Consider the following 120781-nt stretch of genomic DNA (forward strand, 5'->3'; position numbering starts at 1 on the left):
CCTGGGCCCTGACTGCAGGACTGCACTTCCTCATTTTCATTTGAACTGGCTGAGCGTTATGGCTGAAAAATCAGGAAATGCATATTTTTTGACCACTTCATTATCATTATGGTAATCACTACATTGTGCGTGTTCCTTTATGGCTTTTGATCACCAACCTGTGGGTCAGTATAAGTTAAATCTGAATGGTCACAAGATGAACAACAAAGGACAAAGACAGGAGAAAGATTTATGTTGTACTTTTCTTTTTTTGTGAATTTCTGAATAAATCCTTCTTTGGTTGGTCTGGTCGTAATCCAGATATAGAGTGCCCTAGGCTGATTTTTGTGGCCCTCAAGAGTTATGTTACTTGAAAATGAAAATATTTATGGCCTGGAAACTAAATATTTATATACTTCCGCATCTAGTTCAAAATAAAGTTTGGAGCTTTTCTAAAAGAATTTCGTAGTCTGTACTTGAGGTTTAATTGTGGCTTTTATCTTAAATAGACAGTGACAGCCTTTGCCTGTTGTCCCCATGTGACCTTTGAATACTGGCAAACAGGCTATGAATAAAATTTATCCATATTTTCATCTAAAGCTGTCATTATATGGGCAGGATACTGTGTGGGAAAAAAATGAATTACAGTAAAATTAAAAATGAAAAGATTTCACCCAATATTTTCAAAATAATCTCAGCGTTCTTGCAGATATGAATTTGGTATGTGTCGACTTTATGTGCTGTCAACAGTAAATCAAATACTAGGTGCACTGAGTTCATATGCAAAGAAGGGTTTTCACACATTGTAGACTTCAAACCCAGTTGGGATATCACTATGTACCCTTGAGTGAGCTACTTTACCAGTGTAAATATTTAGCCAGCTGTATAAATGGGTGTTGTGTAAAACCTGCAAACTGAACTGGCACTGCTGAGAAACAGTCGATGCCAAACAGACAAGGCTCCACTAAAGTATAGAAGTGTAAAAAAAAATAAATAAAAAATAAAACACACAGCTGATTGATTCACCTGTTGAAGGAAAAGGAATAATGGACTGACAGGATATCAGTGTCAAAGAAATTCTACTCCTCTACGTATAGGACTCAAGACTCATGAGACAGCCAATCAAAGACAGATAAAGGGCCACAAGCTATACAGTTTAGCCGACCTGTTGGCTCCCTCTCATGGTGTGTGATATAGCCCTGTTGTTTCAATACACACATGCACACACAAACACACAAACAAGTGAGAAACAACACTCAGCTCTGCTCCCTCTGGCCTCACCTTCATTAACCAATTACACTAATACACTCTCCCTGCTTGTAATGAGTGTGTGGTTGGAATAATATCCAGCCTTGTTGTGTCTTCTCCTACCTCAATCTGACACACACACACACACACACACACACAAGAGCGTCTGTCTGTTTGTGTCTGGGTGGATTTCCTCCCTGTGAATTACAAGTGGAGACTGTGTCTCAGTGTTCAGCAGTGAGGCAGCAGAGAATGTCTGGAGCTGCAACATGACACTTTAATGATCTGGAGAGCATCCAAAAACTTTACGCCCCCACACCTTTTTTTTTTTTTCTTCTCTTGCAAAGCTTTGGCTGCAATCATCCCCGCAGAACAGACTTGTTTGTGTGTGTGTGTGTTACAGAACAGTAGGGAATTGGCTGAAAAACATCGTCAAGCTGACTGTGAGAGGGTGTCTTCAGGGGGAGGCGGAGCCCATAGTCGGTGAACACCCACATGACACATTCCTAGGAGAAAGAGAGAGCTGTAAACAAACAGGCCTTTGGCCCCAGGGGTTCCCAAACTTTTCCGTATCTCTGTGTTGGTTACCTTCCAATAGCTTCACTATGCAGCAAGAAAAAGAGCAATAAGAGAGAGCTGATTGGCATTGCCTCTCTCCCCTGCAGACAGCTCCTGGTGTGGACAGGAATTAAGAGTTGAGCTGTTACTAGGGTAAAGTCAGTGGAAATGAGTGGCACACTGATGATACAAGCATCTTCTATGTTGCATAACTAATGTTTTCAAATTTGAAGACATGCAAGAAGTAAGTTGATTGCAAAAGCAGCAATTTCTTATGACAAGACAAATGCATGTTTTTTTTTTTTCTGTCAAGTCAACTTGACAATCAATACCCCATAATAAACAGTGAAAACAGAATTTTACTTTTTTTATTCGCTAAAGGAAAAACTGAAATTTTTTGACACTAGTAACCAAGCCCTTTGACACTTGGACTTTGTGTCCCATTTGTCTTGATCATCTCTGAAATCCTTATTGAAAACCATCCATGCATCCATCCATCTTCTATCGTTTTCTCCCCCCTCTGGGTTGCAGGGGTTGCTGGAGCCAATCCCAGCTCACTCTGGGTGAGGGTACACCCTGGACAGGTCACCAATCCATCAGAGGGCCAACACACACAGACGGAGACCAACAACCACTCACACTCCCACCTACAGACAATTTACAGTAACCAGTGAACCCAAATGTGATGTTTGGATGGTGGGAGGAAACCCATGCAGGCACAGGGAGAACATGCAAACTCCACACAGCAAAGGCCCCAGGTTGGGACCGAACCTGCGACCTTGTTGTGACCGTATTGCAGCCGTCTTGCTCCGTTATTGAAAACCATCTGTGGTAAAGTCAATTGAATAGACATGATTTGAAAAGACACACCTGTCTTTAAAACCTTTTGAAATTGTTTTAGCTGCAACATAAATGTAAAAAAGGGTCTCAACACTCTCTAAATGCACTGCATAATTACATTGAAGGATTGAACAACAAGTCAGAGTGCCAATTAGAAGTTTATTTCAATTCAGTCAATATTAAGAAAAAAAAAAGGGTGGGGGGGGCATAACATAGCTTAGGTATAGTATTCTACAACTTCGCATGTTGAAATGAAGCAATCTCTGAAAAACCTTCTTGCAAACATCCACAGAGACAAAACAAGTAAGGCAAAGAGGAGGTGGGTTAGTCAAGAATTACGATTCAAGCAGCCAAGAATTGGCCCCGTTTACCTCAATATTCAGATGGCATGTATAAAAATTACACGTTGTATTCTGAGCAATCAAAACAAATTATTTACAATTCCTTTATCAATCAAATTTGTTTCAAAACAAACTGGAGAAAACAAAACAGGTTTTGCTTAATCCAAACTAAAGCACTTTTGGAGCTACTGTATCATGACATACATTCACTACCACAGAGATCAATCTACACAATGACGAGAATGTGAAATTCAAGCAGGTATACAGTATATTTCATTGCTACTCTCCTCAGTTCATTTTGTCATAAATACCTTTACTGTTGCCTTTTCTTTGTGCCTGACTGCCCATTAGTGTCCTCCATCCTGTAGGCTACAGAGAAACAGGCTGTGAGTATGTGTGGTCTCCTCATTGTTTTTTTTTTTAACTTCACTAGTGTTATCCTATCCACAGTGAGAACAGAATAATGTGTTTTGGTCTGCAATGCGCAATCTGACCTCCCACTACAGTCAGCATGAACACAAAGTAAAGACTTTCCTCCTTGTTGTTTAAGATAAGAAAGAGTTGCTAGTGTCTGTGTGGACATTTTTCATGGCAATATGACGCTTTAGAAAAGGCCAGTTGAATGTGTCTGCAAGCTACATATGGTTGAATACTTTCTTTTTTTTTTTTCTTTTTTTTTTTTTTTAGCCCTCAGGTCATTTTCTTCCTGAGTTGTTACTTCAGCCGATAAAGAAAATTTCCTACAATTCTACTGAGCTGAGCTACGAGACTTTTGCCTGATTGAGGCAACGAGGAAAATCAGAGCATGGATAGCAGGTAGCATTACCTGTAGTTAGTTTTGATTTATTGTGAACATCTTAACGGTAAAATAAAGTATCTCTCACTTGATATGTCAACCCCACAGATTTTGGATTAGCTTCAGCTTCAACTTAAACCAGCCAAATACTTGAGCTGAAACACTGAAGCTTCAACACTGTTTACAATGTCTCTTAATAGGCCAAAAGACAGGAAATTATATATATATTAAAAAAAAAAAAAAAAAAAAAAAAAAGCTTCTCAGTGTTTCATTTTGATAGCATACCCAAAGAGAGCAACCTCAATATTAAAACAGACAACAGAAAATTAACAGCACATGGCCTTTCACCTTTGCACGGAGAGGTCACTTTGAAGGTCACTTTATCAGGGAGGGTGTTTGATGAGGCTCCCAACATTGATGGGCACTGATACACTGTCTGGCTGATTCTACGTCACCTCATCACCTCACAGTGCTTCACAACATTCATCAGGAAATGACAGGAGCAATTCAAGATGGAACAACTGTGGCTTTTGCTGTACCAACTAAATTTTCATAAAAAAAGAAAAAAGGTTCATGCATTGGAGATTTTGCTCTAAATGAGGAGAGAAGGAAAAAGAAGTCCAGAGTTTTTTTCTTTCTCGTGAATGAGCACATCAGTCCTGGTGCTAAGGAGAGAGGAGTGTACAGGAGTAGTCTAGAGGAGGGGGTTAGGCTGTGACGGATGAAGGGAGGTGGTCAGGACAGAGGAGTTTATTTGACCAGCCTCTTGGCTACATCTGCGTAGGCAATTTCGATCTCCTTGTCACTGGGGCAGGTGTTGGTGAATTCTTCGCGTGTGTAGGCAATATTCAGGTACTTCCAGATGGCTGTCATTTCTTTGGGGATGTCGAAACCTCTGTACTTTTTGGCTACCACCTGCGTGGAGAGGTAACACAATCCATAAATGAAAGAAATAATAAACAAATTCATGATAAAGCTAACAAATGGAACTACTAAATCTTCTCTTTAGATTCACCGTGTGTAGTATTTTTGTTTGCTTCTTTGCATTTGCTTGGTAGCCATCAAATCTGTCTAATAATTGAAGAATGTGATAATTGATGACATACGTGTGAAAGATTAATCTGCAGGTAAATGGATTAACTGATTCTTTGGGCTAAATTAACCACTCAGTTACACATTTTGGGCTCAAGTACAGTCTGAAAAACATTTTTCACTGCTTTTAAAAAAGTGACATAATTTAAATTTACAATTAAAATTGAGACAAGAATTTGTTGAAGCCTTGAAATTATTAATGTTAAAAACACTCTAGTTGTCTAACAAATTATCTCATGATGCCAATCCTCTGAGGTTTAATGCTTGTAATAGTTGTATAGTTCTCCATGAACTTAGTATAATTATTTAAAAAAGGGGAAGAAGAAAAAAAAAACAAAGAAAAAAGACCGTCTGCCTACCGTCTGCCTACACCAGCTGTCAGTATTAATATATACTGACAGCTGGGTCATTAATTCACATTTACCCACTTTTAAAATGTGATGTGAAGGTTTTCTCCTTTCCTTGTATAATCATGGTAAACTGAATACCTTTGGATTTTGAGTTGTTTGTCAAACAAAACAAGACATTATGGCCTAAGAGAAATTGTGATTTAATTTTCATCTAATTTGAGATTATATGCATTAATCTTCGAAATTATTTTTGATAATGGAAATCATTTTTTTAGACTCCTAGAGCTTTGTATTACTGTCATGAAACTGATTTTGAGAAATATTAACATCAACAGTGATAGATTGTGAACACAGCGCTCATTGTCTCAAAGGCATAGAAACATCTTCTCTCACTCTGGTGGTTCTCACCAGTTAGGCTGAAGTTGGGTGGAGCTATACTTCAGTTTTCCTAACTCACCTTAACTATATGCAGCTTGGGCAGCAGGTTGCAGTCAGCAAGAGTCATTTCATCACCATCCAGGAACTTGCGGTTGGAGACCTTGACGTCCTCAATGCTATTGTGGTCTATTTCATCAGGCAGCGGTGAGTGCAGATACTCATCCAGCTTCTGGAGAGTCTTCAGCAGCCCACGCTCCAGAGCTAGGTAGAGACAGAAGAGATATTGTAAAACGCACTTCAGGCTAAGCAGTGGATTCATTGCTCACACTGAACATCATATAGTCAGTATGAGCAATGCTGGCAGTTTTCAACTTTCCATACTCTGCTGTCTGCAAGCCAACCACAAGAGGGCAGTAATTCATCACAAAGTATACAAAGAATGAAACCTGACAGGAGGAGCTGTTACTTCAACACATGTATAACATCACAACTGTGTAATACAACAGCCCAGTTACAAATACCCCGTTTAAAATGCTCTGAATACCCACTTAACCAAACACTCCATATTTAAAAAAAACTACAGAATGTGATTGGTTGGATATAATCCATCTGTAGATTACTCATCAGCACTTTACTCTGTTCTTGAAAAATATATGAACATAGCTGTAGACTTGACTCAGCAGTCCTGCGGAAAGCCTTGGAAAGCCCTTATCATTGAACAATGATAATCAGGCCGAAACTCTTGTTGACATAGCCTTGGCTTTCATATCCACCTCAGCACACTTCAATATTTTCCCATCGTGGAAAACAGCCAAGGAAAATGTGGTACAATCTCTTTATTTTGGATGTTATAAACATCAGTCCAGGAAGTTGCTCCATGAAGTGTTTCACCCAGGAAATAACAGAAACTCCAAGACAAAAGATTACATAATTATGGCAGTATTCAAATTATCTTATCTGGTAGGTTCATGATATTGTCTTTCTCTTGAGGACGCCGTGGTTCATAAACTAAGAGCAGGATGGATGACATTTAAAGAGCAGTTCACTGTCAGGAAGTGTTTTTCCACAGAGCTCTACCAGGTGAGACAGAGCATGAGGAGGAGGCTGGAGGAGAGGGCAGAACAAAAGCTCTGTGTTCCTGAATGAAGCCAACAATCCACCAATCAGCACAGGGCTTACAATGCTGCCTAGCAACCAGATAATTCTCCCTACACAAAAGGGAGGTTTCTGGTCTCTGTTCTTAACCAGTGTACGTGTCAAGCAAACACAGGTCACTTACCCTCGTTTGCATCTGGTTTGGAGTTCTTGATGAATGCTGAAAACTTGGCAAAGATGTCCATACCAGCTGTGTTTGACTCTGGGTGTCTTGCACCAAGCTTAATGTACCTGAACAGAGGGGCAAACAGGTCAACATTAATGTTGCAATTATGAGGACTTTAAAATGGTAAGTCTGGTGATATTCTGAAATTTTTCTGTCTACATCCTGGCCATTTGCAATACAAAAATTAAGATGAATAAGCGATGCAGTGTATTTTGACTCAGTTTAACATATACCATCCTACTGTTGTTGAATCTCACGAAAGTATCTAATCTGAAATTATGTGCTTCTGAAAATAGTTGGTTGATAATTTAGAATAAATAAACAATTTCTCAGGTTAAATATATGCAAGGTCTCTGCTCTTTGTTTGTTGTCAAGGATCATGGACAAGCTACCAGACAGTGGCAGCACTGCAGTGTGTTAGCAAGCTGTTAGCCCATGAACAGGGAGGCACTCACTTGGGTGGGCAGAGGACATCCTCAAGGAACTCCTCGATCTTGTTGACGTCAGTTTTGACCTCACCGTTGAAGGTGATGAAAGGTGGGTGTGTACCAGGGGCCAGATTCTGGAGGTCTGCCGGCTTCCTGGTGGACAGAGATGGGGGGGAATTTCAGTGGATTGAAAACAAGCAGCATCGAACCATACAACCAATTAAAGCCATTTTACGATGCATGTACACATTTTTCATGTAAACATTGTTAGTTTGCAATAGCACACCGAGTACTTACACTGTTTTAGTGATAAAGGTCTTAAGATAAGACTCATAACCGCTCTGATTTATTCTGGTGAAATACTTAAATATTTATTTTATTCACTTCTTATAATTCAAGAAACAGTGTGCTCTTGCTCTGTGATAACCAGCTGCACTTAGATAGTCAAAAAACAACAACAAAACACAAATAAAAAATTCCCAAGAGCCACCTTGTCGTCATCTTTATTAATTGCTTCAATATCTCAGGCAGGCAGATGACACAAACATACAAACAAAATTGAGCATGTGTTGGATGAGTAGTGTGGCTATAACTGACTCAACAGCTTAGAGCCAAACAGATGGGTATAAGATAGCAGATAATGTGACTTTTCTGTTTATTTAATATAAAACATCCATCCCTGGAAATTCTTTAATGCTTCATGTTTGTGGTGTGGCAATATTAGTAATAGTGACTGAGTTTTGGGAGAAGCCACCCAAGCACACACACAAAAAAAAAAGAAAAAGAAAAAAACAATGGGAAATTACTTCAAATCTTTGGCATGCAGAGCAGAAGTGGCACCCTAAGCCCATATTATCACAGAGGAGTGGGTAACAATCTTTAATCGTAGAACCAAATATTAACCAGAAAGCCTTGACCCACGACAAACTCAGGAAACATAAAACATAGCCACACAGGGGAATAACATGAGACTTTCACTTCCATCAACAAAATGAAATGTCTTCAGTTTAAATACTACAATAAACAAACCATGGGTATGGCGAGCATGCCCCTTTTTGCAAAACAGCTGTTTCATGTTGACTCTAGATTGCAGACACTGTATGGCACGGAAAAGGCAACGGGTGAATCTGTTGTCCTAGTAAAACAAAGGGTTGTTTGAGGAGCGAGGGCTAAAGGAACATTGCTAAGTAGGCGGACATCCTCCATTGCCTTATACAGGATATCAGCAGACTGGGTTTTATGTTACAGGCCAGGGAAAACACATGCAAATGTACCCAAACCTATGCACTCTTTTTGAATGACAGGCATGAATTACAACCCAATATCTGACACTGCTTTCCTCCTTCAAGCTGGATGAAAGAAAACAGTATTTATCAATTACATCTCCGTTGTGTGTTGTCAGCACACAGTTATTGCCATGTCCCAGAGGAGTAGGAGGCATCTGGTGTTCAACCAGCTGCCACAAGGATGAACTACACTTTGGAACATTACATCACATTCGAACCTCTGAGTCAAACACACCAGACGTCCATCTGACCATCAGCCATAGCTGAAAATAATCTGGAACTTGCGCGTCCTGGTTTAGTAAGTGGAAAAACATTGAGGGAGCATTTAGATGAATCACACAGACAGAAACATAGTGGGTTTGGTAAAGAGCTTCTAGTACTGGATTCCACATGTGAACGAATGTTCTCTTGGAACTGTAAAAAAATAAAATGGGAGGGGGGTCCAGTTAAAATTGCAGAGGCTCACCAGTTTTCTGGTCCCAGGCATGAAAAATAACATGTTGCTCACCAAAATCTAGGCAGGAAGTGAGCCAAGTGAAGAACCTTAAATAGAACCTCCAGTTTCTCTGTGTTTATTTTTCTCTGATTTTCTTCAGCCTGGGAAAGGGTCATGGGAAAACCAAATAAGCAGTGGGGAAGCAGCAAGTGTGTTAGAGGTGGGGCAGGATCAAAGCATTATGGAGGCGCTGAGGCCTTGATAGAAATACCCAGAAGATGGGTAAGAGGAAAATGAGCATAACTTTTTTTTAATCCTCATTTCACAGCCAATGAGATGAAGATGAGATGGAAATGAATCGATGAAGAGAATAGGAGCTGGACTTACCTCTTGAGGTCAACTGTGGTGACATTGAAGACTACTCCTTTAAGCCACAGGATCATGAAGAGCCTTTGAGAGAAGGGGCAGTTCCCGATGCTCTCGCCATCACTACCCGCCTTAAATAAACAGAGAGATAGTGAGTTAGGAAAGGGGCTGATTAACTATCATCAACATATCAAAAGGTATCATTTCTGAAGACTGAAAAGGTGGAAGCACTCCATATTTAATCACTGCAAGCTCTAAAAATATCTGGAGCAAGTTTCTACACTGACAGCACTTAATTTATAGATACATTGAAACAGGTCCCAATAATTTTAGTACAGATCCCATCTCTGTTTCACAATCTCTATGGCCCCAGGCATTTTATTACACTTGCTCAGAGAGGGCCCATTCCAGACAACAACTCTTTCATACACAGCACAGACTGCCTTCTGAAGTACTTGAGAAGGAACAGAAAAGAAGAGCGGTGAGCCCCTTGTCTTAAATGCTTCAGCACACTTCCACCTCCATTACTCTGTATTACTGCCACCAATGAGTGAGAGGAAACTTCTGGAGTGATTAAGGTTCTGATGGCCCTCTGAGTGTCTCCTCCTTTAAACTGCAAAACACAGGACAGTAGCATGTGCCTTCTGAATTATGGGGAATGGTAATTGCTCAGTGACAGAACAAGGCATAATTTGATTTTGAGATTATTCTTTTTCACATCGAAGTGTAAGAAACTTCTTATTTGAAAGCTGAACTTATGAACAACCAGCAGTAAAGCCCAAACCCCCCTACACAGTATGAGAGCTTTCTATACCCCCTCTCAAATGCAGTCAGAAAAACCATGGGAAGGTTCTGCAAACTGTCAGTGATATCTTCTGCCCTCCCCACAACCATCCATCTCTTTTCTACTGCGCTCCAATATTTCTTGTCCTCCCATTAGATTACCGCTTGCTTTGCAACACTCACAGCCATGCAGTGAGTGAGGAGAGTTTAGAAAAGTACAAATATGGTTTGGACTCTGCCTCAGAAGGGAGAATAAGCATTTCATTTGATTAACTGAGCTAAGAGCAGTATTTAAATGAAATCTGCTCTGCTTGCTGCTGCACAGTCCTGTCTGAGAAAACCTACAGGCTATTCAGTTAAGCCACATCCTACTAAAACTGATAGCCAACATTGTGAAACTGAAGTCAGATACTTTTCTCATCTGCTCCTTGTCATTCATGGTACATTGACAAAAAACATTTCATTGACATAATTTTACTTCATAAAAACAACCTCACCTATTCATGTATTCACAAGGACAAGCATGGAGGTCATTCAAGTATCTGCGCTCTGGAATGCACCTCTTCATTCAGAACAATACTGTAGCAAAGCCTCTGAAGCAGCTGAATATCATTTCTATTATGTCAGCCTATTGTGTTTCGGGTCACTCCTCGTTCATTGCCTCTGCACTTTTCAAACTGCAGAGGTGATATGCAAAGTGTTTCATGTATGTCAAATGCAAAAAGACCGTTGTTGCTGACAGATTTAGCGATAAGAATACAGGTTAAATCAGTTTTTAGCTCACCAGCGCCCTCATACAAAATAGGTGTTTAATATTCAAGATGCCAAACTGTCCTCAATAGTAGCATTGAGCCAGTCCAGCTTCTTGCTGGTGTGGACAGGCTGGCTGCTGTTGTCCTCTGTGTGATGCCCAGTGGGATGGCTCTGTTTGATCTGCCTGCTGGCTCCCATTGTACTGTGGCTGTCTCCTCCCTCTCCCCCTTTCTGAATTCAATATCTGAAAAGCGTGGATTAGTTCACTGCCTTTGTTCAGCCAATGAAAGTACTCTTTTCACCTACATGATTCTGTTGCAAAATAGTGCTTTGGCTGTGAAGTGTCTGGGGTATTGTGGCTCCTGGCAATCACTAGAGCAGACAGATAGTAGCTGATCCTACTGGGATCAGGGAAATATCAATGGGATGATTGCTACATTTTCCCCAAAGCACCACAGTTATTCATTCTGGATCAAGAGCAGCAACTGTTCCCATGGCAATGATCATACACATACAACATGGAAAGCAGAGCACATACTGTGACAAAATTACCAACAACTAGGGTGAACTGTAAGAAGTGAGTTCTCGGTTAATAATGCCAATAATGCAAACCACACGTTGCAATGTTGTTCGTAAATAAAAAAAAATAAATAAATAAATAAAAAAAAAACTAAAGATGTTTATATAGTCAAACAGAGTGAGCTGCTTTCAAGCTGAGTTCATCTGAGTCCTGCGTCTCAAGTGGCCAAGAAGGAGGCCACAGCAGCTGAGAAAGACATTGCACCCTTTTCTTTCCCTTTTTGTGTTTCTGCTGCCGTGGCAAGGCTCCTACCCTCTGGAGCCTGCAGCAAAGCAGACTGCAGCTCCATCCCAAACACACTGATAGCAGGGATCTGTGGCAGGGAGATATATAATCACTAATAGGGGAGAAATTAGAATAAACAGACAGACATAAGACAATAAACAGACATTTTACATGAGCAAAAGAAGAAAGATGGCAAGCTACAAAGGCTGTTTGGCACATAGCTTATTTCTTTTTCTTCCTCCTCCTCCTCCCTCGTCTTCCCTCTTTATTCCTCTCCCCTTATCCTGGGCCTCTCTGAAGAGTCAAGAGGGGGGCTGGGCATTTAGGGAGGAGGGAGAAACTATTCAAGAAATGTCCTGTTACTCCTGCAGAAGAGCGTGCTGGTCTAGTTTAAGTGATGATGCTGGTGTGGCTCCATTTCTGCTGTCTGTGACATACACTGCTGCACTGTTAAGGAGGAGCTACCCTACATTTTCTGTTGACTGAAGTAAAGTGATCCTCACCATTGATTACCATTTCACATAAGTGCTAGGAGAATGACTTCAGCGGATCATTAAAAATTAGAAACTAAAATTAGATTTTTCTATAAAGCCTATGACCTTAAAACCAGGTTAAAGAGATTCAGAACATCTCTTCGGCTACTGTCTTCCTCTAACACTTTACATAGAGTTGCTCTTATTATAGTGTGACATTAAGAAATAGAGTTGCTCTTATTATAGTGTGACATTAAGAAATGGCTTCTGGAGAAAACTTCTATACACCAACAACACAAAGCACTTTTTGTTTGTAGAAGAACGTCATCAGTTAGCAAGGGTTGAAAAAAAAAAACAAAACTAAAAAACACCCTAATAAAAACACACAAGCCAGGCAAAAAATAGTTTCAAGCCAGCCCTTATAAGGTAAGGCACATCCAATGAAAGAGATGCACATTTTCCAAGAAGTAAACCTGCAATTCACTTGCAAATACAAGCAGCGGTCACAGGAACACTGAGCAGTCTGCTATTTTGTCTCCTGTGTCAAAAATGACTCACATCCTAGAAACGGTTACACCCTCTTTCCCAAGGATTCATACTGAGATTTCTCCTCAATGTGAAACACTTTTAATAACATGTGAGCCAAAGAAGCAACAGCTGACCACTGGTAACAGACTCAGGCTTTATTTAGGCTCAATAGATGAGCTGTGTGTCAACACATGCTTGCTTAATACCAAACACACACAGCTGCCCAGCGGAGGGTGTAAGTCAGGCTCAAGCTGGATGTTATCTAGGAATAGGTGTACAGGACAGCCTGAGCCTGCCCCACAGTCTGACAATGAATCTCAGTCCATCAGGGACCAGAAGAGTCACTGAGGCACAGAAAAATGTCTCAGATATAGTGAGGTCACTTCTCTTAATGCTTCCTCTTTGACTTATTACGTACCCACTGATGTAACAACCAGTTTGACGCATCTCAAGCGTAATGAGTTCCTGAACGAATGTACTTGAAAATAATACGGCCATGCATGTGCACTTTACAGAGGTATGCTCTTCACAAGTCCAGTCATCTAACCTTCAACAAGCAGCCCTTTTATTCTATCAAGTCGTGTTTCTTTTACAAGCACTCATCATCAAGTCTTTCTTTTCTGACTGGTGATATGAGACCAGAGTTACAGTAGCCAGCACTAGGGGACAATGGATCCTGTTCAGGCTGAGCATGGTCCTCCCAGTCTCTGCTCACAGACTAATTTTAGTAACATGGCAGCCCGTGTCTTTCTTTCCCTCCCCAACACACTTCATATTCTAAATTGGGTGGGCTGCTCAGCAAGTTCCAGCCACACTTTGACCGAATAAGGAACTGACAATGCAGCCTTCCTCCTCCTGCTCTGACACACAGCAGGAATGTCTGTTTGAGAGTGGGCAGCCATGGAAACGTCATGGCAATGCCTTTCCCCATTTGCTGGACAAGTATGCAGGCTATGTTGAGGTGAGGACTGTGACCAGACTGACAAACTGGATGAACACTCAGGGTTACTCAGCCCACAATGGTCTTAGCCGGCTTCACTAACGGTGCATGACATGCCAAGGCTTTGCCAAAAGTCCAGTTCCAGGAAATTGGAACTCAAGGCCAGCAGCAGAACAGCAGCCCCACACCTGTGATGATATGTGCGGAGCAGTTTATGAACAGAGACTAAGGAGTATAAACTGCACACAGTCCCAGAAAAACATGAGGAGTTGAAGGCCACTAACAATCTTTATTTTCAAGATGCTTACATTTTCAATATTGGTATCCTCAGTGAAGAAACAACCAAGCAGAGGATGTGAGCAGAGCTATAGTAACTTAAATTGACTGAAATAACATTATTCAGCAAAAAAAATAAAAATAAAAATAAAAAATAAAAGTAATTCTCTACTGCATTCTCTATTGTGAGGATTTGCTGCTTTTCAAATGACTTAAAAAAAAATGTATGTCTATATAAATAATAGTAATCATGATGATGATGATGATGATGATGATAAAGTCTAGGGGGCATCAGTTTGTTGCTCTGTGCTCTGAGTGGATTTAGAGCTTTGGTCTTCTATCTGAATGACTGGGGCCAGACTGGCTGGGTGATGAGAGCAGGGTCCGCAAGTCAGATTGCTCAAAGAAATTAGTGTACTGAGGAGTCAGACCCTGCTGCATTATGGAAACAGCATCACATCCTTGGTGTGGCTCTGACTCAAGCTGACATCATTGAATGGAAACCTCAAGACCACTCAGACACAGACCCTCTGTGCCTGAGTGCTAAGAAACACTGGCTTCTGTGGAAAGTTTGAAGCTCAAATCCAAAAGAAGTTTAACCATTCTAAAGCAATGATGTAAGCTATGTCAATAATAGAACCACTGTATTGAAACTCACAGCAGAAGGAGATAAGGCTATTGCAAGTTGGACACATGGTGAGTGATGAGACCCCCTCCTTAAAAAAACAAACAAAAAAAAAAAAACACAACAACAACAAAACAGCAATTTTGGAGACCCCAGTGAACCAGCAGGACACAAACAACTGCGCACTGAAGTCGAAGCTTCAACTCCTCCCACTTGCACAATGATAGACCCAGGCTGAAGACTATGACAGCCATACATACCTATATGTGTAAAACCCATCCAAATTAACTCTAACTAACGATTCCGTTAGGTCAAATGTCTCATATAGACAGCTGTGAACCTGCCTCGGGAAGAAACACACTGACAATGTGCCATTACCACACAAGCCAGATATGTTGAGTTTGGGACCATTGATTTAAAATTTTTGATTTCCTGTAGTGAACACAATAGTTATCCCCAATCAGATGGGATGACACAGTGTCAGATTTTAATCACAATATCCTCATAGGACAAAAAACCAGATATAGCTCCAACTATGAATCAGCAATGAGTTACAACTGTTTACTTACATGTCAATGCTTTTTTTCCATGTACACGACCAGGTATCTCTTGGCAACCACTGTAAAGAAGTTTTGAACATTATAACTGTAAGAAATGTGGGTAATTTCCTCGGGTCTACAGATATGTGGAGGTATGGAAAGTATGGCTAGAGAGCCCAAAATTTGTGCTGGGGATGGCTTGTTCACTTGACAATTTTCCGTTGGGATAGCCCAAAACTATCATGGCCTGAACAGGAACTTGCTTCTAAGTCTGTCAGTCCATGAGGATGGGTATTAGGACAGTCTTCATCGTTATTTTACACATCTAGGGCCGACTTTAGAATGAACCAGGTAAAAAGAAGCTGCCCTGTCACTCTATCCTCCATGTTCATGTTCGCTTTGGATGACATCAGTAGGTCAGTAGTCTGTGCTATGAAGAACATTGCATCTGTAACACAAGCAGATTGGATCATGCTGACACTGATTAGGTTACAAGTATAGTGACAGGGCAGACCTTGCTCATTTTAGGAGCCACGTGCCACCTATGACAGTGAAGATTATTTAACAAAGAAGCAGAAGTGAAGTCAGAGGCAGATTTTCTTCTGAAACCCGAACTGGTAGGTTACAGCTGCAGTGGCCTGGACATCTTTATGGGCCCATAAGTAAAACCCCATCAACAAGCAAGAGTTCTGAATGTGTTTGTCTTTGAAGTCTCAGATCTACGTTGTTCTAGGCTGGCCTCACTTCCTGTCATTGAGCTTGTAGGAGAAATGCCTCATTAGGCACTGGTTCCTGCACAAATGAGACACCCTCTTCCTTTGCCTATTAGACTAAACTAAGCGTTTCCGCTGGCTATACTGGCACAACATGATATTATATCTGAGACTTTTATTCAGGCACAACAAGGGTCATGTGTACCTAAGTGTAGCAATGATCTAGCCTATAATGTTTTGACATAACCATAAATAAGCTTGAAATAAGCCTTTCCCCATTTATACAAACAGTGATTGCCTTACTTCAGTTTGGTGTAATAACACACTGCCAGAGGGATTAGGCCAGTTTCCAAAGAGTCAGTCAACCAGATAGTTACAGAGAAGACACAGTGACAGGTCAGGTGCTGCAAAAGCAAATTCAAAGTAACAACACAGCACTCTCCAACAGTAAAAAGCTATTAATCTTTGTACCATAACTCATAATGCTGACTGCAGTATTGCTATATACTTGGAACATAAAGTGTTCTACTGGCTTTCCTACTGAAAAGTAAGGCTCACATTCCTGGAATACCACCCAGGCCACCCAAATGGGATATAAAGGATTTATTTTAAGTGAAAAGCAACATGCAGAAAGTAAGCAAACTTCATGTGCAGTTTAAGCAAGCCCCTGGCTCAACATTATGATTAACATCGTCCTATAGGTTGATTGCACACTAGTTTAAAAAAAAAAAAAAAAGTGTCCATGTCGCACTTTTCCTTGTATGTACTTTCATGCACCTGCAATGAGCAAAGTAACTGCTTCAAAGGGTTGTTGTGTTTCCATTAAACCGGTACATCACATGTCTTCAGTCTGATTGTCACATGTTGTGGCTCATAGCACAGTAGGATATGAGCAGCTCTTCCCAAAGCCATTTAAATAAAATCTGAGCAGGGTCCTCATGCTAACTATGAGTTTAAATGAGCATTGGACGTATTTAGTGGCCCAAGCAGAGAGAGTTGAGAGGTCTGAATTGGAACTGCAACTTGTTAATTCCTTTTACTGACTTTACCCTGACTGTCTCTACAGAAGTACTGCTTTATTGGGGCTCATCTGCCATCTTGTTGGCTTTGAACTACACTGCTCCCAAGGGACTGTTCCAAAGGAGAAATACTAACACAGACGGTCTCTTGTGTAATCCAAACTTAAAAGCACTTCTTCCAACATGTTTACTGGCTATGCTGTCACTGCTGGCAAGAGTATGGTAGTCTAGAGGCAACAAGAGGCTTTCCAATTAGTAATGAGACCTTGGCACAGTTGCAGCCAACATACACGAGTTGAGATAAAGCCTGCCTGCTTCTCGTCACTCAGCTATATTCGGTTCACAACCATAGAGTCAGGCCATACGGTGGTGGCTAATGACTCAATAGTCTGCATTAATACAGAGCAGCTGAGGAAAACTGTGAAAAACTGAATGAAAACATAACCTGACCTGTGCTGATATTGTGACAACAATCATTCCCTTCAGCAGTGAATCTCCTTCACCATCAAGTTGAAGTAACACAATACAACTAACTAAGCCATGTCCAAATGGCTTTCAAGAAAATCACTCATACTCTCACTCCATCAGGTAGTGTTATGATCAGTATAGACATAGTTTCATGTTACCACTTCAACTATGTGATGAGTGGAAGCACCAAGTGAAATCAATATGTGAAGATGTTGGAAAGAGAGATTCGCCAGTTTACTCAACGAGCCTAGTATTCATGTGCAAAATTATATCTAATCTGCTGTATTCTGATGAGGTCAAAGGTCGAACCACCCTCTAAGTCATTAGATCATGCTCATTTGCAAGTAAAAGTAAGAAACGCTGACAATGCCGAGCTAAGCCTCCCCACCCTTAAGGATGAGTACAGAGTAAAGTTTTCCCATAGCAATGCCATAACTAGTGTGATAAAAACTGCAGGTAGTGCAAAATCATCAAAGTGTGAGGGTCAACTGCTGTTAATGGCTAAACAGTGCCGAAGCTGCTCAGTCTATTTAGACAGACAATGTAGCAACTCATGTACTAGAAGTATAATTACTCAGCGTTGATATGTGGCAGTCCCCTGACAGATCTGACACTGCTGTGCATGGACAGCACACACAGCTCTTTATCAGCTGTTCCCAGAGGCCCATCTTCGACCACTGTGCCTATGGCAACCTATTTACCTGCCTTTGTCTCCTATGACTGTGTTTAACACAGCACTGCAAGAACACTGGCATCAATAATAGATATGGACATGTAGGATATTCAGAGACGTGCTAGAGCAGTGGAGCCAAAAGGCTATCATGTCCCAATGACAGACACATCTAGGAAAAAAAAAAAAAAAAAAAAAAAAAAACACCCAGTGGAAGAAACTTCTGTACACAATGAGCCATGCAGCCCCAGAGGGAGGGGCTGAGAGGGAAGAGTTGGCCACATATGTAAACCTTCCAAGCCTGAGGATGATGTAACCCCTCCCGAAGGCTGTGAGAGGCAGTTGAGGCTGTAGTTCAGTCTGCTCTGCCTCATCAACACCTAACAATAAAAAGGAGTCCCAGAGTAAACAGTAACAAGACAAATAGATCTGGGTATATTTACTGGATGCAGGCAGATGTTGGATAGCTGAATATCACATTTTTCACAGTTAATGCCACTTTACAATCACACTTTTACAGGGCTGGGCTGACAGTGTGGCACAGGCCAGGTCATAAATGTAAAATCTGATTAAATCTAAAGAAGGTAGATTGGCTAATAAGCATGTTTTATCATGATTAATATAAGTATACACAAGTAGGGAAAGCAACCATTAATAGTGAGTGTTTGGGTCAGTGACATCCAACTGCACTAGCTCCTCCATGCTCTCCCAGGAGATTCAGCACCCCACCCCCCCCCCCCCCCCCCTTAAACAGTCCGTTCTGCCCCCCCACCCCTCCCTTTTCCCCCCTCTGTCATTTTCCCGCCCTCCAAAGCAACAGGCTGAAGAAAAGAAAACAGCCATTGACTACCCTCCTCCACCACGATCACCACCGTCAACATCATCATACTCATATGCATGAGCACAGTTTAAGGGAAGGAAATAGGAGTGTGATTGTAGTATAACTAAATCTCTTAAGAGTATCCGTCACACTCTTTCATGGGCCACCATGGTACAAATGTGATTGATTGTGTTTACCATAAAAAACAACACACATCACCAGTGTCAGGACGAATGACAATTGGCTGTAGCATACAGTGGAAATAGTTCTCCATCATGTTCCTGTCTTATTAGTGATCATCTCTAACAATGCCCTGTCCCGACAGGACACCCCAAAAGATATCATACAGAGAAGATTAATGCACTTTCTGAATAATCCATCACTTTAGGAGGCTGGACATTTTCAGCAGTCACCTCAGAAATACATCTACAGTAACCGAAGAAATAGAAATGTGCAGGACTGGAGCTCTGCTATCGAGCTTTTGTTGGAGAATTAGCGCCTGGGAGGCTCGTCCTTCCCCGCGATGTATCCGCCCTGCTGCTGACACCGCAGGCTCCACATGGCCACAACGGCAGAGGCCGTTATGGCTGGAAACGTTACAAATTTTTATTAACGAGCACAATAACTGTTGTCCGGACCGGATATCAAACACACAACATCCGCGAAGGAGATACTCACGCGCCGCTAGCTTAAGACGCTTTATCTCTACAATAAACTAATCTGGAGGAAGAATAGCCATGGCGCTTTGTCTTTTTCCAAGAGACAAATTACACAGTCAGCACCGCAATGAAGTGATGCACGTTGGGTTTCACCAAATATGAAAAACTTCTCTTGGGCCACTTGGTCTTGGTCCGAGTCTTACCTTCACAAACAGCTCGATAACGGGCTCGTTGTCCGCCTTCACTCCGTTCTGCGGCACCGACAGCGACATTATGGATTATACTTTATCAAGTTTTGCCGACACAGATGAGCTTTTCCTTCTCTGGATACCACGCCCGACTCAGCTCTGTCCACTGCTTCACCACCTCCCCTTTCTTCCCCGCACTGGTTCCCGGTAGGCGCTGAAAGCAGAAAGTGCTGCTGCTGCTGTGGGGCTCTGGCTGGACTTGTGGCGGGCTGAGCTACAAACACATCGCCGGCTGGGCGGTGAGGATGAGGACGATGGAAGAGACGGGAATATTTAAAGCTGTGATGTCACTGCGGAGCAGACACACTAAATGTGGGAGGGGTCGAGCAGGGGGGAGTCTGATTGGGAGGAGGGTGAGGACAATGACGCTGTAAGTGCCTCTCCCCAGTCCAGGGACAGATAGTATGTTTTACACAATCTGAACAAGTTTTAGAAATGACCTACCTATCAGTCAGTCAAAAACACATCCTGCTTCTTTCCGAGAATAAAGCCTTTGTAGTAAATCCCCTGCACTTTATACCTTTATTTTCTAGTTTAAGTGGAAAACTACACGAAGTGTCTGAATGATACCGCTTTTACAAATTGTCAATTTTAGAATTTGCAGTACCTTTAATTTTTTTTGTCAGCTCCCATCCAAAGAGTGCATTGAATTTCACTGACTATTCATCACTGAATTCAGTAAATCAGGTTACTGTGGATTAAAGTTTTGGTAAATAGAAGCTTATTTATTTATTTATTATAAATAAATAAATATTATTTAATATTTATTTATTTCATTATTAAGCTACACAGAACAAATTTTGTGACCAGCAAATTCATGTCTCATTTGATTATGAGGAAGTGTGAGTAGAAACACCCCCCAACTCCAGAAGACCAACAGTAACAGCTGTAAAACTCAGTAACCACCAATTGTGGCTTTCAAACTGCTTTTGGAAGTTTCCATTTGGAGTGACAGTTAACTGACAGATACCACCCAAAATCCTTCTTGCCCATTTCTATTAAGAAAAATAGACATATCCTATAAAACAGCTTTAATTCTGAAAGGATGACCAGATGACAAAAGCCAGGGTTACTAAATACAAAGTATGTGGCAGTCTGACAGAGATTATCTTGGTGCAAGAGTGTCAACATAAAATTGCATATCAATTTGTTTGGAAAATTAAAGCATACTCTGTATCATATCAGACTGTTTTGTCTTAAAACAAGATGATTTCAAAGTCAGAAAAACAGCAGGTTAAACATTGCCAAACACCTCTACTGAGTTACAATGTGGGACAAGACATTCTGTTAGGGCCTCTAATAGCGCACACTGCTGTGCCACTGGTTCCACTAATAAAAAGGCTGTAGTAACAGTATGTTACCATATGTTGGTTTTTCTCTACACTCCGTAAGGTCAGTGGTTCATGCACATCAGACAATCACTGCACATGCTATCATTTCTCAATGGAATCTAGTGTAGGCTGTGGAAAATATCTGAAACCTGCCCAATTCTTAGCTCAGAGCTTAAACCATATCCCTGCTCAACGATTTAAAATGAATGACAACACAAGCTTCTTTACAGTTTAGATAATACACTAATAGACAAATCAAGCTCTTAATGCAACACACTTCAGAATGTACCAAACCTTTAAAAAGAAAAAACAAAAGACTCGAGAATCAACAATTTGTACATTCTAAAGCTGAACCAGGTTGATGACAAACATCAAGAGTGAGTGGAAAATTCAAAAATGAGAAAGCCCCTTGTTTTCAGGACATCTGTGATGGAGACATCTGTGCCTTCCTCATGGAGCGCAGGGCCTTCTCCCTTAGATGCTTCTCTAGGTCATCCAAAGTGTCGTCAACTTCACTGTCTGATTCCTGAAGAACAGTGAGAAATATCCCTCAAATTAGTCAGGTCAACTCAGACGATGGTGTCTCTATGGTACATAATATAATATTTATTTATTCTGTGCTTTCAGGGATATTGAGCTGGGATCATAGAGAAAAAAAAAAAAAAAATAATAGAAAATTTACCTTCCTCGAATCTCCATCCTCCTCCACACCCTGGTTTTCCTGGCCATCTCCACCAGCAGGAGCACCACTCTTCTCCTTCTTATGCTTCTTGTGCTTCTTATGTTTCTTGTCTTTCTTGTGTTTCTTTTCCTTCTTCTTCTTCTTTTTCTTCCCACTACCATCAATATCAGAGTTCTGCAATACAGACTGTTATGAGGATCACATTAAGTGCTATTAAATGACACTATAATCATCATATTAATTGCAATACGTTATTCATTGCATTATTGTGGTATTCCTGATTGATAAAAAAAATAAATAAATAAAATAAAACAATAAAAACAATAAAACTTGGTTTTATGACTAAAGAACACTTTGAAACAACATAAGAGATGGGATAACTTTGTGCAACAAGTTATGAAATGTTGGTGTCCCTCAAACAAATCCTTGAATAAAAACTAAAATTTTTTTAAGATGCCAGACAAAATTAGGGGCATTCAGCAACCTAAACATAATTTTGTTGCACATTTAAACATTTATACTTTTAAGGATGCATCAGGACTTTTTTTTTTTTTTTTTTGCACCAAGGCTTTCCAGTGTGTGGTGAATTATACATGTGAAGACTAAGACACTCTTCATATTCACAATTTGAGTTAGAAAACCTCTATGTGCTCATACCCTCAAACTTAAGGTTAATGAGATAAAATATCAAACCTTGCTTGGGGAGCGACTGCCAGAACCGCTGCTGGCCTTTTTGGGTGGAGGTGGGGACACACTGGCAGAGCGAGATGGTGATGGGGAGGCCGATGCAGGGACCGAACATTTCTGAGCTGCTGGTTGAGGGGAAACGGATCTTGAGGACACTCTCCTCATAGGCTGTGGGCTAGGAGAGGGTCTGTGAAGAAGATACAAATTAGATCAGGGGTCAGTTTCTGATGTGTAAAGACAAACTACATGCAGTCACTTCCCACGAGCGTTCAGAAATTGTGTTTGGAACGCCCCACTTGCCTACAGGGAGCTAAAATTTTGGTCTGCACACCTCTTCTGCCTAGTACAAATTTCACTGCTACCCATGAACAGATAGATAACGAACAATTCAGGATACAAACGGCCATTCAGAACATATCTCATTTGTAAAGTGGGGAAGTGTCCGTATATTCTGTCAGGTAATGTTTGCATCTTTTACCTCTGATTGCTGCGGGGCTCTGGGGTGCGGGACACTCTGCGTATGGGCTTTCCACTGCGTGGAGACTGTTGTCTTCGCTGGCTAGATGGAGATGTGCTGGAGGTTTCAAAACGTCCACGGGGACTAGCGGAACCTCTAAAATTGCGACTGCGGTTCACAGGGGATGGAGACAGGCGACTGGTTGCTGGACCAGGGGATCGTGCATCTCTGCTTTGCCAGTTAGAAGACATCATGGGGCTCCTCCTGTGCCTGGGTGGTGTTGAGCAGGATGGAGGAGTGCGTCTCCTTTGCACAGGAGAACTTCTGCGCTTTGGGGACCTGGAGGGGCGACGCTTAGCCCCTGGGGAAGACCGTTTTGCAGGAGAGCTAGACATCTTCCTTTTCTGTGGAGGCAACGGTGAGGGGCTGTAGCGACGCTGAATAGGTGGAGAATATCGTCTAGGGGATGGAGAGCGTCGACGGGGAGGTGGGGAGGGAGACCTGTGAAGTACCAGTTACAGTAATCAAAAAGCTGTCAAAATTGTAAATTACTGGGATAAAAAGCCCTATAAATACTATGAGCACGCTTATACCTGCGTCTAGGAGGAGGAGAAGGAGATCTGCGCCGTCGTGGGGGGGAAGGGGAGCGGCGCCTGCGTCCAGGAGATGGTGAACGTCTTTTCCTGGGGAACATTTTTTTTTTTAATAACTTAAATGAAATGTACTACAATTTTATAGTTCTTATTTTTACTCAAGTAATATGTAAATATTCTGTCTAATGCCTGACCTTGGAGAGATATCCCTGTGTCGCCTCCGTGGAGAAGGTGTACGGCTTCGTCTCCTCCTGACTTCACCATTTCTGGCACCTGGCCCTGCTGTTGGCCTCTTAGGTCCTTCTTCTTCTGAGGAGGAAGACCCTGTATCTGAAACAACAGAGAAAGGCGGCATTAGCAACTGTCTTATTCTAACCTCAACTGTATGCGCTGAAGAAAAGACACCTAGGTTTGGGTTAGGGCACATCTTCAAAAGTCCATGAGACGATGAGAGCAAGATGACATGGACAGAGACTTGGTTAGAGAAAAGGGGTTGGGTATGGGAGAGTAAAGAACGGGGATAAAAACGCTTTTAACCTGAGGACGACTGTCGATTCTGCCTGCGATACTGACGTCGCTGCTGCACCGAATCTGCGGTTGCCCCTTTCTCATTTTTATCCTCCTCTGAAATGTAGAGCATTGAGTTTCCCATCAGTGTTAACAAGACCAGTGAAACAGACTGCCATGGAGAAGCTACAAATAATAGAGAAGGTTTATGTATTTGGATTGAGTTTTCACTACTGCTACTACATTACAACTACAATGACTACTTCTGTCTCATGTCAGAATAGAGTTTTTGGCTCCATCTGTAGCAGCAGAATTTACTACATGACCAAAGAGATTTCTCAGAGCAGGTTATCAAATGGGAGCACTGTAGTGAGGCTATTAGCCAGATTTTCTACTTTCCTATTTATCTACTGTTTTACCCATTTTAGTCTAAAGTCCAGTCCAGTCCAAAATTATTCTTGGCCCCACCCCCGCAAAAAAGGCAGCTAAAGCCAAAGGTATATTAAAGTGAAGTGGGATTGAGTCGCTGGAAATGTCATCATAAAATCTCCTGCATAGAGAGCAAGATTTGTAATTTCAATCTTGCAGTTCATTTTTCTGAATAATCATTCCCATCACATTGGCACAATGATTAAAATTGACCATTTTTTCAATGACATAGATAATTAGGAAAACTAAAAGTAAATAATTAGAAAAATGACCAACTGCATTCACTAAGCATATGAATGTCCACATCATCCCCTCCATGTTGACAACCTGGACAAACAAGAATGGGCAAAAAGCATGAATTTCTGACATGTAACTTCTATATGTCCACATGAGCTGCGAACTCAATATGACAGGTCATCTCTGAACTGAAAGTGAAAGGTCATTATGGTTCTCAAAATAAACTGAAAATTATGTCTTACCCGAGTCAGATGCTTCAGAATGTCTGGGCTTGGCATTATTAGATGGTGAATCACTCCTTCCTCCTGGTTTTCGCTTTAAACCTGAAAAACAAGGCAACGGTGATAAAAATGTTTGTACTTTCAATGCCCGCAACTGCTTTAAGATAGCATTTGCAATAATTGTTTTTTTCAATGTACATTTTAACTGCACTGCAACAAAGGGTACTCATTGACAAACAAATTGATAAATGAGGTTTTAAAACAATGAAATTTGATTTAGAAGAAACAATTGAGCCATGGAGCTGAAATTGTTATATACCTGATGATCTGGGTGGGGAAGCTGAACTCCGGCCTCTACGAGCCCGTGGAGATGGTGAGCATCTGTCCTTTCCTCCAGGGCTAATGGAAGTGTCCAGATGATGGGCCTGTTTTCTTGGAGGTGTGCTAGATATTCTTTTCATAGCTTTTTTAGGTGAGCGAGAACCTGAGGAGCTGCTGCCAGAGGATGAAGCAGAGCGAGAGCGCCTCCTGCAGAACAGAAATACATTAATCCCTTGAAAAAGTTTCCCAGTCAACTGCATGGCCAGATATAGAGTATACGACAGAACCCTGCAGTCATATGCTTCATAAGTATGACATTAATATACCAATACAGAGGTAACATTAAAGTAAAACTGTAACTTATGAACTGTTCTTCAATAAAAAAAATTAACCACTCTGCATACGTTGTCTAGATTCACACTAACCTGCGTACTGGGGAGCGTCTGTGTCTGTGTCTGGAGCTTGTGGGACCACGCCGGGGAGGACTCCTTCGACGAGGAGACATTCTTCTTCTGGGACTCTGTCTTCTACGCGGGGAGTAAGATCTGATAGCGTTAAGAGAGAAAATTTAAAAGTTGAATACTTAAAATATTTGAGATTGGGGACTGGACAAAATTGCAAGTAAATATCAATATCAGAAATACCTGGAACGTGAGCGGCGCCTACGCGACCGAGAATGGGAACGGTGGTGAGGTCGTTCCCTCCTGCTGTCCTTCTCCCTTTCCCTGGACCTAGGTCTTTCCTCTTTCTTATGGATTTTCTCTATGGAGGGTTCTTTGACTTCCGTGACCGAATCAGCTTTCACCACCTCCACAACTGCATCACTATAAAACAGAGGAATAAGTTCTAAATGTTCAAAAAAAATGTTTTCCATATATACTAATTATGTGTGTGCGAACTTTGCCTACACACACACACACACACACAATCAACAGAAGAATTACAGATTTGACATATAAGACACTCAACTATCTAAAGGTATAGTTAAATGCAAAAATAGGATTGGAAAACTATTAACTCATGATACAACATAAAATTTTTTTATATTTCACAAACCAGGTGGAAGAAGCCTCTTGGACCACTGGTTCAGGCATGGCTCTTCCTGATGTATCTGGTTCAATAAGCTGCTCCAAAGGCTTTGTTGGCAGCTGCATCAAGGGTGGAGGCGGTGAGTTACCACCAGCCGGGCTGGGTTTGCGCTTTGGGGAGCGCGATGGACTGCATTTCCTTTCACGCTTCACTGGCGACCTCCGGCGTGGTGATGGCGACCTTGTCTTTCGCCTGCATGATCAAAACAATGTCCATTACTGCTGTAAATATACAAATCCCACTTCCTTTCACTTGTCTTAATACGTTTCTTACCTCCTTGGGCTCTTTGACTGAGCTCTCTCTCTGGTTTCCTTGTCCTTCTCTTTCTTATCATCATCCACCTTCTTAAGAGAAGCGAGCTTCTCTTGTTCAATCTACCAGAAATTAAACAATGAGAGCTTAAACATGTCACTTACATCACAAATATCTTCTCCCCAGCAGTGTTAACACATTGTCCTTGATTATTCTTTATTTTTCACCATGGGATCATAGTATTTTACCATAATGAGTCACATAAGTTAGACATTTTTCTTCCTGAGTTACTTAACCCACAGATCCCAGACAACTAACTTACACAGACAATTTTAGAAGCTCACCTGTCTCTGTTTAATTTCCTCTTTCTTCTGTTCCAGGAAGGCAGAGGGGATGCCAGCAATGTTCTCCTGGGCACTCAAAAGCAGGGGCCACAGGTCCTTCATGAACTCACGGGCATTTTTCCCATTCAGGAAGCCTGTCAGGTTGATCTGCATCATCTTACTGTCTGGATGCTGCAACACACACACGAAGGGGGGAGAGAAAAACCATATGGCAATTGAAATTATGAAATGTTAAAAACATTGGGAGGCAGGATCCCACAAATGGGGCTTCCTACCCTCTACTCCTCTCTAATCTACACCTGTGACTATGTACTTAACCATACTCAAAAATTGTTAGATACTGACTATGATATTTAACGTCCATGGGTCCAATACTGGACTGAATTACCTACCAAAATTAAAGTGTGACTGATATAAAATCGTACTCACAAACTCATCAAACTGAGAATGCGAGCTAGCTGAAGGGAGACACATCTAGCGGTATAAATACTGCATGCAATTATGCTATTAACTAATTATTTTTTTTCGAGATACATAATCTATCATTAAACATTTCCTTAGTTATATCCCTACTACTACTTTACATTTCTGTGTCCCTACCCACCCACTGTTTTCAGGTCTCCCCACAGTCTACACTTCAGGAGTTAAACAAATAGCCACAATACAGAGTGCATTAAAACCCAACACTGCAAGTACAGTTCCGGTGTCTTCAGTGAGTCCCGTGGGATCAGTGGGCACGGAGCTCCCTTGGCTTGCTTCCGCCTCCCTACTGCTTGAGACTCAACCACCTTGAGCTTAATGTTATATCATTTATCTAAATTGCAAGAGACGAACAAGCAATAATGAGTACACAGTTACACAAAAAAGGGAGTTTTATTTCAACAACTGAAAGAATAATTGTGAGATGCCGTAATCTCAATTCAATTAGCCATTCTTACCATAATGCAACAGTACTATTTAAACTTAACTTCAACAGCCCTCCCCCGCACCCAAATGCCATAGCAAACAAAAGATTTATCTTTTTGTTAAAATCGTATTTCTATGTGCAAACTGGTGTTACACATACCATTACTTAACAGATACATCTCGCTCTCAGCATCTAAGTAGAATGGAAGTCATTAAGAAGGGTTATATGCATAAATGGCACAACTTGTTTTGGGTATACAATAGGGTGGAATCCTGGTAAGCACTCTAATGGAGGATACAGTGTGTAAGTAACTTTACTGCCCTTCCATTTACCTCCTATTCTATATACCTAAATAGGTCTGTGCAATAGAAATGAGCTATTACTCAGTTATCCCAAATAGTTTAGCATGTCAGTGGGACACTCCAACTTAAGAGGAAAAACACTACTTCAAAAATTGATTCTGGGGTGAAAAAGATGTAGTCTTCAAAATTAGACGCATATTAACAGTCAGGTTTTAGTTTACAGCTACTCTAGCAAAAGGGACTTTGTTACATGTTAAAAAAAGGCAATTATTGAACTATTGAACTTTTCAAAAGTAACTTGACACCAAGCTGAAAACCATTGTTCCTTAGTAGATTCAAACTAGTTTTATTTAAAATCACAAGTGCATTACACATCTGACCATAAGCAACAGAGATGCTGGGTGTAGTCAGAGGATTTAAGAGACTTGTTACTTAAATTGGTTGACAATCTCATATTTGCTGACCTCCAGTGGCCACAGTGATGCAGCGATAAATGTGAGAGGTATTCATTACAACCTCACATCACTGGATTGTTACAAGTGAAACAGAAGACACTTCTGACCATACCCAATAGAGGTACCACAGACTTGTAAAATAACGAACAACAAATTTGAGCTTGGTGTTAAAATGCTCTTCACTTTTAAGACTGAAGGAGATTTATAACTTTTAGTGATAGGCTAAGGGGCATTGTAAAATCCTCTGTATTTTTTGCCTATAATGCAGTTACCTTTAAAGGGATCTGAGCAGTTTAATAATGCACTGCAAATACCTACGGAGAATATGATTATGGCATTGTTCAGGTGTGTCTGTCACTGACATGATATAGGTGACCCCTGCATATAACTCACCTCAAACCACACACTGCATCATGAAGGGAGAGTTGGGCTCAGTGACTTTGGGCTCAGGAGAGAGCTAATTAGGTGTTGGTGCTATACTTCTGATGCAAGGTATAACATCCATATTGGTTCAGGCCTTTTAAATCATAAATCACATCATCATTAGAAGACTGCTAAATAAAGGCACGTTGTCACACAACAGCAAAACATGGTTATGTTATCATAGATCAGTTTTATACCAATTGTTATGTTACCCATTAAATTTGACTAGGATGCGAAATTATTTGATTATACTCCTTTTTACTGACTAAGCAATGCCCTCAAATCTATGACAGTTTTGAAAAAACAAAAACTAAACGCAACTGTAGATCTTACCTTTTCTTCAAGCTGGTTAAATATGAACTCTATGACGACGTCATCCTCGAACCCCAGGATCTCTGTCACCCGTTGAGTAATCCATGGTTTGATGACTTCCAGGTTCACCTTGGTCATATCCACCTAGGGGTGACACAGGCAACCAAAGGCACCCAGTTAGTACAGACAATCACTGACTAAGCAGCCTGAAGCTACAGGGTGGGCTAGGAACTGTGGGTTTCATAGTATTATTCCAGGCCAACAAAAAGTTGCTACATTTTACATAGCAACAATTAGTTAGGCAAATATGACGCGTGAAACAATTGAAGGAATACTGATCATGTGGATGATCTTGTACCTTCTTGTCCAGACATTCTGCAAATTTCAGCTGTTTCAGTAGTTTCTTGTGCTTGTTGCTGAATCGGTTGTCTTGCTCCGCACTCGTACCCTGAGAAACAAACAAATGTTAGTGAAGTTGCTAAATGTACGAAACCAATCATAGCTACACACACAGATCAACGTGTTTCACTTTGACATGTGGCGTAATATTACTGCTCTCCAAGAAACTGGCAATGTTGTCATTGAAATCAAAACATAGAATTAAGGTTTCTGAACCGTTAAACACCAGCAAACGAGGGCGTGAACTACAGGGGTAGATTTTTGTTTCACATTGAGTCTGAAGCCCAAAGCGCCCTGCTCACATTCAACCGTCAAATTAAGATAGATGTTACAGTAAGAGCAATAAGCTAACCGTAGTTAGGCTAACTGTTAGCATGCTTAATCCTCGTGCTTTACCTGAAGGGCTAATATTAGCTAGTGCCTAGCGGCAACCTTAACCTAAACAGTTTCGATGTGGACATGCTATAATAAGTCAAATTACTGTAGTTATTCGCTACACCTTAAAATGTCAACGTATACTCGGTAACGCAGCGTATCAGCAGTCGTGACTTGCCCATGGAGACAGAAACGATGCGCCGCTCGGGCGCCATCTTTAGCCCTTGCTAACAAATTAGCAATAGCTAGCTAGCTTGATCGGCCCGTCTATTTCCTGCAATAATGTCTATTTTTACAATCTCACAGAATAGTTACAAGATCCAGACAACACAATGTTACATTAATATGTAACAAACACTCGTTCTGCTGAGACGCCTGGCTTCTCGCAGGGAGTTAGTCGGTTAAAACATGACTAATGGCGAAGCCAAGCTCGATATCGGTTGATAGACGAAGCCCTGGCCGTAACGTTTCTGATTGTGTGGCCGTTCACCTAAATACATGCGGCGCATTGATAATCGAAACAAACCGCATATTGCGATGCAACTTAATAACAAGATACAAAAGGTAAGAAATAAGCGTAAAGATCTTACGCGGAAGAATCCCGCGTCCATTTTCGGTGAAAAGGATAACAGCAAGCGCCGCTGAAAAAGACGTGTGCCGAGCCGGATGAGCAGTGCGCCTCCACAGGAAGGAGCCGGTATTACAGCTGCTGTAATGACAGAGGAGGCGGGGACACGCTCAGAGGGTTTACAGTAAAATGTGAGACTAGTTCAGGTACAGCAAAGTGAACAGCAAATAAACTTACTAACAATACATCCAGTCCACACGTAGAATGTCCCCTGAGCTTTGTGGAACGCAGCAGATTTAGAATTTGTAATTAAATAATGTGAGGAACGGGTTAATGTCGTCAAGGTTGGGTCAATTTCAATTATTTCATACACTGCGCGCTTTTAATCTGTGAGTGCATCATATCATAGTTGTTGATCATGCATTTTATTTATTTTTTTTATTTTTTTTGGCTACGAGCTGGATTTGTCGTTTAGAGTTGCAAAATCAAAAAAACGAAAACAATTCTTCATGAAATGCAGAGGAGAAGAAGTGTAGAGCAGCTTCAAATGAAAATATTCAGGTACATTGCCTCAATACTGCGCCTTGTCACCAACATAATCAATATTGTTGCAGATGTAGAATAAAAATGGTTGAGCAAAATACAGTAATGAATGACATGGATGAATAACATTTTTATTATTCAACATCTGATTCAAAGTACACTGCATTTTTATGCATAGTTTTTCAAAGTAATCTACAGTAAATAAGGCCTCATTAGTATTTGGTAATCATTCATCACCAAAATCACACTTTTGGCGCAAAAGTAAAAGAAAAGCTTCTTGTTTGATGCTGCAGCAAGGATAGTAGGGTTGCATACAGCGTGTGATTTTCACTTGATAGACTAAATTATAAAATACTTCCTCATAAAACAGCCAGAATACATGAAGTGTCATTGCAGTCCAGAGTTGACTGAGCCATTCCAGATTATCCTGAAATCAAAGTATACGACAGGTTTGTTACATTAAATGTGCAACTGGTCCATTTTCTGTCAGACGTGGTGATGAACAGTGACAGACTGCTGTGTCACAATTACATTTGAAAATCTCTAATGCTTCAAAAATAAGTAATTTTCTGCTCATTTGATTCAACATACTCATGTGTAAAGTGATGCTCAGACCATGTTAACAATTAAAAACAACACAGATGGAGAGAAAGTTTGACAGTATATTATTCCCTGAAAAGGCTGTCTGCACATATATGCTGTCTCACTGTCCACTGCATATTGAGAGGTCCTGACTGGGAATTTCCACTTCAGTCCCTTGCTCATTACTGTAACAGTCCAGAGTCACGAAGGATAGTGGTTGACAACGTCTGATAGTGAAGTGGATGATAGTGTACTGTGCAGGCTGAATAAAAGTAGGGATTAGGTTGGTCAGTCTTTGTGTAGCAGGTTTTGCTAGCTGACTGGGAAACCCTCATTGGTCCTCTTGTCTCGAATGGAGCAGAGCATGTCTGACACAAGCTCTTCAAGCCCGAAGGCTGGTGCCCAGCCCCAGTCTCTCCTGGCATTGGTGTCATCAAACCTCACCGGCCAGCTGTCTGCTGCAGAGTGACAAAGATGACCAGATTACCCCATCACCGCTTTGATGAAGATAGAAATTTTTACTAAGAATTTTTCATCCCACCCAAGTTTTGTGTGAAGTAATGTGTTGAGTCATACCGATGGTCTGGCGGACAGAGTCAGGATTGTAGGTGACCTTGAGGTGAGGGAGATGCTTACGGATTTCTTGGGCCACCTCCTCTGGAGTAAAACTCATGGCAGCAATGTTATAAGTGCGCAAGGAGAGCTGGCACTCTGGAGTCTGCATGAACTCAACTGTGGCACGGTGGCAATCAGAGATATGCATCATGGGAAGACGGGTGTCAGGTCGCAAGTAGCACTCGTGGTGACCTGTGCTGAGAGCATCGTGGAAGATTTGAACGGCATAGTCTGTGAAGACAAAAGTCCAGAGTTGTTAATCTATCTCAATGTGCTGCATTTACAACGTGTGGTAGAGGAAGATGTTAAATTATCCAATACCTGTTGTTCCTCCACCGGGAGGTGTGTTGACTGATATCACACCTGGGTAACGTAGGCAGCGGAAGTCCAGGCCATATTTATGATGGAGGTACTGAATAAAGAGAAGAGAAGAAGAGAAAAGAAAGTTGACTTGAAAATCAATCTATACAAGTTTGTCTTCAATGCCACATCCGTCTCTGTGCCTAGATTTTAAAGACAACTTTACCTCCCCCATTAGTTCTCCATGCACTTTGGACACACCATAGATGGTTCGAGGTCTTTGCACACAGAGGTCAGGTGCTGGGTCACGTGGAGAAGAGGGACCAAATGCTCCAATAGTGCTAGGGACAAAGAGACGCAGGCAGTTCTCCAGAGCTAAGTCCAGCACATTGTGAAGACCTAGATGGACAGCATAGCATCCACAGTGAGTTTAAACACTAAAATATCTTAAAATTTGCTACATGTAAATGTTATGTGCAGTTAGAAAGACCTGTAATGTTGATCTTGCGAGCCAGGGCCACATTAGCCTCTCCCACAGCACTGAGCAGAGCGCTATAGTGAACCAGCCAAGTGATACGATAATTTACAATCAGTTCTCTGAGGTGTTTGTAGTCTAACACATCAGCGTACACAAATGGACCTGATAAAAAGAGAATAAGGTGGGGAGAGCGACAATATTTTTTGTTTCAGTTGAGAGGGAAATGAGAAAAATATGAATTTTCTGAGGAAAGCAAAACATCGTAAAACTTGAATTAGGTTTTGCATACCACTCCTGAAAACATGAGGTGGAGGCTTCTTGATGTCTGAGAGGATTACATTGTCTGCCCCATACTGTTTTCTAGACACAGTAATATAGATATGATGATGGCATCCAAATAAAAAATTTCACAAATGTTCACATCCAAAGAATTTTTGAAAATCTCACCTCAACATTTGTGCGAGACCAACACCTAACTGACCAAGGCCACCTGTGTACAGAGAGAAATCTTGCATTTTATCTGTGCAGAAAACTTTGTATGAAAATTAAGTAAATGTTTTGGTGTATCATGGTTAGGCTGCAAAAAAAAAAAAAATGTGTTTCATTTGTTCCAAAGCTTTATCGTGGGACAAAAAGTGACAACAGGCTTTTATTCTCCTCACCACCACTCACTGGCTCTTTTATGTCACCAGCACTGTCTGCATGCACACTATTGTGATGAGTGAAAATGGGGTCTTGCTGCTAGTCCACAGTGAAAACAACTCGAAAAGTAAAAAGTAACAGCACGTGTCTGTAGTATTCTGCTCATGCCACTGATGCTACAATGAAAATTTGAATTGAACACCCTAGTCTTATTGTTAGACACTTGGGATCTGAGTGTGTTGTGCCACTCTCAGCTCCCTTAAAAGCTGACTGTTTGTGATTCATTCTGCCCCCTTTGTAATTGCTTCATAGCTAATACTACAACCCACAGCCAATAGCGGCTGCACAGTGAAAGTGGTAGAAAACAATAATAGCTTCACGGGCCTAGTGTTTGGATAGCTGTGGAAAAAGCACATCTTTTCCTGAATAAATATATGTCAGACTTAAGTGGCTGTTGTGTTATTAATGGATGGATATTTGTGTCACCTGTGATGAGGACACGGGGGTTTTCCTGAGGAGGCAAGGAGCTGCAGGTCTCTTGGCTGTTCCACCGACTCATCTGCCTGGGAAAAGACCTGAAGCTGCGACTGGGCAAAATCCGTGCCCTGCTGAGGCAACCTCGACAAAAAATGCCCAGTACAGCCATATTGGGCGCACAGATCCGCACACCCAGTTTCATGTCCAGTAGGATGGTTAAACTGAACTGAATCAGACCACACCGATCACACAGAACTTTGACAAATGCAGGTTTAACTCATGTACATGTACAAAATAAATAGATGTGTACATTACCTTTGTGCTGATGAAATTAGAAATCCAAGACAGATGATGATCCAACACCAGCAGATGCAACTAAGTACATCTGAAATTATTCCTCTAAACGAAATTAAAAAATGACATCCAAGAAGACAATGTTTTAAGCATTTAAATGTTGGAGTGAAAAAATTACCATCCGACTGGTCACCATGTCAGCTCAGCCAGTAAGCAATGGATAAATAGGCAGGTGTAGAAAGTCATGCTGGGCTATGTGGTTCTTGTCCACTTTGTGTATTCATCAGGGCTTGTGGCTCTTGACTAAACAGGACTACAGTCTCCAGCTTGCAAAGCTCCATATATGCAAACATGCTGACTTGCTGTGCACAGGGATTTGTATTGTGCAGGGTGTTTAGCTGAGCTTAACAGGACTGGGAGGTGTGTTGGTTACACAACTTTCTTCTTTTGATAATATTTATGGCTGATATTTACTAGAAAATATTAATTGAAATTATTCAAGACAGAGCAGTGTTCAAAGTAGTAAATATGATGTCATACTAAAGAAGAACAAAAGGCCTCAAAACTACACCAACAATTAAAAATTTCAAATATAATTTTTATGAAAGCATAAAAAAATTAAAACACACATATTCAAACTGATCAGCTACACATTATCAGGTGAGCGCCATTTTCTCCCACAGAATGACCATGTTTCTTATTTCCTCCTGAGCCTCTTCCAGGTGGCGAGCCTGTTGTGTCCACCGCAGAAAATAGCCTGAGGAATGGACAAGTGCTTGCGTGAATACTCCTCATGGTTAGAAACACATCTAACTACAACAATAGTCAAGGCACATCTATTATATAAGAGGCCACTATACAAAATGGAGATCCTTATTGATACTGTCATTGTCAGGCTTGAATATATCCATCACTCAAAGCTCACCTCTCCAGAGTTGCAGGGACTGAGGGTGGACTGAGGGCCAGATCGCCAGCTCAGTGCGCTCATACAGGGGGTTGGCGTAACAGCGTCTCTCTTTGGGCCTCAGCAGGGCCTGAAACAAACATAAAGTCTTCTCCTTCACCCGTGAGACACATCTGAGAGAAAGAGAATGATGTTTAAATGACACAGTTTTGAGTCATCTATCATTTTAAATCCCTGGCCATGCTGAGAATTGCCACAGACCTCTCCTTATCACTGTTACAAAGGAAGGTGCCGTAGCTGGAGGCATAGGCTTCAGTTGCTAGCCTCAGCAGCAGTGCCTCAGAGAAGCCCAGAGCCAGAGGGAACTGATGCAACAGCTGCCACACACAGTCCAGCAGCAGCAGGAAGACTGGGGACTCCTGTTGGAGACGCGCGTGGGAGTAGGCCGAGTGTGCACATCGCTTCTGGAATGGGTGTCCTGCCTAGGAGAAGAAATACACACAGTGCACCCACAAACACGCTGTGAAGTCTGTGATTTCCAAAGCATACTAAGATTTTCTGTTATGATCATTTTTTCAACTATTCCCACCAATAACAGCTGCTTGTCAAGCTAGTTTCTATCAGCATCTTTGAATTGATTACTATATCAACATTTTAATTCAGCTCTTCTTTCCTGTGGAATATATGGGTTGGACTGTCAGAGGACAGAGAGTTTAGCGAGAAAATCTAGTTGAATGAAATGGCAGGGACAGCTGAAGGATTTGGAAAAGTGAGGGTCACGCTTGTTATCCATCTTCCTCCTGTCTCTGCAACTATCAATTTTGTAATTAATTTTTTTTTTTTTTTGCATTTTCACAGACAAACATACCTGTACCCATTCTCGCTCCAACAGAGCCAGGAAGCCCTCCAACGTGCGGCAGCATGGATCCATGATGAGCTGAGCCACAGTGCTGATGAGCAAAGTGGAATCTGTCCCTTCAGAACAATGAACCAAAACTGAATGACCATCCCTAGAAAAAACCAACAGGCATAACGCAGTCTCATAAATACATTCATGAGAAAATGCATGTCATTGTTTCAGAAAAACAAAAATAACAACAGAAAGTGATGTGATGATATAAATGATGTGGTAGTGTCTTTGTCGGAGCAGCCATTATTTTGGTAAGTCCTGACGTCCCTACATGAATGTCCACTTTTGCCTTTGTTGTTTTCTTGTTCAGTGCTACATTTTGTTTAGCTCATCCTAAGACGAAAAACGTATGGCACTGGAGTGCCATGATTTTTCATTAATGTGTAAGGTTTGAAACGGCTGTACTGTACTGTACTGTGTTGTGTACAGCCTACCTTTCCACACACTCTGCCAGCAGGCCGGCAGTTGACAAAGCGGTTTGGACATGAGACAGCCACTTTGAATTCTCAAGCTTACTGAGCCAGCGGTCCATATTATGGGAGTCGTTGCCACAGGCCTCCACCAGTTTAATTAGACTCTCCTGGAGTGCTTTGCCCCTGTTTAAACACATGTTGAAGAGATCAATATCAGAAAATGGTGACAAGCACGTACTTCCATTTCACATGTTTCTCCTGCATACACACCTTTCCACCTGCCTATGCAGTCTCTTCCAGCAGCTGTAGCACGATTTGGACTCAAACCCTCCACCTGTCATGCGGGCCTGCTGAGCCTGCTGACTGGAGCGGGTGTCAATAATGTAACCTTTGTCCGAGCCGTCAATCACAGCCTGGAGCAGAAGCTCATCTTCCCTGCAGCGTTTCCTATTGGCCCCTGTCAGTGGCTGACTGCTGCGCATGATTACCTGAAAGAGTTTAGTTTGGTCAGGATTTTTTAGTTGCTCTTGTAAATCATGGACCAGAGGAGGAACATATAGACCATCTCACCATGCCATTTTTCCTATGGTAGTAGCAGAGCACAGGGAAGCGTCCCCCATGTCTGAATTTGGCTGCTTTAACCAGCATTTCATCATTTATGTCCTTTGGAACAATAACAGCTTGGGGGTAAGTGGGACACACGGAGTAATCTCTGTTCACACTGCTTACTCTCCATCTATCATGCTGCAAGCGGAGCAGAGAGAGGGTGATCATCAACAGTTCCCTGTTTGGGCAGGAAACAGCTCTCATTTGAGTGGGTTCATCTTTCTCTGCATATGTTAACTTGTTCACTCTGAAAGAAAGAGGTAAAAAAATTCTATTTCATGGGCTATTTATATATCCCTTCAAATATTTGTAAAAAAAAATTATATATGTTTTTCCAAGTAAAAACATCAAAAGAAATACGTCAGGTTTTGGGAGCAACACACTTCATCTCTGAAGAGTATTGAGGCCACAGTCAGTAAGTGAGATTTCGCAAAGCCTGCAAGCAAGTGGAAATAATCAGCCTAACTCTAAATAATTGTTTAATCAGTGCAACAAACTGAACTGTTAAACTCCAGACAGCCACCTGGCACGTCTTGATGGAGCAAATCTCGTGTATTAAAGTTAAAGAAGAATCTATTGCAGGTTAGCTTAGCTAAGCATGGAAACAGGGGTAAACTATCTTGGCTCTAGCAACATCAAACAAAACATACATATCAGCATCCCTAAAGCCCATGAATGATAATTTTATAGCTCTGTTTAATTTTATGCAAACACAAAAGCTTTTACTTGGGGTGAAGTATTTATTTCTTGGTAGGGCACAGTGTCATCAACTAGACTCTGAAAACCTCCCAGTAATGACAGTAACTCTCCAACCATAATGTGTCAATTTTACTGAGTTTTACTGTTTGCTTGTTTTTTAATACAGAACAATCAGGAAAATACCTCATTTGTGAGCTTTTGGGGTGCTGGTACATGTTGGTGAATATTTTTTCCTTTGGACACAGCCAGGAATGTATTTTCTCTTGTTTTTATGCTAAGCTGCACCAAACATATCCTTGTTGTACAAATAGACACGAGAGCAGTATTGACTTTGGTTTCGTTGGCAGAAGAATGACTCAGTAAACAACTTAGGCTAACATTGTGCCTATAAAACACAATGCAATAATCCTATACTCTGGAACAACCCTTCACCGTAGTGACATCCTATTCCCAAAGGAAGATGTCTGTCTGTGAAGCATGAATTCATATTATGTGCAGCACATTCTGCAGTTAAGGGAAAACAAACAAAGACTAAGCAACAGGGATATCCTGAATCCTGACCCCTACATTCAATAGGCCCTGGAATTTTCCTGTCATACGGGTGTTGGATTATTGTTGGGAATGGTTGCCCACGAGACTTGTTAGACTATGTTTTTTTTTGCATGAGACATTTCATTTCTATCCAGCAGGAACAAATGTATAAGTTAAGCAAGATTTATCTGCTGCTTACGAGATCTGTCATTTGACTGTAGTGCTTTTCAGTGGATGAGAGACCCCACTGGTCCTTCAGGCTTTGATCAGAAGGTCTGTAAAAAAAAGGATACATCTCTGACACGTTTTCCAGGCAGGACAGCGTCTACAGAAAGTGAAAGGAAGATTACTGTAAGGGAGAGATTGTTAGCTGATTAAAAGCAGTGAAGAAATAGTGAGAGATAACGTGGTAGAGGAAAGTGTGAGATCCCATCACGATCCATTTAAGTAAAAAATGTCTTCTTTTAGTTTCTTACTATATTTCACAGCTGTGCAAGACTGAAACAAACAAACAAACAAACAAACAAAAACGTATTATACCTCAATAGAGCGTGCAATGTTGAGACACTGTTCCATGCCTGGGATGTCCAGCTGTAGCACGCAAAGATCTTTACACTTGATGGTAATTGTCCCTGAGGATCCAGACATCCTACAGAAGCAAGCAAAAAACACATACCACTATGAAGCTTGCACATGAATGCAAAAAATAAAAAATAAAAATAAAAATGCATGCCCTCTCACCCTCGCCCCTCCATGGCCCATAGTGACCCAAGCAGTGCCCAAGCAAACCTTGTCATTTGGAAAGTGAATGTGTGAGAGAGAGGCAAACCAATGTGCAACCATAACTCTTTGTTAATGACCAAAAATACATCCAGTGCTTTCAGTAAGGCTTAAGCTTTTGGCAGAACACAAACATGTGGCTGGTGACAACACAGCTTCTGTAATCTCATTAGCAAATTTCCTTCTGCATGTTGTGGGCAAAAAGAGCAGCAGGGAGCAGACACACTGCAACACAAATGTCTAACCTTTCACTGTGGTCTGCATTAGAGAACAGGGTGGAATAGCCCAAAAGATTTTCCACACTGTAAAAAAAAATTAAATAAAAAAAAGATTTGAAGAATTCATTAGACATAAGTGAGACATATCGATGGCACAGTGGATGCAACTTGGCGTTAGCTAGTTAGTTACTCATTATTTGTCCGACCATGCACAAGTCTGAAATGATCCCTCATCCGGAGATGGACACGCAACATGAATCAAACTAAACTTCTTGTTACGTTGTGCACGGCTGCAGGGATGAGGACCGCTCACCTTTTCTCTATGGCATCGATGTTCCTGAGGAGCAGTAAAAAATGCTGGGGGCTGCTCTCCTCCCTGTCCGAGAAGAGCAGGTGGTGGCCGGTGACACACAGGGTGCCCCTGGCCGCCGGGTGCAGCGGCTGTCGCAGCACAGCATCCTCCACATTGGCGGTCTTGATGTGCTCAGAAAGCTCCATCAGCTGCCGGTCAAAGATCTGAATTGTCCTGTGGTCAAGCCGTCGACTGCAAATCACTTCCCCGCCTTCCCCGGAGAAAATGAAAGCAACAGCCTCCCTCTCTCTGCTCCGCTGTGCTCTGTTTGTTTGATGATAAGAATCTAAAAATAGTTTCCTTTTATTCTGAACATGTACAGCCATGTGCAGCTTCACTAACACTATCGGCTCTGTGCGCCTGAGTGGAAAATGCGTCGCTGCTTGTGTTTGACTGAGAACGGAAGCGCACGTTTCCTGAGTGGCAGCAACACTGAGATGTGTCACAGTTCTCTGGTTTTAAGTTTAGAGCATCTTAGTGAAGACAGAGTGAGATGCTGTTCCACGACAAATGCTCAGTAGATGGCAGCAGAGGCAAACAGACAAAGCTGGAACAAACCCATCCAACAGGCCTGGCCTGTTCCCAACTGTAGTGGGACAACTGTTCAGGTCTTTGACTTTACATGTCAGAGTTCAGCACTCACAAACTAATCTTAGAATGAAAGTAAAAGCCTTTTTACTTGTGCTGAAAACCACATTTCAAAATATGTAAGAATATTGTGTGTGGTGGTGGATTTGAACTCAGTACTCACTTGCGTTATTCAAGCCTGCTTGTGGCTTACTTTTGTTTGCATTTCATGCTCAAGATGGATTTCAGATTAAGGGTGGTGAAACATGTTATGCCCCTACCAACTGTATTTGACCAATGGTAGTCTCCTTCCCTTGCTGATGACATTTTATTTGACATACCCAACACAGGACCGACCTGTTAAACTGTGGCTTCCTCATTATTATAGATAAGCAAAGCTGATCAGCTACTGTTTGTAATACATGAATACATGAGAATTACTAAAACAATAAAATAGCTTATGGCACAGATATTAAAGAAGTCATTACTCAGCCCTGAGGTGAAGTACAAAAATAAAAACAATATCTTTACTATCTTTTAATACTGATTAACTCATTAATACTGGTTCAGCCTTTTGGTGGTCTGTAGTTTAATGTAGGAAATATTTTGAATGCAGGATTTTACTTGGAGCTAATGCAGCATCCATGACTGTCCAACAAATTCAAGAATCTGAATGCTTCCTCCCCACTGCTGGACTAGAAGTATAAAATAGCACAAGCCACCTTATAATGATTGCGTGGCCCATTTAGTTACTTTGCACCACTGAATAGTAATGATAAAGAAAGGTTTGGTAGTTGTGGGGTAAAGGGGAAGATACCATATGCGGCCTGTCCATGATCTCCAAGATTGTGTTATGTTGGCGTTTTCAGTCAATATTGACAAAGTGAAACTCAGTCTTTACTCAGGGGTCTTAAGGAAGCTCCGATGAATTTGCTTCCCCGATTAAAAAGCCCAATATTTCTCCAGCCTCCCGGTCCTCTGCGCGATGGGCGGTCACTGCTGCTTATCTGCCTATAAAGGAGGTGAGTGAGGACCTGTTGCGCTCCAATCCGCGACAAACCTCAGAGGGAGCCCAACAGTCCGGGACACTGGCGCGGTCTGACTGCCTTTCTGGACCGATGGACGAGAAAGAATTTGAAAATGAGTCCTCCGAGGGTCGCGCTGAGGACCTGGACAGCGTGAAAGCGCTGACAGAGAAGCTGAAGCTGCAGACCCGCAGACCATCCTATCTGGAGTGGCAGGAGCGGGTTCAGAGCGGACCTTGGAAGGAAAGCTGCTCTGCAGACGCTCCCGGAGAACACGTCCTGTCCATGCCTGCTCTTCTGCGAAATGACAACTCAGAGATGGTAGTGCGCAACATCTGCGGTTTCGATACTATTGATGATGCTTTGGAGTTTTTGAGAAAAGAGCTGGTGAGTGACTTTTATTATACTCAGTGTTATTATTTTATGCAAACGAGAATAAAAAGAGATTCATTTCATTGTCAGGCATAAATAGTCAACCCTTTCCTTTCTTATGAAATAGCTGCACTGTGTTTCAGTGATGTGTGCAGTGTTCAAGACACTGCATGACTGACTTCATGCAGTCATCTTTGCCTAAGAAAACAACTCTGTTCTCACAGTTCCTGGCTGATATTACACATGCCAGTGATAACCGTCCTTTGATGAGAGGATTTATGATTTTATTCTCCACACATTTTCTGTTATCTCAATGAAGCTCACTTTCTCCTCAACCTCTCTACCCCATCCTCAGAGGGAGATGCAAGTTCAGGACAACCGTCTGGCCCGTCAGCTGATCCGCCTGCGTGGGGAGATCCACCGGCTCAAAGTGGAGCAGGTCTGTGACCGCCATAAGGAGATGCTGGATGATGCCACCTACGAGCTAGAGGAGTGTGGGGAGGAATCAGACCTGCTGTGTGACATCCCCATGAAGGCGGCCTTCACGCTGTCCACCCCGCTGAAACACCTGGGCCTCACTAAGATGAACATCAACTCCAGGAGGTTTTCATTGTGTTAAAATCACACAGAATGTTCATACAGAGTCCTCCCTGTTGCTATGGGCATATTGTTGGAGCTATTTCCTGCTGGTGTTTTGGTGACAGAGTGAAGGGTGGGGGTCAACTACTGATGCCATGGGTGACAATGAAAATAAACTTCTCAAATCTGCACACTGGCTTGATACGCATGAAGAAGCTTCTGTGTGCAGACCTGTACGGACGCACACCTTGAATGCCAGCACACCATCCAGTTGGTTGGAGCCTGGGTTGCTCCATTATTGACTTCTTGCACAATACAATGTGTAATAAAACAATTGAAGACTGAGAGCAAGACTGAAGCATAAAGGTAGATGTGGCGCAGGCATTGCGTTATACATCTTACATGATGGTCATTTGGTGTCTTACATACAAAATTTCTCGTGTCAAGTGAGCGAAGGGAGAGCGAGGTGGGTCACTGGACCATATCGGTGCACATTTATAAAGAATGAAAGTGGCATATCTGGTTCAACCAGGTCTGAACAGCAAACATTCAGCAACCCTTGACTTCTGTTCATTTATAAACAACATATTACAGCTGTGGAAGCCTTCGCCTCTGCACCGTCTCTACCAGGAGTCAGAAGCCAGAGGTCACATGTCACAGGCAAATTTTATACTTTTTTGCTTTTCACAAACCAAAAATATCTCTATATTGCCGCCACTGCTGTAACAGGACCCAGGAGGCTGCACAGTGTTTGATGTCTTTTGTTTTCCATCACCACAGTCCACAGCCTGCAAAGCACTGATTGTAAGCTATATGGCAGGACATTGGCTGAGAATTGATGTGCTCAGTGGGCAGTTTCGGCCAAGTTAAATGTTTTATTATGTTAAAAGAGTGTATGTAAACAGAGCAAAATGTTTTTATTTGCTTATACTTAACATGTTTTGTAGTTTTGTTAAATGTTTAGATCTATTGGCATTTCTATCATTGACATTGTTAAATCATACTACTCTTAAATGATTGTAAATGATTATAAAAGAAAAATACTTTAAAACAGAATTTTCTAGCACATACACAACAATATGAAATACACTTTACTATGTCTGTTACTTGTACGTTGTATTTTATTGGAATATGTATAAACAAAAATTAAAATACACATTATTGCATCATTGAAAAGTGAAGTAATCTATTATCAGCCTTATCTAACTTAGATGACACCACATGCTCCATCGGCTCTTTCCCAACTCATCCATCCTTGGTTCTCAAGCCACCCATGCAAAATAATCTCCTCTTTCCTTTCACAAGACATTCATGACCTGGTGTAATATTCACACATATGAAGGGAAGCCCAGAGGGAAAAATGCTTTTGTGCACACACATTGTTGAGCAAAATTAGTTGAACAAGAAATTAAAAAATATACCTTGGCAGAATTAGAAATGACATCACAAGTTGGACTGTTGGAATGATCATAAAATCACATACTTCAGGACATGGGTGAACTCATATTAGACATTAGACCTCAACAGTGGAAATGAGTATTATACAGAGAATGGATAGAAGCTGAGGTGTGATACTTGTGGCTTTGTTCTTTTACAATAAAACACCGCAGACTGATAGATCATGGCCATTCACCAGCTCTGCCCTGCAGACAATTTCTCTTGACCTTTTTTCCCAACACCATACCACTGAAGCTGACTTCATTTTGAAACTAAAACTTCAAAAAGCATGATCATCAAATTTGTTGCAGGCTTTGTGACAAGAGCCACGCTTGCTCACATGAAAGAGGTCAGCACCTGCATTGTGAGAAAAGAGGTAGGAGCAATGGAAAACATTTTGCAAATTGATAACATCTCAGTTCGGATACGTAACAGAATGTGATTTCCAGCCACATTTGGAAGTTGTAACAACTGTGGCTTAAGTGTGAAATAGGAATACCCTGAAAGCCCATGAAAGTCTGTTATAAGATGGCCTGAAAAATGGTGAGCCCCTTCAGGTAAGTGCCACTTGATCACAAAATTTCATCAAAATGCATTTTGATGAAATGTTTTATTTAGCTGTTCAATAGAAACTTTGCCAGCAATAGACCACCAAGTAAATGTCAAAAACTGAAACTGTCTAACCTAGCCGTTGCCATTTTATCAAAAAAAAAAAAAAAGATAAAAGATGGTTTCATGGTAAGTGAGACCTAATCTAAGCTACAACATTCTTCTCAGTACATATTTCTGTGAACTTCCTGCCATGTTTGGACTGACTTCCTGCCAGTGCACGCTCTGTCACAGCAACCATTTACCACATGAGACAAGATGCGGTCCATAGTTAGAACTGTCTCAGTGAAGAAGAAAATACGACGGATCAGGCTGAAAGGGAGTCAGCAATCTGAGATGCTTATTATGATTTCACACACCCATAGTCCCCACTGCCCAAAGATGAACGTGACTGTGCCATGGCCTCCATGCAGAAAAGGATCTTTGGTTAAAATGAGAAAGCCATCTACTAACTGACAAACTGGTGTCTTGCCTCTGTGAGGAACCTTTTTTTTTTCATATTTGATTAGGCCAAATCAAAACGACCTAATCTATTTTTAAATGCTTTGCTGGTCACAGACAGAACCAAACCACATGTTGGATGGAACGTAACTTGAGGTTTCAGACCATAACTAAGCCATATAGCTTATGAGGGAGCTTTTTTCCAAATATTCATGTACAGAAAGATCTTTGTTATAACCCTGGACCACTGCCACTTTGATAACATTCTTCACCTTAAAGGTCACTGACTTGCAAATGTACGTGTGACGTGTGTATTACAAATCAGCCACACAAAAAACAAGTATAACCACGCCACTATCACAGCCTATTATAGCCTCTTTTCTTTTGTGTTGGAACATTTACATCATGGCTCCCACTTTTGGAAAGGTGCTGTCCTGACCCCTTTAACATGGAGCCCATAACGTTTTCCTCAGCGCACACACAGCTGTGTAGTAAAGCACCTGTTAGAAACCTGCAAAGAAACCCTCAACTTCTCAACGACAGGAAGCTGCTCTGGGCTGCTCTCTTCCACTCCTACAGAGTGTGCTTGCATACAGATACCACATCAGCACTTCTAGAGTTAGTTGTAATAAAAGAAGCGGATGATGACATCTTCACACCCAGGCTCCGGTGTTGAAAAACTCAGCTATTGTTAAATTGTTCTTTTATTTTAATAGAATAAACAACTCTATGGCGGATCTCGAAATCTGACATCTGACGCCTCAAGAGACATTTCATATTTCAAAAGGTGAGTATTAAGCTCCTGGTTTTTTCAGTGTTTGCAAAAGATTAAAAATTGTTCTGAAATGGGTAGATAGTCTTACATCATTTTCCCATCATTATTATGTCTCATGACAACCATCTTATAGATATCTGAATGATTGTGTTGATCTTTTGACTTATGATATGATAGTGTACTTTCAAACTAATCAATAGAGAGGAGCAACATCCACACCCATAAATACTGAAAAGAAATAACATCAGACTGCATTGCATATTTAACATAAAGGTGTGTAACAACACAATCTGATACGAGTTCTGTTCAACAGTGCTGATAAAACTTCACATTGCAATGGATACTGGAACTGCATATGAAGAACATCAGACCTTTACTTTGTGATAAACGTAGCCTGTGTCCTATAAAGCCACTTTTCAAGAACGATTGAGATACTACTGTGTTTGTAAATTCATTCCTGGCATAGACATGTCAGCACATTTGGATTAAGGCAACTGGATGTGAAGCATAAAGAGAAATTTTAAAATGAAGCGTAATTAGTTACAAGTTACAACATTTAAAGTTGTTTTTATGTATGTGTAGAAATGTTGCTTCTTTGTTTATATGACATTAATCACATTATTAATCACAAATCACACATCGCTTCACTCCCAGTGAAGACAAATGTCTGAGGTCATTTTTTTAGACATTTCTGACCATGTGAATACCTATAATACTTAACGATAACAATCAACAAGATTTGTCTGGAAAGGTCCTTAAGCTGCAGGTCATGAAAAGAAGAGGGTAACCCCTCAATGGAAAATGCTGATTTTGTTTATATGACTCCCAGTGTGGGCCAGTAGGCGTAGGAGTACTTCTAATAGAAAAACAACAACAACAAAAAAAGACACTTTTTCATACTGCCTGCGATTCTCCTGTGATTCATTTCTTGGGGTCTTAGAACAGTGGTGGGTTGTTATTGCTGGGATCAGGCCTCAGCAGATTTTTCTCACGGCTCTGAGCCTTTGGGACAGACGGCTGCTACGATTAGCCCACTGACCCTGTTCTATGGGATTTCCAATGAAAGCTCAACAAGTTTGAGAAACACGGTTTGTATTGTTCACCACAATGCCGCACAGGTGCAGACAGTGGATTATATGAGATTAGTATTTGTACAGTTTTATAGAGCCTACTAAAGAATTTAAAAGGCCCGTGGTTTGCAGCACTGAAGGCGGTGAAGTTGTTTTTTGTTTTTTGTTTTTTTTTACAGTTTTGTGCTTGTCTTTGGCTCCTGCGTCTACTACAAAGAATTTAAAATGAGCACTTTTCAAAGTTTCAGGGTCTAAACCCTTAAACCTTAATTCACCACTGAGCCTCTATTTTGAGGCTAGGCCCGTAGTAACAGTCGATTAGAGACAGAAAAAACATTTCTATCTCCTGTCCACGTCTTTACTCACAAACCTTTAAAAGCAGCGATTAAAGATCACTTTCCTGAAACTCACATTTATTTTTTTCCCAACCACATTTGTTGTGTTCAACTCAAAATGCAGTGCATGACACTGTCAAACTGTCTTTGGCATTTTTCGCGGTAGCTACCAAGAAAGCGAGTAAAAGAGAAAATGCTCTCAGATGCTTTTACAAAATTAACTTGAGACTGTGAATTGCAGAAAAGATGGGATGTAACTGCAGCTCAGACTATTCAGACAGTGACTGGATTGAGAACTTGGATGAAATCTGTGAACACTGCAACTGTCCCATACCTACCCAGTCATGTAATCCAGTAAGTGTATATATTTATGCTACCTAAATTTTTGTCCACATATAGATGGTTCAATACATTGCGCTGGATTATTGTTTATGAATGAACCCTTGTGTGTAGCTTTAACATGGTTGAATGTCAATGACCGCCTGGACAACACACACTTAAGTAGACTGCAGAGAAAATTATGTAATCCACTATTATACATGTGAGTCTAGAAACATTTTACATAACTTTCAGGGAAGTTGTTCTTTGTGTGTGTAATTAAATGGCAGCGATTGTTTCCTCTGCGGGTGAGACATCGCATCAGATTAGAAATTAAGGAGAAAACCATCTGTCATTGCCATTTTAGGAGACATTTTGTCTCAGAGAAAAGCAAAACTACTGATGATTTACCATTAAGAAGTGTATCAGTTGTTTTTATTGCGAAGGTGAATTCCACAAGTCTCTCACACAAGCAAATGAATTATCAGGTAATTATGTTTTCCTCTTGCCAGTACACAGATCAGCTGATTCCTTATCCATCACAACATTCACCTCCTACATCACCATTACCAGGTAAGAAGATACTGTTTGTTTTTCTTTCTTTTCTTTTTTTTTTTTTTGTCATAATGTTATTATGATGTAATGTGTTAAGTTTAATAACATGACGTGAGATGACAAAATTGCATGCTTCACAATCTTTGGTTAATATCCAGGGCAGAGGGACAAACCTAACATGATCAACAAAAGAGAGATCCTTCTTCAAGAATGCACAATATTCAATATGTGCAATTTATATAGTAAGAGTAATTAAGTACAAACACACTGTTTTGTCAAATAACAATGCAGTAACTGTACAGTTATAGGTAGTCTCTAAAATTATAGTTGTGAGGTAAATTGAATGCATAAGGATATTAAAACAATTTTACCATTACTAAAACTCCTCCATAATTTTCCAGTCCTTTCAGACATAAAATCGTCTTATTTAAATCACTCATGGGCAGAATCTGATAAGCTTTTAGCTCCTGGAGAACATGTCCACAGTTTCGAGTTTTTGATACAATCGTTGTGGAGTCCGATACGATGTTAACACGGACATAGGCTGAAAACTGGGTGCCAAAGCAATGGCATTTTTTGGGGACAAATCTCTCTTGTTTTGCGTTGCCTCTGGGTCTTAACACTTCCAAATTGACATCCTCATATCATCTTCCTGTATCTACAGGATTATATTATTGTTGAAGTAAATTATATGATACAATTGTTTGTAGCTTGTTTGTAGTTGGAACGCACAGCAAAAAAAAAAGGCCACATGATATATTTTTGCTTAAAGTGAAAATTTATATTTTCTAACTTTTGGTGACTGTGAATGGTTTACTGATTGGGATAAAGACTTTGTGTCACATTGGCCACATTGTGATTAACAGAATATATTCATAAATTTTACTGGATACTGGAGACAAGCCAAAGATGAACACTGATCCTTCACACATTACATTTCCCAGTGTATTTCACTAATGTTAGAACGAATCAAAACCTAAAATATTCCTCTTGCAGACAACCTTGTGGTGGCCATATACAGCTATGAAGCCACACACAATGGAGATCTTGGCTTTGAAAAGGGAGACAAACTCAAGATCCTCAACAAGTAAGTTGCTATACAGACACAGTAACCTCTAGAAAAACTTCATTATAATTATATTTCATCCACAGACAACAAGTTGAGGAATATTCACTTACCCCCATAACACCTTAACCTTCGCTTAAACATGTCAATCTACTGTGAATGCAACACAACATCCATATCTTTACCAGCTGTATTTATCATCACATAGTGCTCCAAAAACAAACCTGGTTTGTCACATTGGCCTCATCTAAGGTGCTTCACAGTGTCGTTCATTTGCTCACCCCAAGTTTCTCGTGTCTTCATTATTGAATCAATGTTGGGAACAATGCAAGAAGGTTTAACCAAATGAATACATTGCGGGTTTGAAAGAGGAAACTCAGTAAAGACAGGAAACACATACATATAACACAAGAAAATACAGATGTGCGGTGGAGTGAAATAAAACGATGGCTTAGCAAATAGCAAAAAGCGAAAAATGACTATTGAGCCAGTCAGTTTCCATCCAACAAAATGTAATGAATGTAACGCCAAGGACGTTGGGATCATTTTTTGGGGGGAAAATTTTGGGGTGATACTGTTGAAAGGAATAAGAATTTAAATAAAAATAAAAAAAATTTGACAGTTTTTGAGGCAAAATAAATTTTATATATTAAACCAGACCAGACAACAATGAAATGCTTTCACAGAGTTTGGTTTGTGACCAGACAACATTTTCCTTAATTTAGAATGAGGATAAACTATTCAAGTGTTTCAGTCTCCTGGTTTAACAAGCTATGTTCAATATGATGAATACTCAAAGTCAGTCTTGAGTGCATCTCTGTTGGCCCTTTGGCTATGAAATACAATGTAACCATCTACTAATTGTGTAGCCCATTTCACACAGTGATCTTTTACGTATCACAGAACTCTTTCACCTATGGGACAGAATTTGAAACTGCTTTCTCATAGTTTATCTATTCATCCACAAGACCCTCCATTATACTGTAAGGACTTGTAATGGACTATGTAATGTTGCTGTCTCTTCTGACATCCAGGGATGAACCAGAGTGGTTTTTGGCAGAGTCTCTCACCACAGGCCAGCAGGGATACATCCCATTCAACTTTGTCACTATGAACACAGTGGAGACTGAACCGTACGTTGTACAGGAAACATGGTTTTCTCAACACCATGTCAGAAAATGTATGCTATGTGGTTAAGTTACAGTGTGAAGCAGATTGTGTGTTTGTGCTGCAGGTGGTTCTTCAAAAACATTTCTAGAAACGAAGCCATGAGGGTCCTCCTCGCTCCTGGGAATACACAAGGCTCCTTCCTGATTCGAGAGAGCGAGACAACCCCTGGTGAACCAAGCTTTTTTTGTCATCATAACATTCGCTTACATGATGTCTACAAAAAATCCAAGTTTCTATGTGTAATTACCACACATGAGACTGGTATCCCTTTAATCTGTTTGTTTCTAACAAACCCTTTGTCTTCCAAAGCAAATAGTCAGACATTTTTTATATTTTCATTTACATCATTCCGTTGTTTGCTTAAAAAAAGATGCACAATGTTAATCCCACCACGACTGCCATAAACAGAGACATGGTATACGTAACCTTAGATTCAGTGTGGCTAGAATATCAGTGTCAATGTGTGCAAGGCAAGGCAAGTTTATTTACATAGCACATTTCAACAAGACAATTCAAAGTGCTTTAAATAAAACATAAAAGACAACAGGAAAACTTAAAAACAGGAGGAAACAATGCAAAGTGACAATACAATATAAATTCAAAAGATTCAAATACATTCAAATACAAACAAGGGAATATTTATTAATTAATAAATATAAAAATCTACTTGGAAATCCCTTAAGTTAGAAGTTAATACATTTTCTTGAGTATCAAAGGACTCCAGTATAACACACTATCACCTATACTTTTCACATTTAGTCTCTTGTGTATCTCAACTTTTCTTTGTTTCAGGGTCATACGCCTTATCCGTCAGAGATTTGGACCACAACACAGGTGAAGGAGTCAAGCACTACAAGATCCGCAACTTGGACAATGGTGGTTTCTATATCACACCCAGGATATCGTTTAGCTCGCTGAAGGAGCTTGTCCAGCATCACTCACGTGCGTTCAGCCTCATTAAGACTTCATCTCAATACCCGAATGATCTCAGTACTGCACAGGATGCTCACTGGAATTCTTATATATATATGTCTCCTCGTGCTGTCATCCAGGTGATGCAGACGGATTGTGCACAAAGCTGGTGAAGCCATGTCAGTCGAAGGCTCCACAGAAGCCATGGTGGCAGGATGAATGGGAGATTCCTCGTGAGTCTCTGAAGCTGCTGAGCAGACTTGGAGCAGGACAGTTCGGAGAAGTCTGGATGGGTGAGTAACACAGAAAAACAAAGAGTGAGAATAAAAGGTGAAAATCCTTGTGACGTTTCATGGAAATAATATGTAGGTTTATTTAAAAAAATCATATGAATTCTTTGAGTGGTTTAACTCTGAACAGGAGAACCATGTTGCACAGATTCAAACACATGCATAAAGTCTTGTTGTTCAAGCAGTTGTGGGCTTGACTGTGTCTGCCAGAAAGCCTTTAGCCTGTTTTTTTTTCTGCAATGTATGCAGAACAGTCAGCACAGTCTAAATTGCAGGCTTGTTTGTGCTGGTTAACTGGAGAATAATCTGAGGTATTGATGCATGATGCATGATGCATGAATCATGCAACCTAACTCAAAATACGCAAATCTACCTTTTCAGTGAGCTGATTGTTTGGAAAAACTGTCCATGAATAGTTCTTGCATGGATGTCTATTGTAATTGTGGAGCAAAAGTTAAATAAAAAGGCAAAGTGTTTTGATCACAAGGGCCGCATTGGTATAATCTGTCAAACCCCCCTTTTTATTTAAATCGGGGGTATTGTGCTCTCCATTTTCGATCCTCATTTGCCAGCACCATTCAACATCCCAAACAAACCACAGCCATAGAGCGCAACATTGCCAGCTATAAAACTCATTTCACTGCCACTTTCAATTTACAAAATGTTTTGTGCAGTTGTCGAGGCACTGTATTTGTTTCTGTCCTCATCCAAACACTGCCTCAAGGACATACTTGAAGAATATGAGTGACTGTAATTTGCTGTGAAATATTTCTTCACATTAGTTGACATATGTGATAACGCTCTTTGACACAGAGGAGATGATTTCCAATGCAGATCATTAAAAAGGGTACAGGAATACTTTGAATGACGGATATAATTTCTTCATAACATTGCTACGCATCATTCATGTTGTGAGATGCTCAGTGCGTTACATGATAGAAATTTATTCTAGATGGCTGTGGGTTGAGTCGATGTGATATATTGGATGGTGATGTAGTAGGAGTAGTAGCATCCATCATGCATAACTCCAACCACCCCCTCCACCATCTCCCGCAACGATAGCGGAGCATGTTCACAAACAGACTCAGGAAGCTCTGTCGTCACAAGGACAGATACATTCAGTCTTTCCTTCCATCCAACATCAAGTCGTAAAATAATTCCACATTTGATGTTCACTGCACCACATGAACGCTTAGTATCAACAGGTGTATATAGTACATCAAAAACATCCATATATACCCTTGGTATAAGCATCCGTATACATGTGTGTACATATGGTTTAGTCTGTATTTAGTACTTATTATGGGCTGTTCTTTTGTTATTCCTTTTAATTTGGTTATTAGTGTTATCAGTGTTGAAAGGCGATGCTGACCCCTCCAACTGCCTGCGTTTACTTACAATTAGCAGCTTAGATATTTGTGTGGCGAAAAGGTTTTTTTATTTGTTTTTTTTTTTTTTGTTTTTTTTGTATTGTTTTTTGAGCAATGCTAGCAGATTACTCTGATTCTTGTCCAATCATGAAGTTGGCCAGGTGAAGCTGTTATTTTTGTGCAAAATGTCCTGACAAGCATTGAACGGATTGCTATTGTATTTTCTGCATGCAAGTTTTTCCTCAAGATGGACTGTAATAACATTATAGTATAATGTTTCAATGCATCGTCATAAGTCAAAATTATCTGATGCATTGTTTTGTCACTAAATACAATGATTTGTAGTATTGCGTATTTTACATTTTTTCCACAGGCTTGAGTTGCAATGATGATGAGCAGGTTTTTATCTCACCGTCATGCTGAGGTACCTTGGTGAGAGTGTTAAACACCAGCGTGTTAGCTTTTATTTCACTGCAGCACTATGACTCTGACGGTCACAAAGATGCCGCCGTAAACATGGTCCTGTTTCTATCAATGCCTATGTTTGAATGTGTGTTTACAGGTATCTACAATAATGAAAGGAAAGTGGCAATTAAGAAACTGAAGATGGGCACAATGTCGGTGGAAGACTTCCTGACAGAGGCCAACATGATGAAGAACTTGCAACATGCTCGCCTCGTCCGCCTCTTTGCTGTGGTGACACAAGAGCCAATCTATATTGTCACAGAGTACATGGAAAAAGGTAGGTGAAAATTCTGCATGTGTCACAGCCAGAAACATTTTACTAATCACGATATCAGTTAAAACATCAAAAGCAAACGAAAACTTGGTATTTCCGTGGAATGACTGCTCATTTGATGACAAACTGAAAAGTAATCCCTCTGCAATCAATCCATATACTTTCAAATTGATTCAGCTGAGTTCAGTCAATGAAAGCATGTCCAAACCTGCCCGTAACTAACAAAGTCATCAGGGTGAGCCCTGGAACATCGACAAAAAACTGTGTGGTAATCAGGGACATGTATCAGGATCAAACTTGTTTATCTGTTACTAGACTCTAGGTGAGAGCACATGCCTGAACCAAAGACTGGGCATCCCCATGTGTTTCACCCTTTTTATGAGTCACAGTGTTCCTACATGTCTGCTTTACTTCAGTTGAACAGCTGAATATCGCTTGATCACGCAGATGTGGCAGCCTTGCTTTATTTGTGTTTGATATGATATGATCTGAGAGGCGCGGTACTGAGAACTTAACAGTATAACCATGATCTGTGGTGCAGCTGTGTGAACAGACCTAAATATGGGAGTTGAAGTAAAGTCATGCGCTTTGCCTCTTGGACCCTGCTGTCCTGCTAAAGTGTCCTGGCTTCTGATAGGCTATTTTCAGCTTCTACTCATGACCCTCCCATATTTGCTGCTCTGCGCTAAATGTTTCAAAGCAAACGTGAACTTTCACTCCTTTCCCAGGCGGTACAAGAAAGTTTACTGGTGTTTACTCAGAAGGCAAGTGTCCCCTGGCTGCTCAGAGATGAGGGGTGTTAAAACAGGAGCGGGTGATTCATCATCTTATTGTTCACACAGACCCTTGATGAGAGTTGGCTACTTTCCAAACTCTGCATCGTGCACATGCACAGACACATGTACACAAGTGTTGGAAAATTATAAGGCTGGAGGAGTATGCAAACTTTAACTATTTGGGAACTGGAACTTCAGCTCTTTTATTTCCTTCTTACACAGCAAACTATATGTGAATTTACTGCAAATCATTTAATAAAGTAAGCAATAAAATGGCTACTTACTTTGTGATACTGTTTCAGCCTCTATGCTCAGTAAAGATTTATTATATTAGAATGCTGCTATTGTGAAAATGATCAAGTATCTCTTTAACTTTAACCTTAAAAATCTTTGTAATTCTTTTTCACTGGAGGGAACTAGGACAAAATGCATAGAGAGATGTCACAAATACAACAATGGCCTCACAGCTGAAGTGAATGGAGTTCCTTTGTATAGTCTTGTATGAGGAGCCTGTAAACCACCAGCAGTGTTTCTACATGAGGCTGCCTCTTTGTCTGGCATCCACGTGTGGACGGGACACAGTTGTTGCCTCTGTTGTCAAGAGAAAGGATGGCTTGGAGTCCCCCCTTTTTAAGTTTGTCCAGTTTTTATTATCAGAGACAACAAAGATGGAAAATAACAGGCGTGTCATCTCAGCTTCCTTTTGTGACCTTGACAAAGAGCGTTCCTCTGGCTCTCACATTTCAAAAGCAGTCTTCCGGAGTTAACCAGAAAAGCAAATGCCTCCTCTTTCCTGGCACAATCATTTCTCTTAAAGTATTTCCTTTGGTTTGCCTTGGTTGGCTGGGGTGCAGAGGTATTGTTCCATCCTAATCAAACTTGACACAAAGTCTGCTGTCAGAAACTGTGCATCAGTTTGGCCGATGTTTAGTGTACTTCCTCATAGTGTTATGCTCCCTGATTTGAGCTGCTATTCTGGTCTGACTCCGTCTATTTATTTCTTCAGGAAACCATTGTGTTTTTGACCAAAGAAAATGTAATTCATCCTCTGAACAAAGTGTGATTCTGCACTTCATCCAAAATTAAAATTAGGACTAGTTTTCATTGTTTATTAATCTTTTGTACATAGCAGATTCCGATGCAATACAATGAACCAGAAAATGTCTTGCGATCGGATCGGTCGAGATACAAAGCAGGCCAACAAGTTCTGATTTCAGCCCATCAGTGCTCAGTAGCCACTTTTACGTCATTACATGAGTACATGCACATGGGTCGGAAGACACCCATCTATGGTAAATATAACTCACACTGCTTTGACATTATCACATTCACAAGATCTGTCCACACGCATGCAAACACCTGCTATGCTAGTCAAACCCGCCTCTCTGATAGTTCCCGTTACAGTAGGAGTCTCCATCACCACATTTTGCCATGATGATACCGACACATGCACACACTGGCTCTCAAAAGAAAACATCTGTGATGCTGTTATAGCTTGCAACAAGTGTATGCATGTCTTATGGCCCTTGTAAACCTGTTTATTTGCAGAAGTGTGTCAATCGAAACTGGCACATGACCTGAAATAAATTGTAAGGCTTCAGCTTGGCTAGTAGAAGCAAATTAAACATGGCATATCAATGATTTTCCTCTGGAGACACAAACTGTGTGTGATTATTTATTTTTACAGGAAACCTAGTGGATTATCTTAAAACAACAGAAGGAAGCTGTTTGCCCATCAACACTCTGATTGACATGTCATCTCAGGCAAGGCATCTCTTTTTACTTTAAACGTTTCTCTGTACTTTTCCCTCTACTTACCAGATACCCTTTCTTTTATTCTTTCTCTTCCTATTGTCTAACCACGGCCCTCATAGACAGGAAAATAACCACTGGATTTGCTTACATTCAAATCTGATCTTGTATTACCAAGACTGTACTGTGTATGAAGGTGTATGCATTATCATTTATGATGGTCTCGACACTCTGGCACAATTAAAAGTCTGGAACAGCCTAAGCACTCAGCTGACATGGTGACAAAAATGGCACTTAATGTATGATACATATAATCTTGTCAGTTTTAGTTGTTATTTGTGTCAGAATTTTGTTATGTTATTAATGTACCGACAAACAACTAATTTGTCAGCATAAGGTTTGATGCTTACTGAAAGCAAAAGTGATGGCATTAATTATCCGTCCTCAAAAAATACAGCCAGTAGTCAGTAAATATAGCTTAACACAAAAAACTGCAAACAGGGTTTGCTTATTTTAAACTTGTTGGATTTTTCTGGTTACCTAGCTAAGACTCCAGAAAGTCCCCACTCATACATAACCACAGCTTGGTACATTTTTAGATTTCCTCATTTATTTGCCATTGAACATTATCTCTTGCCCTGTGGGCAGCATCACATCCTTCGATCCTGAAGGCAGATTGGATGATACAGAAACTCACTATGGCTGTTTGAGCTATACAGAGGTATTATAACACAAGACTGGTTGGGGCTAATTTGACAGCAGGAGATATTTCTGCAGCACTTTATACCCCCCTGCAACACTTCATAGGTGTTTAACCTATTTCCACAACAGCTTTTTCTTCACTTCCTGTTGGTAATTTAAGCTCATTTTTGAAACTGAAATACTTCCATATAGCAGCTTTAACTGTTCTACCCTGACTAATCACTAAAAATTACATATCATGTACATTACTTCTCCCTTTTTGTTACCTATCAGTGAAGGAATTATGACTTGTGAGTATTGTGGGTGTGGGAATGGAAAACACAACCACAGGAAGACAGACTGAGGTTTCAAAGTCACACAAGGCAAAGGTTCTTTATGTGAAGTAAGCAGCTCTCCATTTCCTTGGAGCTTATTGCAGAGAGGCAGTTTCTAGTGAGCTCTGTGGCAAACATATTTTAGAGAAAGATACTTTCAAGCCAGTTGTCACACACTGATGGCAAGTGTGGTGAAAGCTCAAAGAAAGTTACTTCATCCATCATATGATGACCCATGAGAGTATGATTGATGATGTAATTCAGTCCACATCTCCACATCTTGGACTTCGAAAAAATACATTAATTTAAGTATAAGTGTCAGGAGAGCAACGAAGATACTGCATTTTCTAAATACAAAATATTCTCTTTAAGGTTTGAATAGCTCCTTCAACAATTGAATGAATGCAGAGTGTGAAGAGATATTGACAGGGGAGTCATGACAACAGTGGAAGTTTGTGAAATGCAAACACATATGTACATCTCAGGTTTCTGACAAGTACCTCAGGACCAATTGCACCAACATGGTAGATTCTTGTGTCCCAAATATTTACCACTAACACAGGAAATTTTGGCTGTGAGATATTTCCACACAGATAACACAGTAATACTGTCAACTACTTGACATTCATCATTCATCTTAACACCTCCCAAAAGAGTTTCCCCATAGATTAGGTTTAATTTTCCTCTGAGGTCAATTTATACGAAAATGACTCCTACAATGAGAAATATATTCAGTTGAACAACTGGCCAGTCGAGGGTAAGGTATAGGCAGGATGGCAGGTTTTAGTATCAGGAAGTGTAGCAGACACAGCTGTGTACCTGGGTGGGGTAGTGAGGTAAAAGGGTATAAGGAACTGACCTGGGAAATGGTTAACTCCCTGATTTGGGAACATTTCTGTTCATCTGTCCAACACACACAAATATCACAAAGTATTACAACACACACGTCCCTTACGACTACTTATTTCTTGCTTGAACAGACAAGTCAACATATAGAGGACTTCTCTGATAATGTGCTGTCCCCTGCAGGTGGCTGATGGCATGGCCTTTATTGAGCAGAAAAATTACATCCATCGAGACCTGCGAGCTGCAAATATTCTGGTATCTCATGAACTTATTTGTAAGATTGCTGACTTTGGACTTGCCAGAATCATTGTGGACAATGAATACACAGCCAGAGAGGGTAATTAAAACCTTGCTGACACTAAATCACTCATATTGCTTGTTCCTTTGAGGCTTGTAAATAAGGCTATGTGGTTTTTATTTAATCATGAGAAAGGATTGAGTGCATTTTACATAGAAAGAGTTCATATTACATCACAGAATTTAACGTGCGATAAAAGTCAGTAGTGCAATAGCTTCAAGTGTTCATATTGTGAGTATTACTTTTTTTTCATGTGTCTTTAGGTGCAAAGTTCCCCATCAAGTGGACCGCTCCAGAAGCAATCAACTATGGCACCTTCTCAATTAAATCAGATGTGTGGTCCTTTGGGATTCTTCTCACAGAAATAGTGACATATGGCCGTATACCTTATCCTGGTAAGGACTCATTCACTGTAGGCTACTAATCCCAGTCTATCTCAAAATCATGATATCATTTAGTCAAATTGCAGGCCAAGGTGGATTATAATTGCAGAAAGCTTAATGTCAAATGCTCACTCTACTACTTGTTGCCTGTTGTGCAGGGATGTCCAACCCAGAGGTAATCCAAAACCTGGAGCAGGGCTACAGAATGCCAAAGCCAGAAAACTGCCCAGATGGGCTTTTTAATGTCATGAATATGTGCTGGAAGGAAAACCCAGAGGACAGGCCCACCTTCGAGTACCTGAGGAGTGTTCTGGAGGACTTCATGACTGCCACAGAGGGGCAGTACCAGGAAGAGCCCTGATGGGACAGAAAGACATAGAGACATGCAATAAATATACTCAAACTAAAGTCACAGCCTGTGTAGATGGACGGCGGATTTCATTTTGTTTCTTGAAAAGTGCATATCTTGATATTGCTATTCAAACTGAGATTTCCAAACAAGGGCCTTGTGTTTCTGCCTCAAGCTTATTCTGAAGTGCTGATATAATTACATGTGGACTATGAATGAGGAAGTCTTGTGACAGCTGGGCCAATAAAGGACCAACCACAGAGAGGACAATAATCACTGCGCTGCTTGAAAAAACTGGGGACTGTCTTATGTAGCTGAATAAAAATCTGCTCTCCTGCAGACCAATATTAAGATGTAAATAGTGTCAAAAGGCTTCCACTGTGTATTAACTCAGCTGTTTAACAAATGTTTTTCAAATCTTTTTGTTACAACGAAAGGCTTCTTGTGGGTACAGTTCGTTGCTACCTTAAAATCAGTCTCAACCCACACCACATAAAACCAACCATAGTTGACATTGATGTTTTTATTTTTATGACACACCATACCCTCTGTTGGATTGATTAATCTATTAGGCCACATAATAACAATCGTGAACTGTAAATAAATAATCCCTCATCGACTGGCTGCATCATTCAAACTGTTGTTATTATCCAAAAATACTACAGGTTTTTTTTTTTTTTTTTTTTTGATAAGCCACATGAGTTTGCAGGGTGAGAGTTAATCAGTGTTCAGTGTGTGAGTCAACGTGATGAGTGGGTAGAAAATCAGTAATACAGAGCTGCCAATAGACTTGAACGGAGTACACAGTAAACGGACCCGGTGCTGGGGGAGCCGGGCCTGTCGCCCCCTTTCGGCCGCTGGGATCGTCACGGCGGCTGGACGCGGTTCAAACTATCCGCCCCTTGTCGCTGTTGTCTCCTGCAGTGTGAGTGGCGAGAGCCTGCCAAAAAGACTAAAATGGCGCTTACTTCCCAGGGAACAAAGAAAAAAGTTTGCTACTACTATGATGGTGAGTACTTACGGGCCTGCACTTTGGACAGCCGACGGACTCTCCGGGAAAACCGGCCACTTTGCGTCAACAAACGTTGCAGTTTGATTTCGCCTGCTGCTAACCGGGCACGTTAGCTAACCGAGTTAGCTTCGAGCCTCCGGCTGCTCTCACCAGTCTGACGCCGAGTCCGCACACGCTTTTAACCACCACCAATACCGGATCGCTTTCCCTAAATGCAATGTTTGTTTTTTTTAATGCACACCTCTTTCACGTTTCTGTGCCTGAGCACACGTCTTCATCAAGATTAGTTAACGTTACAAGCTAGCGAGCTAACAATGGGAACGCGAATAGTTCATTGTCACCGCAATTAACGTCAGCACTAAGCTAACAGTAACGCGGCTCGCGTAGCTTCCTCCAAATGCCGGCCAGCTTCCCAGAATATAATATCTTTGGTCAGTAATCTTTGTGAAAGTAATCCAAACGAGCACGACAAAGGTGATTTGATGGGACAGTGAGAGGTCCGGCTGCAGTATCATAACACACATACAGGGTTGAATTGTTGAGTCCCGTCACTTAGCTCTTCAGTGCATCGACGTCCATTGCCCAGACACACATTTTGTGCTCACTTCATGCATACATCTGTTCAGCTCTCCAAATTAAAATTCACTAATAATACAACCTCTTCTTTTCTCTCATTGTAGGTGACGTTGGGAATTATTACTACGGGCAGGGGCATCCCATGAAGCCCCACCGAATCCGCATGACACACAACCTGTTGCTCAACTATGGCCTCTACAGAAAGATGGAGATATATGTATGTTAAGTTAGATTAACAGGTGGCTCCGTCCGATCAGTGGAGTTTGTCTTTGGGTCTGAGTCTCAGGAACTTGTCCCCTGTTTTTCAGCGTCCACACAAAGCGAGTGGTGAGGAAATGACCAAGTATCACAGCGATGACTACATCAAATTCCTGCGTTCAATCCGACCAGACAACATGTCAGAGTACAGCAAACAGATGCAGAGATGTAAGTTTGACTGTGGGCGAAATGAATCGAGCTGTCTTAAGATATACTGTGCTCACTTGCATGCTGTTGCCTTGCAGTTAATGTGGGGGAGGACTGTCCAGTGTTTGATGGTTTATTTGAGTTCTGCCAGCTCTCAGCAGGGGGCTCAGTTGGTAAGTTGTTCTTCCCTCAACACCATTCTTACAAACATGCTATGGTGCACTTTAATCTCGCCATCACTGCCTCAGTAATCTGTTTAGTTTAATAAAAGCAGGCTGTTAATTCTTTGCCTCCTTGCTGTGGTCCAGCTGGTGCTGTGAAGTTGAACAAACAGCAGACAGACATTGCGATCAACTGGGCTGGGGGTCTGCACCATGCCAAGAAGTCTGAGGCATCTGGGTTTTGCTACGTTAATGACATTGTACTGGCTATCCTGGAATTACTGAAGTAAGTACAAAGGATCTATTGGAGCCACTCAAGAACAAAGTTGTTTTGAATTATTAGACAGTACTCTGAATGGTTGGTCAAATTAAAAAGTCCTTGTGGCGTTTAAGTAGATGAACATTAAAGCTCTTTCCCCACTTTTTAGATACCACCAGAGAGTTCTGTACATAGATATCGACATCCATCATGGGGATGGTGTTGAAGAGGCGTTTTACACCACAGACCGTGTTATGACAGTTTCTTTCCACAAGTATGGAGAGTACTTCCCTGGCACAGGCGATCTGAGGGTAGGACTTTAATTTAGTTGGTAGATTAAAGCCATGTTGCAGTTATAATACACCAAGTTGATATTTGTCTTGTTCTCTGCAGGACATTGGTGCTGGGAAAGGCAAATATTATGCCGTGAATTATCCACTGAGGGATGGGATTGATGATGAGTCATATGAAGCCATATTCAAACCTGTGAGTAAATAATTTTCTTACTGGCCACATTTCCTCAAGAGGTTCAGATATATTTGAAAGTGGTGGTTGTTGTTTGTGTAGATCATGGCCAAGGTGATGGAGATGTACCAGCCGAGCGCAGTGGTTCTGCAGTGTGGAGCTGATTCTTTGTCAGGAGACAGGCTTGGTTGCTTTAACCTTACCATTAAAGGTAATTGAAATATGATGTTAAAATACCAGCAAATATCTATCACTGTCTTAAATGACCCAGAGGAACTAAAGGTGTTTTTCTTACACATTTTGATAATCCCTCTCCATGATTTCTGGTCAGGCCATGCTAAGTGTGTCGAGTACATGAAGAGCTTCAACCTCCCACTGCTAATGCTTGGTGGGGGGGGCTACACTATTCGCAATGTGGCACGGTGCTGGACTTATGAAACTGCTGTAGCTCTTGATTCCTCCATCCCCAATGGTGAGTCAGTATGCTCAAGTTGTATTAAATATATGCAATCTGGTAACGTGTATAATACATAATCAGTATATATTGTATATGAAATATACAATTAAAAGAAATGATCAGTTGATTAAACTAAGACAGCTTCTCACATATGTCAATGTTCTTATTTTAATTTGTCAAATTTTGAATAGTTTTGGTAATCACAGATGTTTTTAAACATCTTTTTGTGCTATAATAAAAGACATTTGTCTTTTTGTGATGGATAAGAGTAGTCAGTAATAAAAAAATAATCCTTACCCCAACTTCCTTAGTAGACTCTTCAGTTATTCTTGTCATTGACACAAAAGTATAGCCAAAAAAAAAAAAAAAAAAAAACCTCTTTCAATTTCACAGAGCTCCCGTACAATGACTACTTTGAATACTTCGGTCCAGACTTTAAGCTGCACATCAGCCCTTCCAACATGACCAACCAGAACACCAACGACTATTTGGAGAAGATCAAGTGAGTTCATGAAAGGGTCATTCAAATTGCAAAATTTTTTTCTCTGAATGTGTTACACAATTAACATTGCACACCATCAGCTGAAGAATGATTCACAGATTTCAGCAGCAACTGCAGTAGCGTAAATGTTTCTTGTATAGTGATTGAAAAGTTGAGAACATAATCAGAAGAAGTCTTTGATTTTATCTGCTTTGATCACTTTGTGAACGATATATTCAACCTGCTTTTTCTTCTTCAGGCAACGCTTGTTTGAGAACTTGCGCATGCTGCCACATGCCCCAGGGGTGCAGATGCAAGCCATCCCTGAGGATGCTGTGCAAGAAGACAGTGGAGACGAGGATGAAGAAGACCCCAACAAACGCATCTCCAGTAATAACCTTTTTGTGGGCATTTTTTCACCATCTAAAAAGTCTGCATTGTGTTGTAAAGTGTCAAATTTTAACTGTCCTGTCTTCTGATCGTGTAGTCCGTGCTCATGACAAGAGGATAGCTTGTGAGGAGGAATTTTCTGACTCAGAGGATGAAGGTGAAGGAGGTCGCAGAAACGCAGCCAGCTTCAAGAAAGCCAAGCGAGCCAAAACGGAAGGGGAAAAAGAGGGAGAAGAAAAGGAGAAGAAAGGTGAGGAGGAAACAAAAGGTATCTATCCTTTTTGTTTTTTGTTTGTTTTTAATTTCACCCTCTTTTTAAATAGATCTTGTAATGATCTCATTAATTCAGAATATATTAGTACTACCCTGAATTATCTTGATGGCCATAATTTTTTTCTCTCACTTTGTTACAGAAGTGAAAGAAGAAGAGAAGGTGCCAGAGGAGGAGAAAATGGACACATCAAAGTGAGAAAGTGCACACATTCATTGACCATGTTTTCCAGCAAGTGGCTGATGAGCGGGAGTGCTAATTATTACCTTACTCTGGGTCTTGTAGGCCAAAAGAGGAATCCAAGACACCTTGAGGTCCTCAGCATCCAATGATAACAGAGCAGCTGATCAGATCGGATTTTTTTTGGCTTGATCTTCTTTCCAGGTTGTTGCTCTGGCAATTGGTAATGGACTATACATTTGTAATGAAAGATCCTACTCCTTCAGATGCGATGAGGATCTTTACATGTTTTTCTAGGACAACTTTTCAACTTTGTTGATTATGGACTAGAGTCAAACTGAGTGTTTTTGAGTATTTTTTTTTTTTTTTTTTTTAATGCTGTTATTTTTTGTGCTGGATCTTCTTAAGCAATGATGTGCTTTTCCCCATGTGAAGCAACTCTGTAAAGATGGCTTAGTACATGTATGCTTTTATATATCTAATTGATTTAATTTATTTAAATCATAGATATTTTGGTTACTGTGTTGTTTTTTCAGTCTCACTTTAGTCCTGTGCCTTTTTGAATATGTAGTTTAAGCATGTTTGTACAATAGCTCCTTTTCTTTAATACAATGTGTCATTGGTCATGCCTGCTAAGGTCACCAAAAATGGTTAAGGGGATTGTCCAAACCAATGTACCTCTTACATGTCCCAATATAAGTTCATTATGTTATATCTAATGTTTAATAGGATGTGTCTTTACCTGACAAAGTGAAAAGGTCCTTGGTAAATTTCTGTGACTCACAATGTTGAAAATGTTTGGGTCCAGCATCAGGTTTAGACTCCAGTTTGGACTTCGGTGTCCAATTTAATGTATAGTACTTGGTGTAAGATGGGAAGGAACACAAATGCCAGAATTCATACATTTGTTGTATATATTTGTAGTAAGTGTTTCACCAGAGAGCTTGAAATGTCATTCAAATCTGCCAGACCCCAGTGTGTGACCACATTTTAAACAATAAAAACTGCCATAAGAAGTGAAGAGTCATAATGTCTGGTTTGAGGTAATGTATGCTTCTTACATTTTTAAAAATAAGCATTCTGAAGTGAAGATACACATGACAAATTTCTGTACTTTTAAAATTATACAAACAAGCTGACCTTTTCAAAACAAAACAGCAGTGTTACATCAGATAAAAAAACCCTACTTTTTACGTAGAAGGAAATAAATGTCACTATTACTTTTGCTTACGTCCCCCAAATGTCCTTCAGACATTCAGCGTGTAACAGACACGTGAACTAAATGAACTCTCAAGATGGTGTCTTATCCAGTCAGACCCAGCAGTTGGCAGACTACATTACCAGGTTTAGCTACTTCAGAGCCACTCACTCTGCTGCACTACAGTGCTGTCATCCAGCAGTTCATCCTGCTCTGCAGGCTCAGCTGTAGGGGTGACCTCTGGATCTTTCCCTGGCTTCGGAGTTGGAGTTTCGACATTTCTTTGGATACGCACCTGAAACAGTAAATGTGAATAAAAAGTGAGATATCAGAGAATATCCATGATTTAGCAGAGCAGAGTGAATTGCATGTATGGAATGTTTTTAACTATATATGGATATTTGGGAAAATGGTTAAAAGAAGATGTTAATTACCAGTCACTGCTCCAAACTTGAGGCCAAAATGAAAACTCAGTCACAGCTTAATATTTTTTTTAATGTTTGTATGTTTTGTTTTTTTATGTTTTTCAAACCCCACATACAGCAAGTAATCCGTAGAATTTGTAAAAATCTGTCTGGCTAATGATAAGGTGCTGCTTTTATTCCAGTAAGCCACGACACAAGTCATAGAAACCAACATGAAAATTGTTTACAACACAGTTTAAAAGTTTCAGGTTGAGTGGCTGCTCAGCAGGTTCTGCAACAGCTGCCATTAAAATTTTGTTTTACCATAATGTTGGTAATATTGGTCCAAATAATAATAATAAAAAAAAACTGGCCACATATGAGATAAACATGAACAGGCATTTGTGAGGGCCATGACAGCGAGACAGCATGAGATGGGGCAGACAGTTATGTTGCTGTGGTCACCCATCATCACTGGTTTCTGTTGTCTGTCTAAATTAGCTTCAGTGTGTGTACCACTAAATCTTATGTTGGAATTGTTGTTGTTTAATGCTGAGTTACAATGTTGTTTTTGTCATAATGTCATAGTCAGATGAGAAATATCAGTTTTTTCCTGTAAAAGTAAGTTGCCATGTGCATTTTTCTGTCTGATGTAAATATATGAACCAACCGTTTGACTGAACTTGTTATGACAAGACGTATTACTGTCTTGCATAACATAGGATCTACACTCTCGCTAGAAATGCAAAAACACTGCCTGATGGGACGATGGCTCACCCTCCTAGCATGGATCGGCCTCCTCCTGCATGGGCACAGGTAGAGGAACGAAGTGCAGACTGCAAAGCAGCGGAATGAAAACACCATTTCTACCACGGACATCAGAATGAGTGGCACCCACAGAATGATCGTAGTTGCCTGGTCAAGACAAATACCACAGTACGTAAATGATCGATAGCTGTTTTTTTCCCCAGCAGATCAAGTCACTGTCAAAACTACCAGTGAATAAATACATAAATACTCACATATATACGGGTGGGGTCGAAGGGGCATTCATATGTGATGCTAGAGGAGACGAACTCATTAAAATTCCTGCAGTGTGTAAAAAGGCTCTTGCCTTTATCAATAATGGCCTTTACCACAGACACTGACAAGCCCAAGGTGGAGGCAAGTGCCAGGAGACCAGCCAGGAAACCAAAGACGAGCAGGACCCATTTCTGCAAAGCCAACATCATAACAAGCTAATCAAAATCAACAAGTGTTGAGGCAAAAAATAAAATAGTTATACTAATTTGCTGAATGCTTTTTACTTCAGGGCAGATAAATGGCTTCACTTTCTGAAGTAAACGAAAGAGGGAAGCAGGACAACATATTCCACAAAATTCTTTTGAAAGAATTCTCTGCATATGTACCAGTGAAATTGGATCCAAACTTTTGAGTGGTACTTTATGGCTATATATTTTAACAGATTTAAATCCATATCTCCACATAGCATTCACTCAAAACAAAGGTCAAGTTCAAACTGGATCCAGAATACGACAGAGAGTGGTGGCTAAAGGAGGGAGAAGCCGGATTTACCAGGATCCTCTTTTTCTTGTTTTTGGACAGGAGAATTCCTATTATTCCACCAATAATTCCCTAAGAGACACAAGAAGTCACACATTCAGTAAGAAAGGGCACATTTGGAGATTAAAGATTTCCATTTATTGACACAACTTACAGGTATTAGCTGTTTTCTGATCAGGCTCTAACAACAAATTAGTAAATATTTTTCCAGTCTGATGAGATAAACCTAATTATGACCCACTGATATATGTTACATTCAAAATAATTTGCAATATTTATGCATATGTCCTGCCACTTACCACCAAGCCTGCCACCATGGCAATGACATTAGAGATGGCGTAGACCATGGTGCGGGCCTGCTCATGCACATTGATGTGCCTGAGCACAGCACCGTGGACCAGTGCTCCAAGAACAAAGTTGACATGTCCCACCAGCACCAGCCCCAGCCCCATTTTCATCAGGGCTTTGTTGTCCTTGAGGTTGGCACAGCATATTCCTAGAGGAAGCAGAAATGTGTTGCATTAGGCTCTGCACATCGTGACCTCTGCCAAGTTTTTTGCTGGCAGGGACTAAGAGAAGAAATGGTGTAATGACATTGTGCACATTTCTTTACTAAACAAGATCTGAATTATAGAACAAGCTGCAACTGCACTACTGACATCTCATGAGAACTGACTTTATTACAGCATTTCAGTTTCAGTAAAGTGTAAAGGAAGTGGGCCAGTGGTTAGGACACCATAGCAACACTTGAGAATAAGGCAGCAACCACAATTATCCCCGGCCCCTGCAGCGCTGACGGGGAAACCTCATGCACAGCGACAGCAAAAACCTGCATCTATGGTTCAGAGAGGGGGTCTGACAGAGATTGTGTTGCATTATTCGTTCCCTCCTCTGAGGAACAGTGCAGCACCCACCCCTGGAGCCCACGTATAGCCCTCCTGAACCAAACCAGACAAAGCCTTGGGTGGGGTGTTCAACCTGGCCTGAGGGGGGGAGCAGGGACAGATAATGGCCCCCGTCCCTCTGCTGACTGCTGTGGAAATACTCACTGTGTTTTAGGTCATAATACTCTTTGTCTAATGATAGCTGCTTACTACACTGTAGGGTGGAACCATTTGTAACGCATCAAAGCACAATCGTGAATCCCATATAGCCCGTCCTGCACAAAACATTTCATTTCGCTGAAGGTTGAAACTCCAAATGATTTACCAAGCTGACTTCTTGGCCTAAATTAAACAGTTTCCACTAACAAATTCTGGAAAACTGCACTCCGTGCGGTAAAGACAAAAGGAAGGCACAGACCGCGCCTTAAAAACGTTATCCTGCTCCATAGACCTGCAGTCCGTCGCTGATCAGAAACAACCACACAAGTTCACTTACCAAGATATACCATGGTGGAGTCTTATATCAAATTAGTGCACAAGTTGTGTTGAAGTCATTTCTGACAGCTTGTTTACACGCTACTAGTCGTTGGTCCTTGTCTTCCTCTATTACCGCTCACCTGCCGACGCACACGTACGTATCCAGAAGCCCCGCCCCCAATACCTGTACAGACGTCACATTCCAGAAGGGGCAGAGGGAGGGGCTTTAACTTTAGCGTAATAATGCTGCTCTCGTGACAACTTCTCATGTTTGAGGATCGTCTACTTCAAAGTGAAATAACAAGAAAAAGTTTGTAAGTTTGCAGGACATTACCGAGATTGACGGTGACCCTTTTCTCCAAATGTAAAAATCTATGCAGTGTAAAGCCCCAGTCCTTTCTTTCCTTAAAGCTTTCTTTTACACATTTATTTCCTGTTTTCACTTCTTCTGGAAAAAAAAGATCAGAAAATGGAAGTAAACATGGGGTATTCCCTAATGTAAATGTGAAGCAGACAGTACAGTAATAGACACATGATTTTATCTTAAAAGTTTACAGCTGCATTGTGATCTTTAAAACATTGTGAAAACATGCCAGATTTGAAATGATTTGAAATTTTCACAATATTTATATGAGCAAGATGCATAGTTTCCCTAATAGTTTGTTTATTGTAAACACCTCCTGTGAAGCAATAATACACACAAAAACAGCAACTGTGGTGTTGAGGTTGAGACCCATCTGATCACAGTTGTTAGCTCGATTGCCTACACCTGTCCTTCCTGCCACTGCACCTTATTAATGTCACACTAGCGGCAGCTGAGTCAACAGAGTGCCTGGTCCACTTTGAGTTTTACAATGGGGATTCTAGAGCTATTTCTTTGGCTTTTGTTTGGGCGTTTTGTTGTGGTGGCCTCTACGATAAAAGAAGAGGATGCTCCATTTTCCCAGCGTTTTAAAGAGTTTTTTGGAGATCTCATGCCTTTTCCATTTGAAAGGAATTTTGATTTGACTCCGTATGACACCATCTTCAGCTCCTGGCAATCCCAAACCCCTGACTTTCACATGCTTGCTGAGTTCCCTCCCATCATGAATGTTCCCAGAGTTCAGGTGTTTTGTGATGAATATCGGCTGACTGTGCTGGTTGATCGACAGTCCCATGGTGTCATGCTGTCTATGGAGGAGATACAACTGGGTGATGGCTGCTATAGCAATGGCGAGCAACCCAACCAATTTGTGTTCACATACAGTGTGAATGAGTGTGGAACTACATATGTGGTGAGCTAAACCGACTTGTCTTTATTTCCAACCCTTTTATAAGGACTCTTCTAAAACTGCTGTGTCTTGCAGATCCAAAATGGCTTGAAAATATTGACAAACTCTCTCCACTTGAATCTCAAAACTCTGAACTGGTGGCAAACTCCTTCCACAGTACAAATCACCTGCATCCCAAACAGGTGAGCTAGCAAAACATCTCATGATTTTACATACTGAACTTATCTACTTAACTGTGCTAAAGACAAATGCTTGTCTTTTCAGGTTTTCTGAAAATGCTGTCTTTTTCACCTCAATGATGCCTGCTGAGACTGGCAAGAGCTTTAACATTGAGGCCATGAATCGTGAGGGTTTTTTTTTTTTTTTTTTTTTTTTTTTTTTTTTTTTTTAAATTAAAGATTCTGTTTAAGTTTTTTTAGTATCTTATTTTTTTGTTTCCAACAGCATCTTGGACTAGTGCTGCCCAGTCAAATGTCTATGACAGAGGCCACGTTGTCAACCTCCAGGTTTCTTCTCAAACCAGGCCTGATCAGCAGCTTTTCATCCAATCCTGCTTTGTCTCTGCGTCCCCTGAGCCTCAAGCCAAACCTAGACATTCACTCATAATGAATAAAGGGTAAGAAGCCCATCTGCGGTTTATCCTTTCTTGGCTGTGGCTCATTTTCACCGTAGTTACACGTCTTCATTCCAGCTGTGCAGCTCCGTTGGGGTCTCCTCATCCTATTGTACAATTTGTGGCCTCAAACAGAAGGGATGTGGTTAATTTTGTTCTGAACACATCTTATCTCATGTCTCAGGTGAGTTTAATTTAAAAAAAAAAAAAAAAAAAGGGGCTCACTGGCATGTTTTTGCTGATCTGATGTGACCTTATGACCTCTTCCTCCCCATAGCTGTACATCCACTGCAGTGTGCTCATCTCAGCCCAGGGTGTCACCTCTGGCTCCAAATCCTGCAACTACAACATAATCCAGTCAAGGTAGAGTACTGTTAATCAAACCACATCTTGTGACTTTGAGTCTTGCAGTGTTCACTTTCCCTTTCAGGTGGGAGGACCTAAGTGGAGATGTTGAGGTGTGTGAATGCTGTAGCGTAAAATGTAAAGGACCATCAGTCAGACAACTTCCTGAAGGTCAGCATTGCCTCTTTTTTTTTTTTTTTTTTTTTTTTTTTTTTTTTTTCCCCCCTCCCTTCCTCTCTGACCCAAGAGAGGAAGGGAGAAAAAAGTAGAGTAGTGGATATGAGTCTGGTTTAGCTCAGTGGCTCATAAATCCATGTATATGTATTTTCAGATGCCAAGGCTACTGTCAGCATGGGGCCCTTAGTAGTTGTTGACAAAGACACCAAGATGAGCATCAACTCTGATGTCCCAGACACACAAGAAGCCAACCCTGGTCCCTCAGGTACTGCTGAAGAGACAGACGATGTGGTTTCTGGTACTTCTACATCAAGAAGTGCGCTTTCCTCTCCTCCACACGGGATAGTGGTTGTGAGTCATGATCCAGTTACCAGATTGACCCTCTGGCTACCTGGACAGGTGTATGATGCGGAACAGAGCCACAACATTGGTGCTGAGTCTGACAATTTGGCAGTCCAGTTAAAGGAAAGCAACCTATCAGACAACCTTCCTGTGCCACAATCAAGTACAGATCGGGAGTTTCCTTTGGATGCAACCACCAACAAGATCAACAGCCCTCTGTCATCTGAGATGAGTGAAAATGGCCCACACCAGATTGACTCTAACCAAACCAGAGACGAGCTGGCTCAACTACAGGTTGCTACAGCTGTGATTCCCCAAGAAGAGACAAATGACCGACCGATAATTCGCTCCAAAATTAAATTTGCCAAAGGCATTGATGGATCCCAGACGTTGACTTACGAGGAAGAAGTGAAGCAACAAAAGGAGAGGGGTGGGCTCAGATGTGGAATGAACTGTCTTAAAAGAAAACAGGAGCCCAGACTGAAGGGACTGCACTCTATTTTCTTGGCTTTGTTGAGGTACCTTTAACTTGCTATATTTTTGTTAGTTGTATTGTTGCAATGATCTGAATATCTTTGAGTTAATGTATATATTCTTTCCTCAGGCGGATGAACAAAGCAGAATAACCGGATCCTCATGCCTGTTTTATGATAAATTTCGGACTAAATAAACGCACAGAAAACGACTTTGAATACTTCAACTTTTTTCTCTCCTCTCCAAAGGCTAACTCTTGATCCACCATATACAAATAAGCCTGTAGAAACTGTCCATGGTAAGCTTGAGTATTCCCACCCAGATGTCGCTGTGGGGAGCTGAGCTCTGTAGTTAGGACAGTACAGTGTGCGCTCTCCCTTTTACACCGCATGCTCAGTTTCTTTTTTTTTTTCTCCCCATCCCAAGTTTGACCCAGGCCACTATTTCCTCCGCACCGCCACTCTCTATAAAGTGCCCATGCTTTCCTCACGCAGTCTCTTTCCCCGGCCACAAATCAACCGTGAGCGTCTAACTCACTGCTCCGGAAAAACTGAAAAATAATATAAAAAATATAAAATCCATAAAATCTTAATAAAAAGAACCGTGATACTTAAAGTAATACAAACGCTTAAAAAAAAGAGCAAAACATTAATTAAAAAAAAAAAAACAAACAAACAGGAGGCCTCGGGCTTAACCCGAAGTTGGCGTTTTTTGTTTTGGTTTTTTTTTAAGGAAGAAAATACGGCAGAGGACATCAAGATTATTTTTCTTTTTAAATCGAGATTTTTTTTTTTTATTTTTTTTTTTTTTTTACATTTTATTTAATTTTTTGTTCAGGTTTGACGTTTTCTGAGCCGGCTGGATCAGGGAGCCAGCTGTCCTCACACCGTGTCTTTATTACATGAGAACCGAAGCGCAGTTCGGATCAGAAACGCAGTTTAAACCGGCATTTTTCTCGCTCTTTCAGTGAGGGAAGCTTTACGCACATTTATTTTTGTCAAGTCCGAGATATGAACACAACGACGGGGAGTTATCCGATGGCTTCTCTCTACGTTGGCGACCTGCACCCAGATATCACGGAGGCTATGCTGTATGAGAAATTCAGCCCCGCCGGACCGGTGCTCTCCATTCGGGTATGCCGGGACATGATCACCCGGCGCTCCCTCGGATACGCTTATGTCAACTTCTCCCAGCCTGCCGACGGTAAGAAGTCCCCTCTGTGGACGGTGCGTGCACGGGTGGGTGGATGTGGGGCTGGAAGACTTGGTGAGCATGCATCCTTCATATGTCGAACAATGTCACCATGTGTTTTCAATGTCAATCCCTGCCATGTCCCTGCTCTTAAAGAAATAAATGAATAATATATATCAACCAAGCATTTCCCTGAAAATGGGCAGTTCTTCAGGCTGGCTGGAGCAGCCATCTGACCTATATAAGCATGTCCCATTTCTTTTATACTCGTGGAGATTAAAGTTACTTGCCATTGTTGAACCACACACCAATGCGGAGTTTGAGTTGTGCTTTAAGTCAACAGAAGTCTTTTTATATGGATCAATTATATCACCGCATTGAGCGATATCAACATCTTCAATATTCAGCCCAAACTGACCTATTTCAGCTCCTATTTAAAGGGCCACTGAGTGAAATAAATTCCCATTGCCCCCGGCTGCTATATTCACTCAAAGCAAGGAAAAGGACAGGCACAGCTGAGCAATAACCCCTGCACGGCCGGTGTGATGGGCCAGTTATTTGACTTAATCCCAATTTTATTTTCAAACTGCTTGGGTATAAATTGACTCTTTCTTAATGTACATGGAATATCTCAACCACTTAATCTGCATGCTCACAGTTAACCTATGGGGACCTGATGCCTAAGCATGCCATCTATGTAAATATATAGGCTGAACACTGAAGTATCATAAGTGGTAAATGCCTTTATTGTAAGACTTTTTCACTTACAGCCAATGGCACCAAAGCATTGAGCATTACTAGAGGCAGGTGTTGTGGTTGACTGCAGGGGCCTGGTGACAATGTTTACATTGTGTAGACTTTTTTTTTTTTTTTTTAGGCCTGTATCAACGTTAAGTGCCTGTCACAAAGTATGTGTGCTCAACATGGTTAGGAAAGCCAGAGTAATGACAGGTTTTAACTCGTTCACTTCCACGAAGGTGCTAATGTCATTCACTGGAGTGAACGTTAACTGCCCCGAGTGAGAAGACACCATTTGCTCCTGGAAGTGTGGACATGGGGGGTTGTAGCAGCTGGGTGTCTAAATGGTGGCCAAACACGTGCTCGTGGGTCAATAGGTTTCTGTGAGCCTTTGAAACACAACGAATGATGACATGGTTAATGAAAAGAAATGTAACTAATCTGTGGCAATTTTTTTTTCACTTAAAACGTGCTGCAGTGGATTTTGTCACATTTTGTCCATTTGCATAAACACTGAATAGACCTTTAGTTGCTCATCTGAACCCTCTTGATGAATGTTTCTTCCCCATCAATGGTAGAGAATGCACTACTCTCACTCCAGGCCAGCACATACCTCTCAGGACCCCTCTCTAAATATAGAGCTTCTTTTTGAGCAGCCAAAAATTTGCCTGTCCATAATACCTTTAGTTCCTCAATGACAGAAATGGTTTATATCAACAAGTAACTCAGTACAGTTAGCTTTCTACAACATTCACTAATTTCGCTCTTTAACGCTGTAAATGGCACAACCTCATAATGGAACAGCCTGTGCTTTGTTCATGATTTAACCATTTTTAGAATTAAGATTTCCCACTGTGAACCTTCCAGAAGTCCACATGTTTGACAGAGATCACTCACCTTCTCTGAGCACATGGGTTGTGAAGTACAATTGCAAGCCAAACTGCTGATGCCAGCAGACGCAAGGCAGCTCCGTTTTGTTTACCAGACACTTTTAGCTGGAAAGCCTGGCCTGTGTGTGTGTGTTACTGTGGAGTGACTGAACAAAGGGGTGTTTGGCATTTGTGCCCCCACAGACATAAGAGCCTGTGTGATAGTAAAACAGAGAAAGAATAGACAGAGAGAAAAAAGTCTGTATAACTTGAACCATAGGGTGGATTTGACAAATGAAAAACAGAGCATTATTTTTCAAAACCAGTGCTTTATTCTGCTTACAGCCACTGAGCGTGCTGCTCTGCCACTGCCACCGGCCTAGGTGGAACGTGGGCCACCAGCATGTGGTGGGTACAGAGGAGGGCCATGTGCTCTATGTGCACTGCAGCTGCCCCCCACACATGTCAGAGCAGCTGGTAGACAAGTCATCAGCCACATGCTCTACTGCAGTATCTTAGCCATGTTGCACCTTCTCTTTTAATGGGCAGGCAGCAGGGATTCTCCATTGTGGCTCACGAAGCACAAACAGTATGAACTGTAAGCTCATATTGCTTCTCTGAGAATTATATATGTGTAGCGCAGGTGTTCGTGGCTTAAAGGGGATGTGGCAACATTGGATTGGTCAAAGGGGAAAAAAAAACAAAACACGACACATAATGGAAGCATTACATGTGGCATAGATAGTAGTAAGTGATACATTTCCAGAGTCCATGTAAACCGTCCATGTGACCTTCCCCTCCACCTCTTTGCCCCTCCCTGCCCCAGCTGAGAGAGCCCTGGACACCATGAACTTTGACGTTGTGAAAGGGAAGCCAATCAGAATCATGTGGTCCCAGAGAGACCCCTCCCTCAGGAAGTCCGGAGTGGGCAACGTGTTCATCAAGAATCTTGACAAGTCCATTGACAACAAAGCTCTGTACGACACCTTCTCAGCCTTTGGCAACATCCTCTCCTGCAAGGTAGAGCTTGATATAAATGACGCTATGGAGCTTTCAAAAAATGAATTATTATTATTATTATTTTTCTTTTCGTATTGTATTTCTATCCACTTTTGGAATAATAATATTTTCTTGCAGTTTAAATTTCCCCATATAACTCACATAATTAATTGTCCTACAACAAACTTAAATCGACTCTTGTATTTGATAATTTGATATAATTCTTTACCTAGCTTAAATGTTGGTTGGAGATACATATTTATTTAAGTAAAAGCATCACTCTGTGTTTCTCTCTACCTCCATGTAAATACAACATCATGTGTGGTGAGGTTGGCTGTTGATGTACAAGTTGGAAAAAAAAAAAAGAAAGAAGAAAGAGCTCAGTTTCTTTTTGACAGAGCCAGTCCTCTTATTAACCCCTGTTACTAGTCTTGATGATAAACTAATACAATCAGCTGCAAGTTTTACCATCATGTTCAATGAGCAGATCTGAGACTGGCATCGCTCAAGCTCGATCTCTACCAAAATGCGAATAATCATATTTTGGACACTGAAATATTTCTTTTAAAGTTAAGGAACTGCCTGAATTGTGCATTTAAACATGCACGTATTTACCCATATCTTCCCATGCTTCAGGTGGTGTGTGATGAAAATGGTTCAAAGGGCTATGCGTTCGTCCATTTTGAGACCCAGGACGCCGCTGATCGGGCCATTGAGAAGATGAACGGCATGCTTCTGAATGACCGCAAGGTGTGAGTGTCTTATCATGCAGGAGCGCATTGTTCTGCAGTTTCCTCGTGTTATTTTTAAAGATGTGACACAATCAGTCACTATCTTTTGCTCGAGCTAGTGTTTTATATTTGTTCAGATGTAGAGGGTCAGTTTCTAAATGATGGTAGCAGCCGATGTGGATCAGATTGATATGAATTGATATTGTGTGCCTCATGGACAAATCTTGACCTGTATGTGCTGTACCTGTGTTGAGTGAACTGACTTTTTATGTCTTTTGCAGTTGGTGTGTTTGTGTGAATAACCTAACTAATGGGCTCATCTCTCACCACCAGTATGCAGATGACCTCTGAACTGATAGATAACACACTAAAACCTCTTTCTTATCTTTCCTACCAGATACATTTTCTGTAGCTCCATTTGTCCACTCGGTGGTCACCCGTTTAGGAGTGTTTGAATGTGTGTGTGTGTGTATGACCACGCTTGTGTGTTTTAGTGAAGGATCGAATGCAGGAATGCAATACTGGATGGCAGAAGGGGAGAGGTCATCATAGAAAGGTATATAAGATCATTTGGTCCTCCTCAGATTTCCTTTGTACTGTGAGACTTTGTTCCTCCATCCCTCTCCATCCACCTCCTCATCAAGTTTTGGACCAAGAAATATGATGGCTGTCACTGTGTTGTCTAGCATGCCAACATATCTGCCTGCATCTGGTGATATTAACAGCAGTTGGATGTGTTTTTTTTTTTTTTTCCTCATGGTTTCCATGAGGAATGATGAGTCACAATGAGATATAGCTGTGAAGTTGTCCTGTGTACATTGTTCCTGTCTTTGTAAAAGAATGTACTCTCTTTTACTTATCATGCTTGTGTGGTCAGGTCTGTGCGGAACTGTCTTTACCTCGAAAGCCGGATAACCAGTGTTTTTAGATTGGGGGGGAGGAGTCAAAAGAGATGGAACCCGGTTTTTGCTTGCTCACCTTTGCCAGAGCTGTTTTAAAAGAGTGCGTTTTGCTGCTCTCCCTCTCTATCTTCAGGTTTGTAGGTCGTTTCAAATCCCGCAAAGAACGGGAGGCTGAACTTGGTGCTAAAGCCAAAGAGTTTACCAATGTCTATATCAAGAACTTTGGGGACGATATGGATGATGATCGGCTAAAGGAGCTTTTTGACAAATACGGTAAATATGGCTTGTGGCCATTAATTCCTCCTCCTCAGTTGGTGTAGAGCTGCTGTCTTACATCCACCCTTTGGGCCTTTTCAGGTAAAACCCTCAGTGTCAAGGTCATGACAGACACCACCGGCAAATCCAGAGGTTTTGGATTTGTTAGTTATGAGAAGCATGAGGACGCTAACAAGGTACTGACTTCGTGTCAATTCGATATGTATATCTTGTCCTATGTCTGAGAAATTTCCCCTGATAACTTTTGTTTCATCCAAAGGCTGTAGAGGGCATGAATGGAACTGAACTCAATGGCAAGACTGTGTTTGTGGGTCGGGCACAGAAGAAGATGGAGCGGCAAGCAGAGCTGAAGAGGAAGTTTGAGCTGCTGAAACAAGAGAGGATCAGTCGCTATCAGGTCAGCAGAATCTAGGGCCACAATTGAATTAAATCCTTAATACTATAATTTGATGTAGTTATATCAAGGAAACTACTCTGTGTGGTGACTGATTGTCTGCCGTTTTCAGGGAGTAAACCTTTACATTAAGAACCTGGATGATACAATAGATGATGAGAAACTTCGTAAGGAGTTCTCTCCCTTTGGATCCATAACAAGCGCTAAGGTGAGTAAAATCAGTTCAGTGGTGAAATCTATCACCACTGCTAAAGACACAATATATGCTGTCATAAACATAGAAAAAAAAATGTAGCTTCTTATGTCTGTTTTTATTTTAGGTCATGCTGGAGGAAGGTCGCTCCAAGGGCTTTGGCTTTGTCTGCTTCTCCTCCCCTGAGGAGGCCACCAAGGCTGTGACTGAGATGAACGGACGCATTGTTGGCTCCAAACCCCTCTACGTGGCCCTAGCTCAGCGTAAAGAGGAGCGAAAAGCTCACCTCACCAACCAGTACATGCAGCGTATTGCTGGCATGAGGGCCATGCCAGCTAATGCCATCATTAATCAGTTCCAGCCCACCAGTGGCTATTTCATGCCAGCTGTTCCTCAGGTGAGACATCTGAAGTCTGAGACTACAGTTTATGTTAAAGCACCTGTGTGGTATATTATATTAGATATGATATCATATGTTTATAAAGACACAGTATGTTTGTAAGGTAAAATTGGGATAGTACAGATCTCAGTGTTGTGTTTATAATTTGCCTCTGATTCCTGCCGAAAAAGATGGTTGATGAAGGTCTCAACCATGGAGAATTGGCTGGGTTTGGGAAAAGGCTGGCTTTAGGTGAAGAATAATACATAGCAATAGGGAGACCAGTTTGAATTCAGGGTTCAAGAAAGCTATAATGATTCCCAATCTCATCCAGGTTAAGATAACAAAATGTGAAGCTTCCAGTTATTTATGAATTTGTCAGTGGTTTAATGTTTGACTATTAATGTCATCAGTTTATATAGTTCTTTATTGTGTTCACCAGGCCCAGAATAGGACTACGTACTATGCACCCAATCAGTTGGCCCAAATGCGACCCAACCCCCGGTGGCAGCAACAAGGTGGAAGAGGCCAAGGTGACTTTGTGGTATTTTGAATGGTGTACTTATTTCCAACATCATTTACCGCATCATAATGTGCTTCATTGGCCAAGTAAAGGAATTTGACTCCAGTTGAGCTTTGCTTTAAGTCCACAGATGAAACATAGAATTATTGAAGAACTAACCTAACATCAGTTATCAAATGAAGAAAATAAACAAATATATTCGTCTTACTATGCTTTGAATCTAGAAAATTTGTACAGAAATATAGAACCTAAAGATTGAACTAATATCTTTGGGGGCACATTATTGCGCAGATGTAGTCTGACATTATGACTGTGAGGAGTTCATCATAGTGACAGCGCACACAACATAACACTTATATTTCAGTATTACCAGTTTTATTATAATATAGTAGACCATTTGAAAAACATATGTCTCTTCCAGGTGGCTTCCAAGGGATGCCCAGCTCACTACGTCAGCCAGGACCACGTGCCAGTATGAGACACATGACTCCTGGTAGCAGTGCACAGGGCCCCCGAGGTGTGTTCACCAATGGCAACTTGCCATAAAGATCACTAAATTGCAAAAATGCATTGACACTACATATATAGTAGAGGTTGTCAAGGTACTGTGTGAATCCTGCTCCATTTCTGCTCCTTGCTGCCAGCTGCAGGCCAGGCCATGGCCCCTCGACCTTCAATGGGAGTCCCAGGGCCCCGAGCCATACCGCCTTACAAATATGCCACTGGTGTCCGTAACCCCAACCCTCAGGTGGTGCAACCAATTGCCTTACAGCAGGTATGGGCAAAAGATCAGCTACATCGTTTTATCTTTGAGAAAATAATTACATGTTGTTTTCCTTACTATGCCATTTATCTGATCTTTCCAGGCTCAATCAGCTGTACATGTTCAGGGCCAGGAGCCTCTCACAGCCTCTATGCTGGCCGCTGCCCCCCCCCAGGAGCAAAAACAGATGCTGGGTAAGAAGAGTATTTCATAATCAGTGGACTGTAATTCTTATCAGTTTTCATAAGGTTGATTTATTTTCTCATTTTTAAACAGGGGAGCGTCTTTTTCCATTGATTCAGGCCATGCATGCCAACCTGGCAGGAAAGATCACCGGCATGCTGCTGGAGATTGACAACTCTGAGTTGCTACATATGCTGGAGTCCCATGAATCTCTGCGCTCAAAGGTACATCATTGCATCTTTGTCATGTTGTCACACTGACAGTGGTATTTCAGCTAGCCATATACTATACTATGTCAATATTCATGTTCATATTCATGGTATCTTTGCACAGGTGGAAGAAGCTGTAGCTGTGCTACAGGCTCATCAGGCAAAGAAAGATGCCACTCAAAAAGTGGGCAGCATGGCTACTTCTGCTGCTGCTGCCACATCCTAAACAACATTTGCTCTCTCAGATTGGTAATGATAATACATTATCAGTCAAGCTATTCATACCTGTTGATTTGCTTACACATAGTTGTGGTTTTGTGACACGAATGAAAAGTCATTGTGTTGTTTCAGGGCACAGAAAATGAGCAGAGATGAGAAGAGGGACACTACACTGACTCCAGACACCAGAATCATCTGAACAATTATAACTAAAACAACAACAAAAAAAAAGAAAACATGAAAAAAAAGTAAAATTAAATTTTAAAATATACTTGAACATTTTGAAAAATGTTACAGTTCATAATTTTTTAGCTCTGGAATACCAAAAGCAATAATGCAAATGATTTTTGAATGAAGGCCTTTTATTTTGTGGCGAAGGAGAAATACCTTTTTCTAGAAGGAAAATGAGCCTTGTTCTTTTTTCTTTGCTTGACATTTTTATGCTTGATTTGAAATGATGGACTCCTCCATCCTAACATGTTATTATGGGTGTGTGGTATTCTCAATAAATGGATGATTCTTCAAGGTTATCACTCTTACTTGTGTTATTTAAACCTTATATGTTTTGCTCAGTTTTGATGAGTGTTTGTGTCTATCCGACAAAACCTGACAGTAGTGCAACCGTGAAGACCAGTGCGGGGTAAGGGGTTGAGTAATCACCATATGACAATATAGTCATAAACAATCAAATGCCATATTCTTTTTAGCTAACTTGACATTTGTCTTGATATAAGTACACAAGAAGGGATATTAAAATGATTAATTTTGCATCAGAGAAAGCAGGAAAATTTTTTTTTTCCAAATTACCAAACTTCCCTTCAGAGATATTGTCTCTCAGTCTTTGCAATAAAAACTTCATTGTAAAACCAATGTTGTGACTTCTGACTATTCATCTCTAAAAATGCTAAATCTCTAATTGCATGTAATTTTGTAAATAAGTCTGTGTTGTAATAAAGAAATATGTTAAAACATCAATTTTGTCATTTTTATCTTGTCTTTGTAATGTTGTTGTTTTTATAAATTGTGGTAATTGTAGTTTTTTCTTCTTTGCCTTGCTGTTAAGTCCAAAATGTAAACAGTTGTTCCCTGTGTCTGGGAACATCACTAACAAAAAATCTGTTGAATGCTCTTTCCTTCTTTTTAAGTAGACAATCAAATGTGTAAATATCTTTACTGTTAAAATCACTAAGACATTTTGGATTATTACATGAATTTGTGGAGGGAGAGAGACCTTGGCTGCATTATGTCTCAAAATACATCCATGAGGTACCGAGACAGAAATGGTGGGAAACAACCCCTTGTGCTATTTTAAGGCTGCTTGACTATATAAATAAAGAATTGGACATGGCTTCACAAAAAAGTATTGTAATTGTGTGCATGGGGTGTTTTGTCAAACAGGTGGAGGAGAGCTCACCAGAATAGACAGGCAGGTTTTAGTTTCAATGATTAATTGCATATAAGCTATTATGGTGCAGTCTATTTGATCGTTCCCTGGCAGCTATTTTTGGTATCCATCCAGCCCACACAAAACCACCTCAAAACTAGAAAACTGGAACACATGCCAATTATAGCTCAGAATAAATTGACCAACCTGCTAACAATGCAACCTTTTTCTTAAGAGATTTCTCTAAAATTCCTCTGGCTCTTGAGGTTATCCGGGTATTTTCATCAAGTCTTCATGTAAATGTAAAGTGTGAGTTAATAACTGCCTTCATATTCCATTTAAGGAATATCACAGTTCAATGTATAATATAGTATAAATTGGGCCTATGAATTATGTATAACATCGTATAATATTTATAAAATGTATTAGAAGACAGAAGGTCTAACCTGATCTACATATGCTGCAATTTCCATGTCAACAAGAAAATCTCTAAACATGTTGGCCAGCTGCTTGATCTGGGGAAAAATCCTTCTGCAACATTAGAAGTTATTTAAAAGACCTTGCATGATGCAACACAAACACATATATTTCAATTTATTTCATAAAATAAATGGGGGGGGGGGGGGTTTAGTGTGCAATTGTGATACTGCTGATGTTGAAATTGAGTGTGTGTGTGTATTTCAGTGTTTCCTCCAACAGATGGCGCGAGAGCTCAGGAGAGCAGAGGCGGGGTTTAGTTTCTCTGAGCCAATGAGGAGCTTGCGGGGTTAAAGTTGAAGGGTTATTCTCCAATATGGCCGCGAACAAACGAGTGCTATATGTTGGTGAGTTATTCTTATTTTCCGCGGAAAGCCGGGATACTTCTTTCACATGTTGAGGTTATTATTTGGAAAGCACCAAACCAGTCGCAGCCAAACCTGTATTAGGTGGTTATGACATTAAAAAGGGTAGGGAGGGAAATGTCGCTGAAGTTTTTAGTTTTCCGCTCACTTTAAACTCAGCACAGCTTCCTGACAACGTCACACAAAAATAAGAAGAGAGGTCCAGCTCCTGTAACTTCCTGGACTCTTGAACGCAGCACGCTGACGTCTTGTCGATTGACCTCCAACTCTTATTCTTCAGATGCATTAAACAACACAGAAGAAGAAAGAGATGACGAGTTCTCACGTATTTAATGGCCCCTGTGTTTTTGTTAGGTGGTCTGGCAGAAGAGGTGGATGAGAAGGTCTTACATGCAGCGTTTATCCCGTTTGGAGACATCACAGACATCCAGATCCCATTAGACTATGAGACAGGTAAGAGCGACAGGTAACAGGAGCCACTCTGTTTCTACAATACTGAGCCACATTCATCTGTTTCATGTTCTGTCTGCAGAAAAGCACAGAGGATTTGCTTTCATTGAGTTTGAACTGGCAGAGGTACGTAATGCACGTAGAGCTACTCAAGTATTGTGCACACACCTTGACATATTATATTGCCTTATAAGTTACAGTATTTTCAAAGGAAATATACAAGTATACTCATATTTAAAGGTAGAATTGATCCAGATCACATGTGTTTGCTTGAGGGAATTTGACATTGTACGCAACTTGACGGGGTGGTTGATTTTGAACATATAAGTATTGCCATTTATGTCCCAATAAAGTATTTTTCAGAGAAAATAACAATTATACATTCTTTATCTTCTGCAGGATGCTGCAGCAGCCATTGATAACATGGTAAGTGTGTTGCATTGCTGCACACACATGCAAGTTCTGGCTTATTCACATCTCTTGGATCTAGTTGGTGCTACCAAAAAACAAACAAACAAACAAAAAAGTAAGATTTATTAAATTATTCTCTACTAGAATGAGTCTGAGCTCTTTGGGCGGACAGTCCGGGTCAACATCGCCAAGCCCATGAGAATCAAAGAAGGTTCTTCTCGACCAGGTGATTAAATCAGTACTCAGATGACCTCACCTGTGATTTGAATGCCCAGCTCTGATTTTTGGCTCTGCCTTCCCTCAGTGTGGTCGGACGATGACTGGCTGAAGAAGTTCTCAGGGAAGACAGCAGAGGAAGCTGAGGCGGAGGCTGCAGGTGGAGAAACAACCAACACATCAACACAGGAGGTGAGATGGATTTTCTTTCCAGGGGTGATGTGTGTGATCTAATCATATTCAGATAGTAATTGAAAAATGATTTGGATTTCTAGGGTGAGCCCCCAGCTAAAAAGGGTCGAGTTAATCCTCAGGTGTATATGGACATCAAGATCGGCAACAAGCCCGCAGGGAGGCTACGCTTCCTTTTGAGGGCTGACATTGTTCCCATGACAGCAGGTTTGTAGACAGCCTCCTGAAGGGCTGTAACCATCACATCTGTGTCAGAGATATACACTGTAACTCAACATCTTTTTTTTTTTTGTTGTTGTGGTTTTTTTTTTTTTTGTTTGTTTTTTAAGAATTAAAAAGACACAATTTATCTATACAAATGTTAAAAGAAGAGTTTTGAGCTGAGTGTGTTGAAGCAAACTTTAAGTAATATTTTGTATCATTTGCAGAAAACTTCCGTTGCTTATGCACACACGAGAAGGGATTTGGCTACAAAGGCAGCAGCTTCCATCGCATCATCCCTCAGTTTATGTGTCAAGGGGGCGATTTCACCAACCACAATGGCACCGGCGGCAAGTCCATCTATGGCCGCAAGTTTGATGATGAGAACTTCGTCCTCAAGCACACTGCACCAGGTGAGGGGTTTGTAAGGAGAGAGTTAGTTTAGGGTTTGCATTTACTTGCAGATCTTAAAGATAACTGGTCAGCTGATGCTGTCTCTCTTTTGCTGACAGGGCAGCTGTCAATGGCCAACTCTGGGCCAAACTCTAATGGCTCTCAGTTCTTCATCACCACTGATAAAACAGACTGGCTGGATGGCAAACATGTAGTGTTTGGAGACCTGGTGGAAGGGATGGATGTGCTCCGTGCAATGGAGGTAAAAGAGAAACCTTTTGTTTTTGTGTTGATTTTTAATTGCTACAGCAAAACAATCAAAATTTTGCTGGAAATGTGTTACATTTGGTGATGTTGCATTGTCTTTTTCCACAGTTACTGTATGTAAGATATTTTAGTGTATGTTATTTGCTTGTCTATTTTGGTTACATTTAAGTGATTGTACTGTAGAAAATGAACACGATTTAGATGCACTCGGTAGAAATTTTACCAATTTTACCATTTTACCAATCTGGTTTTGTCTTAAAGTAATAAAGGCTAGAATTTACTTGAATGTCATTTTTCAAATTATCTTCTCTCTGCAGGCTCAGGGCACAAAAGACGGGAAGCCTAAGCAGAAGGTGATCATCTCCGACTGTGGAGAATATGTCTGAAAACAAAGTGCTGGCTTGACTTTTTTGGGTGTGCATGGAGGCAGTGCATCTGAGAGCACGAGTGTGTTCATTGTCTTTTGTACTTTGAACCCACATCTTTTGTCATGTAAATATTTCAATAAACACTTTTTTATGAAGAATCTACAGCTTGACGTCTTCTTCTTTACTTTACAAATAAAGGGTCACGTTGTTTGTTTGAGTTTGTTTGGTGTTGTTTGTCCAGAATAGTTACAGCATTATCCATTCATAGCACGTTTCGTTTGGTTAAGGAAAATGGCACCTTTTCATTTTGTTTGATGACTAAGTACTCTAAAGCTAAACAAAAGCCTTTATAAAGGTGTGTCATTTTCACAAATAAGTGTCGATCCTCTTTTCTCATGCTTCAATGTGCAGATTTTAATGTGTTACAGCCAAATAACAGGGGCGATTTTTAAATTATCGAGTTGTATACGCAGGAAGTTATTCTCCCCCCTCTCTTTAATCAGAGTGATTAAAAGTCGTCTGTTTTCTTCGCTTAATTGGTCAGACAAGTTTGTTGGGCAGCCACACCTGAGTAGGTTGAGGCTGAGAGGACATGGCAGACAAACTGCTCCGCCCAGCCCACTCCCGTCCTGTTGAGAAATCTGCTCCTCATCGGAGCGCCTCATCCAAAGCTGCCCCTCCGCTGACACGGGACAGCAGGAAGAGCGATCAGACTGTGAGTATTCAAATAAAATCAAATACATGAAAACTGAGAGTGATCTTGAAGCGAACGTGTTTATTTATTTGTTTATTTGTTTATTTAGTAGATTTTAGAGAGTTTGATAACGAGCGATTGTGCAGGAATGTGGAAAAACTCACAAGTTGCTGGAAAGTGGAGAGCTGTGAGATTTTATCTTTGTGAGAAAAATTGAAAAGCTGTTTCTTAAATAACGTCCATAATTAACGGGTTTATGTAAGGGTCCGCTCACGTTTATGTTGAATTTACACTTGTTTTTTCTTGTCTTTGGCTTTAAGATCCGCAGACGTGAATCCTTAATAACAACAAAACGGTTCTACTCCGCAGTTTCTTAGTGTTCTTGTCCTTTGGTGTGTATGTGATATGTTGGATATACTTTTTTTTCTATCCCTAACAGCTACATTGGTAAAGTTTGTCTGAGCCGTTTAAACTCAGCTCTCCTTGTCTCCCAACAGCAGGAAGAGCAGACAGATAGTGAAGAAACCTCGTCATGAACTGGGCATTCCTCCAGGGCCTCCTCAGTGGAGTGAACAAATACTCCACTGCCTTTGGCAGAGTGTGGCTCTCCATTGTCTTCCTCTTCAGAGTCATGGTATTTGTGGTAGCAGCAGAGAAAGTATGGGGTGATGAACAAAAAGACTTTAAATGCAACACGGCTCAGCCCGGGTGCCACAATGTCTGCTACGACCACTTCTTCCCGGTGTCCCATGTCCGGCTGTGGGCCCTGCAGCTCATCTTCGTCACTTGCCCCTCACTCCTGGTGGTCATGCATGTTGCTTACAGGGAGGACAGAGAAAAGAAACATCGACTTAAATATGGCGATAACTGCCACCGTCTCTACCAGAACCCTGGCAAGAAGCGCGGGGGCCTGTGGTGGACTTATGTCCTCACTTTAGTCTTCAAAATAGGAGTGGATGCTACCTTTGTCTACCTCCTCTACCACATCTATGAGGGCTATGACTTCCCATCACTCATCAAGTGTGAGCAGAAGCCCTGTCCAAACAAAGTGGACTGCTTCATCGCTCGGCCCACTGAGAAGAGAATCTTCACCCTCTTCATGGTGGTCACCAGCCTGGCCTGCATCCTGCTCTCTGTTTTTGAAATTCTCTACCTGGTTGGAAAACGTTGCTGTGAATGTGCGAACGGAAACAATCGTTCTCGCCAGGCCATGACTGACACAATGTCCAGTGGAAGCAAATTGATGAGCTCAAACACTCTAAAGCTGCCAGATGCAAAAACCCCTGATATACCCGCCCCCTCATACAGTGTTGCCGTGTCTTGATTTACTGAGATTAAAACAAAGACATGGGAAAGCAAAGGTGCTTCACATTCTCCACAATCCTTTGCACTTCCTCAAAAGACTTAATGGCAGACATTTTTCTGCTGGGACACTGAACTACGATGGAGTTAACTCCTAGCTGTTCGTCCGCAGTAAGAGCTCTGGACCTCAGGACAGATGGAGGATGTTCTTACTGTTTTGGTTTGGGGAGAGTTATAGATGTTACAGATGGAGATTTTAAACCCTTGAAAAGAAAAATCAAGAATGTTTATGTGGTGTAGTGTCAGATTTCAATTGAATGAGTCATTCTGTGGTTTAGTGAGTATGGTTTAAAAAACGCATCTGGTTTTCTGTGTAAGATTTTCCTTCTGCTCATGCCAGAGTTCAAAATGGTAACTTCAGTCTGTATTACTTCTTCTCCATTCCCTTACGCAGTCGTTAATCTTGCTGTACATACCATACTTACTGCCATACAAGGTTTGAAAGATTGTGTCATAAAAGATTGTGCCATAATATCTGCATACAGGCAATGATGAATAGCAGTTTATGAAACCGTTGATGATAATAATAACTCAGGATTTTTATGTTTTGCTGCATTGAGGGGCAGTATTACTGTATATTTGTTAATATTATTTTCATTAAAGATAATTTTCATATTTTGAAGAAGTGTGTGTTTTATTATTTTATAAGGTCAAAGTTAGATCCATGCACAATAGTGTGCACTGTGTTCAACATAGAAAAGAGCCACTTCTGAATAGAAAAGGATATACTGATTCAGCACTTTGGGGGTTTGACAATGCTCTCTGACCTTCTTCCTACTTCCACTTTTTCCATGTTTATTGTGAAGGGCTCACTGCTCACTGGCTGCTCAGATTTTTGCTGTGAGCAGCACCCGTATGTTTTTTAGATTGATTGGTACTTTGGGCAGGATAGAGGAGGAGCCTCCCACTCCTCTGATTCATCTGTCCTGACGAGTGGAACACCCAACGCAGGAATTTGTCGGTCCACACAGAGGCTAAATGGAGGATTCCAGTATTTACGCTATCAAGTGCCAGAGGCAAGATGTAGTGAGATAAAAAAGTTGAGGGTTTTTAATTTTTTTTATTATTATTATTTTTTTACCCTCTTGAGTTTTGCTTTCAACATAGTAAATATACAGCCATTTTGTTAGTGCTGGCCAGAATAAATTCAAAAAGAAATGTCTCTCTTCAATCAATGATTGGATCATTTGCAGGCATTGCTGCGGAAGGTGTCACTGGAACCATTAAGATCTATTTTAGCAGACTGTTATGATAATCCTGGGGTTCATAAGTAGAACACTGTTTTAGGAAAGCCAAGTTTGTTCGCCTGCCTACGTATTGTGAGAGCAGCAGACAACCTCCAAAGATGAGACCAAAAAAACTTCAAAGTTGAGCAATCACAAGGAATAAATGAAAAAAAAAAAAGAATGATTGTATTGGTCCTGAAATCATAACTGAGATCCATTACATGTGGTTGTTTTTGTCCAACCTGACTGAGTGGTTCTGCAAATTAGCCAACAGTGACTCATTTTAAGACCCTCCCCACTCTTCCTGGTTATTATCTTTCATCGCTCCAGCTCTCTCTGCTCTGGTACATTTCCTTCCTGCCGCAGTACCTGGAGTGAAAAGCAACAGGTTTATCCAGTTGTGTTCCATCTTGTCAAGACTTGCAGCTGACAGAGGTTGAGTCTTCCAGGTGTGTCCCAGCAGACTGCTTGGAGCTAAAAACATGTACTTCCTTCACATTTGACCAAATACACTGAACTTCTCAGTAATGTTGATACACTTACAGATGCTGTGTTCACATGTGTAACCTGTATGTCACAGATTCATTTCCTGGAAAGCACAGCTCTAACTTGATATTTCTAACAATCTCAAGGACTTAGATTTTTAGAGAGAGTGTTTAATCTTTGAGGGCAACACCACAACAATGTGTTGATTTCCTCACCTGGAATCCTCCCCGAATTTAAGACTGATTGACAAGTTAGCTGCCTTGACTTGATGTGAGAGAGGTGATGTACTAAGTGTTAAACAAGTCTGTTTTACACATAATATAAACATAGTACTCAGTAGGTCTGATCACAGGCTCTGCTACACAAGAGCAGGTAACTCTGGCCAAGCATAGACATTTCAGACAAACTGATGCTTAATATTCTTCCATTCATCAACAAACTGATAGTAACTTGCTGTTTTTCCTACAAAACACAAACATGGTGGTGCAGTTTGTGTTGGAAATGTTAACTTCAAATTCTATGAAAAAAGCATTCAGTTAACTGATAGATAACAGATAAATAACAAAAAGTAAGGCCACATTGCAGCTGTGGTAATTCATCAGTTGTCACGGTGACATCTGAGTATAATGTCTCGTTTTACATGTAGAAAGATGACACAATACACTTTTTGTTCAACAGTGTTCAACTGTAAAGTAATTTGAATACTGCAGACAATTAAAATAATGAATGAGGAAAAGGAAAAGAAAAAATTCTGTCCTGAAAATATGTTTCCAAGTACTCTTTCGGGGGGAAAAAAAAGGTTGAGGACAAACAAAAGAGAGACACACCTTAAGGTGAACGCAATGTTGTGTTGCCTTGAGCATATCACTTGGGAGGTACTCAGAAACAAGTTCAAACAGCGTGAGCGCCCAGTTCACTGGAAAAAATGACGCTAGACCTGTTGTCACTAAAGCGTTTTAAATCAGTACAATCACACCTTCTTAAGATGTCTGACTGAAATTTACAACTGCTGCTCTAAGATAACTATTGTCACATGGAGTCAGTCTATAGTATACATGTGCAGGTGGCAAACTTCCATCCCTTTGAATGATTCATTGCCATACTGTTACTCAGGGTCCTGTAGGCCCTCAGAGGGGCCCAGGTTTCCCAGTCCAGGACTGAACTTCATGTGGTTTACAGGCTGTGAGTAGTTCATTGGTACAAAACTGGACAGGTTACGCGTAACCTGGAAATACCTGGATAGGGTTTGTTTAACACTGGCATTGAGGAGAGAGGGGGAAAGAAAGGAGGCTTCTGAGGCAGCTTCAGTCTGTCTTTAACTCCACCCACAGGCACATTTCTCAACGCTGCGCTGCCCCACCTGGGACTCAAATCTGCGTCTTAATACGCTAAAACGACAAAAAAAGGAACAAGAAATCACCAGAGCTACATTTACCTGCTCTTGTTTTAACGCAATATGGACTAAAGCTTCTTTAGGTGAGTGAAAACGGTCTCTGATTAACTTTTTGTCTGTCTGAAATGAGGGAAGCTCCGTCAGTTTTTAAGTTCGCGTTTCAGCCGATTGGAAATCGGATGATTTCTGGGCTTTTATACATACATGGTTAAATAATCTGTCCGTAGTCCCAGCAGAGGCAATGAAAAAGACAAGCAAGCCACCAAAACCAGTGTAAGAAACGTCTGTCGGCTGTGCTTAAAAAAAGTTTTTTTCTGTTGGGAGACCCGGGACTACTCAGATACACATGCCGATCATTTTTACTGTTGTAAAACAAATATTTGACAAAACGATCCAAAATATACACACTGCCTCATTTAAATAAAGGTATAAAGTCAGGGTGGATAATGTTGGTCCAACTTGTTTCCTCTATAACCAGTTTGGCTGGTAACAACTTGTCTTTACTGTTCAGTTTTGTGAAGTTGGAGCTGGAAATGACAACAGGGGGAAATGTTTTTATATTAAACCAGCTTAGGAAGATGAACTGTTGGGGGTTTGTTTTTTCAGACAACCCAAAGTAAGTGAGAAACTATAACCCATCAAATATATTCACCCATTCTACATTCTGCCACATCCAGGTTTGAAGATAAACTACCACCAGAAAGAGAGGAATTTCAGGGAACAGAGATTTGACTGCTGATCGGGGACATGGACTGGAAGACTTTTCAAGCCCTCCTCAGTGGAGTGAACAAGTATTCAACGGCTTTTGGGCGGGTATGGCTGTCTGTGGTGTTTGTGTTCAGGGTAATGGTGTACGTGGTGGCAGCAGAGCGAGTTTGGGGCGATGAGCAGAAGGACTTTGACTGCAACACCAAGCAGCCTGGCTGTGCCAACGTCTGCTACGACCACTTTTTCCCCATCTCCCACATCCGCCTATGGGCCCTGCAGCTCATCTTCGTTACATGCCCTTCCTTCATGGTGGTGATGCATGTGGCTTACCGGGACGACCGTGAGCGCAAGCACAGAGCCAAGCACGGTGAGAACGCCGAGCATTTGTACACCAACACTGGCAAGAAACATGGTGGCTTGTGGTGGACCTACCTGATCAGCCTCTTCGTAAAGACAGGCATTGAGGTCTCCTTTCTGTACATCCTCCACCGAGTGTACGACAGCTTCTACCTGCCAAGGCTGGTCAAGTGTGAGGTATCACCTTGCCCTAACCAGGTGGACTGTTACATAGGCCACCCCACTGAAAAGAAGGTCTTCACCTACTTCATGGTTGGCGCTTCGGCCCTCTGCATCATCCTGAACATCTGCGAGATTATTTATCTCATCGCAAAGCGCATTGCACGGATTGCAAACAAGCTCAAGAGGCGAAACCGCAACGTAGCTGTGCATCATGAAGACTACAACGACGACCCCTTTAACAACTTCAACCCACCAGTGTCAAGACGGGACATAAAGGAAAAGCCTCCGTCCTTCAAGAGTGCATATAAGATTCCATATGGACCTTCATTGCTCAAACATGAAGTGAAGATACGGGCCTCTGCACCCAACCTGTCAACTTCAAAATGATCCAAACTAAAATCAGGGGCCAAATATCAAGATCTCACTTCTTAACATATTTCTGGGGGGGGAATAAAATAAAAAAAAGCCTCAGTGCCATGAGCCAAACTATAGTGTCATAGACTGGGCCAAAAGTTGACTCATCAGTACTGGATTCACCCTGTTGGCACCTCTGTGTCTACATCTAAGACTCTTTTAGAGCACATAAACTTTGGTTTCCAAGTCAACATCCACAATATTTAGAAGTCAGGTAGAGCTGAAATTATTTGGCGATAATCTTTGAGGTTCCTTTTTGAATAGAATAAAGGTCTGTGTGCTGTTTCAAATTCAGCATTTCATCCCTGCTAGACTATTTCTGTAAAGTTTCACTCGGCCTTGTGATTGGAGTATTGACACAGGAGGAAAGGGAAATGAGCCAGTTGACTGCACACAAGAGCGTAGGACACACCTGGCCGAGGTATTCATCCTACCTGCCAGCATCTACAGGGTTGTGTTGAAGTGCTCTGAATGTTATATGCATATTCCAATGATCTGTTTTGTTCAGTGTAAACTCAAACCGAGGCTTCACATCAGGATTGATGTCCTGATCATCTTAAGTTTATCAGGTCACTTAACAGTTCTGTTTGGCTATACTCATTGTACTTGAAGGTGTGTAAACTGGTCCAAAATTACTCTTTCTGTTGCATTTATTAAGGTAAGATTTACCCCTACAAAAGAATGCATAGCCTATATAATTAGTAGATTTTATCTCTGCAGCCATTCACTTGTTCTCAGGTTTATGTTGAACAGCCACATTGTACATAGACTGACTGCCTGAGCTTTGAAATGCTTGCATACAGCCTCACTTCATCCAAGACCACTGTTGATTCAAATAAGCCAAAAGGAATGCTGTTTATTCCTACGTTTGTAGAGCTGGAAGACAGTGGAGAACAAACAGATGGCTCATTGAACCACTGCACAGTTCTGAGTCTCTAATCGTCCACTTAGGACATCAGGTGAAAATGCATTTTCTGCACTTCTTGTTGTTTTTATACATTTATGTAAATTAAAATTAAGTTTATTGAATGTGCATTTCTTTTGAGTTTTTACTTTTAAGGAAAAATACTGATAGCCCTTGTGAATTTGTCCTTCTAGAATATGGTTTCCATTTGGAAAGTTGTTTGCGACAGTGAGGAAAATCACTTAAAACATAGAGCTGTTGCCAAATATCTAACAGTAAAAATAGTTTATCTGTAGCGAGCACAAACGCATTTTTACACCCACAAAACTACCTGAACAAGGACTTTTTCCACAGCTGAATCATAATTGCAATTTCCTTCACTCACCCTTACTAAGCTTTGATGACTTTATTCATATAACCTGACTATGAGTCATCATGACTTGTGTTGTTGCTATACATGATGTTTGTTTCCTGGAGTGTTAAAGACCTCAGCTTTAAAAATCTCAGCCTGCCCGTTGGACTAGTCAGTCAGGTTTCCACGAGGTGCAGCAAAGAAAACTGTTTATGCTGAATCATTTCTGCAACAAAATATCACTATGGAGATGGTGAAAAAATTGCTCTCACTTCAAACTGTTTGTGTAAACGTTACCATCAATGATACATTTATGAAACAGTCTTTTATTTTTAAAAATCAATATTTACAGTTATAGTAAAATAAATATTTAAACATATTCAAGTAAAACAGAGAATCCTATATATGTAGAAAGTGAATCTGTTTAATATAACATCCTTTTTTTTTCCACAAACCCGCTTAACCAGCTTAATGCCCGGTAGATGCTTACTTTCTGATCAACATTGAATTTATCCATCCATGGGATAATTTTCCAGGTCATTTTATATATATATATATATATATATATATATATATATATATATATATATATATATATATATTTTATTATTTTTTTTTACATTGGCTTATCAGCAGCCAAAGAAGTGGTCAAACATTCTGTGTGACTAGACTTGACATAAGGCACTGTTCCAGCTATGCTATCATGTAGTGAACCTTTAATTTTTAAACAGAAAGTGAGGTCAGTACCATCAAAATAGTAAAATAATATTTTCATACCGATAGATGACAAACCAAATCATAACACCCAGAGAACTGGACATACAAAGGATAATGGCTCCAGCTCACATGGTTATACTGCAGTTTAAAGTCTGTAATAGATTGATTAAAGTTTGCATGTAGCTTGTGCCACTTTAGAGTTTGTCTTTCTGTTGAGACTTCGACAGATGAAAGCTCCAGCATTCATCAGCTTGGAGAGGTCCACTCCCTGAGGCGAGGGCAGAAAGTCAAATATTCAAACATCAGCACTTTAGAACATGGCTTACATTGTACACAATAATTAGCATTTCATTAAGATGGACTTTAGACTATTTGTTCGTTCACTAAGTAAAAGGTTTCTTCGCAAAAGGAAACTATTATTTTGCTTGCTTATTTTTTTCCATACAAAACATTATAAACAATCTTGTTTCTGTTATTGCTGATATAAAGAAAGTCCTTACTGTTTGAATTCCAAGTCCATGTAACATATAAACAACATCTTCAGTAGCAACATTCCCTGAGGCCCCCTGGGCATAAGGACAGCCACCAAGTCCAGCCACTGATGAGTCCACCACATTGATTCCCATCTATAAAGCATAGACTTGGCTCCGTTACTAAAGTGCTTGAAGAAAGAGAAACATTTTCATGTGGGATTACAGTAATTAAAAATGAAGCTGACCTGTAAGGCTGTAAGTATGTTAGCCAGGGCCTGTCCATAGGTATCGTGGCAGTGCACGGCCAGGGCAGATACTGGCACCTCTCTGCTGACTGCCTCTAACATCAGAGTCATGCTACCTGGAGTTCCAACCCCAATGGTGTCACCCAGGGAGATCTCATAGCAGCCCATCGCGTACAGTCGCTTTGCCACCTGAAAGACCGCAGCAACGCTTGAGATTGAGTGATTATGACAGGGTGATACTTTTTTTTTCAGTGTAAGTGACAACTCACATGTGCAACTTTTTCAGGTGCCACTTTGCCTTCATAAGGACATCCAAGGACACATGACACATATCTGTGACAATGACAAATGCTAATGAGATTTGTGCACAAATGCTACAGATGTGTTCAAATGTAAGAGCAAGCCAGTATTCCTACCCTCTGACTGGCACACCAGCCTCCTTTGCTGCTTTCATAACCTCATCAAAGCGCTGCAAGCTCTCATCCACAGAGCAGTTTATGTTCTTCTTACTGAAAAGCTCAGAGGCAGCACCAAATATGGCTACCTCTGAGGCCCCTGCCTTCACCTGCGGTGTGTAAGGAAAGGAAAGGGCATGTTGGGATTGTGAGGCTTTAAACATGTTACCTTTAGTAAAAGATGATGGTTATAATATATGCCAATATAGCTATTGGTAAAGTGAGATGGAAAATAATACTTGACACTCACAGCAGCCTGGAAACCCTTCAGGTTGGGGGTAAGGACTGGGTAAGACACCTCAGGTTTTTTACAGATCCCCTTCATCACCTCCACTTGGTCTGCCATCTGTCATTTGGTTTCAAAAACAAGAAAATAGAAACCAGTTATGTGGTGCAGTTTCTGCAGCAGGGTGTGTTTTGCACTTTACATGTGAATTCCTCACCTGTGGGACCCATTTAGGAGACACAAAGCTGGTGGCCTCAATGACCGGCAGTCCGGTCTCTGACAACATGTCGATGAGATGAATTTTAGTCTCTGTTGGTACAATTGTCTGAACGTTGGGAAAGTGAAACAACAAGATTAAAGTCTGGTTGTGGTTACACAACACATGAACTATACACCTGCTCTGCCTCACCCCAACAGGTCAGAGGACAGTGAACTTCACAGCGGGACATCGTCATCCCATTAAAACACATCCGCAGTAAAGTTACCTTCTCATTTTGAAGGCCGTCTCTTGGTCCGACCTCCACTATTTTCACCTTTTCCGGAAGGGCCTGACCAGCTCTAACGCCACCCTGCACAAACACAGACACACACAGTTAAACACACCAGCCACAGGAGCTTCGTCCGTGTAGAGGAAGCTAACCCGGGCTGTGGTGGCCGCCGACAACTGCACATCGCAACCTGCCTGCGGGAAGACTCGGCGCTCTCACCTTGGCCGTAGAGCTGAACGCCAGGTACTGCTGACCCATCGCTGGGCTGAAGGTACCTCTGTTGACCATCCTCATAATGGCCGCCATGATGGTCGAACCTCGGCTCTGACGTCACCGCCCTTCTTTCCGGATCAGCCTCTCAGCTGATCGGAGCGCCGCGACGGCGCCATCTACTTGCCGGACATTAAAAACTCAGTTGGGCTGAAAGAAAAAACGTCATCATGAAATTTGTACCTACGTTCAAAGCAGAGCATGAAAAGTATCTATTTATAAAATCACCCTGCTCATGATTAAACAAACAGACACATTAAAAACCACGCTGTTTTTATTTAGCACATCACCTTTTGACCTACAAAGAAAAGCACAGGTAGGTAACTACTAATGAAAGGCCATCAAAAGAAACATCTTAACAGCATGAGACTATTTTTACAAACTGTCCTCCTCATGAGTAGTTGAAACATTGCGGTGTGTTTAGTGCACAAGAATCCAAGACTTGACTGCTTTTCCACTTCAAACCAGCGGGAAATTTCAGGCTAAAGCATAAATAATATTTTGATCTTTTTGGTTATTTTGAAAAAACTAAAATTGCCTTAATGGTGCAATTTCATTTGTGTTTTGATTTTACTCTGGAGGGCTCAACAATCACACCTTTAAACTCTTAATTGGCAAAATGAATGAGCACCAAAGGTGAATTCCTGTTACTGGATCAACAGACATCCAATAGATGATGTGTACAGACAAAGTAGATTTAGACGATGGACAGCAAGGAGGACAACATACAGATTGTAAACATTCATTAAGAATATGATATGACAAGGTTTTTGGGGTTAGAGCATATGGAGTTTGAGTGAGTTTGAGTTTGATATTTGAAAGGAAGGCTGGTGAGGGAACTCCCTCAAAAAACAGAAGGCTGGACACTCATTGGAATTATTATCAGACTCGGGATCATGATGATTTTTTTCAAGTAACAGTTTAATCACACCAGTTTTAAAGCTTGTGTGTTTTGTATGGTATAAACGTTAAGTTTACTCAGATGTTCTAAATACATACATAATGACTTTCCCTTGAAGTCATTATATATTTCATAAACCCTCAAAATGACAAAAAAATACTATACTGTTACAGTCACTGGTGTTAGTTATTTTCATATGATGTTATTGTACCCTCAATTTATGGAATTTAACATTGTTAAATGAAAAATTGGGCCTGGCCAAGCTTAGTTTATTATGGGATTGAAAATAATTGGAGATCTGACCTACAGCACCTCTTACTTGTTTATGAGGATGAAAGAGTCAGACTCAAAATGTATAAAAATATTTTTAATGTGTCAAAAAGTTAAAAAAGAAAATAAAATCCAAATAAATTATAATTGGCTTTATATCATAGTGCATATCATAATCAGTCATAATCAATCAAAATCATAAAAAGCACTGCAACTGTGAAACATGAAAAAAAAAGTATGCTCTTGACTTTCCCTTCAGGTAAAAGGGAAATAACAGTCATCATTCAGTCCTTTTACTTGCTTAAACACCAGTTGTTATCAAAGTCCCAGAAAGCATAAAGGTGTTTGTGTTCTTCCATGCATATGAAAAAAACATATCTTTGAAAGAGTTATCATATAACTATAATTGAAGCAGAAGAAACACTGAATATGCATGCTTTGGATACTGCATATCTTTATGTAGCTTAACAAAAAGCACTCCAAAGCATCTCATTGAAAGTAAAGATGAACCAGCTGCTTTTAACTAATAGACAACTAATACATCATAAATGTGTGTATTTACATTTGTGGAGCATATTTTTATGCATAAATTCTCTTGCATGGATTTAACACACACACACACAACCACACAGACTTTGGTCCCATTTCACTGCAGCTCTTCATCACTGTCATCCACTTGTTGGATGATGAGGTCAGCCCCCGAGTCTTCAGCCAGGTCATCGTCATCGGTTACCATCCAGCTTCTCTTGGTGTCCCCCTCTTCCTCCCCGTCCACGCCCAGTAACAGAGCGGGCTCCTCATTGGACCCCTCAAGACTGTCCATGGGGATGTTGTCACAGCCCACTTCCTGGATACATGCAGTGCACATGCGGTAACGTCGTGTGCCTTCACACACCACATGCCCTGTCTCCTCTGTCACCTGACACTTACACTTCCGGCACACCAGCTTCCTGGCTTGGTGGATCTGTGGAGAGGCAAAAAGTAGAAGATGAGACAAGAATGCAATAATGTAAAAATGTTTAGTGATGCTTGCGCTCAGATAGTTCAGTGCATATAAATATACAGAATTTGCTATTTGCTTAAACTTGCTGGTTTTGTATTGAACATACAGTCTCAAAATGGCTGCGCAAGTGCTCCAGGCGAGTAAAGCGTTTATTGCAGGCTTGGCAGGGATATGGCCTTTCTCCAGTGTGACAACGCAGGTGACGCTTCAGGTCTGCTTTTCTCTTAACCGTGTGGGTACAAAATGGGCATTTGAAGCGCATAATGGGGTTGGAGTCTGCAGAGAAGAACAGAAACTTCACATAATAGCTTTATAGAACCATCTTCCTTTGATGCTTGCATTGGTTCCTGTATTGAAATGTGTCACTGTTGTTTTTCAATTCTCTAAGGGGAACAGTGAGTCATTAGTGGGTGTATAGTTTATCACCAAATGTGATTCTCACCTTTATTAAAGTGCCCAATGACGCCTACAATGGGTGGTAGAGTTGCATACAGTTCTTCTGCCTTCTCTGCCTTTTGAGCCCTCGCCTCCTGGATGTCCAAGTCCTCGTTCTGGTTGGAGCGGTTGCTACTGGGTGCCCTCCTCTTGGTTCCTGCTTTACCTCGCCGGCGCTCTGACCCAGGCAAGGTGTACAGAGGGTCCTGTGGGTCCTGCAAATCCTCTGCCTCTGCATTCACCTCATTAACAGGGCTGCTTGGATTAGTCTTAATGGCTGAAGCTGAAACTTCTTGGTCTGGGTCCTTACCCAGAAAACCAGGCTGAGATCTGATGTTGTCCCTGGTCCAGAGAGCTGGTGGTGGACTGACGGAGCAGGGGCCATGCTGCTGCTGCTCAGAGGTCTCTTCTCCTGCTCCACTGGCGAAGCTGCAGGTTTCAGACAAGCTGAGACAGCGTTCACTGTCTTCATCTTTCACACTGATGTCCAAGGAGGATTTAATGAAGTTCTTGCAATAGCTGATGACATTGTTCATCTGCAGATAGCTGGCTGCAGACATCACCTCGATAACATTGTGGCTGGAGAGGTCCAGCTGGCCAGAATAGATGAAATCAAGGATGACGGTGAAGGTCTCTGGACTGAAGGTGTCAAAGGTGGCGCTGACGGAGTCCGATATCCCGTCAGGTCCCTGGGACAGCAGCATGCGGAAGTAGCCGCTGCTGGCGAACAAGACGTTACGGTGGGCCCTGAAGAGCTGGCCCTCCACCAACACACTGCAGTCACAGAAGAGCTCTTGGCGGCGCTGCTGGTTGAGCTGCTTCAGCAGGTTGCTTTGGTGAGCCACTGTAATGTCAGCAGTGTTGAACCACCTCTGAGGCTGCCTGCAGGAGACAACATGATAGCCCTCTCATTGGCTCTGTATGCAGCACAGACAAATCATACTGGCCTCATGCCCCACGTGGACACTCACTTTTCAAAGGGAGACGATTTCATCTTCTGAATTTACAAGGGTCTTTATATGAGCCTGCATGTGTGATGTGTCATTTGCATAATAATCAAGTAAGCTTGGTAAGGTTTTCTCCAGCACATCTGACCTCAGGACTGTAAACTTACCTTGGTAAATGATTATGCTACAGACCTTAAATATTAACTGCAGGTCACATTAAAAACTGCAACACCCCATTGACTTAGCTATCAATTACCCCCCCGTCTTTGTCCCTGCCCTGGATCAGCCCCAGCTCCGCAGACGGCCCGCCCACTGGAGTCTCTGCACCGTGATTGGCGGAACGAGCTTTCTATCAAAACCTTCTTCTAATGGGCTACACCCGACGCCAGTCAGAGAGCATCGGGTGACAAAACCCAGTAATCATATCAGAGGGAGGGTAAATGCTCATCATGCCTCTGATGTTGCAAACACATGGATTGGTAGGAGGGGAAATTACCCCACACGCCCAAAAAAAAAAAAAAAACAAACTGTGGCCGGCCACTTCATCCAAAGAAGGAATAACGCCTGCCGCAACCTCATTCACAGAATAGTTCTCCTTCCTGCTCAGTAACCCATTTATCCCTCCGCCTCAGTTACACGCATTCATTTCATTATGCCGTGTTTGCTGACAAGCTCCGCAGCGCCCGATAACTCACGATGCGACGCCCGGTCACAGGACCCCATGGTGGTCCTGCCGCCACACCGAAGCTATTCTGTGCGAATCCACACCATCGGTCGGCCTAGAAAACGACACCGGAGTGCTGCAGTCCTGCGAGAGAAAAGCGGGCAGCGGCGCACCGGAGCAGCCCAGTCTGTCCTGGAGCGACGCCCACTTCAGGCTCCAGCCAGCACACAAAAGAAAAAACAGACACGAACCTCCAGCAACTGAGCACGCTGCGAGCCGACCCACCAAAAAACCCCCCACTGTGAGTCACACCGGGGAGAAGACGCGTTTAACACGCCCGTTTTCATCCTGCAGACCGCCCCGACCTCCCTCCGGAGGTCCGGCGCGCTGCGAGCAGCGGGGAGGATTCGCCTGCTGCCCGAACCCAGCGACTCTCTCCGAGGCGTGAGGTGTCGGCAGGACCCGCTTACGCCCCACGCCGTGATACCCCTGATAAAAATCCGCCGATACTCACTGGTGGCTGGATTCACCCGGCGCCCGATAGAGTCGACTCGCCCCCAAGTCTGCCACCATATCCATGTTTGATCTGGTTCGCCTCTTTCTGCCGTGCTCTTTCCTCTCGTCCAGGGTCCACGGTCAGGCAGGCACTTCCTGCTCAGCCCTAAAGACCGAAACCCGGTTAGAGCGAATGGAGCACTGTGCTGACGTGGGTGTTTATTAACTGAGTGCCCGAGGGTTCAAGGAGCCATTTAAAGCCCCAGTGCCCCCTTTAAATGTAGACTGTGAACAGAATAATAACACTGCACGCTGAAATCTCCAGCTTATTAATTGAGTCGTTTAAATACTACATCTCTGCAGGGACTCACAGACTGTGATACTCAGATTCTACTCACCTCATATTAGTGTTTTATATTTTTACCTGACATCCCTAAAATAACCTGTAACATCCCTTTATTGATCGATAATGGATTCCCGAGTATCATATTCTAAGTTGAGGTAATCTTAATGTTGTTATGGTTTTGCAGTGTGATTCAGTCTCATAATGTATTTAACTCCTTTTACAATAATTCGCAACAACCCAGTTTCATATTGGAGCAGAATTATAGGCTTTTTGGTTTTTCAGTAAGAAAATCAATCTATTATTTTATTATTATTATGGCCCACAGATCAATACAATTATAGAGAAAATATTATTAAATCTGACATGACATCAAAAAGAACAGGAAGACATTCATAAACAATCATTTGAGAATAAGATCATTGTTAAAATGGAGCTACTAGGAAATGAGAAAATAAAGCATTCAGCTCCTCCTGAGGTCCCATCATGTGTTCATGTGATATGCAAAAATGAGGAAGTTGATGATTTGCTTTGGCCCGTTGTTTTAGAAGAGGATTTGACAGTGAACATAAAACTGGCTGTAGCTGTATCAGGACGCTGTTCCATTGGTAAATCCTGTGGGGTTCATGGACTGCCAGCGCCACAGATCTTCACCTTTACAGAAATGTGTGCAAAAACAGAAACAAAGAAAAATTATGGCCTTACAGTAGAATAGCTCAAAAAGACAAATCTTTCATTTTGGGGAGGAGGGTGGGTGAAAAGAAAACTAAAATTAAATTTACACATTCTTTCAAGGTCAAACTCAGCCTTCCAGCCCAGCTCCTTCTCAGCCAGATGGGGGTCAGCGTAGCAGGATGCGATGTCTCCTCCCCTACGAGGGGCAATCTTGTATGAGATCTACAGAAAGGACAATTATTGAAACGTTCTATTCACAAAATGACAAGACTGGTTTAATCCAAAGAAAAGGAAACACAAAGGGATCAGAGGCCATTTTTCCAGTCTTCATCACATTGGCCTTTCTTAAACTCAGAGGATAACATGACTATTGTGGTCACTTCAACTACTTTCAGAAGATAAAATACAAAGCCAGGATGTGATCCTGAAATTGACTGAGGAGAGATTTCACTCACCTCTCTCCCTGATGCCTTCTCCATGGCTTTTACCATCTGCAGCACAGAGTAACCCCTTCCTGTTCCTAGGTTGTAAACCTACAAACGTACCCAGACACACACCCACACACAGGTATGTATAAATGCCAGAGCACCAATAAATAACTAAAATATGTACATAAAGGCGAAAAAGTATGTTAAAATGCTTTGCTTTTTTTTGTTTTTTTTCTAAATGTACCTTGCACCCACAGTCGTCCTTGAGCTTCCTCAGTGCTGCGATGTGTCCCTTTGCCAGATCTACAACATGAATATAATCTCTCACACCTAGCAGGGGAGAAGAAACCTTGTTTACATGACTCTGAATAATAATAATACACAAGTGCTGCGACAGTATACTTGTTATGAAAGCCCTCTACTCATAATAATATTTAAAATGATGATGATTATTATTATTATTATTATGCCCCAAATTAAATGTGTACATAGCAGATTAAGGACATTCTTCAATACCTGTTCCATCTAGTGTGTCATAGTCATTCCCAAATACACTGAGGTACTTTCTTCTCCCGATGGCAACCTGCGAGGAAAATGAAGTAACTATGGTGAATAATGTCAAATCATAGCCAACAACACACAGTGGGATGTACATTCCCATAGTCCCACTGATGCAGCTGCGTATTTGACAGACTTGACCTACCTGGGCAACATATGGCAGCAGGTTGTTGGGGATGCCCTGTGGGTCCTCTCCAATCAGGCCAGATGAATGAGCTCCAATTGGGTTGAAATAACGCAACAGCACTGCATTCCAGTTCTGCTTACACCAAATAAGCAATGAGACACTTGTGTGTGCGTGTGTGTGAGTGTATTTTCACTTCCTTCTCCATACCTTCTCTGCCTTACAGTGGTCCTTGATCATCTCCTCAATGAAGTACTTGGTCTTGCCATAGGGATTAGTGCAGCCACCCACGGGGTGCTGCTCGTCAATGGGCAGGTGCTGCGGGTCTCCGTACACTGTAGCTGAGCTGCTGAAGACCAGATTGTGGACCTTGTGAGCCTGCATCACCTGGGACACATGCAGATGCACACAAACACGGCACACATGTACAGTCAACAGCTGGTGAGTATAGCAATCCGCAACACGGGCAAAATTTAGGAGTGAGCAGAAACGCTGGGGTTGGTGAACATAATAAGCACAAAACCTTGAAAGTTATGAAGGATGCAGTGTTAGAATTAGCTCATTCAATATCCAACAGGCACAAACATTCATGCACTCTCCAAACAAAAACGATGATTAGTGTAAATAATGATCAGCTCAAGTGATGACTGACATGATGACTGAAGTCGAGATCTAATGGGGAACAGATGATGACAGATTAAATGACAAAATGCAAGTTGAAACTCACCTCAAGCAGGTTCATGGAAGCAGTGAGGTTTACTCTGTAGTAGCGTAACGGCTGCTCCACTGACTCCCCAACAGCCTTCAGACCAGCAAAGTGCATCACCGCACTGAAAGCATGCTGACACAGATAAAACAGTGTGAGTGATGTGTTATCTAAAACATTATGATATATATCAAGTTTATATGCTAAGGGAGAATGTATGTTGGCTATCAAGGACACACTCTGTGAACCAAAGAATGAGAAGAAAAGTGTGTTATTGTCAAAATAATTCTTTTTTTTTTCCTGGATGTCCTTTCATTCATTAAAGATGAAGCTGACCATCATCTCTTTAATGGCTAACTTCAGAAATGAATCATGACAATAAAATTGCCTTAAATCTATAATTTAACTGTGTGTACTTCTATTCCCTAATCATAATTTGCTGAGTAGCATATCACAGTTTGAGTTTTTCCATCACTCATTGGTCTTTTACAATTAACTGGAGCAAAGAGTTTCAACTAGAGGATGTTCACAGCCTGGCACCATGGTAGAGTTGAAGCTAAAAATTAGCTTTAAATGCTGTATGACCTTCTGTGATCTGTTCTGTGATCTCTGATTTGCAATAAATCTGCGTGGTGGTTTGCTTATACTGTGCTTGTTGAACAAAACTCAAAACTTGCAACACGGGAATATAAAGCAGCAGCCATCTTGTTCAAAACAAAAGCTACCTTATCCAAAGCAGTAAAAGCCTGAGAACTCCAAAAGAAGTGTACAGAAAAAGAGTTGAGGCTTCTGAAATTACTTCAGGATGCAAAAATGCAAAAGGACCAAGTCCCTTTTCTTTTGGTTCACGTTAAGATCTGGTTTGACTTTGGTTTGTTTAAATAGAACCATGATTGGAAAAAAAAATCTCAAAATTATTTGTTGTTTGTAATTTACTCTTTGAGTGATTATGTAGCAAAAAAATCATGGCACAGTCTTTGTAGTCTAAATGAAGTATGATAAAATCATTATTTCATACTTTTCCCATTGGAGACAAGTTTACTGACAGTCAACTAAGCAATAAATTGAGTGAATGTTTTAGCTCTGAGATAACAAATATAAATTAAAAATCAGCTTTCTGACCTTTTTGAAGAGTTTTTCCAAACCAGCTCGGTCTAGAAGGTCTAGCTCATGAAACTCAATGCTGGTATCCAGAAGCTTTTCTATCCTTAGTAAGCTCTCTGGAACATCCCCTTCTCCTCCATTCCCAACAGGATGTATTGCGCAAGCGCCCACACACACACATACAAAAACACACATAAGATATTACTACCACTATGCTAAGCAAATACACTTAGCGCTGCCAAGTTTATGATGACAAAAGAACATATAACAAGGAAGCTCACCTCTGACAGCGTTACTGAAGTCATCTACAACAATTGGTTGGAAACCTGCTTCAATCAGCTCCACCACACAGTGACTGCCAATGTAGCCTGCACCACCTGTGACCAGCACCTTCTCTGCCATTTTCCGGGCCTGTCAAATAAAACATACAGCATATGAACACACAAGAATACACACCCTCCTGGTCACTGGAAAAGCATAATATGCTTGTATGTGAACTCCTGTGGGGACACTTGAATGGCACTTTGACAGATGTGACCAACACAAACCAACCCAGCAGCTTCTCTAACATTCCAATCTCACAATTGTGAGTGCTTGCCAGCAACCTACACACATCATTATTCTGTACTTGGTGAATCTTTGTCTCCATGGCAGTTTCTTCACACTCAACAAACTCCAACCTTCTTGCGTAATACATAATGAAATATTTTTTGATTTTGTTCCATTCAAAACTAATAATATGATTAGAGCAGACATGCCATTACAACATGCTTATATGGCACACACTAATGGAAATGTTACTGCATATTTAAGGCTTTTCTGTTTCACTTCCAGTACATTATTTGCTGTGCTCGGACTTTTCAGGGCGGACTACACAATGAAAACTACGAGATTGTAATTTTGGCTTGTCCCAAAAAACAAACAACCAAACAAAACAACCAACCAAACCAATAAGCAAGCAAACACACAAACATTTGAGCCTGTTTCAAAATATTCTTGTCACTGTATAAATACAGCATCTTAGTCAGTCCCTTTGAAAACCAAATGACCTCAGCATGAAGTCTGACTGACAGAAGGCTCCACTTTAACAATCTGTCAAAATAACAACGCATGGCAGAGTACATTTGAACCTGTTTAAAGGGAAATACTTACAAACTTTGTCAGTCGGTGTGTGAAGTACCGTTTCCAGTGGTGTCGCTGGGCCGAACGGGTCAGAACAAAACTGTAAAATGTTCCTGTGAAGACTTGTGTCAGCTCATTTAATTCAGTTTCTTCGTTTTCTCTTTACTTCCTGGAAAACGTGGAAGGAGTCAAGTGAATGAATACACCACTACTTCCTTTACATGCTCTTTCAAAATAAGACCAAGAATGCTCTTGAGGTCGTGCCACTTGTCAGGTTGACATGAGTTTTAAGTGTAACGAAAATAAAATGGCCAGCGAGTCGTGGAGCACTACGTGAAACGCCAACAACAGCTTAGTGGCCGGTCTTCACCTGGCACGAGTTACAAGTTAAGTTTGTATTTTGAAGCGTGAACCGGCTGCGCGCTTCAATACGGTTAACTTCACTGCGCCCGGTCGTGCGTGCCGTGCCACGTGATCGCCCCATGCTGTGACGGCAGGCGGCGCTTTAACGCGGCCACGCCTCTGATCGTCCGCACAGTGAGGTGATTGTGCTGAGCATCCACCTCTGTGTGCACACTGAGTGAGCAACGCTCCGGATGGCTGAGGAAAAGTGCCACGTTACCTAAAATGGAGGGCCGATCAGTCTACCAGCATTAGCAGGGCATGTGCACAGCAAGTCTGTGCATGCAGGGTTCAGCGAATATTGGGGAGGAAACATGAGCTTTTTCCATGAATCATTTCACAAGAGCCTCATGAAAATTGGGAGGGTATACAAAACTTCATGAATGGACATTCACACGCAGACAGTCAGTGTGATGCCCATAGAAAATTACAATAAGAAAATAAGCACAGAATAAAATATGAGGAGGGAGATAGAAATAAAATTCAAAAATGATTTCACTCATTTATTTATGACCAAATATTTGTTCACAACATTCACAACGCAAAAATAAACAAAAATAAATAAATAAATAAAATTTAAATAATTGAACACATGCAGAAATTTAGCACTCCTCCACTTAATGAAGAGCCAATTTTTCACTCATTCAGATCCCTGTATGCTTAATAATGGCATTTATTGGAATCACTATGTTGTTGTTTTCCATCTTGTTAGAGAGAGAAACAGAGTCAAAGGGATTCTTTTATATCCTGTGCCATTTCTGAAGTCCGTTTGCCAGTCCTGCCCTCCCCAGAGACACTGGCACATGAAGAAAGGCAGCAAATTTGGAAGGAAAGAAAGATGAGACGAGTCAGATACCTGAGAGATGAAATTTGCTCACTCTATTCACTGCAAATGCTGCCTCTTTGTTAGAAAGGGCTTGGAGCTGATGAAGAAATCTCAAGGAGGAAAACAACATGGAAAAATAATTCAGCAGGGGTACATGGTAATAATAAGAACAACAGAAAAACAATCCAGCTATTCAGAAGAAGACAGAGGACAGAAGGAAACATTTAAATCTCAGAAGAAGAAAAACATGTGACTATTTGATAGCGACCAAGAAAAAAAAAAAACAAACAAAAAAACAGGTTTGTTATATTTCTAATGAATTTGATTTAGTTTGTTGTCAGTTTTACAGATTCACTTTGGGTCAGCTGGGAGCCTTCAAGTTGTTGCTTCAGGACATATTTTCTGACTTGCAGTGCTGATGCAGGACAACAGCATGGCCCAGCTTTGCTTGTTTGTCTGTATATATGTGATCGTATGGCTTCACACCTCCTGTGGGCTGCCACCTCAGCACCGTGGGTGGCTGCGGCTGTGGGAGGAGGGGGAGGACTGTGGGGAGTGTGACCGGTCCCTCTGCCCCTCAGTACCTGAAGATTGCCCAGCAGGCATGGTGCAAGACAACTGCGGGTGCTGTGAGCAGTGTGCTAACGTGGAAGGGCAGCAGTGTGACCCAGATGGGGCTCAGAAGTTCTATGGTCGCTGTGGGGATGGACTGGTCTGCCAGAGGAAAATACCAAAAAGGGAACAAAGGGCTGAACCGGAGCCTACATGTGTGTGCCAGGATAAGGGATTTGTGTGCGGTTCAGATGGGTGGACCTATCCAAATGTTTGCCAGATGAGAGAGGCTGGCAACCGCCGAAACACAACCTTGAAGCTGACTGGGAGAGGACCCTGCTACTCTGGTTATCACACTCTTTTCTTTCACATATTGTCTACCCAGGAAACTTAATAGTTTAAACATTTCAGAGGAATTTTACGGTTAAAATGATCACCTTTAAAGATGCTGCTTTTGAACCTTGAGGTACTCCTTTCCTTTGTTGCAGCTCCTCGTATTCTCCAAGGTCCCAGAAACAGGTCAAACTACATAGGGAATGACATTGTGTTCGGCTGTGAGGTCTCAGCCTATCCTCTTCCAAACCTGCACTGGAAGAAGATGGGGAGCGACCACTTCCTGCCAGGGGATGATCCTCATATCTCTGTCCAGGTCTGAACTTTGGTTACCATGCATCACTGGACTTTTCTATACATATGCTTTGCTACAGATGCTACTTGTTCCATCTTTAGTTCTAATTTTTGGTTTTTGGTTAAAGGGACATACCACGTACACATAAAGTCTATAGTGTATTTATTATGAGTGCAGCACAGTCTCATTTGCCATCTCATATGGCTCTGCAGTGAGTAGCTAAAGTCTGGGAAAACTTGATGATGTTAGTAAGGTCAATACTGGGTTGTGTAATAGGAAATGGAATTCTGTGTTTTTTCCCATGACTTTTCAGGTTCGAGGGGGCCCCCGCCGTTACACCATCTCCACATGGCTACAGATAGCGGGTATCCACACCTCTGATGCAGGGGTCTACTCGTGTATCTCCCAGAATGCCTTGGGAGAAACATCTGCTTCAGCACAGCTTACTGTGCTGGGACAAGGTAAGGCAGTCAGCTTGGTGGTAACATGGTTATTATTATTGCCTCACAGCAAGAAGGTTGTGGGTTCAAACTCAGGGGTCGGTGCCATTCAGTGTGGATATTACATATTCTCCCTGAGCCTGCAAGTGTTCACCTGGGTACTCTGTCCAATGGCATGTTAAGGCTGGTTGGTGAATCTAAATCGTCCTGTCCCTGCAGTAGAGGGCGAAATGGCGGTTCTGTATGGAATAGCGAGGACACAGGCAGTCCCTCTGAACATCCATTCACAGCGGCTCACCTACAAGCTGAGGGACAACCAGTTCCACATGTGTGTAGAGACACCCACGGAACATTCACGCAAGGTTACTTGTGGAACTTTTAGAGAGGTTTAAGGGATTGTTGCAAAAATTGACATTCAGCACACCATAGTAAAAAATCCTGCGTGTTTGGAGCGTGGAGCCCACACTCAGACTTTTCCACATTAAATCAACATTTGTTGTTGCTGAAAAATGACCATCAACCAAATGTTTGTTGTGGGTGTGCCTTAAATTCAATCTGAACAGCACAGAGCATTATCCTAACTGTTCATAAATTAACTTCCAGTTTCAGGTCACTCACAGTAGGTTGGAATGAGGCGGCTGGTAAACTATCACACAGTAAAAATACTGTCAAAGAGAGCATGTTATAATGGTTTCTATTGAAGTTTGCTAATAAAAATGTTTTAATCCAGTACATGTAGCAAAATAAAGGAATGTTAATTCTGTTCCTCTACAAAACAGCAAAGTATTGTTGAGAATACAAGAGATCAAATGGTATCAAAATAAGAATAGTTTTTGGGAAATGGTGCCTCCTTAACAACCTGGTTGAATAGCTCTGCTATAGATGGCTGTTGATGATGATGTTGTTGATGCTGAGCTACAGCTGCTCAATATTATAGAAAACTCATTGAAAAAAATCTTACCCTCTTTCCAGCGGGGAAGGTAATGAAGGGCCATGTGGAGGAGGAAGAGGAACACTTTCATCACTGGGAGGAAGGTAGTGGTGATGGAGAGCTGGCATCTGGAGATTACCTGGCATTAACTTAAATCATTTTATCAGAAGAAACTACAAGAAATCTTTAGGGAAAAAAATCACCTGGAATAAAAGACCAAATAAAATGTTATTTTTAAATGCAAGATTTTGAGGTTTTTCATTCACAGCTCTGTACTCAGTTTTAAGGGGGAAAAAAAAGAGTGAGAATCACACTGCCTCTATGTACATCTCAAATGTAATATGGATCACAAATAAATAAATCAATTCTGATGTGTAGAAGTTTTTTTACTTTTATGATCATTGTTGACTGAATACTATCATACTGACATGCTGTGCAAAAAAAACAAAAAAAGGTTGTTTCAGATTTCAAACAACTTCATTTCATATTCCAAAAATACAACAACAAGGGAATTATATCCCTAATATGGATACAAGTCAACCCCAAAGTCCACGCTGCCACTCAGAGAAAAAAAAAGGGGTCATGGATAAAGCAAGAGATGGTGTGACCATCCACAGGGTCTCCATCTGATTCTCTTCATCTCTCTCCACCTGAGTGCTAGTTAATCCTCTCCTCATCCCCCGACTCCCAGCTGCATACAGCAGCTCCTGCTGAATGAGAAGCTGCATTAACGCAGAGGAACTTTCCCTCATTGTCTGTTAGTAAAAGCTGATTGGAGATTACAGGTCTGTGGTGAAAACACAGCCTTCCATCTCATCTCAAATCACTTTCCACCCCTTTCTTTCCTTTATCTCTTCTTCTTCTCTTCATTTCTTTATCTTCTTAATCCCAACTCTTCTCCTTTTCAATGTCATCAACTTTCATTTGCCACTACATTTCTGCCCCCATTCAGTTCTCTGTTTGACAGCTGAATGACAAAAAAGATGAAGAGGAGGAAAAGAGAGGGTGGGGGGAGCTTCCCCTCCCGAGTGGAGCCAGAATGATGTCATGGGGGCATTTGTCCTCCTGGTGTGGAGGCTTCCCTTCCTCTGCTAATTACCTTGTACAAACTTGAATCTGATATGGCGGATATGAGGCCCAAATACAATTATTGTGGGCTAACAAAGAGATATTGAGATTCAGGGAATGAGGGAGACGGCAAGTGAGATAGAAGGGAAGGCACGCGTGCTGCCACGCATGCACACACACATACAGCAACTGCATGCACACACACATACTCACACACACACACAAACACAACCACTTGTCCTTCCCCTCCATTCCCTCAGATAGGCTAATGTTATTACTGGGGTAATTATCCTCATTAGTGCCAGCAGCTGTAGAAAGCCCATTGCTTGCTGTTCAAACTCCACCCCGGACCATTCTGTCTTCAGATCCCTTTTGTATTCCCTAGATCTCATTTAGAGACTTTGTCTCCATCCTTTGCATGCTAGATGGAGGCAATTGTAAAAATATAGATCATCATATATCTAATAAGGCAGAGTTACCCCAGTTTCCTGACTGCTGGATGAATTTTTTGATCCATCACGTTGTGCCCCCCTGCTGTCATTCAGCAACATCAACTGGCTGACCAGTTTGCAGGCTTCTAAAAACACTGTTACAGCTAAATAATCCAAGTTCACAAGAAATCGGAAAAAAACCTTTGATCTCCATGATCTCTTCCTCACCTAGCACTTACATTTCCCAGGCTCTCTGAGGTGAACCGTTGAACACAAGATGGCACTATTTTGTCAGATAACCTCTTCATATTCTAATGGCTGAGCTGAGCCTCCCATCTGCTCATCTTTAGAATTTTTCACTTTTATATCCCTCTAAAAAACAGCATATTCTTCACCACAGAAAAGCTGTCACTGTCTGTCCTGTCTGATGTAGTGACACTTTAACACTTAAAATTTGGAGATTAATAATATTTGCATAACTTAGTGTATTGTCTGTCTGGTCGCTGGATGTTTATGTGATAGCACCCTGACAATGACTCCCTTCGTGGTTTTTACCTTTGTGCACGATCTGCATCTTTACACACATATTATGAGATCAACAGCTGGAACAGGCAGCTTTCCAGCCCCCCCCCCCACTTCCAGCTCTGTGAGATTGCCTTTTGTTTTATTGCCTGGGGCCTTTGCGGACAGTAAGTAACCTGTATACCACTAAGACCCGCATCAGGCGCTAAATGTCATGCATAGCCTGTTTTTATTGGCTGATATAGCCTGTTGTGCCCTTCTCCTTTTCCTGGAAGCCATTGTTTAAGAGCTGGTTGTTAATGCTGCTGACCAGATGGGCTCCTTCTCTCTGCAGGTCTGACTGTGGGTGTTTACCATTCACTGAGCTGTGGATAACAGGTGAGCCTGCTGCTGGCTTGTCAACCAATCAGCGAGCAGCAGACGACTGGTCCCTGCTAGTAAACCTTTAAGTGGCATTTGGGGTCTTATTGAAGTAGGTTTAATAAAAACATTGAATCAAAGTGAATTATGATTTATAGGGATGCTTTTTTTTTTTCATTTTCTGAAATAGAGAATGATAAGCACGTTCAAACTATGGCTAGCCAAGATCCCCCTGTCCTCAATACTCTTTCTACTTAGATGAGATAAAAATAAAATATCTTTTTGGGCATCTAAAACTCAGACAACAATTCATGCAGCCATTTAATTTTCCATTTCAGACATAACGTCCCGAAATGTTCCCTCCATCCCTTATGTGACAAAATGTTTCCAGCATTAGCTGCGCAAACAGTGTACATTCCTTTCCCTTTCTGATGCAGGCCATCTTGAATTACTGCAATTTGGTATCATGGCAACAGAAAAGGTACGGCTGGGCCTGGGATTGTTGATGAGTAGTCGTTTAAAGCTTTGAATCAATCTGCCTTAATGGATGGCCTGTGTCTTGCGTGCATATATGGATTAGTTTGGCTGGAGCACCTGTTCCTGCTCTGTCAACAGCAGATCAGGTTACCGGCCACACATTCACCTGGCTAACACAACTTCCTGTGATTGACAATATGTCGACTTTTGTTCACTGTTTAGTATTATGGTTGAAATACCTGAATGTTCTTCAGCTCTGATAGCTCAAACGCAAAAATCATGCACTTTTTAAATAATAGAAATATATATCTAAATTATTGAAAGAATTTTAAGATGAATATGATGAAACAATAAAAAGCAGATAAAGCTAAAGATCTGGTATAATTTGTATGACAAATTGACAGTGTACTGTCTATTGTTGTTTTTCTGATTTTAAAAACAGAGGGAGCCGTCTCAGTTTGACTACGGGCTGAACCGCCGGCATCAGTCCAAGGGCAGCTTGCACCTAAAGTCAGACATGAAACAAAGCTCGGTCATGAGTGGGAAGAGTCCCTTTGAGCTTTGCTTCTGACTGTTGGGATTTCCACTCAGATAACTGGTAAAAATACTGGTTAATTAGAGCAGCTGATAAGATATAAGTGTATTTTCTTCATGCCAGACATGTTTTCTTCCTAATTCCTTTAGAGTCATGGTAACAGAATTAAAACTGATAATTTCTAAGCATTTAGCCTTCTCCGTCATGTTTTAACTATTTGCTACAGTTCCTTTTCCCTGTAGAGGTATACCTTTAATAGCAGCATTGTAAAGGAGTCAAAAAAGCAAAAATACACACTTGTTCCATACAGCTGGAATAAAATATGTCCATGTACAGCCTTGTGTGCCTCATTTCCATTATTCCCCTGATGATGAAACAATTAGCTAGCAACTTTTATGCTAACCACAAAGCTGGAAGGGTGATGGATGGGCTAAGTGATAGACTCAGGCGGTTTGTTGGGGAAGCTTTGTCTTGGATTTCTGACACCTTCTATCTTGTGATCCATACAGCCCCCCAAGTGCCTCCATGCAACCCCTATATCAACCCAGTTACCCCCACCAGCTGCCTCTGACCCCTCATCATAGCCCTGCCTCTGCCTGCCATGTGCTGGGAGTCAAAGGGCCCCCACCTATTGCTCATCAGAAGGGAAGCCCTCCATCTCCTGCCCCACGCACTAAATCACAATCAATCCTTTGGCAGACAGAGATGGATTGGGCCATCCACGACCCTGTACCTTTCAGGGAGGCCCCCGCCCTCCAAAGGCCTGCTGTCAGTAACAAATAATAGAGGAGATTCTAAGAGGAGTGAGCAGGTCAAGTCTGCCGTCCCTAAAAGGAAGTTATCACAAAGCGATGGAGGGAAATTCTTTTCTCTTTCCACACAACAGTCACAATGTCTCACAGCACGTCTGACAGAAGGACGTGTGGTAGAAAAGGCATGTGCTTTGATGCTAGAAACACAACTTTGAAATAAAATCTAAATCCATCAAAATTGTGTTCAGTGCACATGATATGATGTGTATGAAAGTAATACTGAGACTAAACTGGTGGCTCCATAAGTTTTGTAGTATCGTGTCCAAACACTACTCCTCCAAAGTTTCCCCAAATTAAGAAACCTGTTATCAGAAAATTTTCAATTGAATTTTTGTAAGGAAAATAAAAGCTTTGTGTGTTAGGTTTATTGTGTACAATGAAAGGAGAGTTACAGAGGTGTTCCTTCAGGAAATGTAATGTAAGAATCCACGGCTGGCAAACTCTGTCTCATTAACGTGAACATTTCAGTATAAAATACACGCAAGAATCAAATTACTTGGGTGTTTTTGTTTTTTTTTTAAATCATAAACTTGGGTAATGGAAGAAAAATGATGATGATGTGTGAAATGATGCTGAATGGTACATGGCCGCTGTTGCGCATTAGTAGTGTTATGTGTAAGACTGAGTGTTTTAAAAGATCCAGAAATTCTAACCAATCTAATAAATCCAGATGAAGTCATTGACACTTTAAACTTATAAATGCTGTACCATTTAGGTGCTCCTGATGGCCTCCTGCATGTACAAATAAAGTAGAACCCAACGTGCTATCAATAAGATCCCCCATTTTCACAGCCTGTCTATTTTTCTACACTTTCACAATAATACAATCTTGACATTCTGCCATGGATCATCATGCCTTTTTCAAGAGTTGCAGTCTAGTGCTTCCTGATTTACTTCACAACAGACTGAGTGATTGCATCATTCACATGAGCATTGACAACAAATATCATTCAGACATATAAAAGTCTCCATGATGCCATAACATGATGATTGGGAGTGAAAGATCTTATTCTGTATTCACTGCCAAGGTCTCAAGAAGGATCATTCACATGTAGATGTGTCCTTCTGGAAGTGCCTCAGCTATACAATTTCCATTTAGATAAGGTGTATACACAAATAAAGAAAGGACATTGGGTTCTTCATTTGATTAACTAATCATAGTCTTTGTAATTCCACTCGGGGACCTTGAAGGGCAGTGCTGGGCTGTGCGCCCTGATTAGCCTATGCATGATTGCTGCTGCTATGGCACAAATCAGTTCAAGTAACTCAACTTCATACACTACACAGTGGCTGTGATTAAATACGATTAAGACATAGTGAGTTTCTGTCTGTTTAATCCCTTTTCCCATTGTCTAAATAGATAGCCACAGTATACTCCCTGATCAACAATAACTGAACGCCACAAGAATTGGAGTGAGAGGTGATTAGAGTCTTAAAGCTCCCTGCAGTGTGGCTGCAGGTTGTTTGTGATTAGTTCGAATTTAAGGGTACATTCTGTCCTTATTGCCTCTTACTGGAGCAGGGAATTCATTACCTGATGTTAAAGCCAAAAGGAAAAAGGAAAAAAGAAAAAGAAACACACACATACACACACAATCCCAGGACAGATGCAATCTTTAAGTGAGAATGGAATTTATCCACATTTGTGAGACAGAACATGCAAGGTGAAGCTGAAAAACATCAAACTAAACAAAACACTTCTCAACCTCCCAACTCAAACCTCAAAGTGCTTTAACCCTGTTCCGACTTCTCTGTGAGCCCTCTTCAGTACAGTGGTGTATGCATATCATCTGAAGGCTGTATGGAAACTCTACAGTCCCTCTACGTGACTGATCTCTTTTGAAACAGCTCATTATGCAAACTGTTCCCAACTCCTGCTGCATAATTAGCGCTTAATTAATTTGAGTGAAATCTTTCATCTGTCTGTGTCCGGCCAGCTCCTTCCTTCCATTTACAACATGATATTAATTTCAGAGGGGGTAATGGTAGCCCAGCTGATGAAAAGGCTGATATAATTAATCAAGTACTGTATCTTTTCCCTCTGTTTTTTGCAGGAATAATAAGTGTGATGAGCAGAGTCTGATTAACCCCATTATGCTCCCTAATTAGGGTGATCATTTAATAATCAAGGAAGCAGCACAATTATAAGGGAATGCAAATTATGCCACCTAATGAAGAGTGTGCCAATTCTGGGAATTCTTTGTTTGGAAAATGTGGTAGTCCAAAATCAAAGGTCAAGGAAAGGTTTTGTCTGTTAATGTCCAGATGTTAAGGATGTGCTTATATTAATATAATATCATTGAGCCCAGAATGTTTCAAAGGCTTTGGCTGCTTCATCAGACTGGGAACTCTTTAGATGGAACAACCAGAACAACAGAAGGAAAAAGGACTCGAAAAATAAAGTGAAATGGTTGATGGAATATGTTTGCTAAAATTATACGGGTTATATTTGTAAAATGAAATGAAAAGCTTGGCATTTTGGGAAACATGTTTAACAGGTGTTATGGGGAAAGGGATTACCATTTTCATGGCTTTATGTAATTATCTAGCAACAGTCTCTGGCCAGTTAGCTTAGCTGAGAACACTATTTAGACTCACCCTCACCCTTGGCTCTTCTCAATCTGTCCAAACAGCAATGAGTAACAAAACATTTTGGTCTTACACCTGATATGTTTCCATGAGCACTGAGTGGTGGTTGAGGGAAAATTTTTACCTTTGGAACAAATAAGCAGTTTCTCCATTTCCACTCTGTGTGCTGAGATCTTGCCAAGAAAATAAATGAATGTATTTCCCAAAATCGGAAATCATTATTTTAATTTTAAAAACAGACTGTAATGTATACATTATTTTAATTCCACAATGTTGAAATAAACTTCAGCACCTTAGAGTGACAGTGACACACAAAAAAAACCCCCCAAAAAACAAAACTGTAATTGCGGATTAGATTGGTTCTCATTATTTCGGGTGTTTGATCCTTACCAAGCAGCAGCTTTTATTTCCCTCAGGCCCTGTGACTTCTGTGGAGTTTAGCACCATGGACAGCAACCAGCCTGATCAGGAGGAACTGGTTGTGAGAGAAAACCCGGTGGATGCATCTGCAGTTTAAATTGTGAATATTAATTGCAGAAACAGGACAGTTATGTATCTAACAGGCATCGTAACGTGTGGTTAACACATCTGGCACCAACAACTATGATAAGTTGACTAACAGTTAAAGGCTATGAGAAAAATTACCAGTGTAGCTCCATATGTCAATAGATAAAGGATATGCCCCATTTGGTCTGCCAGAGTCCATCTTTCATGCTCCACGATGATACAACTGCTGTCTACAATTTCATCAAGATAATGGTGACCCCATATACGGAGACCATGAGCAATGGCCGTGATTTCATTTTTCTTTCATGGAGTCATTACCAGTATCATTACAATCTTCAGAGAGCCAGTAAGGAACACAGGACAGATATTTTCGTTGTGTACTTGAGTGAGAAATGCACTGACTGCTTGTCGGTAACATCCTTTATATGTTGGTGGCTCTTGCTGCAATGTGTGTGCCTCTTCCACTTCTTTGTATCTGTGAAACGTGTGCATGTGCATGCATGTCTACATGAATGTACCTCAATTTCCTCCCCTTCACCCCCATAATGCAGCTGTGCCTCAGAGAACTCTTGTGTAGTAATTGAATGAGCTGGGACAGGGGGAAACCTGTGGCAGCGAATTTGGTGCCCGCTGGCCTTATTATCTGTAATACAGCAGCCGCTCTGCCTGCCCTTTCTCATCCACTCATGAATACAGAAATGAATGTGATGGACGTCAGAGGTGAACACAGAGGGGAAAAACAGGCCTGAGCCAGTTTTAATCAGCTCCCAGATAGAACAATCACTTTATCCACCTCCAAGGCTCAGAGGTGAATTAGTGTTTAACATTCCAGGGCATGCTTTCTGACAGGGGACTCCACCCCAAACAACCATTGGACTGCAGAGATTATTGAGAGATACTCTGATGCTTTTGATGAGTAAATTAGAGCTAAACATGCCCCTGGGACTCCAGAAACTGATATAACTGATATGTAGGAAGGCCTCATTTAATAAGAGGCCCTTTATAAGAAAAGAAATTATGTTGCCCCTTTGAAGCATTTTCTACATAGTTCTGTGCAGACAAAATATTAGATATACCCACAAAGCTATTTCTGTTCTCCTTCAAGTCATAAAAAAGATTTTATGAAAGTTGATATTGCATTTTTTGCCCTGGAATTAATCACACTCCTACACTTCAAAATATACATGGTCGATATAACCAAAAAAACTAAAACAAACAAACAACAAACAAACTATTTTGCAAGCCAATGCCATAAAACAATTTCAGAAATAACATATAATCCTGTGAACATCTGTTTTTGCCCTCCTCATCACTGTCAAAAGTAATGATAACATCAGGGACATTCCCAGTCAACACTGAGGTCCATTAGTCTAAAGCTAAGAGCTATGCCACTTTACAGGGCTTTTCACAGTAACCTGGTCTCATGGGAATCCTTCTAAAGTACACTTTAAAGTCTAGACAGTGACCTCCATGTTGCTCTCATGGCCAACTAGGCAATGTCCCCATTGATCTGGTACTACAGCCTAAACTCGCTTCCAGCAGCTCACTACAAACCTTTCACTATTGTTGCTCTTTAAGGTGCAGTGCTCAGCTGCTGTTTCATGGTCACACTCCAAGACTGGCTGCGGAGAGTTTCCCAGGTCTTCCCCTGAGAAACCAGCCAATAGGAGGCAATGTGCAACCTAACTGGTGGCAAACTAACCCTACAACAAAGGAGAGGAACGAGAAAGTGTTTTTCTTCCATCTAAGATATGATTTGGACCAAGTCAGTTTATGGTTAGATTGAGGTCAAACACAAAGTTTGACCGAATACATATATGATCAGCACACCAGCAGTAAACCTTATCGAATATTAAATTAATTCATTTGTGTGAAAATTTTGATCTGAAAATGTTTAAATCATGACTGAACAGTGTTTGTTTGATTTTCCTGTTTCCCTCTTAAACCACAAAATACAGCAGAAAACCTCTGGGTTATAGTATTCAAATTCAATTCGAATTCAAATTCTGTTAACATCCTTTACTTCCAGATAAACAAAAGACATTTAATTGAAGGACAATCATTGTCTTGAAAGAGCACATCAACATCCAGCAGGACCTTGTTCTATCATTGATAAAAAGGCTCTTATTCTCAGGCAAGTGAGTAAGTTATTAGTACAAAAACAAATATATTGTATTGAACTCATATTGGGAAAGATTTGTGAGCAGCAAGTCCAATGAAGATAAAATGGGTTTGCCTCTGCAGAAACATTTTGAAGATTTTTCATATGAATTCATTCAGAGCTGTATTTAAAAAAAAAAATCACTTCATCAAGCTCTGACACTTTTGTTCCACTTTGTCATTGTTCTCTTGCTGGTGGCCGTCTGCTCTCTGTTGCAGGGACAAAGGCTGAAGTCGAAGAGCTCCGTTCACAGCCAGTCTGATTAAATCTGCCTTCCTCGCTGGCTCTCTCCATGGTGCTGAAAGAGCTCTCTATCAGATTTCCACCAGCCAGAATGCGACCTGTGCTAATCAATTCCTGCAACTGATTGACAATCCATTGATGGTGACCATATAGAAGCACTGGCTAGAGCCTTGTTCTGCACTTTTAAACTGGCTCAGGGTTGGCACAGCACATGGAGCTAGTTATTCATCTGGGAAGTACAGCAGGTTTCATTAAATGTGATGACATTAATGTGTAATAACACAAGCAGACCGTCCCACAGCTTCCTCTGGAGCTTTGGTATATGTTCGGCAGAAACAGATCAGGAAGATTCCTGCAAAGAGATCTGGGGTCCTTCCTCTGCGTGTCCTCAGCGTGAAGCCTTCATCCTGTAGGTGGTGCAATGAGGTAAGAACTGGGCTCTGAGGCCAGAAGCTCAGAAATGTGTCACAACACTCTTTCAACTCAAACTTCTGGTGACAGAGTTTAGTACTGTGAATAAACCGCTCCACAATATATCTGGCCTTCTGTCTAAGTGATTACTTACAGAGTTGCGGACAAATAAAGATCCAGCGAAAAGAAACAGAGTTTTTTTTTTTTTTTTTTTTTTTTTTAAATAAAACTTCAAATTTTTAAAATGATCTTTACTCATAATGAGCGGGACTTTGGCGGCTCCCCTGTGGAAGAAGAGCATCGATGGGAGTTCCATGTAAATCCTATAGCATGTGATGAGGTTTTGGAGGATGTGGTTGAGCCTGCATTAAATCAGCAGCAGCTGTATGCTAATTAGGCGCCTATGCTTCCAGTCCGCGCAGGACAACACGCGCCACTGAGCAAACACGCGCATGCGTCGGTGCAGCCGAGGCCAGCGCTGCGGCCCACGCGCCCCACTGAACTGCTCATGGGGGGGGGGGGGAAGAGGAACTCGTTAAAATGCCATCAAAGCTTGTACTCACAACAAACCACGACTAATGGATGTGAGAGATGAGCTGAACAACAAGTGACAGAGCGCAACACTAAAACTTTGGATGTCAACAATTTAGATCAAGTAGATTATAGATTTGTCCCGGGAGGGCCCGGAAAACCTGAAGACAAAAAAAACACAAGTGGTTCTAATTGAGTGACAACAACTTTAAAGGAAAATTGGAATTGAATTGTTTTATGAATATACCAATGACAGACATTTTCAAACATATAGGCTTTGTGTGGGTTTTTTTTTTTTTTTTTTTTGCAATTGTTCGCTTTAACTCAGTTAGCCACAAGCTAAAACTTTGTATATGTGTTGGAGTTTTAGTAAATGTGCCATTCAAGCATGTCTCTGAAAATAACGGTGTGTTTTGAGGCAGGTGAGAAGGCACCGGGACAGAGGCCGAATGAAAGAAAGGCGCAGGGCTGCGGCTCAGCTCCGATTGTGTAATTATTTGACTTGGTCATACTGCAGCTTTATGCAAATGAGGGGAACAATGTACGACGATGGAGATTAATTCCTCCCTGGTCTGCGGAGTGAAAGGGGAAAGAATGCACTCTGCGAAGTGGCGCACTGCAGCCTACATTTAGCCTTTATAACGAAAAAAAAAAGCACACAAGACAAATACACAATGTGTGAAGTATGCACAGAAACCATAGGGGAGCTGGTGCAGTGGACTGGCCGCGGTTTTTGTCAGCAAAAGTTGCCTTTGTTCGGCAGGGGGGCTACAGAATTACAGGGTTTTTCTGGGAAACTGAGTTTGCAGAGATAACTGAGCTATGGCCTACCAAAACACTCAGCATACAGCATGCAGTGTATTTTAACGAATATGGCCCAAAGTTAAAAGATAATCGCCTGAAATCAGGAGCTACATTTCAGCCCTG

General features: G+C 41.2%; 16 protein-coding genes across 28 annotated transcripts; 8 read left to right on the plus strand and 8 right to left on the minus strand.

Annotated features, from left to right (window-relative positions):
* Positions 1-3331: 3331 nt before the first annotated feature.
* Positions 3332-19995, minus strand: clic4 (chloride intracellular channel 4). Its single transcript, XM_029494349.1, has 6 exons — positions 19694-19995; positions 9441-9550; positions 7359-7484; positions 6862-6968; positions 5662-5843; positions 3332-4677 (listed from the first exon to the last, which is right to left on the minus strand). The coding sequence occupies exons 1-6, from the start codon at positions 19760-19762 to the stop codon at positions 4513-4515; spliced, it is 759 nt and encodes a 252-aa protein (XP_029350209.1). The 5' UTR covers positions 19763-19995; the 3' UTR covers positions 3332-4512.
* Positions 19996-20754: 759 nt separating this feature from the next.
* On the minus strand, positions 20755-30753 carry srrm1 (serine/arginine repetitive matrix 1). 2 transcript variants are annotated; one of them, XM_029493960.1, is made up of 17 exons: positions 30652-30753; positions 29646-29735; positions 29309-29431; positions 26889-27059; positions 26566-26666; positions 26260-26484; positions 25848-26027; positions 25629-25748; positions 25202-25410; positions 24904-24984; positions 24026-24112; positions 23683-23818; positions 23489-23578; positions 22917-23396; positions 22445-22625; positions 21752-21925; positions 20755-21595 (listed from the first exon to the last, which is right to left on the minus strand). In XM_029493960.1, exons 1-17 carry the CDS (start codon positions 30670-30672, stop codon positions 21485-21487), a joined length of 2580 nt encoding a protein of 859 aa, XP_029349820.1. In that variant the 5' UTR covers positions 30673-30753; the 3' UTR covers positions 20755-21484. The 2 variants fall into 2 exon arrangements, with proteins under 2 accessions (XP_029349820.1, XP_029349819.1); XM_029493959.1 differs by having other exon boundaries at positions 21752-21937.
* Positions 30754-31295: 542 nt separating this feature from the next.
* tdh2 (L-threonine dehydrogenase 2) lies at positions 31296-34499 on the minus strand. Its single transcript, XM_029493855.1, has 8 exons — positions 34276-34499; positions 33595-33637; positions 33437-33507; positions 33160-33309; positions 32896-33068; positions 32691-32781; positions 32331-32600; positions 31296-32212 (listed from the first exon to the last, which is right to left on the minus strand). The coding sequence occupies exons 1-8, from the start codon at positions 34466-34468 to the stop codon at positions 32067-32069; spliced, it is 1137 nt and encodes a 378-aa protein (XP_029349715.1). The 5' UTR covers positions 34469-34499; the 3' UTR covers positions 31296-32066.
* A 676-nt stretch (positions 34500-35175) lies between these two features.
* Positions 35176-41901, minus strand: LOC115035832 (myotubularin-related protein 9). Of its 2 annotated transcripts, XM_029493853.1 has the most exons (11): positions 39935-41901; positions 39649-39705; positions 39164-39272; positions 38823-38948; positions 37358-37531; positions 37058-37275; positions 36809-36970; positions 36333-36474; positions 35726-35946; positions 35486-35637; positions 35176-35317 (listed from the first exon to the last, which is right to left on the minus strand). In XM_029493853.1, the coding sequence occupies exons 1-11, from the start codon at positions 40297-40299 to the stop codon at positions 35217-35219; spliced, it is 1827 nt and encodes a 608-aa protein (XP_029349713.1). In that variant the 5' UTR covers positions 40300-41901; the 3' UTR covers positions 35176-35216. The 2 variants fall into 2 exon arrangements, with proteins under 2 accessions (XP_029349713.1, XP_029349714.1); XM_029493854.1 differs by lacking the exon at positions 39649-39705.
* On the plus strand, positions 41571-43682 carry fam167b (family with sequence similarity 167 member B). Its single transcript, XM_029493856.1, has 2 exons — positions 41571-41952; positions 42293-43682. The coding sequence occupies exons 1-2, from the start codon at positions 41659-41661 to the stop codon at positions 42554-42556; spliced, it is 558 nt and encodes a 185-aa protein (XP_029349716.1). The 5' UTR covers positions 41571-41658; the 3' UTR covers positions 42557-43682.
* A 1910-nt stretch (positions 43683-45592) lies between these two features.
* On the plus strand, positions 45593-59642 carry lck (LCK proto-oncogene, Src family tyrosine kinase). Its single transcript, XM_029493255.1, has 13 exons — positions 45593-45790; positions 47425-47537; positions 48014-48074; positions 49053-49143; positions 50157-50255; positions 50357-50460; positions 51085-51234; positions 51345-51497; positions 53427-53606; positions 56067-56143; positions 58177-58330; positions 58555-58686; positions 58833-59642. Exons 2-13 carry the CDS (start codon positions 47430-47432, stop codon positions 59033-59035), a joined length of 1512 nt encoding a protein of 503 aa, XP_029349115.1. The 5' UTR covers positions 45593-45790; positions 47425-47429; the 3' UTR covers positions 59036-59642.
* Positions 59643-59884: 242 nt separating this feature from the next.
* On the plus strand, positions 59885-64697 carry LOC115035990 (probable histone deacetylase 1-B). Of its 4 annotated transcripts, none has more exons than XM_029494068.1 (14): positions 59885-60032; positions 60716-60828; positions 60920-61037; positions 61115-61189; positions 61325-61463; positions 61606-61747; positions 61830-61922; positions 62004-62112; positions 62233-62373; positions 62752-62860; positions 63099-63229; positions 63327-63497; positions 63643-63694; positions 63786-64697. In XM_029494068.1, the coding sequence occupies exons 1-14, from the start codon at positions 59981-59983 to the stop codon at positions 63811-63813; spliced, it is 1473 nt and encodes a 490-aa protein (XP_029349928.1). In that variant the 5' UTR covers positions 59885-59980; the 3' UTR covers positions 63814-64697. The 4 variants fall into 4 exon arrangements, with proteins under 4 accessions (XP_029349928.1, XP_029349930.1, XP_029349929.1 ...); XM_029494070.1 differs by having other exon boundaries at positions 63646-63694; XM_029494069.1 differs by having other exon boundaries at positions 63327-63479.
* Positions 64698-64712: 15 nt separating this feature from the next.
* On the minus strand, positions 64713-68379 carry tmem54a (transmembrane protein 54a). Its single transcript, XM_029494072.1, has 6 exons — positions 68226-68379; positions 67145-67341; positions 66858-66917; positions 66305-66496; positions 66060-66197; positions 64713-65173 (listed from the first exon to the last, which is right to left on the minus strand). The coding sequence occupies exons 1-6, from the start codon at positions 68236-68238 to the stop codon at positions 65036-65038; spliced, it is 738 nt and encodes a 245-aa protein (XP_029349932.1). The 5' UTR covers positions 68239-68379; the 3' UTR covers positions 64713-65035.
* A 3563-nt stretch (positions 68380-71942) lies between these two features.
* On the plus strand, positions 71943-80928 carry pabpc4 (poly(A) binding protein, cytoplasmic 4 (inducible form)). Its single transcript, XM_029493049.1, has 15 exons — positions 71943-72631; positions 75053-75246; positions 75862-75977; positions 76992-77131; positions 77216-77310; positions 77394-77531; positions 77641-77736; positions 77849-78118; positions 78543-78633; positions 79045-79140; positions 79268-79398; positions 79490-79580; positions 79663-79793; positions 79903-80027; positions 80130-80928. The coding sequence occupies exons 1-14, from the start codon at positions 72439-72441 to the stop codon at positions 80002-80004; spliced, it is 1884 nt and encodes a 627-aa protein (XP_029348909.1). The 5' UTR covers positions 71943-72438; the 3' UTR covers positions 80005-80027; positions 80130-80928.
* Positions 80929-82166: 1238 nt separating this feature from the next.
* Positions 82167-84873, plus strand: ppie (peptidylprolyl isomerase E (cyclophilin E)). Its single transcript, XM_029493050.1, has 10 exons — positions 82167-82205; positions 82578-82676; positions 82756-82799; positions 83073-83099; positions 83229-83310; positions 83389-83492; positions 83576-83699; positions 83921-84106; positions 84206-84348; positions 84671-84873. The coding sequence occupies exons 1-10, from the start codon at positions 82175-82177 to the stop codon at positions 84737-84739; spliced, it is 909 nt and encodes a 302-aa protein (XP_029348910.1). The 5' UTR covers positions 82167-82174; the 3' UTR covers positions 84740-84873.
* A 441-nt stretch (positions 84874-85314) lies between these two features.
* Positions 85315-87399, plus strand: gjb10 (gap junction protein beta 10). Of its 3 annotated transcripts, XM_029493052.1 has the most exons (3): positions 85389-85436; positions 85736-85807; positions 85913-87399. In XM_029493052.1, the coding sequence occupies exon 3, from the start codon at positions 85948-85950 to the stop codon at positions 86737-86739; it is 792 nt and encodes a 263-aa protein (XP_029348912.1). In that variant the 5' UTR covers positions 85389-85436; positions 85736-85807; positions 85913-85947; the 3' UTR covers positions 86740-87399. The 3 variants fall into 3 exon arrangements, with proteins under 3 accessions (XP_029348911.1, XP_029348913.1, XP_029348912.1); XM_029493051.1 differs by lacking the exon at positions 85736-85807 and having other exon boundaries at positions 85315-85436; XM_029493053.1 differs by lacking the exon at positions 85736-85807 and having other exon boundaries at positions 85358-85436; positions 85916-87399.
* A 2198-nt stretch (positions 87400-89597) lies between these two features.
* On the plus strand, positions 89598-92552 carry gjb3 (gap junction protein beta 3). Its single transcript, XM_029493631.1, has 2 exons — positions 89598-89965; positions 90560-92552. Exon 2 carries the CDS (start codon positions 90630-90632, stop codon positions 91494-91496), a length of 867 nt encoding a protein of 288 aa, XP_029349491.1. The 5' UTR covers positions 89598-89965; positions 90560-90629; the 3' UTR covers positions 91497-92552.
* Positions 92553-93382: 830 nt separating this feature from the next.
* hmgcl (3-hydroxy-3-methylglutaryl-CoA lyase) lies at positions 93383-95711 on the minus strand. Of its 3 annotated transcripts, XM_029493629.1 has the most exons (10): positions 95590-95689; positions 95551-95559; positions 95381-95451; positions 95113-95220; positions 94914-95015; positions 94631-94773; positions 94484-94547; positions 94215-94403; positions 93997-94122; positions 93383-93764 (listed from the first exon to the last, which is right to left on the minus strand). In XM_029493629.1, the coding sequence occupies exons 1-10, from the start codon at positions 95687-95689 to the stop codon at positions 93663-93665; spliced, it is 1014 nt and encodes a 337-aa protein (XP_029349489.1). In that variant the 3' UTR covers positions 93383-93662. The 3 variants fall into 3 exon arrangements, with proteins under 3 accessions (XP_029349489.1, XP_029349486.1, XP_029349490.1); XM_029493626.1 differs by lacking the exon at positions 95551-95559 and having other exon boundaries at positions 94631-94779; positions 94920-95015; positions 95381-95464; positions 95603-95711; XM_029493630.1 differs by lacking the exon at positions 95551-95559 and having other exon boundaries at positions 95381-95443; positions 95609-95689.
* Positions 95712-96956: 1245 nt separating this feature from the next.
* zbtb8a (zinc finger and BTB domain containing 8A) lies at positions 96957-100538 on the minus strand. 2 transcript variants are annotated; one of them, XM_029493624.1, is made up of 4 exons: positions 100388-100538; positions 98270-99144; positions 97934-98103; positions 96957-97788 (listed from the first exon to the last, which is right to left on the minus strand). In XM_029493624.1, exons 1-4 carry the CDS (start codon positions 100450-100452, stop codon positions 97471-97473), a joined length of 1428 nt encoding a protein of 475 aa, XP_029349484.1. In that variant the 5' UTR covers positions 100453-100538; the 3' UTR covers positions 96957-97470. The 2 variants fall into 2 exon arrangements, with proteins under 2 accessions (XP_029349484.1, XP_029349485.1); XM_029493625.1 differs by lacking the exon at positions 100388-100538 and adding an exon at positions 99905-100371.
* A 455-nt stretch (positions 100539-100993) lies between these two features.
* On the minus strand, positions 100994-105574 carry gale (UDP-galactose-4-epimerase). Of its 3 annotated transcripts, none has more exons than XM_029493988.1 (11): positions 105459-105574; positions 104588-104717; positions 104325-104434; positions 103224-103337; positions 102707-102883; positions 102518-102631; positions 102331-102397; positions 102059-102144; positions 101842-101919; positions 101494-101608; positions 100994-101365 (listed from the first exon to the last, which is right to left on the minus strand). In XM_029493988.1, the coding sequence occupies exons 2-11, from the start codon at positions 104706-104708 to the stop codon at positions 101301-101303; spliced, it is 1047 nt and encodes a 348-aa protein (XP_029349848.1). In that variant the 5' UTR covers positions 104709-104717; positions 105459-105574; the 3' UTR covers positions 100994-101300. The 3 variants fall into 3 exon arrangements, with proteins under 3 accessions (XP_029349848.1, XP_029349847.1, XP_029349846.1); XM_029493987.1 differs by having other exon boundaries at positions 104325-104437; XM_029493986.1 differs by having other exon boundaries at positions 104325-104440.
* A 1515-nt stretch (positions 105575-107089) lies between these two features.
* LOC115036172 (kazal-type serine protease inhibitor domain-containing protein 1-like) lies at positions 107090-109383 on the plus strand. Its single transcript, XM_029494310.1, has 4 exons — positions 107090-107555; positions 107697-107857; positions 108150-108297; positions 109249-109383. Exons 1-4 carry the CDS (start codon positions 107090-107092, stop codon positions 109359-109361), a joined length of 888 nt encoding a protein of 295 aa, XP_029350170.1. The 3' UTR covers positions 109362-109383.
* Positions 109384-120781: the final 11398 nt, after the last annotated feature.

Source organism: Echeneis naucrates, chromosome 22, assembly GCF_900963305.1.
Source record: "Echeneis naucrates chromosome 22, fEcheNa1.1, whole genome shotgun sequence".
In the NCBI taxonomy this organism is placed as follows: domain Eukaryota; kingdom Metazoa; phylum Chordata; class Actinopteri; order Carangiformes; family Echeneidae; genus Echeneis; species Echeneis naucrates.

Excerpts from the sequence above, each read along its gene's own strand:
- clic4 (XM_029494349.1), bottom strand. The coding sequence starts at position 19,762 with ATGTCGCTGTCGGTGCCGCAGAACGGAGTGAAGGCGGACAACGAGCCC. Across the intron at positions 7,485-9,440 it reads ACCACAGTTGACCTCAAGAG|GAAGCCGGCAGACCTCCAGA; the intron begins GTAAGTCCAGCT and ends TCTGTCCACCAG. Across the intron at positions 6,969-7,358 it reads GATGTCCTCTGCCCACCCAA|GTACATTAAGCTTGGTGCAA; the intron begins GTGAGTGCCTCC and ends CCCTCTGTTCAG.
- srrm1 (XM_029493959.1), bottom strand. The coding sequence starts at position 30,672 with ATGGACGCGGGATTCTTCCGC. Across the intron at positions 27,060-29,308 it reads TTAACCAGCTTGAAGAAAAG|CATCCAGACAGTAAGATGAT; the intron begins GTAAGATCTACA and ends TGTGTGTTGCAG. Across the intron at positions 25,411-25,628 it reads AGACGCTCCCCAGTACGCAG|GAGGCGCTCTCGCTCTGCTT; the intron begins GTTAGTGTGAAT and ends TCTGTTCTGCAG.
- tdh2 (XM_029493855.1), bottom strand. The coding sequence starts at position 34,468 with ATGAAACTGGGTGTGCGGATCTGTGCGCCCAATATGGCTGTACTGGGC. Across the intron at positions 33,069-33,159 it reads TCGCAAGATCAACATTACAG|GTCTTCACAATGTGCTGGAC; the intron begins GTCTTTCTAACT and ends CTGTCCATCTAG. Across the intron at positions 32,782-32,895 it reads ATGGAGAACTAATGGGGGAG|TACCTCCATCATAAATATGG; the intron begins GTAAAGTTGTCT and ends CTCTTTATTCAG.
- LOC115035832 (XM_029493853.1), bottom strand. The coding sequence starts at position 40,299 with ATGGCTGTACATGTTCAGAATAAAAGGAAACTATTTTTAGATTCTTAT. Across the intron at positions 37,532-38,822 it reads ACAGTCAAATGACAGATCTC|CATGATAGATGGAGAGTAAG; the intron begins GTAAGCAGCAGA and ends CTCCGCTTGCAG. Across the intron at positions 36,971-37,057 it reads CTGCATAGGCAGGTGGAAAG|GGGCAAAGCACTCCAGGAGA; the intron begins GTGTGTATGCAG and ends GTGTTTAAACAG.
- fam167b (XM_029493856.1), top strand. The coding sequence starts at position 41,659 with ATGGACGAGAAAGAATTTGAAAATGAGTCCTCCGAGGGTCGCGCTGAG. Across the intron at positions 41,953-42,292 it reads AGTTTTTGAGAAAAGAGCTG|AGGGAGATGCAAGTTCAGGA; the intron begins GTGAGTGACTTT and ends CCCCATCCTCAG.
- lck (XM_029493255.1), top strand. The coding sequence starts at position 47,430 with ATGGGATGTAACTGCAGCTCAGACTATTCAGACAGTGACTGGATTGAG. Across the intron at positions 48,075-49,052 it reads TCCTACATCACCATTACCAG|ACAACCTTGTGGTGGCCATA; the intron begins GTAAGAAGATAC and ends TTCCTCTTGCAG. Across the intron at positions 58,331-58,554 it reads TGAATACACAGCCAGAGAGG|GTGCAAAGTTCCCCATCAAG; the intron begins GTAATTAAAACC and ends ATGTGTCTTTAG.
- LOC115035990 (XM_029494068.1), top strand. The coding sequence starts at position 59,981 with ATGGCGCTTACTTCCCAGGGAACAAAGAAAAAAGTTTGCTACTACTAT. Across the intron at positions 61,038-61,114 it reads CAGCAAACAGATGCAGAGAT|TTAATGTGGGGGAGGACTGT; the intron begins GTAAGTTTGACT and ends GTTGCCTTGCAG. Across the intron at positions 61,464-61,605 it reads GCTATCCTGGAATTACTGAA|ATACCACCAGAGAGTTCTGT; the intron begins GTAAGTACAAAG and ends CCCACTTTTTAG.
- tmem54a (XM_029494072.1), bottom strand. Across the intron at positions 66,918-67,144 it reads CCATGGTGGCAGGCTTGGTG|GGAATTATTGGTGGAATAAT; the intron begins GTAAGTGGCAGG and ends TGTGTCTCTTAG. Across the intron at positions 65,174-66,059 it reads GGCCGATCCATGCTAGGAGG|GTGCGTATCCAAAGAAATGT; the intron begins GTGAGCCATCGT and ends TTACTGTTTCAG.
- pabpc4 (XM_029493049.1), top strand. The coding sequence starts at position 72,439 with ATGAACACAACGACGGGGAGTTATCCGATGGCTTCTCTCTACGTTGGC. Across the intron at positions 77,311-77,393 it reads AGCATGAGGACGCTAACAAG|GCTGTAGAGGGCATGAATGG; the intron begins GTACTGACTTCG and ends TTTCATCCAAAG. Across the intron at positions 78,119-78,542 it reads TCATGCCAGCTGTTCCTCAG|GCCCAGAATAGGACTACGTA; the intron begins GTGAGACATCTG and ends TGTGTTCACCAG.
- ppie (XM_029493050.1), top strand. The coding sequence starts at position 82,175 with ATGGCCGCGAACAAACGAGTGCTATATGTTG. Across the intron at positions 83,100-83,228 it reads CAGCAGCCATTGATAACATG|AATGAGTCTGAGCTCTTTGG; the intron begins GTAAGTGTGTTG and ends ATTCTCTACTAG. Across the intron at positions 83,311-83,388 it reads AGAAGGTTCTTCTCGACCAG|TGTGGTCGGACGATGACTGG; the intron begins GTGATTAAATCA and ends GCCTTCCCTCAG.
- gjb10 (XM_029493051.1), top strand. The coding sequence starts at position 85,948 with ATGAACTGGGCATTCCTCCAGGGCCTCCTCAGTGGAGTGAACAAATAC.
- gjb3 (XM_029493631.1), top strand. The coding sequence starts at position 90,630 with ATGGACTGGAAGACTTTTCAAGCCCTCCTCAGTGGAGTGAACAAGTAT.
- hmgcl (XM_029493629.1), bottom strand. The coding sequence starts at position 95,689 with ATGGCGGCCATTATGAGGATGGTCAACAGAGGTACCTTCAGCCCAGCG. Across the intron at positions 95,221-95,380 it reads ACGGCCTTCAAAATGAGAAG|ACAATTGTACCAACAGAGAC; the intron begins GTAACTTTACTG and ends CCCAACGTTCAG. Across the intron at positions 93,765-93,996 it reads ATGGACTTGGAATTCAAACA|GGAGTGGACCTCTCCAAGCT; the intron begins GTAAGGACTTTC and ends CCCTCGCCTCAG.
- zbtb8a (XM_029493624.1), bottom strand. The coding sequence starts at position 100,452 with ATGGATATGGTGGCAGACTTGGGGGCGAGTCGACTCTATCGGGCGCCG. Across the intron at positions 98,104-98,269 it reads CATTGGGCACTTTAATAAAG|ACTCCAACCCCATTATGCGC; the intron begins GTGAGAATCACA and ends TCTTCTCTGCAG. Across the intron at positions 97,789-97,933 it reads TGCGCAGCCATTTTGAGACT|ATCCACCAAGCCAGGAAGCT; the intron begins GTATGTTCAATA and ends GCCTCTCCACAG.
- gale (XM_029493986.1), bottom strand. The coding sequence starts at position 104,708 with ATGGCAGAGAAGGTGCTGGTCACAGGTGGTGCAGGCTACATTGGCAGT. Across the intron at positions 102,145-102,330 it reads TGACACACTAGATGGAACAG|GTGTGAGAGATTATATTCAT; the intron begins GTATTGAAGAAT and ends CTCCCCTGCTAG. Across the intron at positions 101,609-101,841 it reads AGAAGGCATCAGGGAGAGAG|ATCTCATACAAGATTGCCCC; the intron begins GTGAGTGAAATC and ends TCCTTTCTGTAG.
- LOC115036172 (XM_029494310.1), top strand. The coding sequence starts at position 107,090 with ATGGCCCAGCTTTGCTTGTTTGTCTGTATATATGTGATCGTATGGCTT. Across the intron at positions 107,556-107,696 it reads GAGAGGACCCTGCTACTCTG|CTCCTCGTATTCTCCAAGGT; the intron begins GTTATCACACTC and ends CCTTTGTTGCAG. Across the intron at positions 107,858-108,149 it reads ATCCTCATATCTCTGTCCAG|GTTCGAGGGGGCCCCCGCCG; the intron begins GTCTGAACTTTG and ends ATGACTTTTCAG.